Below are 144179 nucleotides of genomic sequence, written 5' to 3'. Positions count from 1 at the left end.
TTTGAAGATGAGATAAACCACGTTTTCATGATATTCTACATTTTCATTTTATTAATTTATTTTTTACAGGATACCAATACCAAATCGAGTTAAACACACCTGATTCTGGTATTGTCTCAATGAAATTCAATGGATCCAATGTTATATATCATATCAAATGCTTAAATAAGTATGGGCAATCTGGAAATTCCCTCATATTCAAATATAGTTGTGACGGTGCTCGAATATACTTACTAGAAACCACCAGCAAGTCGACAGATCAAGGAATATATGAAATTCTTTTGTATCCTAAATCATTTCAAGAATAGATTATTGTTCGCCGTAACAAAGATGGTGTTTTTAAAGACATTGCAAACAGCTTCATTCCAGGAGGACTTCTTGAACGTGTTGATTGTCCTAACTTTCATCCAATCTGGATGGCATGGGAAAATGTTTTTTTAGTCTTGGTAAGGGGCTTTCTTTTTATGAGGATGAAGTCTACAATTGGGCAGATTCGGAGCCCTTTGTAATAACGTCAACTGGGATTATGACTTCATATGGTGCTTCTGGGAACTGGATAATTTACATTGAAGGTAGATTTGCTAATTTTGCTAATTTTGCAAGATTAATATATGTATTTTTTAAAACATCTTGTTTGATTCAAATAAAATAAAATACCGAAAAAGATACCAAAACACTTGTTTCACGTTTTCTCGTTTTGAGATAATTGTTTCAATCCATTTGCCTCGTCAATTAAATATCAAATGATTCTAGCACTCCTTTAAATATTTAGACTTAATGAAACATCTTTTTTATAAACTTTCCTTTTCGCAAACAGGTTGGCAAATGGTGGACATACCTGTCTGTTGTTGGATACAACATGTAGTCGCTTAGATCACTTCAAGTTAACAAAATACATGCATTTTTTTCTTCTATCATGACTTCACACTTCATGAAGCAGTTTTTGGTATTGCTTTCGAAACCGAATTAAAAATTAACGAGTTCAAGGTTTTTTTATATAGTCTTCAAAAAAAAAAATCTACCTTGAAAATTTTTGACATTATTTCATAGAATATTAATCTAGAAATCCATCTTTTATTTCACCCTAATTTAAAATTTTGGGTCATTTCAAATGATTTTTTTAAATTTAAATCTGTTATCTATATCTAAATGAGATATTCAGATCATGAGGAACTGCTGTATCTCATTCCAAGATATAACTCTAACCTCACTTTGTATATCTTGGAATGTGCTTCAATTATCAAATATAAATTATTTAAAATTATTTACCTAACGAAGCTGAACGCATACCTTGTTTTGGGTTTTGCCGACATGTACTATATGTTTCTCTCTCAAGTAGTGGATACCTTATGCACATCAACATAGTAATTGGTATTTCTGACAATTTTGTGGGTTTTGTAGTATTGGATTGGTTATTTAAAGTCCGTAAAGTGTGAACATGCACAAGAGTAACGTATATATTAAGATTCGTTAACCCCATAAAATGATGCAAAGGATATGACACAACTAAGAAATAAAAAGTTGACAGTGGGGACACTAAAATCATCATGTGTGTCAAAGAGTCTAGCTTGGTGAAGTCCGTCTCAAGATAAAATAACAAGACACGAAGTAGACCTTCTAATGTCAGTGATATCTTTGATAGCAAGTTCACTGGGATATTTGAGATGCTAGTTATCATATGAACATAAATACTCCTCAAGTTATAGCAGAAAATATGAAACTACAACTATCATAAAGGTTTTTTCTTATTGTTTGTTGCGGTTTTTTCTTTGTTATTTTTTTGTTTTTGTAAATCGTTTTCGTGCCGGAAGAGTATTTGCAATCAATCTTAGGAAAATCAATCACTGGATATGTGCCTTCGATCTTTTGTAATGGCGAATCTGTCATATTCACAACTTACAATACAAAGGACAACGCAGGACTGCACATAATGAATAGTCCTTAGTCTACATGGTATAAAGTAGAAGATCGTGTGTTGAAATTATTTTTGTGTTGCAGGATAAATGTCCCATAGACTTATATATGGCGTTTCCTTTCATTCATTTTTAATTTGTAATTACAAATGTGTCAAATAAGTTTAAAATGAAGAGTTAAAAATTTACGTTTTTGTATGCAATATTCATCTTTGTTGTTTAACATATGTTAAACTTATTAACTTAATTTCAGCACCGTTTCCTGGCAAGTTTGGAACATGCGGTACGTTCGATACACGAGCAATGATGACTATTTTGGAAGAGTACACATTAATCAATGAACGACGTTGTGGACATATATGCTCGAATAGAGAAAATTGTATGGGGTTCAATTATAATATCGTCACCAAATCGTGTGCCCTTGTATCATCAGGAGAGGTAATACACACAGCTAGTGTACCTCATTGGGTTTTCTACACACGTGGCCTACCTGTACAAAGTGCTGACCTCTATTTGGCTTACTGCTAATGTATATTCTAGTTTTATTGTATTGGTGGGTTTCTGTAACTATTTTTCATATTCTTATCCCCAATGTTCCAGATATATAAAACACGTTTGTTTCTGGAAGTCTGATGACTACTGTTACATGACAGAAAGCTGATAACAACCTGAGCTAGAGTTAAGTAACTCAAGAAGTTCGAATGTTTAAAGACATGCATTTTCATTGAATAATATTTTATTTTTATTACATATTTCTTTATTTATATTGCATGAGTGTTCATTTGTATTCTATTAAATGTTTCCAATTTCCTTAAAATGACTTTTGGATTTAATTCAGTTTATTATTTCTGACTAAATGTGACTAAATGTGAAAAAGTGACATAATTTGGCAAACGAACAGAATGAAATCATTGAAATATTTACATCTCATTACATACAAAGAACAATTTCCATGAACAAAAACCTGCATTGTTAACAAGATATAACTTTAACCTCACTTTCTATATCTTGAAACGTGCTTCTATTATCAAATATCAATTATTAATTATCCACCTAACGAAGCTGAACGCATACCTTGTTTTGGGATTTTGCCTTCATGTACTATGTGTTTCTCTCTCAAGTAGCGGATACCTTATGCACATCAACATAGTAATTGGTATTTCTGACAAATTTGTGGGTTTTGTAGTAGTGAACATGCACAAGAGTAACGTATATATTAAGATTCGTTAACCCCATAAAATGATGCAAAGGATATGACACAACTAAGAAATAAAAAGTTGGCAGTGTCTCACTAAAATCATCATGTGTGTCAAAGAGTCTAGCTTGGTGAAGTCCGTTTCAAGAAAAATAACAAGACACGAAGTAGACCTTCTAATGTCAGTGATATCTTTGATAGCAAGTTCACTGGGATATTTGAGATGCTAGTTATCATATGAACATAAATACTCCTCAAGTTATAGCAGAAAATATGAAACTACAACTATCATAAAGGTTTTTTCGTATTGTTTGTTGCGGTTTTTTCTTTGTTATTTTTTTGTTTTTGTAAATCGTTTTCGTGCCGGAAGAGTATTTGCAATCAATCTTAGGAAAATCAATCACTGGATATGTGCCTTCCATCTTTTGTAATGGCGAATCTGTCATATTCACAACTTACAATACAAAAGACAACGCAGTACTGCACATAATGAATAGTCCTTAGTCTACATGTTATAAAGTAGAAGATCGTGTGTTGAAATTATTTTTGTGTTGCAGGATAAATGTCCCATAGACTTATATATGGCGTTTCCTTTCATTCATTTTTAATTTGTAATTACAAATGTGTCAAATAAGTTTAAAATGAAGATTTAAAATTTTTTTTTTTTTTTATGCAATATTCTTCTTTGTTGTTTAACATATGTTAAACTTATTAACTTAATTTCAGCACCGTTTCCTGGCAAGTTTGGAACATGCGGTACGTTCGATACACGAGCAATGATGACTATTTTGGAAGAGTACACATTAATCAATGAACGACGTTGTGGACATATATGCTCGAATAGAGAAAATTGTATGGGGTTCAATTATAATATCGTCACCAAATCGTGTGCCCTTGTATCATCAGGAGAGGTAATACACACAGCTAGTGTACCTCATTGGGTTTTCTACACACGTGGCCTACCTGTACAAAGTGCTGACCTCTATTTGGCTTGCTGCTAATGTATATTCTAGTTTTATTGTATTGGTGGGTTTCTGTAACTATTTTTCATATTCTTATCCCCAATGTTCCAGATATATAAAACACGTTTGTTTCTGGAAGTCTGATGACTACTGTTACATGACAGAAAGCTGATAACAACCTGAGCGAGAGTTAAGTAACTCAAGAAGTTCGAATGTTTAAAGACATGCATTTTCATTGAATAATATTTTATTTTTATTACATATTTCTTTATTTATATTGCATGAGTGTTCATTTGTATTCTATTAAATGTTTCCAATTTCCTTAAAATTACTTTTGGATTTATTTCAGTTTATTATTTCTGACTAAATGTGACTAAATGTGAAAAAGTGACATAATTTGGCAAACGAACAGAATGAAATCATTAAAATATTTACATCTCATTACATACAAAGAACAATTTCCATGAACAAAAACCTGCATTGCTAACACCCAATTCATTTGAACTTTGGTTGTCTCATTGGCAATCATACCACATCTTCCTATTTTTATATTTCATTTTGGAATTATACTACCAAAATTAGCAGGTTATAAAGATCCCTCGATATCAGTTAACAAAAATTCTTATTAGTAGTGCACTAAATATTACATAGTTTTCTATTGAGTTGAAATAGCTGTTTCAATAAGACCTATTTGATGTCTCCGACATACGAACCGTTGGAAAAACAACAAAGGACTTGATGATACACCAACACTATCACTTTAAGAAGGAACCAATCATTTCCAATTTGTTGGATTTCGCCTTTGGCATCTGATAGACTAAACACAGTAGTCGAATTCAGATGTTTGACTTTAATCCATTTAATGATAAAATTGGGAGTTTTATTTTGTACCAGTGTTCTTTATAAAGAAGATACAATATATCTGGATTGGTTTGTTTAAAGAATACAACGAGCTCATGGTCGATAATTTTAAATAACCACCTAATTATCTTGAAAAATGCACAGAAACAACAATCAATCTAAAAGTTTACATGCAGAGCGTTTAAATCATCAATACATAGAAAAACAGAATTGGATGTTATTTCAGTATACTGTACTGTAATTTTCATTATAATTACATAGAAAAACAAGACTGCATGCTATTTCAGTATACTCTACTGTAATTTTCATTTTTGATGATTGTGAATCTAGTCCATGGATAAATTAAACATGTGTAATAATTATATGAGCTACATCGGTTAGAAATCAAACTTATGCTCATGAATATCAATACATCTGTTAACTTATTTCGGGCTGAAAAATCTCAATGCAAAGTCTGTAACTGTTTGATAATTGAGTTCATATAAGAACCCTACAAAACAGACCAACATTCATATTTTACTTAAGGAATGACTGTAATATTTTTTCTGTCTATGAAGAAATAACATAAATAATTTGGTGCACACAGATTAACGCGCGTAGCGGGTTATTGAATATTACGCGCGACCATATACACAATATACGCGGACTTCATTATGTAAGAGCTGCGTCCGTAGGATTGAGTGGTAGACCGACTTAAGTCGATGACATACAAATATTAAAGACCCCCATACTTTAAGGAAGATCGATTCGAAATATGTGTTCTGTCCTATTAACAATAGACATATTTTAGCAGGCCCTTCATTGGAGCATTGGAGAGTGGTGTATCAGCACAACATAAGTACAAAATATAAACATCAAGTTAACAGTTACATAAAATAAACATAAATCATCTAACAAAATGACTTAAGACAGAAGGTACAGATGTAATAATACTTGCAGTTACTGAAAGCTAGTTCAAAGCTAATAACAACTTATAAAAAAGCAAGTATTTAAGTCTAGACTTTCAATCAGTACATAAACAATGCATTAAGTGAAAAACAAAACCTTGTGCGATTCCAAAATATAGGTATCGACAGAATATAGGACCGTAAATGTTCAAGGTGTTTTTTATGATTTTAGTTTGATAAAAAATGTGATATCACACAGAAAGTGTATGATAATACAATCTACTGTATGGCAAATCGTTTTTGGTAAAGTTGATGCGCTTGATAATTTATCAAACTGTTTCTGAAATAAGCTTACATGTGTGGGCTAGATTTTGAAAAATTCATTATGTGGGTCTCGTTAAAGAAGTCAAAGAGTGTCATCATGCCTTACCAAATTCCGATAACAAGATAAACCGCATTTTCACGATTTTCTACATGTTCTTTTTGTCATTTCTTTTTAGGATACCAATACCAAATTGAGTTACATACACCAGATTCTGGTTATATCTCAATGACAGAAGGTTTCGGTTATACAGATCGTATCAAATACTTGAATAAGTATGGGCACTCTGGAAATTCGCTCGTATTCAAATATAGTTGTGACTATACTCGAATATATTTACTAGAAACCACCAGGAAGTCGTCAGATCAAGGAATATATGAAATAGTCTTGTATCCTCAAACAGTTCCAGAAAAAATTATAGTGCGTCGTAGCAAAGATAGTGTTATCAATGACTTTTCAAGCACCTTCATTCCAGGACTACTTGAACGTGTTGATTGTCCTAACTTTCATCCAATCTGGATAGCATGGGAAAATGGTTTTTTTAGCCTTGGAAAGAAAGGGTCTTTCTCTGTATGAGGATGAAGTCTACAATTGGACAGATCCGGAGCCCTTTGTCATAACGTCAACTGGGATTATGACGTCATATGGTGCTTCTAGGAATTGGATAATTTACGTTGAAGGTAAATTGGCTAATTTTGCTAGATTTAGTGTATGTATTTTTTTAAACAGCTTGTTTTATTCGAATAAAATAAAATCCTGAAAAGGTTACTATAACACCTGTTTCACGTTTTCTCGTTTTGATTTTATTGTTCAAATTCAGAAGCCTCGTCAAGTGTTGTCTGTAATTGATTATCAAAGAATTCTATAAGCCCTTTAAATGTTTGGAGTTTATGAAACATCTTTTTTATAAATTTTTCTTTTTCGCAGAATTTTGGGTTTTAATTTTAGAGGTTTAAAAATGGTGAATGTACCAGTCGTTAGAGACAATATATAGTCGCTTAGATCTCTTCGTATTAACAAAAACAGGAATATTTTTCTTCTATTATGACTTAATACTTCATGGAGCAGTTGTTTGTATTGCTATCGGAACCGAATTAAGATTTTACGAATTTAAGTTTTTTTAATATATAAAGTCTTCAATTTTTACACAAATCTACCTCGAATTTTATGACATTATTTATAGAATATTAAACTAGAGTGGCTTGGGTTGTTTAAAGTCGTTAAAATGTGAACATTCATATGAGTAACACATATATTGAGATTTTTTAATGTCATAAAATGCTGCAAAGTATATGTAACAACTAAGAAATAAGACGTTGACAGTGGGGAAACTAAAATCATCATGTTTGTCAAAGAGTCTATCTTGGTGAAGTCTATTTCAAGAAAAATAGCAAGATACAAAGTAGACCTTCTAATGTCAGTGATATCTTTGAGAGCAAGTTCACTGGGATATTTGAGATGCTAGTTATCGTATGAAATATTCTACGTGCTATAGCAGTAAAAATGAAACTACAACTATCATAAAGTTTTATTCTTATTGTTTGTTGCGGTTTTTTCTTTGTTATTCTTTTGGTTTTGTTTTTCGTTTTTGTGCCTGTAGAGTATTTGCAATCCATCTTTTTAAAAATCATCTGTTGTAGCGGCAAATCTATCCTATTCACAAATTACAAGACAAAAAACAATGAAGGACTGTGAATAATGAATAGTCCTTAGTCTATACAGTCAAACCTGTATTAAGCAGTTACTCTTGGAAAGTATCAAAAGTGACTATTTTTCATATTCTTATCCCCAATGTTCCAGATATATAAAACACGTTTGTTTCTGGAAGTCTGATAACTACTGTTACATTACAGAAGGCTGATAACAACCTTAAGTAACTGAAAAGCTCTAATGTTTATAGACATGCATTTTCATTGAATTATATTTCATTCTTATTACATATTTCTTGATTTCAATTGCATGAATGTTCATTTGTATTCTATTAAATGATTCCAATTTCTTAAAAATTATTCATGGATTTATTTTAGTTTATTGTTTTTGACTTAATGTGAAAAAAAATTGACATAATTTGGCAAACGGACGGAAAGTAATCATTAAAATATTTACATTTCACTACATACAAAGAGCAATTTCCATGAACAAAAACCTGCATTGCTTACATTTAATTGATCTTACCTTTGGTGGATAGTTGTATCATTTGCAATAATAACACATCTCATTATTTTTATATCATATCATGGAAAGAATACCACAAAAATCAGCAGGTTAAGAAGATCCCTCTGAGTCAGTTGTCCTCACTAGTATTGCTTTAAATATTACGTTGTTTACTATTGAGTTGAAAGAGCTGTTTCAATATGACTTATTTGATGCCTCTGCCATACGAATCGTTCTAAAAACAACACAGAACTAAATGATGCAACAACACTTAAAAGGGGTACCAATCATTTCTCAAATGCAGGATTTTAAGATATGCATCCGATAGACTAAACACAGTCGTTGAATTCAGAGGTAGGACTTTAACCCATTTTATGATGAAATTGGAGGTTTTGTTTTGTACAAGAACAACACTGAAATCTATAGGACAAATTAGCAACTCAAGTGATATCCTATCAGTGTGAACTGTAGCGGGCGGGAACCATAGAAAAGTAACTTTTCTTATCATAAAGGTAACAAAATCATTAGTTTGTTTACTTTGATAACCATATTGATCGAAACCACAATTGTGCGTTTTGAAATAATACCTGCTAGACTATGTTGTATTTGAAATATACCTGTGAATACATTTTAATTTGCTTTCTTGCTAAATCTATACAATTTCATTACATGTTTGTGCATACAGCCTTAAAAAAAGAATGTTAATCTTAACTTTAAATTACGAATATCACGTATATACAAGAACTAATCCTCTTTCGATACACCAATCATCAGAATTTTCTCCACAGTCGTAAGAATGGTACAGTTTTCTAAAATCAATCTATTTTTCATTACAAAGTTCTGATCAGTTCACTTTTACTGGAACTTTCAATAAACCATATTGTCTTTCTGTGAAAATAAGAATATACAAGTTATGTTTGTTCAGTTTAAAACATTAATGGGAAAAATGTCAACAAAATTAGGTATACTTTGAAAGATTTGTAATATTTTAAAAACTTTTTAGGTTTTGCATCAGAATAAGGCGTGTTTCTGTGACGAATGAGTGTGCGTTTTTCTGTGACATATACAGCCAGTAGAGAAATTAAGTTTGTACGTGATGAATGTATCCCAATATCAGTATTTCAAACCAATTTTACTCATAACTCATGAAACTTGCTGTACTCATCGCTTTCTATATTAAGAGGGAAATAATAACATGATATGGTAATTCTGTTTGTATCTGTTTTCCCTTACAACTATTTACCAGATAGTTTTCCTGTGAACTGATTGTAAGAAGAGTCCAAGCGATGGACATGCGTGCAAAAAGTAAAATAACAAAATTACCAAACTCCGAGGAAAATTCAAAACGAAAAGTACCTTATGAAATGGCAAAATCAAAAGCTCAAACACATCAAACGGATGGATAACAACTGTCATATTCCTGACTTGGTATAGGCATTTTATTATGAAGAAAATGGTTGATTAAACCTGGTTTTATAGCTAGCTAAACCTCTCACTTGTATGACATTCTCATAAAAGGCCATTATATTGATAACGATGTGTGAACAAAACAAACAGACATATTAGGTAAAAAGGTCAAAAATACAAGTACAGCAGTCGACATTGTAATCTTAATCACTTTAAGACAAACAAATATGCAACAAAGAAACACCAAGAAATATATATCACATATGCAGGTGAAGTTGGTATATTGATACTACTGTGGTTTCTCGTTTGTCATAGATTCTGGTACTGAGATTACTGCGTATGTCAAATTCTAGGTATAAGTCTAAAAATGAGGCGAAGGAAGTCGTGTGTGTTTCTTTAAATTCTAGTTCTGGGGGATATATTAATGGAACCAAATCAGAAAAGATTAGATTGTTGATGGAAAGAACATCATCAATATATCTGAATGTGAAATAAAAATATCTGGATTCTTTGATCTTCTTGTTTTATGACAAGTTTCTGAAGGAACTCCGACTCATCTGAAAATAAGAAGAGGCGCACAGTTCATTCCCATAGGAATGCCGACAATTTGTTGAAAAATTCTACCTCCTAATTAAACAAATATGTTGTCGATAAGAAACTCAAGCATACTGATCACTTGTTCCTCTGTGTAACATGTTTTACCTTTTTCTTCACCATTACTAAAATATGCCGTAAGGTATCCCAAAGTAATAAAATGCATAGAGTATGCTACCATTTTTTAAGTTGAAAAGCATTGTGGATTATTTCTTTTTGACGATTTTTCAATTTCACACTTGGAATGGTGACAACACTCTGAAGAGTAAAATTTTCAGCCTTTCAAAGGGAGGTTAATTTTTGCCATTTTCATCTTCCACTAATTAAAGCATCATTGACTATATCCATATGGAACGCCGAACTTATATTTGCAGCCGTTTTGCATTATTTGTTATTTGAACTTACCAAGTCAGGAAAATGGCAGTTGTTTTCCATTTGTTTGATGTGTTTCAGCTTTGATTTTGCCATTTGATAAAGAACTATCGTTTAAATTTTCCTTGGTGTTCGGTATTTTTTTTTTTTTTTTTTACTTTTTACATACCTAGGAAATATACTCGTCCCTTTACACGTTATGGTGTATTGCCGAAAGCACGTGTTATTTTGATGCATCGGCAGTTGTCTAACATGTCTTTATTGGACGTCTTTAAAACATACGTCTGATGAATTTATTGCTTGTGAATTTGGTTCTACTTTAGGTCCTTTTTTATTTGATTCAACATTTATATTAGATTTTAGATATTCGAATATGTTTTGGCCTCTAGCATCCCTGAAGAGACATTATTTGTCGAAATGCACAACTGGTGCATCAAAATTGGTACCGTTTATGTTATTGTAACTGAACATATCACATTTACATTACACGGTATCAGGCTTACTACAGTCCAATGATTTTATAAGCTCGTTTTCATAAATGATATTTATCCATGAAAATCATTCCCAAACTTGTGTGCATGACGTTTTAACAAGAAAATGTTTGAAGGATCAGTCTTAATACTGCCTGGCAGTTCATTTTGATGAACTTTCTAATCAAGAAACATTCTTTATAAATAAGAAGATGTGGTATGAATGCCTATGAGACAACTCTCCATCCAAGTCACTTAGACTTTAAATGTTACCTGACGAAGAATACATATTTCAGCAATTGAGCATTTGGTTGAAGTTTTTATTTTGTTTGAGTCTTATCAATTTTATCGTTAATTATATCTTGTTTTGTTATGCTCTTTTTCAAGCAAAAATGTTTACTTGTCACCAAACTGACAAGACATACCTAAGGAGATATAAAGGCGTGATCGATACTATACCATGTCATGTTTGGGTCGTTTAATGAACCTCGCCAGGGACTCTCTAGCTTATATCTGAGTGTTATCTAACTATTAAAACAATTGAAGGGGTCAGGCAAATCTTTTAGGGTTTGTATTTTAAACTTTCCCATCGGAGTGATTATTAACTTGCCAAATACAAACACCTGTTTAATATTGAAGACTGCATATAGATCTCTGAATATCTATTTTGATTTGAACATGTTATTGATTCACTCTCACCATATGTCACATGTGGATAATAGCAACATTTTTAAATGAAAGAAAATGTACTTTTATCCAAATAAACTGATAGTGAATCGATATTATTATTTTCTATCATTTTTATAATCTTTAATGTATAAGTCAACTACTATTGTGTTGTTGTACGGCTGGTGACAATAAGTTTAGAAAGCAAAAACACACAAAGTTTAACTCCTAAAGGATCTCAATATAATAGCCAGTAATAGTATGTGTCCGTATTGCCTGAAGGAATAGGAACGTTTGTTTTCATTTTTTACAGCACTGGGACGATACCGCTGCTGTAGGACTATCTGTCAGTTCAATAGACAGCACTTCGGTACTGACCTGATTTATAGCCAAAAATAATTGAAATTATTTATAATAGTTCAGTGAAAATGACGTTATACTAAATTCCAAAGCATATAAATGAACTAAAATTAAAAAACATATAAGACTTACAATGACCTGAGGATTCTGACTTGGGACAGGCGCAAAAATGCGGCTATGAGTTTTAGTAAATATTCCCAAAGTTATAAACCTAGAGACGTTCTCGCTCGGATACACATTCCATTATAGTCTTTTTTCTGTAATTTAAAATAGTTTAAGGAATTTGATTGGAAGCAACAGCTAATACAATGTTATCCTATCGTTTATACTAATATACTAATAAAGATTGGGGAAAAAATCTGATTCAATCGGATTTACTCCAAAATAAACCGAGACCTGGTCCGTCGACAGCTGCTGGAGTATCTTTCACTTAACCCATTTCTTTTATTGTTATCAAATTAGCTTTGAACAAACCATCAAATTATCAAAAGAAAACAACTGTGTTGCTTTTGCAATATTTAAAGTAACAGAGTAATCAATTCAAAAAGCAATTGAAATAAAATACACATACTAAATTAATCAACTGATATGAAATATTTTCAATACACGAAAGTACTACATTCCTTTCTAATCGGTACATCTTAGTTATGATATCATTTGCATTACTTTTCTTTATTATACATTGGCATGACAGCCATAAAATTTTTTGACATTTTTAACCGCGTAACCAAGTATTTTTCTCTCCAGGGAAACACTAACTGAGTAAAAATGCATTTTGAAATATGGTGGAGTTGCCATACTCTGGAGAGAAAACATCAAGCATTTAATAAAGAGACTTGAGGAGGGCAATGAGAGAATCGTCTGTGTCAAAGTAAATGTGTCACCTAAACCGTACATCCTAATGTTTGTATACATTCCATGCAGAGGCTCCAAGTGTGTTAACTCCGAGTTCAATGATATACTTGACCAATTAAGAGAAATAATTAATAAGTACTCCCCAAAATATCAATTTGTCTTGTGTGGTGACTGGAACTGTGATTTATCTAGGAGATCCCAAAATATAAAATTGTCAGAAAGGCAAGCTGCCCTGAGGAAGTTTCTCCAAGAGACAAATCTTACCTTCAATGAGACTGATGTTACCTTTATACATCCGAATGGCCAAGAAGTCTCCGCAATTGACTATATCTTCAGGAGCAATGAAATAGATCCAGATCTAAATCTCACAAAACGCCAAGATATGTTGCCTTCAAATACCTCAGATCACCACCCCATTCATACTACTATACAATGCCATTTTGAATCAAAAATTAAGAAAGTAGAGAAGAACCAGAATCCATCAAAAGTAAATTGGTCTAAAATAGACCTGGAAAAGTATCAAACAGAAATTACAAATAAAATTATTGAGCTTGAAGCCAAAGAAAAAATTATTGACGTCAAAGATCTCATTAATGCCTTAACTGTAGTCCAAGAAAATTTTCAAAAAAGTCCAAACCTCATAAACAAAAAAATACTCATATCTGGAACGATGAGATAGCTCTTTCACTGTTAAACCAAAAAAAAGCCTTATTTGATTGGAAAGAGGATGGTAAACCAAAATCTGGTAAAAGTGCAACTCTTAGAAAAAACTCTAGATCTGAACTTCGTAGAGCAAGACGGCATGAGATAGCTAGACCGAGGGATGAGAAGTATGCCGAAATTATGAATACACGGTCCGGAGACACCAAATCATTTTATAAGTTAATAAATAATCAGCGCAAGCAAGGAAAGACCTCTATAGCTGAAATTATAGTACAAGGAAAAGTATATGACAATACAGCAGAAGAAATAATAAAGGGGTGGAATGAACATTTTGCTAACCTGGCTACTCCTGCTGCTACTCCTGAGGCTGACCATACCAACAGGGAGGCAGACATTGATGTCATCATGGAATCTTGTCTTGACGATTCAATCCCAATTTCCTTTTCAGTTTTGGAGGTCAAGAATGCTGTTAACAAATTAAATAAAAACAAATCTCCGGACATTTATGGAATAACTGCAGAACATTTCATCCATGGTGGGCCAGACCTGACTGGTGCATTGACAAAAATAATTAACAACATCTGTATATCATGCGTTATCCCAGATTACATTAAGATGGGAATTTTATCACCAATTTTGAAAAAGAAAGGTTTGCCGACTGATCCGAAAAACTACAGAGGAATTACAGTCCTTCCTGTTATTGGTAAAATTCTAGAAAGACTTCTTAAGGAACATCTGTGGCAAATAATCGCTGCCATCCAAAACCAATTTCAGAGAGGATTCACGTCTAAAATATCACAATTATTTTGCGTTCTTCTACTTAATGAAGTGATTATCGATGCAGTTTACAGAAAAACCCCTTTATATGTAGCACTGCTCGATGCAAAATCGGCCTTTGACGTCGTAAACCATTGAAGTTTATATAGGAAATTATATCTAGCAGGGATTTCTGGTTCATTATGGCTACTTTTGCATGATCTAAGTGTTGGTGCTCAGACATCAGTTCGATTGGGAAATATGGTCTCTGAACCCTTTGATATTAAGCAGGGAGTTAGGCAGGGAGAAATATTAAGCACAGAATTATATCAACTTAATATAAATGATGTTCTTAACCAAGTAGAGGACAGTGCACTGGGATCCTATATTGGCCACATCCACTGTCCTATACCAACCTGTGCAGATGATGTCACTCTGGTAGTAAATTACCCTACCAATATGCAAACCCTTTTGTCAACTGTGGAGAATTACAGTCAACAGAAGAAGTATTCATTACAGCCTACAAAATGTAAAATTATTAAAACTGGGAAACCAAAAATAGAGGATAATTTTAATTTCATATTAAATGACATACCCATTCAAAATGTTGAAACAGCTGTACATCTAGGAATTACCCATAGTAGTAACCCGCGGCAAACCATTCCAATCCATTCCAGGAAAACATCAACAAAGCAAGGAGAACGATGTACAGCTTGATGGGAACAGGCATGCATGGCAAGAATGGTCTTAATCCCGTAGCATGTCTGCGATTATTCCAAGTTTACGTGTTACCAGTACTCATTTATGGCCTAGAAATACTATTACCAAATTCTACTCAAATGGAACCAATTGAAGTCTTCTATCGGAAAAGTATCAAACAAATTTTATCTATCCCCAATAACACAACAGACATGGCTGTATATATACTGTCGGGTACCATTCCAGTAATCAGTAAAATGCATAAACTATCTTTAGGAACCTTTGCAAACATTTCAAGACAGGAGAACTCTATAGAAAAACAAGTTGCAGAAAGCCAAATTCTTATCTCAACGGGTGTTAAGGACAGTTGGTTCACAAAAATTAGATCTTTATTAATTAAATACAGCCTACCATCAATTTTCAACATTTTAGATGAACCACCCTCGAAATTAAAATGGAAGAACCTTATCAGGAAAGCAATTGACACCTACTGGGTTGATCATGTGGTGACCATGTCTGTTTATTATAAGAGTATTTCATATATTTCTACAGCTAATTATAGTGCGGTGACAGAAGTGTAAAAAGTCGTCTAGATCGCGAGTTTAATCTCCCCAAATAACACACGGCTAAAAATGGTCTTAACTTAAAGACAAATATGTCGTCTTTAGTTTTTGCCCTGTCGTCAGAATTTCGTACGGTCACTTTTTTCTAAGAAGTCGTTTTAATGGTAGTATATTGGAGAGTTTCAACCCCCCTTTTTCAAAATGAAAAAATGTGTATGTTTGCTTACATTTAATTGAAATATTTTTTCCTGAAGTTATTTTTATATGTCAAAATATTCCATTCAGTATTTTATTTTCTTCTAATCTATAAAATTTGCGAAGTTTAGACTATTTAAAATTGAGGTAATTTTAATTGCAAATTCAGACTCAAACTTTAGTTTTCTCTTCATAGTAGCAATAAAAATTATCCCATAATATTTTAAGCATATAATATTTAATTAAACAAATTAGTGATAAAAATTTCGGAGCCAAAATATGAAAAAAACCTTAAGAAATCAATGGAAAAAGAATGGAGTAAATATCTTCAATTTCAACACGGAACTCAATCACTTGCCTTCTATCACAGTTTGTGTATTAGTCAATAATTTGCTCTCAAATGATATATGAAATTACACCTTTTTCGCTGTTATAAACACATATTTTCAATTAAAGTGCACTGATATATGCCACATACTTTGTTTGTATATGTTTATATTCTATGTTTTTTCGTTAAAAAACATCAAACATACTTTTTCAGAAAAGTCTTATTGTAAAATCAAAATAATTGACGGATATTTTCAGTAAATATTCCGTGATATGTCAAGTCCTTAGCAACTTGCTCCATTAACTTCAAAGAAAAGACAAAAGTCGTTACATTTTATGCAGTGCATAATATGCCAAAAAAAAACCTCGATTGAAATTTTGAGTCAATTTATCAGTTTAGGGAAGTCAATTTTTGTATCTGCATTGCATAGAAGATTGCATGAGGTGAATATCAAGCTGTTTCATGCACTAGCTGTTAATTTGAAGAACTCCGTGCAGGCAGTTTATCATCGTTCATGCTACAAAACTTACACAAGTAAACATATTTCTTCCCTCTTTTAGAGCGAGGAAGCTTCTAGTCTTATATTTAATGACGACATACAATTACCTGACTGTTGTCCCTTAGTTTCGGGTATTTGTAAACGTTCTAGAATGCAGTCGTTAAACTGGAGCGCTTGTATATTTTGTTACAACAAAACATTTTAGAAAGATAAAAAAATTACTCAAGTTTAAATCCGATGAACGTATTAAAAATGTTTTATCCGTGTCAGATAAAGTTAAAGTTGAAATAGTTTCCCGTCCATCTTTTAAACTTCAATCACTCTGTTATTTTGGTTGCATTACAAATTATTTGCTAAAAACGTTAAAAAAAATTCTAACCCGTGGAAGCAGATATCTCAAAACACGATACTGCTTTTAGTAATTTTATTTTGGCTATTGACAATGATTTAATGGTCATTCCTCATGCACGGTTACTCGATAAATATAGATCATTTCTTCCGGCTGATTCTAATTTAAAATATTCTATATGTAAAATGCAGTCTTAACTAATTTATTTCTATAGAAATTCAGTTGTCAAACAACTTCAACAAGTTCAAGGCAAATATAACATAATATTTAGTAGCAAAATAAATATTTAAGATGCCATATAAGCTTCTAGTCAATTGAAAACTGACCTCAAAATCTCAATGTCAACTGTAATAGACACAAATAACGGACAGATATTTCATTCCGCTGCAAGTTTACTTAGAAAAGACATCGAAACTCTAAAGAAGACTACCCAACTTCGGATGAATTGTCTCTTCCTTCTTAATTCAGCCAATGCCTTCGTATTTATGGCAATTCATTCTATATTTACTCAATGAAAATGCATACAGCCAAGACTATTCTCAGGAAATGGCATCAGAGAAATTGTGGAAATGCTAAGCAATTGTTGAGACAATCGTTTTTGTTTTACTCCTTTTCGTTTAGGATTGGCTTTACAAATGTACCATGAGTTTGGTTCAAAACACCTTGTTGAAACATTGAATGCCAATGGATTTTATGCTACTTAAAGTAAAGTGCGACGCTATCTAATGTGTTGCCAACCATGAAATTGAGCGAATTCAAGATAGTGTGTACGTCTCTTATAATGTTTCCCCAGCATCTTTGCAGACAAGCATATGGATGTCATCACACCTTCCTAAACCCCCTTTTATATCTCTTTTAAAATCTTGGATGAATTGATAGGGATGGTATGAAGCAGTGGTATTTTTTTAGGAACAAATGTCTTCGGACTTCCTACAATACCTTGTCTGTACTTGTAAAGAAAAACTCAAAATATCGTGTTTGCTTTGAGCAGAACCTTTCATGTGCAGACCTGTGGCCATGAGTGAAATGTGTAGAAATATTAAAACATGTCTTGTGACGGTTGATGAAAATGAAGATGATGGAGATAACGGTTGATTTGGTATAAAGTTTGCTGCACTGGTACACACGGTTCCAGTCCCGAGGTTAGGGGAGTGTTGGCGTGCCCTTAAAAAAGTTAAACCCCGCCAATATCTGTATTTGTCTGTTTCAAGTCACGAGACGGTAATGCAGTGTTTGTCGTTTGTTTCTATATACTATATTTGTTTCTTTCTTATTTATTTTGTACATTAATCAGGTCGTTAGATTTTTTGTTTGTTTTACATTATTCATTTCGGGAATTGAAGACTATGCAGTATGAATTTTACTCATTGTTGAAGCCCGTACGGGACCTATAATTGTTTATGTCTCATTTGGTCTCATTTGGGGAGTTGTCTCATTTGCAATCATATCACATCTTCTTCTTTTTTTATATGGAATACTTTTGAAGTTTGGGGTACGTTGCAAGGGATAAAAGGGGGGATAAAGTTACAAAACCTATAATGTAATAGATATTAACCAGAGTTAAATACACAACAAAAGATAATACTATGGTAGCAGTAATAATTGTGAAAAAAACCCAAAAGCAACGAGTAGTCTATAAAAAAAACCTGAAGTATCCGCAAATTCAATTTGAGGTCATACTTGACTGTAGTGTTCTATGGCTTTGGTTTGATGACTCACCCACTATGATAGTTTAAAAAATAATTTTAAAGTATTGTCCTACATGACACTTGATTTTTACCTGAAATTGATATCTTTCATAAGGTTAAGGTGCTCTAAACATTTTATAGGTTGAAAACTTGATTTTTGAAGTTTTGTTTTTAAACGTCGTTTTAGGATTTTTTTTGATAAAAAAAATCTCAACGATTAAGGTTTATGTATAAAAACAAACATTACTGAAACCAAAACAGTATCATTTGTATATAGGTAGAGTTTAGAAATAGAAAAAAATGTAAAAATTGAAACCATCCCAAACTTTCACAGATTTTTACATATGACCTTTGACCTCAATTTAAAAAAAATGTGACCATATCAAGTCCTGACGACAGGCATATTATTATAGTACACGATTTCCTCTTTCCAATGATATATTATGTAGGTGTGTGTTCGGTGGGGAGATTAAATTCCAAAAAATCTGCCTTCAGTCACCGCACTATTATAGTACTGGTCATCTTCACAATGCTCTGGCAAGTATCCAGACTTCTGCAAAAGACATCCAACGTCTCCCCATCAAACTACGACTCCTTACTGGTACATATATTCTCCAATGTAACAGGGCAGCTTTTAACCAGATTGACATCAACCCAACATGTCTTTTGTGTGAGGAGGACTCTGAAACAATATATCATTTCATTCATTCATGTCCTGCTTTAGCTTCTGCTAGAAATCATCACATGCTTGAACTTTCACATATTCTCAATAATAGCGAGCTCTGCGTCAAGTGTAGATCATTAGAAAAGCTAGAGATTAGTACACAACTAATATTGGATGCTAGTGCCTTGCTCTGTAATTGTCAATGTAAATGTGGATGTACTGACTTTCTTCATCTTGTAGAGTACATTAGTAGAAAACTTTGCTTTGCGTTGCATATTAGACGTAATACACTTTTATTAACATTACCGACGAATAAAAAGAAAGGGTCACTTGCAACCACTCGGTCAAAGGCGTGAATATTTAAAATCTAAATTGTTCTGTTTTAGATTTTTAAAAAGTGTGAGAAACATTTGTGGGTGTTATATACACCATTATTCATTCTACTCTGAAACCAGAGGTGTGCCTTTCAAAGGCAGGATATTCGTACAAGACAAGACAAGACAAGACAATGGCAGAATAGGAATTTATAAACGGTATTTTTTTGTTTTTCCATGTGATGCATAATAAAACTGAAATGTTAAATTGAGTATGTTATAAAATTTCACTAAGGAATAAAGATGATTAATTATTTATGTGTCATATTATGTATACCTTTTATAGTAATCCATTTGAAAATCAGGAAAATCCTCTTTCTGTTGTGTTATATGTCTTCATGCGTTTTGCGTACAAAATTATAAGCATTATAAAATCTGAAACCATACCTTATTTGGATATGTTTAAGGTTTCCCGCTTCTGACCTTCAAATGGCCAAGGAACCCAAATGATTATTCGTCCCAATCTATACTATCACATTAATTGCATTATGTTTTAATTCCGGAATGTGTTTATATTTGCAGTTAGAGTCAATGATATTATCAGATCTTACCTCAATGTCCAATAGTATTTAATTTGGTCCAAGGACCTGTTATTGTATACATGCTAGAAAAGTACATATAATTAAAGACTATTTCGGGATTTTAAGCTATCAAGAATCTTTGTTGTTTAACATATGTTAAACTTATTAACTTAATTTCAGCACCGTTTCCTGGCAAGTTTGGAACATGCGGTACGTTCGATACACGAGCAATGATGACTATTTTGGATGAGTACAAATTAATCAATGAACGACGTTGTGGACATATATGCTCGAATAGAGAAAACTGTATGGGGTTCAATTATAATATCGTCAGCAAATCGTGTGCCCTTGTATCATCAGGAGAGGTAATACACACAGCTATTGTACCTCATTCGGTTTTCTACACACGTGACCTACCTGTACAAAGTGCTGACCTCTATCTGGCTTGCTGCTAATGTATATTCTAGTTTTATTGTATTGGTGGGTTTCTGTAACTATTTCATATTCTTATTCCCAATGTTCCAGATATATAAAACACGTTTGTTTCTGGAAGTCTGATGACTACTGTTACATGACAGAAAGCTGATAACAACCTGAGCGAGAGTTAAGTTACTGAAGAAATTCGAATGTTTAAAGACATGCATTTTCATTGAATAATATTTTATTTTTATTACATATTTCTTTATTTATATTGCATAAGTGTTCATTTGTATTCTATTAAATGTTTCCAATTTCCTTAAAATGACTTTTGGATTTATTTCAGTTTATTATTTCTGACTAAATGTGACTAAATGTGAAAAAGTGACATAATTTGGCAAACAAACAGAATGAAATCATTAACATATTTACATCTCACTACATACAAAGAACAATTTCCAGGAACAAAAACCTGCATTGCTTACACCCTATTCATTTGAACTTTGGTTGTGTCATTGGCAATCATACCACATCTTCTTATTTTTATAATTCATTTTGGAATTAAGACAACCAAAATTAGCAGGTTAAAAAAATCCCTCGATATTTGTTGTCAACAAAAGTTCTGATTAGTAGTGCACTAAATATTACATAGTTTTCTATTGAGTTGAAATAGCTGTTTCAATAAGACCTATTTGATGTCTCCGATAAACGAACCGTGGGAAAAACAACAAAGGACTTGATGATACACCAACACTTTCACTTTAATAAGGTACCAATCATTTCTAATTTGTTGGATTTCCCCTTTGGCATCTGATAGACTAAACACAGTAGTCGAATTCAGATTTTTTACTTTAACACATTTAATGATAAAATTGGAAGTTTTATTTTGTACCAGTACAACACTGAAACTGAGTTGTGTTCTTTATAAAGGAGATACAATATATCTGCGTTGGTTTGTTAAAAGAATACAACGAGCTCATGGTCGATAATTTCAAATAACCATCTAATTATCTTGAAAGATGCACAAGAAACAACAATCAATCTAAAAGTTTACATGCAGAGCGTTTAAATCATAAATACATAGAAAAACAGAATTGCATGCTATTTCACTATACTGTACTGTAATTTCCATTATAGATACATAGAAAAACAAGACTGCATGCTATTTCAGTATACTCTACTGTCATTTCCATTTGATGATTGTGAATCATGAATGGATGAATTAAACTTGTGTAATAGTTATATGAGCTACATCGGTTAGAAATCAAACTTATGCTAATAAATATCAATACATCTGTTAATTTATTTCGGGCGTAAACCATCTCTATGTTAAGTCTGTAACTGTTTGATAATTGAGTTGATATAAGAACCCTACAAAACAGACCACAATTTATCTTTTACTTTATATTTGAAGGTTCCAAAAATCAATCAAAGTATTATACATATACACGTAAACGTGCAATTGCATAAGATCGATTTATATCCGACGCAGCTAATAATACGGTAACAAATAAGATCAAGTTAAACATTTAATGGACTGAAATACCTCACGGCTAATTTTGGTCTTATTTTGAAGATAAATATCATACCCTATGATTGAGGCATGTCGTAGAGTGCCAACGTGGTGTAGATTATTGAAAACTGTGGCCAAGGGTCAAAAGGGGGATTTGCAATATTTGGGCATTTTAGACAATTTCTCGGTTGTCCATCATGATAAATGAGACTTTTTTCTTTGGAACCCTACTCTAGGAGTACTCTACGAATTCTGCTTGTCATGTTAATGTCTGATTTCCAGAGATTAGTGATGTATACCCTCGCTTCCAACATGTAAGAAAAAAAATCTTTATCTATGGAAGTTATCAAGAAAAAAAAAATAGGCATACTTAATATTTAGCTATGCAATAATATATGAGTACATATAAAGATATTTTTGAAAAAAGTTTTGTTAAAATGCCCTAAAGAACTGAGGCGAAATAAGTACTGTTAAGTTAACACCCAGTCTATGATTTAATGATAACATTATGTAATTCATTACTGATTATTTAAACCCAAACAAATGTTGGAACTATAAAACAATTGTCTTCGTGCATAAATGTCAGTATGAACATTTTATAGTATATGAAGTTTTTGTTATGTTAATTTGTCAATCAGTACAAGAGCAATAGCATTTTGAGAACTTTTGTCCCCCTTTTTTTTTATAAAACAAGACAAACAATGGCATATATAGCAGACTTTACTAAAACCGATTTGAAAGCCCGATATATACATGATCTGATATAAGTGAACTACAAACAAGCACGATTCACAGGGATATAACGCTACAAAAGAAGCTGTCTAGGTATATAAAAAAAAAGTAAAATCACAAAAATACTGAACTCCGAGGAAAACTCAATCAGAAAGTCACATGGCAAAATAATACTCTTACACTAGACATCGATAAGAACGTTCATTTGAAAAGGTAACGGAATACTAAGTAAAACATATGGGTGGATGCATGGCATGTCATACTTCCGATACAAATATATGAATATTCGATACAATATCTCCAGTTGATTTGAAAGCGCACCAACCGCTTCCAGGTCCGAGACCACTGGCAGGTTTGTTTGTTTTGTTTTGGTTTATTTGGTGTTGTTGTTTATTTTGTTTTTTGGAGAGAGCGAGACCTGACCATATCAAATCGGAGGCCACTAACAGCAGAAAACTTGAAATATTTGGCATTGAGATTAATAGTTCAATCATTTTCTTTATCGTAGCAATCTTCTAAACCAATCTAATGAGTTGGCTTGTTTCTACAATAACCACTGCCCTGACAACAACAAATGTTTGTGCACGACAAATTCTGTATGTAGCATACGGCAGATTTGCTACAAACAGTTTCGCCTTCACATATCAAACAAGGTCCTGTGAAAAGTCAAAGGAAATTGGGTTCAACATACTAGCATTCTGAAAAATTTTGGAGCTTTTCTCACTATCCATATTTCAAAGAAGATCTAGGTGGTGGTTTGGCGATCTAAGCATTCATCCGGAGGTACACTCGAATAATGTACTGTCTGAATGATGTTTCTGAAGGAGGTAGTCTCATAAAGTAAGCACCCTAAGAAAACGCCGACTTTAATTATGAGTTAATGTACTGATTGAGCATTGCTTCTGAGATCATATTGATCCTGGATGAATTGACTTTTCACTGCAACAGATATTTCAATAATAAAACCAGTTAGATTGACACATTTTGATACATGCTTGGGTTTTGTTTCGGTGCCTTGTAATTGTCTTTTTTGCCATTTCCTATTAACGAAGACGTGTCGCATCCTGTAAGAGCGTGCGTAGCTGGTGATGTGCAACACACCAGTGTTCTAATAACTAAAAAAAAGTTGCATATGTCGTTTACAGGTATAACCGTCTTGAGTCTTTGGTTGAAGAAACGCTTCCAGTCTGAAACCATAATTCATCATGTTTGACATCTGACGAAAAGACCTAATAAGAAATAAAACAAAAGTATCTTCATTTTAATATAATGCAACCCATGGAATCACTTTTTATCATCTGTGCATTATCAAACAGAGGCGGCAGAATTATTCTCTTATCTGCCTCTTCAGTCACTTACAGATCCTGCACAAAACTGCTTTACAGTCTATAGATTTTGAAAAGATCCCGCTAAGAATATTTCGTCACGTTCTTGCAAATCAAAATAGTCATCTACAAATCTTATCAACCTCTGTTTATTTTCAGGTGCACAAAGAAATTTCTTAAAATCTCCTATTGATCTGTATTCAACTTGGACGCATTCACGGTTTCCTTTCTCAATTTTACTCCTTATTCTTTTTGCTGATTTTGTAGAACGTTCCACATCATATCGATCAAACACGGCTATAACACACCCGAAGTTTTCAAAACAAGTTATTATGGTTTAAAAGGCGTCCTCGACCAAATCTCAATATGTTGTACCTTTATACATAAAGACTTTGTACAATATCAATACCATCTCTAACCAGGAATGAATTGGGTTTTATTACACGGATATCACACACTCTGCTAAAGGTAACCATTTCCGTACAATATCACATAAGAGTGCATTCTTATCATTATCCATATGAAAATAATTGTCATCTTCTAACTAAGCAAAACATTATCAAAGAGGTAGGAATAAATTGTAAAGCAGTGAACTTCTATATTTCGACGGAAATTGATACGGAAATAGATAGAAATAATTTGAAATTTCGAACGTTCGTAAACTGCTTTTCACAATTTTGTCCGCATCATGGAAGAATCTGGAAAACAGAAACAAAATGTAACTAGCAACTATACGACAAAAATGATGCTTTTTTAACAAACAGATCATCATTTAGACTTTGTTTTAGTTTTGGAAAGCACCATTATGTTCCGACTGATTTGAAGCATCAGAAGAAAGTTATTATTTTTATTTATTTCACCCAGTAGTTAACAATGCATGCTGAATGATGCAGTGCCTTGTCCTTTAAGGTATTTATGGAGATTAAAATCACTACTGAATAGCTTACCATGTAATTTGCTTCATTTAAAACATAATCGGCACGCTCAAATGACTCGACATGCCTTAATTTCTCAGCTCGTTGTATGACTTTTGTCTACAGAATAAACATTTGGACCAGTATAATGGTAATGTCATGCAGCGTGTTTTAATGAAAGTTGATTCATCTTCACACGAATTGTTTTTTTCCTAATTCAAATGTATCGAAATATATTCTTCTTGTACTTGTAAAGGCTTTATATTAGAGAATTTTAGGTTTTTTGACGAACTTAAACGTAAAATACCTTAACATTTAAAAAAAAAAATGCATGTATTTTATTTCGTTTGAAATAGGGTTTTTCCCGTTTGCTATTTGTAGTTAATATTTACAGATGGGAACTAGTATAACTAGTTTGGATACTGGTTTTGTAACAGTATGTACTATTTATAAGTTTGATGTTAGGTGCAGGAGGCACGAGGAAAGTTTTGGCGGTTTTTATGGGTGGGGTTTAAAGGTACTATATAAAGTTTGGGATTTAAATGTATTAATATCGAAGGTGCTCGCAGTTACGTCGGATTGAAGTTGGTCACATAGGTATATGTGCAGTTGCTGCTATGTTTATTGTACGTACAGGCGTTGGAGGCATTAGCCGGGGGAAAAGAAACGATGCGAAAGAGGAACAATGTTATATGTCATGTGTTTATATAATGTTTCGATTGAAGAAATATGTACAATTCAGTAAAATAAAATATTGTATCGCAAGAGAAAATAAGATGTTACTGCGAGCAACTAATCCTATATCTGTGTTTGTCTTGTTTATAGCCTATTGAATTAGAAATTAAATGCTTTAAATTCGGACGAGCAGGGCGAGGGAGAATTTAATTATTGTTATCTCCCGTTGATCATTAAACTTGGAAATTAAAAAAACAATCGTATATTTTGACGTACGAAATACACTTAAACTTGGTAATTGTAAAATTGTGTTTGTCTCCCTTTCTCCATTTAGTTCAAATCTATTTAAAATAGCGTATTCCACGACCGAGAGTTTACACTTATATCTGAACAGACGAAAAGGCAAACTTTGTTCGCAGGGGACACAGGTATATTTTGAATGATATACAGTTAACAATGTTTCCTATTTTCGTAGAAAAAGAGTTTCTTTTCAACTAATTTGTCAATATGGCGTGCCGCGTTCAGGGAGTATAAATGAGGTTTTGAACATATTTATTCTAAAAAGGATAAAGTTGAATAAACATTGGAACCAGTATAATGGTAATGTCATGCAGCGTGTTTTAATGAAAGTTGATTCATCTTCACACGAATTGTTTTTTTCCTAATTCAAATGTATCGAAATGTATTCTTCTTGTACATGTAAAGGCTTTATATACTACGACCTAAGCTACTTAACTTGTTCTTATTTAATGGAATTAGCACTGCCCATAATTTTCAGGATTTATTCGAATTGTTCTAATGTTGTATAAAATTAGTCTATTCTAAAAGCTCAACAAGAATAAAAACACCTCAAAAGTTATTAAACCTTAACATCAGTACTTATTCAAACACCTAGACACAAACATTGGTATAAATCTATATTCTTATTACAAAATATAAGAAAATACACATTTAATTCATTGTGAAAAACACAGCAATTCATAATTCAAGGGAAAATAGGAAAAGGGAGCGTTTCATGACTCATTGAGGTGAATATTGAATAGTGCAACTGCTATATGATGAGTATTATAAAAAGGCTTGTAAAAGTTGATTTGTATGTTCTATCAAACTTTGATTTATTACGACTTTTTAAGTATTGGTTGTTCCACTATTTTTTGTCAAACTCGACTACGGTTGTTGTATGCAAGAAATTTAATATACTTTGAAAGACAGTAAAATGTCGCATACAATTCAATAAGCGTTCCCGTCTTTGATAATAAAAAAGAAAAAAATGGAAAATCACGCATTACTGCGATTTTACAAAAACACTGCACCGTGGGTAAACTCTACGACAGGGCTAACATGATATATGTATTCTCTATCATCTTGTAGATTTTCAGCCGTGAGGTATTCTAATAAACTCTTAAAATAAGCGACTTTTTCTAAATTTGTCAATCACTATATTATATTGTTCATGTTGTTGTCATCAAAGATTTCATCAAAGCAATTCGAATAAAAAGAGAAAAAAACTTGCATTAAAGATTAATGAAAACTTACAGGTTGTATGACACATTCATTTTACAATCAACTATCTATTTAAAATCTAGTCCTATCAAACTTATTTAAAACAATGAATAATGCAATTTCTCAATCAATGAATTATGCAATTTCTCAATCCATCAATCATTTGAAACTTTAATTTTAAGCGTTTCACTGCAGGTTGTAGCGTTACACTGAAAACATGACACAACTATTTAACGTCAGATTAGGGTGTTTGATACTTTTTGGTATATTTTGGGCTATTTACATTGCAAAGGGTATGTATTCACTAAATAATAACCTTCATTTCTTATCTAACTAATACATTTTTAAGTATGATAAATTAAACTTTTTGATTTCATATTAAAATAATATAAATAAGTTTGAAAGTGATTCTGCATTTCTTTTTTTTTTTGTATTTGAGATATTTTATTTGACAATGGTCATGTTGTTATTTTCCGTAACTGTGTTGTGTATCTGTTGTCGAGAAATCATAGTTTTTTTAATTTCAAACTTAAATATCTTTATTCTGTCATGTATAAGGGTAGGAAAATTTTTGGTGAAGTGATGGTTTAGAAATAAGTAATAGCTTTTCTAAAAAGCTTGCCGTTTTATAGCTTATTATGTTGTTCTGTAGTTTCATCCATTCAAAATATTGCTCTGCATATAAATTTGAATTGGGGAAAAAGTGGAATAGAGTGAGGGCCACTATAGTATTTTAAGGGTTACACTTATTATTTTGACAATGTAAGTAGTGATTTTTAATCCTTGGACAGAGCTTATTTTTTACATTACTTGCGTTTTTGCCTGTTCATATTTCGGTTGACTATTTTATGAATCAAATTCTCAGTAGACAGGTCACTTTTACTTTTTGTTTTTTTTTTGGTTGTGTTTGAGAAAAGTGTGATCAATATCTTTCATAAATTGTTCCGATAAACCACTCACAAATGTTTTAGATCCAAATAAATCTTTATTTAACAGGAACGTATTGTCCATATATCATACTTATGCAGGTTCCAGTAGTGTATAAGGGTACATAGTTCCTGCGGGAAAATTTATAAGGCGTAACTCGGTTTAAAGTCGGTTCTGAACAAAGTTGACAAATTGACATGTTAGGAAGTAAAGTAAATACATGTGTGACTCACTAACTGTTACTTTCTGTGTTTATATTGGTCTTCTTGTTAATTTTGTTTTAGCTTTATATCAATTCGATGAGATAACCCCTTTTCAACTGGTTTTTACAGTTAGTATTTACATAATAGAAAAGAAAGGCTATGGGGTTATCCATCCAGGACACAAAATCAGTACATGCACAGCAAAAACAAAAAAAGCGAAGGAACAGCGCTTTTATTGATGTATGTTGCGCTTAAATACCACTGTCCCAGGCAAGGAGTAGGTTGGGCGTTCATAATATAGGATAACACTGCAAAGTTTGCTGTATGCCTGTATCAAAATCATGATCCTAAATTCCATTGTGTCCGTTTTTGCTGTGTATTATACATAAATCAACGACAAGTCGTTGGTTTTATCGTTGTATTGTTTTTACTTTTGTCATGTAGGATCCTATTGGAGGTTGCAATGCGGTGTCAGTTTGTTCATTGATAAATACCGTAGAGTGACGTATATATGCTAACATGTATGCAATTTTGTCATTGATGGATAATTCACTCACGTAATCATACGGCATCTTCTTATTTCTATGTTATAAATATCTGACTGGATAATTTTCTGACCGTTGCAAAACATATTTACTAAAATTATGCTTTTAATCATTTGCCAGCACCAATCGATCAAGGTTCATCTATATACCATTTGTTATCAGAACATTACAATACACCAATCGATCAAGGTTCATCTATATACCATTTGTTATCAGAACATTACAATACAAACATGTGCATGAAGCTGTAATTGTTGTTATCTCAGTTCGTTCTTGTTTTATTAACTTGAGTTCTCCTCATTTGTGTGTTTAATTTTGCTAGTTAAGGGTATTTCGATTTTATTGCAAAAAAAATTAAATTATCGAAATTATCTATTTTTCCTGAAAATTTAGGGCTTAAAATATTGTAAAGACATGTATCCTTTGAAGAACCTTGAGTGCTAGCATTGTTAAGCTTTGACGTTTATTTGGTTTTTGTCTTATTTATGATACCGTTCAACTACTTTTATTTACACAAATGAGTCTGGCAACGCTTTCAATATTTTTACATACATGTATTCCTGTTTTCAAAACACCTTATGGGACTAAATAAAAACAAGCCACTGGACCTTTGAAAAAGTTTCCTGTATAAGCTAAACTTAGAAGTAAACCGTTTTGTAATTGGAACTTCACTGTTCCGTGATGGATGTTGGCGTGATATGAAATAAGACTCATGTTTACATCAACCCTTCCCTCTTCTATACTATTCTATAGATCCGGGATAAATAAACCGAAAATAAGTCATTTGAAAATACATGTTTTCATATTTTTTTTATAACTTTGAATTATGTCAATAAGTAGATACTTATATTCAATTTCTGTCAACTGCAGACAGAACCATACGCTATCCTTCCTTTAAATATTGTTATCAACGTAACATGTGTAAATGGCTCTGCAAAATTGCGACAGTGTGACACGACGGGTGCCACATGTGAAGCCAAATTTTCTTACCGTTCCCGAGCACCTGAGATCACCTCCAGTTTTTGGTGGGGTTCGTGTTACTTAGTCTTTAGTTTTCTATGCTGTGTGTTGTGTACAATTATTTGTCTGTTTGTCTCTTTCTTTTTTAGCCATGGCGTTGTCAGTTTATTTTCTATCTACGAGTTTGACTGTCCCTCTGGTATCTTTCGCCCCTCGTTGGTATAGCGTAACTTAGTTAAATCACTACGTGTACATTTTAAAAATAAATTCGCTGATGTTTCGGCTACTTATAGATAAGTGTGTAATATTATTATCCTGTATAACGATACGCATGAGCTAACTGTAACTTTAGTGATGCTTTGTAACACAGGAACTGATCTAAAATACACTAAAAAGTTAATTTTGAATACGAAAGTTTAAATAATTTTCTGATACTAATAAATAATAAAGAAAGAACAAAACTCAATTAATTTGAATAACTTTTGCGTGTGACCTTGCCATGCTTGCGTCATTAATGTATCGATTATACACTTTACTATCGACTTGATTGTACACTTTACTATCATTTCATGACATTTTATCATAATTTTTTTCTGGCTTTCCTTACGTTTAGCTCACATATGATAGATGCACCTCAATATTACCCAATCAGACGTTAAGAAGGCCTTAACTTCATACGGTTTAAGCTAATATATACCAATTAGAATCCTTTGATAGATTAACCCCATTGTGACGTGCTGCGTCTGAATATTGAGACAGGGTTTTATGTGACCCGGTAATTATATAACAACAGGGAAATTTAACTTTACGGTTTGGTGAATGAATTATCAAAAACATTTAAGGAATGACTGTAATATTTTTTTCTGTCTATGACGAAATAACATAAAAAATTTGGTGCACACTGAATAACGCGCGTAGCGGGTTATTTAACAGTGCGCACCACATTTTTTATGTTATTTCGAATAGACAGAAAAAATATTACAGTCATTTCTTATAATTTAATGCTAAATTCCAATTTAAACCGTAGAAAACCACGAAAAAACGTTGATGACGTCACGGTCATCTGACTAAATTATGTCTATGGGCTTATAACAAAATAACGTCAGCCAATCAGAAGACGCGTTACATCCAAAATTAAATTATTATTTTTTATCAGCATGGTTGCAGACAGATATCACTATTATAGTAGAGTTAAAAGTCCTGGGGGCATCTTATTTTAAAGGGCCAAACGTTGACCAATAGTTGCGTACATTTTGTCAATAGTCATCATTAACATCTTGATGCAATCAATCTCAGCCAACAAAATTTACAAGTAGTTATGATTGAGTTTTCGGAAGTGATGCACAGAAAAACTAACATGTTTACTGTTTTTAACTTTTCACTAAGAAATAAAGATGACCGAATATTTAGTTGGCATACTCTGGTTATTGTTTAATAGTTTATAACAATTTAACAACTTATTAAACCGTTTTGATCACTTACTTTGTTGTGTTATATGTTTTCGTTCTGGTTGTCTGTCGTCATCTTTTCTCAGACTCTATATTATACTCGAAAGATGTTTCATAATCATTTCGCAATTGTTTTTGCTTCTAAATGTTTTTTAGAAAAAATTTCAAGATCTTTTTCTTCCAAAATATTGAGCAAATTCGTTTTCCAATTAATTATCTATTTAGGAGCTTGTCAATTTCATGATTACAATGTATTGGTGAATATTCTTGATGCATTAATAAGTTGAATTCTTAAATTCAAGAATTCGATTGAAGATAAATGTGATATATGAATTGAAGACATGACAAAACTTTAAAATCAGATAAGAGTATTAAAAGATTTTGGTATAGTTGGGTTATATACATTGCAGATGGTATGTATACACTAAAGATGTATTTTCTGTGTTTTATATACCTATATGGATTTATGTCCTTTCAGAACGATGGGTCATTCTTTTGAAGAATCAACCGGGATGTTACCAAGTTTCAATAAATTGAACTTCAAGGCATAAAATAATGACCTGTATCAGGTCATTTAGTTTTCTGATTAAAACTGCAGATTGTCTAAACTTTTAATTTATTTGATAGTTATTGTGTTTTGTTTCAAATTGCGGTCTTAATATACAATTTTCCATCTTCAATAGTCATTACAGGTTTTAGGAATAAACGATCCTTTCCTCTGTTTAGTAGACGGAAAAACCAACAAAAAGACGCCGTTAACGTTAAAATCCTTGCAGCAACCCTGAGGGGTTCAGTGTGGTTGACCTATTCGTGCGATGCAAAATCTCTGTCTATCTAATATATCCTCATGGCGTTCAAAATTTCACCGAGCTTCATCCTGTACGGCATCCACTACAGGTCCTACCTATTGTAATTATTGTTAATTTGTTCGTTCTGATGCATGAAATTTTTAAATTTAATACTACAAATGGAAAAAAACAATTTTACCGAATAATCCATATTCAGCTGTTAAAAAAATATCTGCTTTTCGGTAATAAAAATGTTAGGAAACAAAAGAAAAAATATAACATCTTATTAAGGTATGACATAATAAGTTACTTACCAAGTGGCTTGTATTTATCATAAACCGTAACAATTCATTTATTTCTAACTTCTTGCATTTACAGTAACATTTTTAATATGACTGGACAGTGATTACTTACGCTTATATCTAGAGTAATGAGTAGTATTTAACCTTATAATTGAGCCCGTAGACGCAGTTATACCTACTCGTAATAGAAAGAATATCCCATTATGATTTGACAGGTAAAATGAGATACATATCTTCCAATTTATTTGTAAAAAACATATTTTTTGACGGTATATAAGTCATACTTTACGCATATTTTACGGGTGTTCTTTTCGTATAACACACCTCGGGGTGTGTTATACGACAAGAAAGCCCTTAAAATATGCATTATCTATAACATAGATCTTCCATGTTTTAAGGCGCTTACATAACTCAACTGAACCTTACGTGCGACCATATACACAAATATACGCGGACTTCATTACTGAAGAAAAGCGTCAGTAGGATTAAGTGGTCATTTGTGGTACACCGAATACAGTAAATGATATACAAATATTTGAGACCCCATACTTTTAGGAAAATCGATTCGAAATATCTGTTATGTCCTATTAAGGTCAAGTAACAGTAAATGAACGCCGTCTAGCGGATTCCGCGAAATATTGCGACGTTTTGTACGAATTACGTCCCTTTGACCAGATTTTGCAATGTTAAAATTGCACCCGGCGACTTTTCGTTGGGACAATGTCAACGGTAAATTCGACGGAAAGTATGTTACTTCTAGGAGAATGAACTTGTTTTTCTAATATTAAAAATTGAAAATGAATATGAAAACAGTCCTGAAGACGATCTTCAAAATGAAAATCTGTACGTAGGGTGGTAGAGTTTGTATATCTGCCGACCAGTTAAAACAAGTGTGAAAACTGTTGCTTACTATTGTGATGAGAAAAAACAGTGTGGTCTCGGAAGTATTCTATATGTAGTATGTCAAAACTGTCCTTTCAAAAACCCTATATTCACTGGGAAAAGACATTGTCTAGCAGAAAATAAGCAGAAGCTAGGGGTGCAAGTTTAGGAGATTAATACTAAAGTTAAAACTTAGTATTGTACGGTAAGATTCTCCCATATTTTGAAAATTATTACACCAGTCGGAACAAGTAAAAATATTTTCAAATTAGAGAGAAGGAAATGAACCACATAAACTAATACTGGTCATAAATTCGCCGCTGCTGTCAGTCAGTCATAGATGGCACTAAACTATAATACACTTAAATTAATTAACCTTGTTCACGGTTGAAACAATAGTTTAATATTCATACACAGTTTCTAGACTATAACAAATTAAAAATAAGCAAAAATGATGTTTCACGATCATTAATCCATCGCTACATTTTGTAATCTAACGTTGTTTTTTGTTTTTGTAATGGTGCTTTCTTTCACGTCCGCAATTTCGATGTTAAAAATATAACACAAATCTTTAAATAGATACATGTATAAATAGTATATGGTTTGAAGATTTATACAGGGTTTAGTATCCTAATAGTATTGATTCGTATGGTTGTCTCCTCAAAGGAAATTGTTATATATATAAAAATTAACCGAATAAAAAAAATGTACCCTAGCTGAAAGTAGCATCTCAAATATACAATAGAACTGTTCTCAATTCTATTTCACTCATAAAACTTGAATGTTGAGAACGAGATTATATCGATCACCTCTATATCAAAGTACTACTATATATACCGACTGAAAAATATGCACAGTGTCACAGACTTTCAGTACCTAAAGTTAAATGTAAATCCCGTAAGTAGTCAGTACTTTAATAAGATAGCAACCAGACAACAACACAGGGCCAAAAGAAAATTAAAAAGGAAAAGGCATCTTATGATATGCATTTGACGGGGTGGGGTTGGGGGCTGCAGGGGTCCTGATCCCGAAATCCCGGACTTAAAAACATGAAATCCCGAGGTCCCGAATTTATAGAAATTTCAATCCCGCCATTCCGAAATTCGAAAAAAGAATAGCCGGATCCATAAAGGATCAATCCTGAAATCCCGTGTTGAAAAACACCCGATCCTGGAGTCTCGTTTAAGGTCCCCCCTCATTTGTATAGATGGACTAAATAACAAAACACAAAATTACCAGTCATGTCTCAGCCTGTGTGCAATTGTTTTTTCTTGTTTTTTTTTCGGTTTGGGGGGGGGGGGGAGTTGTAGACGTATCAAACATAAATATGTACATCTGTTTTTATGTCATATGTCTCAACCTCCTGGCGAATGTCAAAATTGAATAAAAAAGTTTGCAAAATTATAAAGAATAACAACGGAAAATAAAATAATTATTTAATATAATAGTGTAGACCATGTACAGAATTTTACAAAATCGTTAATTGAAGATTTTACAGAATAAGCGTTATATCTAAAGATAAAGAGCATTTAGGTCCACACTTCATATGGACCCTTAAAAATCGTTGGATTATCTCGGTGTTGCTGGTCAGTAATGAATAAAAAATCACTGGTCAATTAAAGGTTGTTGTAAGTGATGCAATATATTCTTATTTTCCTGTTCCCCTTATGTAGCTTCCAGTTTTATTAAAGTTTACATTCATCAAAGCCTTAGTTTCCTGTCATTACTACCCCCCTTCATTTGTCGCATGTTGTGTATCATGTACTGATTCTATATATACTTCGAGCATACATACATGTATGTACACTTATGAAACAATAACCATTTAGTAAACTTTTTAAAACGTTTATGTAGACTTGTATACAATTAATTTTATACAGAACAAATAAGATATTAACAAAGATATTAGTTTGTCTGCGTGTTTTACTTGTTAACTTGAAGATGTATAAAAAACCACACGACACTCTTTCAAGAATTTGTAGAATCACTGATATAATGTTTGTTTATATATGCAATGTTAAGCAGCAGTATATGGACAGAACACGTTCTGTCGTGATAAAGTACCAAAACACAAGCTTTTACATGTTCCGCTGCTAAAAGTGGCCAAATCATATATCGGAATGGAGTTAAAGTGTAAACAGAAGACTTACAAGATAGTCTAAGAGATTTATGAATTGGTTACCCAAAATGACAAAGTTCAACTATCTCTCGTTAGAGCAAATATTAATAAAGATCAAAACCCTGACTACATGCAGACAGCAAAGTACGTTCTAGGATTCAAACTAGATGTTTTTCGGAAAAACTATCAACTATAAAGGGGGACGGACGGAAGGACGGGCGGTCAGACGGAATGACGGACGGACAGATGTACAGGGGTAGTTGAGGGGGCGTAAAAAATATAGCTTCAATTACATCTTTTATTGCGTCAACTTGTATACAGTAACCCTGATGATTTCTATTTTTAAGATTTTACCATTTTTGCGTTCATGTACTTACAACGTATTTTTGTCGGAATTAGTAATTGTTTTAGATATGTATATTGATAATGAACATACTTGTATCACATTTTTACAACGTATAATTTCTTTTTAAAATGTTCCATAAAAGAGGGTCTGATTGGGGTTTACGGAATACAGAATAATGGGCAAGAATTGCAAAATAAAATGCAAAAAAGAAAAAAAGGAAAAAGTGTATAATGAGGTGCTAAAATATAAAGAATAAAGAATATTGGTAATACTAAATAAAAATTTATGATAATTATCCAGACTCTTATGATAAAAAGAATCTATGTATACGAAACACATAATCATCGTGGATAATCAACACGAAGAACGTTGGAAATTATTAGCATAATAACTTGACGTTATATAATAAAAATTACGACGTCACGAATTTTTATGTTTTTTTTTTGTCAAAATGTTGGGTTTGAGTCGCTTCTACAGGGAAAACGAAGTCGGTGACCATATTTTTTTTAATATCATCTAATTCGTAAGACAAAGAGGAAAATAATATTAATTTTAAAAAATTTTCCATGGAGCGGTTCTCGTGATTTATACTAGAAACCGAAAATTGTAGAAGAAAAATATAGATTCACCCTATATATTCAATGTAATTTAGTATCCTCTCGGACCATTTTAAAAATGGATTTTTCATGAAAACGAAGTCGGTGACATATACTTTTTTTTACATTTTCTGATGTATATTTTCAATATCTAATTGAGTTCTAAGTTTTAAAAAAATCTATGGACTAGTTTATTTACTGATCCTTGACCTTAATAATAGACATATTTTCGCAGGTCTTAATCTTAATAGCACCTTAATTCATTGTCCAATTTATTTCTGGAGTGTGTGTTGCATCAGTTGCAGTTTTTGATGGAGCTCTTTCTAAAATGACTCGAAACTACAAATGTAAAACAATTATGGTACACAGCAACACACCACGACAACCACTGAATTGCAGGCTCCTGACTTTATATAGCCGTATACAGAATGTAGAAAGGTGTCTGCAGGGTGCCCAACACATACTCTACATTGAAGAGTGGTGTAACAGCACAACATAAGTACAAAATATAAACATCAGTTGAAAAAAACTCGCTTCATCAAGTCGACACAAAACAAACATAAATCATCTAACAAAAGGACTTAAGACACAAAGTACAGATCTAATAGTACTTGCAGTTACTGACAGCTAGTTCAAAGCCGCTAACAACTAATAAAAAAGCAAGTATTTCAGACTAGAATGTCAATCAGTACATACCCAATGCATTTTGTGCAAGGACCCCATAAACAGTCCGAGAAAAAACATGACCTTGTGCAAGGCAAAAATATAGTTATCGACAGAATGTAGGACCGTAAATGTCCATAGCGTCTTTTGATGATTTTTGTTTAATCAAAATGTGATATCCCACAGAAAGAGTATGATGATAGAATCTATTGTATGGCAAAACGTTTTTAACTAAGTTGATACGCGCTTGATAATTTATCAAAATGTTTCTAATTCAGCTTACATGTTTATGATGTTTGGACTAGAACTTTGAAAAATCAATTCTATGGGGTCTCGTAAAAGAGTCCAAGTCAAAGAGTGTCATCATGCCGCTACCAAATTCCGATAACATGTTATGATAGCCTTTGTAAAGATGAGATAAACCACATTTTCACCATTTTCTTTTTATTATTTTGTTTTTACAGGATACCAATACCAAATCGAGTTAAACACATCAGATTCTGGTCAAGCCTCAATGAAACCTGGATCCAATTATATAGATCATATCAAGTTCTTGAATAAGTATGGGCACTCTGGAAATTCCCTCATATTCAAATATAGTTGTGACGGTGCTCGAATATACTTACTAGAAACCACCAGCAAGTCTACAGATCAAGGAATATATGAAATTGTCTTGTATCCTAGGCCTAGATCACTTCAAGAAAAAATTGTTGTGCGCCGTAACAAAGATGGCGTTATTGAAGACCTTGAAGACAGCTTCTTTTTAGGAGGACTACTTGAACGTGTAAAATGTCCTAACTTTCATCCAATCTGGATGGCATGGGAAAATGGTTTTTTTAGGCTTGGAAAGGGTCTTTCTCTGTATGTGAATGAAGTCTACAATTGGACAGATCCGGAGCCCTTTGTCATAATGTCAACCGGGATAATGACGTCATTTGGTGCTTCTGGGAACTGGATAATTTACATTGAAGGTAAATTTGCTAATTTTGCTCGATTTAGTATATGTATTTTTTTTAAAAAGCTTGTTTCATTCAAAAAAATAAATCCCTGGAAAGGATACTATAACACTTGTTTGACGTTTTCTCGTTTTGAGATAATTGTTTCAATCCAGAAGCTTCGTTAATTAAATATCAAGGAATTCTAGCAGTCCTTTGAATGTTTTGAGTTTTTATATTAATTTTCCTTTTTCGCAGAACATTCGGGTTTTTTTACGGGTAGAAAAATGGTGAATGTATCTGTCTGTTGTTGGAGACACCATGTAGTCGCTTAGATATCTTCGTATTTATAAAAAAAAAACAGAGATAAAATTCTTCTATTATGACTTCACACTTCGTGAAGCAGTTTTTGATATTGTTTTCGGAACCGAATTTAAAATTTACGAATTCAATTTTTTTTTATATAAAGTCTTATCTTGAACAGTGTTGACATTATTTCATAGAATATTAATCTAGAAATCCGTCTTTTATTCCCCCTGATTTAAAGTTTTTGTTCATTTCAAATAATTTTTTTTTCTTTTAAATCTGTTATCTAAATCTAAATTAGATATTCAGATCATTATAATTAGGAACCGTCAGTTTCTCATTCTAAGATAGAATTGTAACCTCGTTTTGTATATTCTGGAATGTGCTTCAATTATCAATTATCAATTATGAATTTTCAACCTAGCGAACATAACGCAATCCTTGTTTTGGGATGTTGCCTGTATGTACCAAATGTTTCTCTCTCAAGCAACGGTTACCTTATGCATATCTACATATTATTTTTTATTTCTGATAATTTTGTTTGTTTTGTAGTAGTGGCTTGGGTTGTTTAAAGTCCGTAAAGTGCAAACATGCACAAGAGTAACATATATATTGCGATTTGTTAATGCCATAAAATGTTGCAAAGTATATGTAACAACTAAGAAATAAGAAGTTACCAGTGGTGAATCTAAAGTCATCATGTTTGTCAAAGAGTCTAGCTTGGTGAAATCCATCTATGCTAATTTCAATAAAAAGATCAAGATACGAAGCAGACCTTCTAAACTTAGTGATATGTTTAAGAACAAGCTCACCGGGGTATTTGAGATGCTAGTTATCATATGAATATAAATACTTCTCGTGTAATCGCAGTAAAAATGGAACTACAACTATCATAAAGGTTTTTTCTTATTGTTTGTTGTGGTTTTTTCTTTGTTATCTTTTTGTTTCTTTTTTTCGTTTTCGTGCCGGTAGAGTATTTGCAATCAATCTTTGGAAACATCAATCACTGGATGTGTACCTTCGATCTTTTGTAATGGCGAATATGTCATATTCACAAATTACAAGACAAAAGACAATAAAGGACTGGGAATAATGAATAGTCCTTAGTCTATAGTTGAAGATCGTATGTTGAAATTATTTTTGTGTTGGAGGATAAATGTCGCATCAACTTATATATGGTGTTTCATTTTATTCATATTTGTAATTACAAAGTGGTCAAATAAGTTAGAAACGAAGAGTTAAAAATGTGTGTATTTGTATTTGTATGTAATTTTCATATTTGTTGTTTAACATAAGTTAAACCTACTACCATAATTTCAGCACCGTTTCCTGGAAAGTTTGGAACATGCGGTATGGTTGATAAACAAGCAATGATGACTATTTTGGAAGAGTACACATTGATCAATGAACAACGTTGTGGATTTATATGCTCGAATAGAGAAAACTGTATGGGGTTCAATTATAATATCGCCAGCAAATCTTGTGCCCTTGTTTCATCAGGAGAGGTAATGCACACAGGTACTATTCCTCTTATGGTTTTCTACACACGTGGTCTACCTGTACAAAGTGCAGACCTATATTTGGGTTGCTACTAATGTATATTCTAGTTTTATTGTATTGGTGGATTTCAGTAACCTTTTTTTCATATTCTTATTCCCAATGTTCCAGATATATAAAACACGTTTGTTTCCGGAAGTCTGATGACTACCGTTACATGACAGAATGCTGATTACAACCCTAGCGAGAGTTAAGTAACTGAAGAAGTTCGAATGTTTATATAGACATGCATATTTATTGAATAATATTTTATTTTTATTACATATTTCTTTATTCATATTGCATGAGTGTTCATTTGTTTTCTATTAAATGTTTCCAATTTCCTCAAAATGATTTTTTTGGATTTATTTCAGTTTATTATGTCTGATTAAAAATGACATAATTTGGCAAACGGACAGAATGAAATCATTAAAACATTTACATTTCACTACATACAAAGAACAATTTCCATGAACAAAAACCTGCATTGCTTACACCCAATTCATTTGAATTTTAATTGTGTCATTGGCAATCATAGCACATCTTCTTATTTTTATATTTCATTGCTAACCGTTGTAAAAATAACAAGGACGTAATGATGCAACAACAGTTTAAAAAGGTACCAATCATTTCTCAATTGATGGATCTCTCCTTTGTCATCCGATAGACTAAACACAGTAGTCGAGTTCAGAGGTTGGACTTTAACCCATGTAATGATAAAATTGGAGGTTTTATTTTGTACCAGAACAACACTGAAATTGAGCTGTGTTCTTTATAAAGGAGATACAATATATATGCGTTGGTTCGTTAAAAAAATACAATTCTTGACAGATAATTTCAAATAACCACCTAATTGTCTTGAAAGATGCACAGAAACAACAATCAATCAAAAAAGTATACATGCAGTGGGTTTAAATCATAATTACATAGAAACACAGAATTGCATGCTATTTCACTATACTGTACTGTAATTTCCATTCTAGATACATAAAAAAAACAAAACTGCATGCTATTTCAGTATACTCTACTGTCATTTCCATTTTTGATGATTGTGAATCTAGACCATGGATAAATTAAACTTGTGTAATAATTATATGAGCTACATCGGTTAGAAATCAAACTTATGCTCATAAATATCAATACATCTGTTAACTTATTTCGGGCGTAAACAATCTCTATGCAAAGTCTGTAACTGTTTGATAATTGATTTGATATAAGAACCCTACAATAGTTATCAAAAGTACCAGGATTATAATTTAGTACGCCAGACGCGCGTTTCGTCTACACAAGACTCATCAGTGACGCTCAAATCGAAATATTGATAAAGCCAAACATGTACAAAGTTGAAGAGCATTGAGGATCCAATATTCCAAAAAGTTGTGCCAAATACGGCTAAGGTAATCTATGCCTGGAATAAGAAAATCCTTAGTTTTTCGAAAAATTCAAAGTTTTGTAAACAGGAAATTTATAAAAATGACCACATTATTGATATTCATGTCAACACCGAAATGTTGACTACTTGGCTGGTGATACCCTCGGGGACGAAACGTCCACCAGCAGTGGCATCGACCCAGTGGTTTAAATAGTTATCAAAAGTACCAGGATTATAATTTAGTACGCCAGACGCGCGTTTCGTCTACACAAGACTCATCAGTGACGCTCAAATCGAAATATTGATAAAGCCAAACATGTACAAAGTTGAAGAGCATTGAGGATCCAATATTCCAAAACGTTGTGCCAAATACGGCTAAGGTAATCTATGCCTGGAATAAGAAAATCCTTAGTTTTTCGAAAAATTCAAAGTTTTGTAAACAGGAAATTTATAAAAATGACCACATTATTGATATTCATGTCAACACCGAAATGTTGACTACTTGGCTGGTGATACCCTCGGGGACGAAACGTCCACCAGCAGTGGCATCGACCCAGTGGTTTAAATAGTTATCAAAAGTACCAGGATTATAATTTAGTACGCCAGACGCGCGTTTCGTCTACACAAGACTCATCAGTGACGCTCAAATCGAAATATTGATAAAGCCAAACATGTACAAAGTTGAAGAGCATTGAGGATCCAATATTCCAAAAAGTTGTGCCAAATACGGCTAAGGTAATCTATGCCTGGAATAAGAAAATCCTTAGTTTTTCGAAAAATTCAAAGTTTTGTAAACAGGAAATTTATAAAAATGACAACAGACCAAAATTTATCTTTTACTTTGTATTTGAATGTTCCAAAAATCAATCAAAGTATTATACATATACACGTAAACGTGCAATTGCATAAGATCGATTTATATCCGACGCATCTAATAATACGGTAACAAATAAGACCAAGTAAAACATTTAATGAACAGAAATACCTCACGGCTAATTTGGTCTTATTTCGAAGATAAATATAACACCCTATGATTGAGGCATGTCGCAGAGTGCCAACGTGGTGTAGATTATTGAAAACTGTGGCCAAGGGTCAAAAGGGGGGCTTTGCAATATTTGGGCATTTTAGACAATTTCTCGGTTGTCCATCATGATAAATGAGACTTTTTTGTTTGGAACCCTGCTCTAGGAATACTCTACGAATTCTGCTTGTCATGTTAATGTCTGATTTCCAGAGATTAGTGATGTATACGCTCGTTTCCAACATGTAAGAAAAAAATTCTTTATCTATGGAAGTTATCAAGAAAGAAAAATAGGCATACTTAATATTTAGCTATGCAATAATATATGAATACGTTTTGTTAAAATGCCCTAAAGAACTGAGGAGAAATAAGTACTGTTAAGTTAACACCCGGTCCATGATTTAATGATAACATTATGTAATTCATTACTGATAATTGAAACCCAAACAAATGTTGGAACTATAAAAAAATGGTCTTCGTGCATAAATGTCAGTATGAACATTTTATAGTATATGAAGTTTTTGTTATGTTAATTTGTCAATCAGTACAAGAGCAATAGCATTTTGAGAACTTTTGTCCCCCTTTTTTCACAAAACAAGACAAACAATGGCATATATAGCAGACTTAACTAAAACCGATTTGAAAGCCCGATATATACATAATCTGGATTTTGTTACAGGGATATCACATACTCACCTAAAGGTAAACATTTCCGTACAGTATCACATAAGAGTGCATTCTTGTCATTTTCCATATGAAAATAATTGTCATCTTCTAACTAAGCAAAACATTATCAAAGAGGTAGGAATAAATTGTAAAGCAGTGAACTACTGTATTTCGACGGAAATTGATACGGAAATAGATAGAAATAATTTGAAATTTCGAACGATCGTAAACTGCTTTTCACAAATAATTCAAATGTATCGAAATGTATTCTTCTTGTATATGTAAAGGCTTTATATTACGACATCAGCTACTTAACTTGTTCTTATTTAATGGAATCAGCACTGGCCATAATTTTCAGGATTTATTCGAATTGGTCCAATGTGGTATAAAATTAGTCTATTCGAAAAACTCAACAAGAATAAAAACACCTCAAAAGTTATTAAACCTTAACATCTGTACTTATTCAAACACCTAGACACAAACATTGATACAAATCTATATTCTTATATACAAAAATTAAGAAAATGCACATTTAATTCATTGTGAAAAACACAGCAATTCATAATTCGGGGGGAAATAGGAAAAGGGAGCGTGTCATGACTTACTGAGTATATTGAATAGTACAACTGCTATATGATGAGTATTATAAAAAGGCTTGTAAAAGTTGATTTGTATGTTCTATCAAACTTTGATATATTAAGACTTTTAAAGTATTTGTTATTCCACTATTTTTTGTCAAAACTGACTACGGTTGATGTATGTTAGAAATTTAATATACTTTGACAGACGGTAAAATTGAAAGAAAATGTCGCATACAATTGAAATTCTTCAAATTCACTCCATGTGTATTTGCAAATAATATTCATTTGTAATATTAAATGAAATCTGATACATTATTCTATCATTTCATAGCAAATATTTCCTGATATCTTCATTCAGGAATTAATTATAAGCGTTGGCGTGTTTGATAATGAAAAAGAACAAAATCGGAAAATTACGCATTACTGCGATTTTACAAAAAAACTGCACCGTGTGAAAACTCTACGACAGTGCTGACATGATAGTAACAATGGTTTTGCTGTCAAATTTTTTTTAGAAAAATTTCAAGATCTGTTTCATCCATAATATATGTGAAGTTAACAATTGTACAAATAGTTTTTTTAGAACAGATATCAATATCGCAATGATTTGCGAAAGAAATACGTCAATCATTTTTGTCGTCTTTAACTTTAAGTCAGGCTAAGATGCATTTCTTGAGATTTAATTGGATGAACAATGATTTATTACAAACGCCCTTATAACGAAGTCATTATACAAATATATGTGTGTCTTCTACACACACCAATGTCAACTGATTATGAATTAATACAATGTGTGAAAGCTGAAATGTCGCTTAAGACATATATATTTCGACCAAGTAAAGAAACATACACATTGTTATACGGAGAAAAAAACCATGTTATTTTAGTGCTTAATATTGAAAAGTAGTTCACTTAAGGATTCGGAAAGGTATTCCAAACTATTATGAAATATACTATGATCACAAATGTTTCTTATGTTATGAGGGAATTTCTGAATGTGGGTGCCTTGTCCGATCTTCACGGCTAAAATGTTGATGTTCCAGCAGCTAAAGCATAAAAAACATTGTTCTGATATGCAGAATTGTTAACCAAAGATATTGGAATTTACAGAGAGTCTGATAATATCACTGTAACACAATCATCTTTTACGATAGGAGAGACTTTATAAAATAACGATTACAGTCTCTTTAATTTAACATAGAAATTTTTTTTTTGAAAAGCTCCCATCTTAATATTAGATACAAATACTGCACAAAAATCCGTATAAACAACGAATTATATAGAAAGCTCGTATAGATGTCATATTAAACTTTCTAAAATCCTGACTATAAACAACAAAATCACATATTCAAAGTTTGTTTTGTAAACAAAGCATTGATGAGTTAAAGTTGTCGGGAATATATTGTGCATGTTGTTATTGATTCACCAAAGAATTCATGAAAGATTTTATAATGAAAGATAGATAACTGTCTCAAAGATTAATGAAAAACTCTTGATCGTATAAAAATTCGTTTTCCAGTTAATTATCTCGTTAGGAGCTTGTCAATTTCTTAATTACAATGTATTGGTGAATATTCTTGATGTATTAATCAGTTAGATTCTTAAATTCAAGAATTCGACTGAAAATAAATGTGATACATAAATTGAAGACCTGACAAAATTTTAAATCAGATGATGGTGTTAAATACTTTTTGGTACAGTTGGGTTATATACAATGCAGACGGTATGTATACACTAATGAATGTAATTTCTGTGTTACAGATCCTTCATTTTTCAAGAAACTTACATACATTAACTGAATATTACGCGCGACCATATACACAATATACGCGGACCTCATTACGCAAGAACTGAGTCAGTAGGATTGAGTGGTAGACCGACTAAAGTCGATGATTAAAAATATTAAAGATCCCCATACTTTTAGGAAGATCGATTCGAAATATGTGCTCTGTCCTATCAACAATATACATATTTTAGCAGGCCTTACATTGGAGAGTGGTGTATCAGCACAACATAAGTACAAAATATAAACATCAATATAACACAAAACAAACATCTAACAAAATGACTTAAGACAGAAGGTACAGCTGTAATAGAACTTGCAGTTACTGAAAGCTAGTTCAAAGCCAATTAAAACTATTAGCAAATATCTAAGGCTAGAATTTCAATCAGTACATACACAATGCATTAAGTGTAAAGACATGACCTTGTACAAAGCCAAAATAAAGGTTTCGACAGAATGTAGGACCGTAAATGTTCATAGTTTTTTTGATGATTTTAGTTTAATCAAAAATGTGATATCACACAGAAAGAGTACGATGAGACAATCTACTGTATGGCAAAACGTTTTTGGTGAAGTTTATGCGATTGATAATTTATCAAACTGTTTCTGAAATAAGCTTACATGTGTGGGCTAGAATTTGGAAAAATCCATTCTGTAGGTCTCGATAAAGAAGTCAAGAGTGTCATCATGCCTTAACAAATTCCGATAACAAGATAAACCGCATTTTCACGATTTTCTACATTTTCCTTTGGTCATTTAGGATACCAATACCAAATCGGTATAAACATACATCAGATTCTGGTTATATCTCAATGACAGAAGGTTTCGGTTATACAGAGCGTATAAAATACTTGAATCAGTGGGGTTCATTGCATCCTCGCAATTTACAACCGAAATATGTATGAGTTAAGTTAACACCCGGTCCATGATTTAATGATAACATTATGTAATTCATTACTGATAATTGAAACCCAAACAAATGTTGGAACTATAAAAAAATGGTCTTCGTGCATAAATGTCAGTATGAACATTTTATAGTATATGAAGTTTTTGTTATGTTAATTTGTCAATCAGTACAAGAGCAATAGCATTTTGAGAACTTTTGTCCCCCTTTTTTCACAAAACAAGACAAACAATGGCATATATAGCAGACTTAACTAAAACCGATTTGAAAGCCCGATATATACATAATCTGGATTTTGTTACAGGGATATCACATACTCACCTAAAGGTAAACATTTCCGTACAGTATCACATAAGAGTGCATTCTTGTCATTTTCCATATGAAAATAATTGTCATCTTCTAACTAAGCAAAACATTATCAAAGAGGTAGGATAAATTGTAAAGCAGTGAACTACTATATTTCGACGGAAATTGATACGGAAATAGATAGAAATAATTTGAAATTTCGAACGATCGTAAACTGCTTTTCACAAATAATTCAAATGTATCGAAATGTATTCTTCTTGTATATGTAAAGGCTTTATATTACGACATCAGCTACTTAACTTGTTCTTATTTAATGGAATCAGCACTGGCCATAATTTTCAGGATTTATTCGAATTGGTCCAATGTGGTATAAAATTAGTCTATTCGAAAAACTCAACAAGAATAAAAACACCTCAAAAGTTATTAAACCTTAACATCTGTACTTATTCAAAAAATTTTGGAATTTCTATATACGTATACACCAATTTTCCTTGAAATAAATAATTCACTAAGAAACCCAATAAAACATGAGCACTCGCTAGATAATTGAACCAAAAGCAATATTTATCTATAAACTAGTCATGAAATATACAAGTTTTATTGCTTTAACTGTTAGAAAATGCAAAAATTAAAATTTCAGGTAAAATCTTAACTGTGTGCATGCTGAATGTCCAAAAAAGGGTAAACTGCCTTAGTGTAACAATTTGAAGGCTGTAATTTGACACGAGCATATTTGTTACATAAAATAAATAATATAACATGATTTCTGACATCCCTCATTATCCCTCTCTCTCTCTCTCTCTCTCTCTCTCTCTCTCTCTCTCTCTCTCTCTCTCTCTCTCTCTATTTAGCTCACTCGCTCGCTCTAATTCACTCACTCACTCTAGCCCACTCATTCACTGTATCTCTCACTCTCTCACTCGCTCACTCACTCTTTCTGTCACTCACTCTGTCGCTTGCTCACTTTCTCTCTCGCTTAATCACGCTCTCTCTCGCTTACTCACTCTCTCTCTCGCTCATTTACTCTCTCTCTCGCTCATTCTCTCTCTCTCGCTCATTCTCTCTCTCTCTCTCTCGCTTATTCTCTCTCTCTCTCTCTCTCTCTCTCTCTCTCTCTCTCTCTCTCTCTCTCTCTCTCTCTCTCTCTCTCTCTCTCTCTCTCTCTCTCTCTCTCTCTCTCTCTCAAACACACACAGGACAAACATCACTAGACAATCTTTCTCTCTCTCTCTCTCTCTCTCTCTCTCTCTCTCTCTCTCTCTCTCTCTCTCTCTCTCTCTCTCTCTCTCTCTCTCTCTCTCTATCTCTCTCTCACACGCACACACACACACACACACACCTACTGGACAAACATCACAAGACAATAAATATTTTCCGACCTTGCATATGAGGAATCTATGTGATTTCAAACGGGATTTAATGGTAGTTATGATTTTATTTTCCTACGTGATGCATAATAAAACTAGAAGGTTTAATGAAGCATATTTTACTATTCGGTAAGAAATAAAGATAATCAAATATTTAGTTGGAAATTATGATACCTTTAAAAGAAAGCCATTTGAAAATTAATTAAACCGTTTTATTACTAACTGAGTTGTGTTCTATATAAAGGAGATACAATATATCTGCGTTTGTTCGTTAACAACATACAACGGTCGGTGCTTTCAAATAACCACTTAATTATCTTGAAAGATGCACAAGTAACAACCATCAATATAAAAGTATACATATAGTGGATTTAAATCATAAATACACATAGATAAACAAAGTGCACGCTATTACCAGTATACTGTACTGAAATTTGAGATTATTGTGAATCTGAAAACTATCCGTAATTTACCAAATAAGGTATATTCGAACTAAATGTTAAGTATAAAAAGATGTATTTTAGTGATTCTCAAAGAAATGAATATCAAAACAGATGAAATCGCACCGTAATAAAAAAAAATCAAATTAATGTAATCAATTTCTTTTGAAATATATAAAAAGTAGTTATTTGGTAAATTACGAATACATTTCAGGATCACAATCATTCAATAGAAATATCAGTACAGTATACTGAAATAGCGTGCAATTTTGTTTTTTTATGAATATGTTTATAAGGGCGGCTTTTAAGGAGATAAAGCATTTAGAACGCTGAGATTTTAAAAGCTGTCATGTCATGATTTCTGAAGCGCATTCCTAAAGTAAAAGTACAATGAGCACACTTGAGAATGTGGGCGCTTTGTGAATGTTCACGACAAAAACGTTGCTGTTCTAGCAGATAAATCCTACACAATATTGTTTTTATATGCAGAAATAATTATTTGGATTGTTTAGCGCAAGATCTTGAAATTTACAACATATCTGAAAATGCGTCTAATATGAAAAAGAGATTAAAAAAAATCACGAATCCGTACTCCTCTCCTTTGGTGTTAATATTGAATAGGATGATGAAACGCACCCGCCTTAAAATTGACTACCAAAAGCCTTTTCAACGATCCTTATAAAGAATGATATATATTGAAAAGTCGTCTAGATGTGTTTTTTTTTATTTTGGTTAACAAACCATGGATGAATTAAACCTGTGTAATGTATATTATTCATGTAGTCATCAAAGAAATCATCAAAGCAATTCGAATAAAAAGAAAAAACACTTGCATTAAAGATTAATGAAAACTTAAAGGTCGTATGACACATTCATTTTACAATCAACTATCTATTTGAAATCTAGTCCTATCCGAATTATTGATTACAATGTATTCATGCAAACTCTTAATCCATCAATCAGTAGGAACTTTAATTTCAAGCGTTTCACTGCAGGTTGTAGCGTTACACTGAAGACATGACACAACTAATTAACGTCAGATTAGGGTGTTTGATACTTTTTGGTATAGTTTGGGTTTTTTACATTGCAAATGGCATGTATTCACTAAATAATAACCTTCATTTATTTTTTTTTTTATAAATTTTAAAGTATGATAAATTAAACTTTTTGATTTCATATCGAAATAATATAAATTTGATTGAAAATGATTCCACATTTCCCATTTTTGTATTTGAGCTATTTTATTTGACAATGGTCCTGTTGTTATTTTCCGTAACTGTGTTGTGTATCTGTTGTCATAGTGTTTTAATTTTATAATTATATATATTAATTATGTCATGTATTATTATTGTTTTTTGGACTGATGGTTTAGAAACAAGTAATAGCTTTTCTAAAAAGCTTGCCGTTATAAAGCTGATCATGTTGAATTGTTTTTCGGCCTTTTGTTATTTTTTATAGTTTCATGCATTCAAAATATTGATCTGCATATACATTTTAATTGGGGGGAAAAGTGGAATAGAGGGAAGGCAACCATAGTATTTTCAGGGTTACAATATTAATTTTAACAATGTGACTGGTGATTTTTAACCCCTGAACAGAGCTAGCTTATTTTTATATCACTTGCGTTTTTGCTGTACTTATTTCGGTAGACTTTTTTATAAATCAAATTTTCAGTAGATAGGTCACTATTACTATTTTCCTTTTTCTTTTCGTTTGTGTTTGAAAAGTGTGATCAATATCTTTCTTAAATTGTTCCGATAAACCAAATCACAAACGTTTTAGATCCCAATGAATCTTCATTATACTTAAGCAGGTTCCAGAAGTGTAAAAGGGTATACAGTTCCTGCGGGAAAACTCTTAAGGAGTAAATCGGTTTATAGTCAGTTCTGAAACAAGTTGATAAAATGGCATGTTATGAAGTAAACTAAATATATGACTGTGTGATTCTCTGACTGTTACTTTCTGTCTTTATAATGTTCTTCTTGTTTTTATTATTCTAGCTTTGTATCAATCCGATGAAACAACCCCTTTTCTTGTGTTTTTTACAGTTAGTTCTTACATTATAGAAAAAAAAGGATATGTGGTTATCCATTAAGGACACAAAACCAGTATATGCACAGCAAAAACAAAAAAAGCAAAGGAACAGCGCTTTTATTGCTGTTGCATTTAAATACCACTGTCCCATATATGGGTGGGTTGGGCGCTTGCAATATAGTTAACACCGCCAATTTTGTTTTATGCCTGTATCAAAATTATGATCCCGAATTTCATTGTAGCCGTTTGTTGTTGTGTATTATAAATAAATCAATTATCTGCTGTTGGTTCTGTCGTTTGATTTTTTTACTTTTGTCATTGTCATCCATTATGGATAATTCACTCATTAGTAATCATACCACATCTTCTTATTTTTATGTTATGAATATCTGACTGGCTAGTTTTCTGACCGCTGCAAAACATATTTGCTAAAATTATGGTTTTAAGCATTTGCCAGCACTATTCAAATGCATCGATAAAGGTTCAACTATATGCCATTTGTTATCAGAACATTAAAATACAAACATGTACATGAAGCTGTAATTGTTGTCTTCTCATTTCGTTTTTATTCATTAACTTGAGTTCTCCTCATTTGTGTGTTTGATTTTGCTATTTAAGGTATTTTGAGTTTATTGCAATTTTTTATTAAATTATCCACAATTATCTATTTTTTTGGAAAACTTAGGGCTTGCAATCGTGTAAAGACATGTATCCATTGAAGAAACCTGTGTGCTGGCCTTGTTAAGCTTTGGCGTTTATTTGGTTGTTGTCTTATTTATGATACCTTTCAACTCCTTTTATTTACACAAATAAATCTGGCAACGCTTTAAATATTTTTACATACGTGTATACCTGCTTCAAAAAACCTTACGGGACTGAATAAAAACATGCCACTGGACCGTTACCAACGCCTATATGTTACCCCTTCTCGAAACATTTTCCTGAATAAATCGTATTAAGTTTTATTATTTCCCTTTTGAAAGCTAAACTCAGGAGTAAACCGTTTTGTAATCAAAACTTCACTGTTCCGTGATGGATGTTGGCGTGATAAGAAATTAGACACATGTTTACATCAACCAACCCTTTTCTATACTATTCTATAAGCCCAGGATAAATGAACAGAAAATAAGTCATTTGAAAATACATGTTTCATTTTTTTTTTATAATTTTGAATTATGTCAATAAGTAGGTACCTATATTTAATTTGTGTCTTCTAAAGACAGAATCATACGCCATCCTTCCTATACATATATTTTTATCAACGTAACATGTGTAAATGGCTCTGCAAAATCGCAACAGTGTGATTCTTGATATTGCGTAACTTAGTTAAATCAATACGTGTGCATTTTATACTAAACAAAATCGCTCATGTTTCGGCTATCTATAGATAAGTGTTTAATATTATTATCCTGTATAACGATTCGCATTAGCTTAGTGTAACTTTATTGATGCTTTGTTACTCCAGAACTGATCTTAAATACACTAAAAAGTTAATTATAAATACGAAAGTTTAAATATTTATCTGATGCATACACTCTTGAATAATAAAGAAAGAACAAAATTCAATTAATTTGAATAACTTTTGCGTTTGACCTTGCCATGCTCGTGTCATTGAAATGTTGATTCAACACTTCACTATCGACTTGATTGAACACTTGACTTTTATTTTATGACCTACTATCATAATGTTTTTCTGGATTTTCTCACGAATAGGCTAACAATATCAGCCAACAAAATTTACTAGTCCTTATGATTTAGTTTTCGGCGGTGATGTACAATAAAACTAACCTGTTTATTGTTTTTAACATTTCACTAAGAAATAAAGATGGACGAATATTTAGTTGGCATATAATGGTTATTGTTTAATAGTTTATAACAATTTTAAAACTAATAAACCCGTTTCAATAACTATCTTTGTTGTGTTATAATTATGTTTTCGTTCTGGCGGTCTGTCGTGATCTTTTCTAAGACTCTATATTATGCCGACTTTTAAGGGAAAATAGCGTTTAGAACGCCGATTTAACAGCTGTCATGCCATGCTTTCCTGTGCATTCTGTAAGTAAAACGTACAATGAGCACATCCGAGAATGAGGGCGCTTTGTGAATGTTCACGACAAAAAAGCTGCTGTTCTAGCAGATAAATCCTACACAATATTGCTTTTATATGCAGAAAAGCTGCTGTTCTAGCAGATAAATCCTACACAATATTGCTTTTATATGCAGAAATAATTATTTGGATTGTCTAGCACAAGACCTAGAAATTTACACATATCTACATATCTGAGAAGGCGTCTAATACGAAAAAGAGATTTAAAAAAATCACGAATCCGTTATATTAAATAGGATGATGAAACCAACCGCCTTAATACTGACTATCAAATTCCTCCTCAATACTTTGTAGAACGATTTGTATCAAAAGCTCATCTAGATATGATTTTTTTTGGTTAACAAACCATGGATAAATTAAACCTGTGTAATATATATTATTCATGTACTCATCAAAGAAATCATCAAAGCAATTCGAATAAAAAGAAAGAAACATGCATTAAAGTTTAAGGAAAACTGCAGCGTGGGAAAAAACTCTACGACAGGGCTTTCATGATAGTATAATGTATTCTCTATCATCCTTTGGATTTTCAGCCGTAAGGTATTCGATTAAACTCTTAAAATAAGTGACTTTATCTTGATTTGTCATTCACTATGCTATTGTTCATGTTGATGTCATCAAAGATTTCATCAATTTGAAAGCAATTCGAATAAAAAGAACAAAAACTAGCATTAAGAATAAATGAAAACTTTAAGGTCGTATAACACATTATTTTTACAATCAACTATCTACTTAAATCTAGTCCTATCCAATTTATTGAAAACAATGTAACTAAACAAACTCTCAATCCATCAATCAGTTGGAACTGTAATGTCAAGCGTTTCACTGCAGATTGTAACCTTACACCGAGGCCATGACAAAACTATTTAACGTCAGATTTGGGTGTTTGATACTTTTTAGTATTGTATGGGTTTTTTACATTGCAAATTGTGTATGTATTCACTAAAAAATAATCTTCATTTATTTTTTTTATAAATTTGAAAGTATGATAAATTACACTTTTCGATTTCATATCAAAATAATATAGATTTGATTGAAAATGATTCCGCATTTCTTATTTTTGTATTTGAGCTGTTTTATTCAAAAACAATGGTCATGTTGTTATTTTCCGTAACTGTATTCCGTTTCCATTGTCTAGAAATCATAGTGTTTCAATTTCGAACTTACATATCTTTATTCTGTCATTTATTAGGGTAGGAGAATTTTCGCGGACTGATGTTTTAGAAACAAGTGATAGATTTATTTCTAAAAAGCTTGCCATTTGAAAGCTCATGTTGTTTTTTTTTTGTTTTTTTTTTTGTTGTTTTTTTTTTTTTTTTGCTTTGTAGTTACATCCAATAGAGTAATGCCCTACATCTAAATTGTAATGGGGTAAAATAAATGGAATAGAGCAAAGACCAATAACTTATTTAAGGCCTACAATTTTCTTTATGTGTGTGGTATTTTTTTAACCCTACAAAAGGTCGTACGCTGACCAACAGTTGCGTACATCCACAGCATTTGGTTAATGGGAAAATTGTTTAATTTGAAATCAAACCATAGTTTTAACATATATATGTCAATAGTCATTCTTAACATCTTCATGCAATCAATCTTAGCCAAAAACATTTACTAGTTTTGATGATTTAGTTGTCAAAGGTGATGCACAATAAAAACAAATATGTTTATTGTTTTTAAAGGAGGGGCGAAAGACACCAAAGGGACAGTCAAACTCATAGATCGAAATAAACTGACAACGCCATGGCTAAAAATGAAAAAAAACAAACAGACAAATAATAGTACACATGACACAACATAGAAAACTAAAGTCTAAGCAACACGAATCCCACCAAAAACTGAGGGTAATATCAGGTGCCCCGTAAGGGTAAGCAGATCCTACTCCACATGAGATAATATAATAACTATAATAAAAGATAGATACCTGTCTTATAGAATAATGAACACTTCTTGATCGTATGACAAATTCGTTTTCCAATTAATTGTCTATCTAGAATTTTGTCAATTTCTTGATTACAATATAATGATGAATATTCTTGATGTATTAATCAGTTGGATTCTTAAATGCGAGAATTCGACTGAAGGTAAATGTGATACATAATTTGAAGACATGACAAAACTTTAAAATCAGATAAGGGTGTTAAATGTTTTTGGTATAGTTGGGTTATATACATTGCAGATGGTATGTATACACTAATGATGTATTTTCTGTGTTATAGATCCACCATGTTTCAGGGCGCTTACATAGCTCAACTGAACCTTACGCGCGACCATATACACAATATACGCGGACTTCATTAAGCAAGAACTGCGTCAGTAGGATTGAGTGGTACACCGAATAAAGTAAATGATATACAAATATTTGAGACCCCCATACTTTTAGGAAGATCGATTCGAAATATGTGTTATGTCCTATTAACAATAGACATATTTTCGCAGGTCTTAAACTTAATAGCACATTAATTCATCGTTCGATTTATGTCTGTAGTTTGTGTTGCATAAGTTGCAGTTTTCAGTGGAGTTTTTTCTAAAAATGACTCGAAACTACAAATGTAAAACAATTAAAACAAAATGAGAAAATATATATGCTACACAGCAACACACCACGACATCCACTGAATTGCAGGCTCCTGACTTTAGACAGCCGAATACAGAATGTAGAGGGGTTAAACGTGTTTGAAGGGTGCCCAACACATACTCTACATTGGAGAATTGTATAACAGCACAAGATAGGTACAAAATATATACATCAGTTGAAAAATGCTCAACTCATCAAGTCGACACAAAACAAACATAAATCATCTAACAAAAGGACTTAAGACACAAAGTACAGATCTAATAGAACTTTCAGTTACTGAAAGCTAGTTCAAAGCCAATAACAACTAATAAAAAAGCAAGTATTCTAGACTAGAATGTCAATCAGTACATACCCAATGCATTTCGTGTAAAGACCTCATAAACAGTCCGAGAAAAAAACATGACCTTGTGCAATGCCAAAATTTAGGTATCGACAGAAAGTAGGACCGTAAATGTTCATAGCGTCTTTTAATGATTTTTGTTTAATCAAAATGTGGAATCCCACAGAAAGAGTATGATAGTATCTACTGTATGGCAAAACGTTTTTAATTAAGTTTATACACGCTTGATAATTTATCAAAATGTTTCTGAATTAAGCTTACATGTTTGGGCTAGAACTTTGAAAAATCAATTATATGGGGTCTCGTTAAAGAGTCAAAGTCAAAGAGTGTCATCATGCCGCTACCAAATTCCGATAACATGTTATGATAGCCTTTTTAAAGATGAGATAAACCACATTTTCACCATTTTTACCATTTTCATTTTATTAATTTATTTTTTTTACAGGATACCAATACCAAATCGAGTTAAACACACAAGATTCTGGTCTGGTCTCAATGAAACCCGGCAATTATATAGATCATATCAAATTCTTGAATAAGTATGGGCACTCTGGAAATTCCCTCATATTCAAATATAGTTGTGACGGTGCTCGAATATACTTACTAGAAACCACCAGCAAGTCGACAGATCAAGGAATATATGAAATTGTCTTGTATCCTAAATCACTTCAAGAAAAAATTGTTGTGCGCCGTAACAAAGATGGCGTTATTGAAGACCTTGAAAACAGCTTCATTCCAGGACCACTTGAACATGTAAAATGTCCTCTCATTCAATCTGGATGGCATGGGAAAATGTTTTTTTAGTCTTGGAAAGGGACTTTCTCTATATGTGGATGAAGTCTACAATTGGACAGATCCGGAGCCCTTTGTCAAAACGTCAACGGGGATTATGACGTCATATGGTGCTTCTGGGAACTGGATAATTTACATTGAAGGTAAATTTGCTAATTTTGCTAGATTTAGTATATGTATTTTTTTAAACAGCTTGAATAATTCGAATAAAATATAATCTTGAAAGGGATACTATAACACCTGTTTTATGTTTTCTCGTTTTGATATCATTATTTAAATTCAGAAGCCTCGTCAAGTGTTGTCTTAAATTGAATATCAAAGAATTTTATCAGCCCTTTAAAAATTTGGAGTTTATGCAACATCTTTTTTATTAACTTTCCTTTTTCGCAGAATTTTGTTTTATTAGAGGTTTAAAAATGGTGTATGTACCTGTCGTTGGAGACAATATATAGTCGCTTAGATCTCTTCGTTTTAACAAACACAGGAATATGTTTCTTCTATTATGACTTCACACTTCATGAACCAGTTTTTTGTATTCCTATCGTACATGTCGAAACCGAATTCAAAATTTACGAATTCAAGTTTTTGTATATAAAGTCTTCAAGCTTTAAACAAATCTACCTCGAAATTTTATGACATTATTTATAGAATATTAATCTAGAGTGGCTTGGGTTGTTTAAAGTCGTTAAAATGTGAACATGCACAAGAGTAACACATATATTGAGATTTGTTAATGCCATAAAATGTTGCAAAGTATATGTAACAACGAAGAAATAAGAAGTTGACAGTGGGGAAAGTAAAATCATCATGTTTATCAAAGAGTCTAGCTTGGTGAAGTCCATTTGAAGAATAATCACAAGACACGAAGCAGACCTTCTAATGTCAGTGAAATCTTTGATAGCAAGGACACCGGGATATTTGAAATGCTAGTTATCATATGAACATAAATATTCCTCGTGTTATAGCAGTAAAAATGAAACTACTACTACGATAAAGTTTTTTTCCTATTGTTTGTTGCGGTTTTTTCTTTGTTGTTCTTTTGTTTTTGTTATTCGTTTTCGTGCCGGTAGAGTATTTGCAATCAATCTTTTTAAAAATCAATCACTGGATCTGATCTTTCGATCTTTTGTAGCGGCGAATCTGTCATATTCACAAATTACAAAACAAAAGACAATGAAGGACTGGGAATAATGAATAGTCCTGAGTCTGTACAGTCAAACCTGTATTGAGCAGTTACTCTTGGGAAGTTTCAAAAGTGACCGCTCAAGAGAGGTGACCTTTGAAATGAGGTTCCAAAAATTTTGAATCCGAGATCGACTATGGTCGAGATCGGGGCAAATTATTTTAGTCTTTTCAATCGGTAGAGTTATGGTTTTTGTGCCAATCAAAAACAAATGGCGGATTCCAGATTTTTTAATATTCGTGGAGAAATACGTCGGTGATACGGTTTTCAATGGAAACGGCAAGGAGTGGAACACGAGGAATTCACCTCCTATTGCAGAATCTCCGTTGAAGATGTGATCCGATTTTCATTTTAACTTCGATACTGAACACAAATATTTTTCGGCATGATTATGCCGTTAGTTTAAAACATTAAAATGACCGTTGTCAACAGTCGAAATGAAGACACAAATAGGTGACCACTGACCGCGTTAGACAGGTTACCTCTGGTTTGAGTTAAATTATATAGAGAAAACGTTTTGGGGGGTCAAATAAGTTAAAAATGTATGTATTTGTATGTAATATTCATATTTATTGTCTAATATATGTTAAACTTACTTACTTAATTTCAGCACCGTTTCCTGGAAAGTTTGGAACATGCGGTATGGTTGATAAACAAGCAATGATGAAAATTTTGGAAGAGTACACATTGATCAATGAACAACGTTGTGGATTTATATGCTCGAATAGAGAAAACTGTATGGGGTTCAATTATAATATCGCCAGCAAATCTTGTGCCCTTGTTTCATCAGGCGAGACACTACACACAGCTAGTGTTCCTCATTGGGTTTTCTACACACGTGGCCTACCTGTACAAAGTGATGACCTATATTTGACTTGTTACTAATGGATATTCTAGTTTTATTGTATTGGTGTGTTTCTGTAACCTATTTTACATATTCTTATCCCCAAGGTTCGAGATATATAAAACACGTTTGTTTCTGGAAGTCTGATAAATAGAGATTAATACATGGCCTTTTCCATATCAGCCTGGGTATCATCCCGAGACCCCCATATCAGCCCGAGACGGAGTCGAGGTGCTGATATGCGTCGAGGGATGATACCCAGGCTGATATGGAAAAGGCCATGTATTAATCGCTTTATCATATACTTCCGACAATAGTTTTATGTAAGGCAAATGAATAAATGCAATAACTAAAACAGTCAAAAACTTTATAAAGAAGTTAAATTATGAATGAAATATACTATAATTGTTCAACAACAGCAGCACTACCTCCTTATATAATAATAGTAACATTTCCTATAGAAGCATTTTGAAACATTGAAATTTTGGAAGAGTTTTATGATCATTACTACTCGGAGTCTCCATGTTTGTTGTACTATAAAATGATTCATAATTGTCATTGGCATTTTTTAGCAAGTACTAAACTACCCAAAAAAAATATCTGACGTCACAATGGAAAAGTAAACAACCGATACCGGAAACACCGGAAGTAACTTGCACGAGAGGCACTGATATGGGTTTTGTGCACGAGATGCACCTGATATGGGTTATCAGCCCGGGTGGGAAGATATGGCTTGTGCACTTCCGCTCATTACACATATGCAAAAGCTATCATATCAATGCTAAGTATATGATAACTACTGATACATGACAGAAGGCTGATAACAACCTGAGCGAGAGTTAAGTAACTGAAAAGCTCTAATGTTTATAGACATGCATTTTCCTTGAATAATATTTCATTCTTATTACATATTTCTTTATTTCAATTGCATGAGTGTTCATTTGTATTCTATTAAATGATTCCAATTTCCTAAAAATTATTCATGGATTTATTTTAGTTTATTATTTTTGACTTAATGTAAAAAAAAATTGACATAATTTGGCAAACGAACGGAAAGTAATCATTAAAATATTTACATTTCACTACATACAAAGAACAATTTCCATGAACAAAATCCTGCATTGCTTACATTCAATTGATCTTAACTTTGGTGGATAGTTGTATCATTTGCAATAATAACACATCTCATTATTTTTATATCATATCATGGAAAGAAGATCACAAAAATCAGCAGGTTAAGAAGATCCCTCTGAGTCAGTTGTCTTGACTAGTATTGCTTTAAATATTACGTTGTTTACTGTTGAGTTGAAATAGCTGTTTCAATATGACTTATTTGATGCCTCTGCCATACGAATCGTTCTAAAAACAACACAGGACTTAATGATGCAACAACACTTAAAAGGGGTACCAATCATTTCTCAAATGCAGGATTTTAAGATATGCATCCGATAGACTAAACACAGTCGTTGAATTCAGAGGTAGGACTTTAACCCATTTTATGATGAAATTGGAGGTTTTATTTTGTACAAGAACAACACTGAAATCTATAGGACAAATTAGCAGCTCAAGTGATATTCTGTCAGTGTGAACTGTAACGGGCGGGAACTATAGAAAAGTAACTTTTCTTATCATAAAGGTAACAAAATCATTAGTTTGTTTACTTTGATAACCATATTGATCGAAACCACAATTGTGCGTTTTGAAATAATACCTGCTAGACTATGTTGTATTTGAAATATACCTGTGAATACATTTTATTTTGCTTTCTTGCTAAATCTATATAATTTCATTACATGTTTGTGCATACAGCCTTAAAAAAGAATGTTAATCTTAACTTTAAATTACTAATATCACGTATATACAAGAACTAATCCTCTTTCCATACACCAATCATCAGAATTTTCTCCACAGTCGTTAAAATGGTACAGTTTTCTAAAATCAATCTATTTTTCATTACAAAGTTCTGATCAGTCCACTTTCACTGGAACATTCAATAAACCATATTGACTTTCTGTGAATATAAGGATATACAAGTTATGTTTGTTCAGTTTAAAACATTAATGGGAAAAATGTCAACAAAATTAGATATACTTTGAAAGATTTTGTAATATTTTAAAAACTTTTTAGGTTTTTGCATCAGAATAAGGCGTGTTTCTGTGACGAATGAGTGTGCGTTTTTCTGTGACATATACAGCCAGTAGAGAAATTAAGTTTGTACTTGATGAATGTATCCCAATATCAGTATTTCAAACCAATTTTACACATAACTCATGAAACTTGCTGTACTCATCGCTTTCTATATTAAGAGGGAAATAATAACATGATATGGTAATTCTGTTTGTATATGTTTTCTCTTACAACTATTTACCAGATAGTTTTCCTGTGAACTGATTGTAAGAAGAGTCCAAGCGATGAACATGCGTGCAAAAAGTAAAATAAAAAAATTACCAAACTCCGAGGAAAATTCAAAACGGAAAGTACCTTATGAAATGGCAAAATCAAAAGCTCAGACACATCAAACGGATGGATAACAACTGTCATATTCCTGACTTGGTATAGGCATTTTATTATGAAGAAAATGGTTGATTAAACCTGGTTTTATAGCTAGCGAAACCTCTCACTTGTATGACATTCTCATAAAAGGCCATTATATTGATAACGATGTGTGAACAAAACAAACAGACATATTAGTTAAAAATGTCAAAAATACAAGTACAGCAGTCGACATTGTGTTATAATCTTAATCACTTTAAGACAAACAAATATGCAACAAAGAAACATCAAAAGGTTTGTAGACAAAGCACATTATATAGTAAAAAAAAAAGACACGAATACAAAAATTTACCATAGCCCAATAACACAATGACGGGATGTACAGAGCAACGTCAAATGGATTTCACCAAAAATAGACTAAATAGTAAAAGTTATATTCACAAAGACAAATAAAAGAAAACTAAAACACATTATTAAGATGATAAACAACGATTTCAAAAGTCTGAGTAGCAGCTGCAAACTCTAGAATACCGAATAAGTTAAGAAATATATATCACATATGCAGGTGAAGTTGGTTTATTGATACTAAGGTGGGGGGAATTATAATTTCAAAATTAAAATCATCTCGTTTGTCATAGATTCTGGTACTGAGATTACTGCGTATGTCAAATTCTAGGTATAAGTCTAAAAATGAGGCGAAGGAAGTCGTGTCTGTTGTTTTTTTTAAATTCTAGTTCTGAGGGATATATTAATGGAACCAAATCAGAAAAATTTAGATTGTTAATGGAAAGAACATCATCAATATATCTGAATGTTAAATAAATATTATCTGGATTCTTTTATCTTCTTGTTTTATGACAAGTTTCTGATGGAACTCCGACTCATCTGAAAATAAGAAGAGGTCGTCAAGGAGAGGCGCACAGTTCATTCACATAGGTATGCCGACAATTTGTTGAAAAATTCTACCTCCAAATTCAACAAATATGTTGTCGATAAGAAACTCCAGCATACTGATCACGTGTTCCGCTGTGTAGAATGTTTTACCTTTTTGTTCACCATTAACAAAATATGCCGTATGGTATCCCAGAGTAATAAAATGTATAGCGTATGGTACCATTTTTTAAGTTGAAAAGCATTGTGAATTATTTCTTTTAGACGTTTTGTTCAATTTCTCATTGTAAATGGTGACAACACACTGAAGAGTAAAATTTTCAGTCTTGCAAGGGAGGTTAATTTTTGCCATTTTCATTTTCCACTGATTAAACATCATTGACTGTACCCATATGGAACTCCACATTTGTATTTGCAGTCGTTTTGCATTATTTGTTATTTTGAACTTACAAACTCAGGAAAATAGCAGTTGTTTTCCATTTGATGTGTTTGAGCTTCGATTTTGCCATTTGATAAAGAACTTTTCGTTTAAATTTTCCTTGGAGTTCGGTATTTTTGTTATTTTACTTTTTACATACCTAGGAAATGAATGCATCCCTTTACACGTTATGGTGTATTGCCGAAAGCACGTGCTATTTTCATAAATTTCAGTTTATGCTGCATCGGCAGTTGTCTAGCATGTCTTTATTGGACGTCTTTAAGACATGCGTCTGATGATTTTATTGCTTGTGAATTTGGCTTGATGTCTTTCTTGATTTGATTCAACATTTATATTAGATTTTAGATATTCGAATATATTTTGGCCTTGAGCATCACGGAAGAGACATTATTTGTCGAAATACGCAACTGGTGCATCAAAATTGGTACCGTTTACGTTATTGTAACTGAATATATCACATTTACATCACGCGGTATCAGACTTGCTACAGTCCAATGAGTTTTATAAACTCATTTTCATAAATGATATCTATCATTGAAAATCATTCCCCAACTTGTGTGCATGACATTTTAAGAAAAAGTGTTCGAAGGATCAGTCTAAATACTTCCTGGCAGTTCATTTTGATGAACTTTCTAATCAAGAAACATTCTTTATAAATAAGAAGATGTGGTATGGATGCCTATGAGACAACTCTCCATCCAAGTCACTTAGCCTTTAAATGCTACCTGACGAAGAATACAGATATCAGCAATTGAGCATTTGGTTGAAGTTTGTTTTGTTTGAATCTAATCAATTTTATTTTTAAAAATGCCTTGTTTTGTTATGCTCTTTTTCAAGCAAAAATGTTTACTTGTCACCAAACTGACAAGACATACCTAAGGAGATATAAAGGCGTGAACGATACTATACCATGTCATATTTGTGTCGTTTACTGAACCTCGACAGGGACTCTCTAGCTTATATCTGAGTGTTATCTAATTATTAAAACAATTGAAGGGGTCGGGCAAATCTTTTAGGGTTTGTATTTTAAACTTTCCCAGCATCGAAGTGATTATTACCTTGCTAAATACAAACACCTAATATGGAGACTGCATATAGATCTCTGAATTTCTATCATTTTTGTAATCTTTAATGTATAAATAAACTACTATTGTGTTGCTGCACGGCTGGTGACAATAAGTTTGGAAAGCAAAAACACAAAAGGTTTAACTCCTAAAGGGTCTCAATATAATAGCCAGTAATAGTCTGTGTCCGTATTGCCTGAAGGAATATGAACGTTTGTTTTCATTTTTTACAGCACTGGGACGATACCGATGCTGTAGGACTATCTTTCAGTTCAATAGTCAGTACTTCGGTACTGACCTGATTTATAACCAAAAAAAATTGAAATTATTTATTATAGTTCAGTGAAAATGACGTTATACTAAATTCCAAAGCATATAAATGAACTAAAATTAAAAACCATACAAGACTTACAATGGCCAGAGGATTCGGACTTGGGACAGGCGCAAAAATGCGGCTATGAGTTTCAGTAAATATTCCCAAAGTAATAAACCTAGAGACTTTATCGCTCGAACACACATTCCATTATAGTCTTTTTTCTGTAATTTAAAATAGTTTAAGGAATTTGATTGGAAGCAACAGCTAATACAATGTTATCATATCGTTTATACTAATGTACTAATAAAGATTGGGGGGAAATCTGATTCAATCGGATTAACTCCAAAGTAAACCGAGACCTGGTCCGTCGACAGCTGCTGGAGTATCTTTCACTTAACCCATTTCTTTTATTGTTATCAAATTAGCTTTGAACAAACCATCAAATTATCACAAAAGAAAACAACTGTGTTGCTTTTGCAATATTTAAAGTAACAGAGTAATCAATTCAAAAAGCAATTGAAATAAAATACACATACTAAATTAATCAACTGATATGAAATATTTTCAATATACGAAAGTACTACATTCCTTTCCGATCGGTACATCTTACTTATGATATCATTTGCATTACTTTTTTTTTATTATACATTGGCATGACAGCCATGAAATTTTTTGACATTTTAAACCGCGTAATCAAATATTTTTCTCTCCAGGGAAACACTAACTGAGTAAAAATGCATTTTGAAATTTTGAAATGGCAGATGAGGAATTTATAAACGGGATTTTTTTGTTTTTCTATGTGATGCATAATAAAACTGAAATGTTAAATTGAGTATGTTATAAAGATTCACTAAGGAATAAAGATGATTAATTATTTAGTTGTCATATTATGTTTACCTTTTATAGTAATCCATTTGAAAATCTGGAAAATCCTCTTTCTGTTGTGTTATATGTCTTCATGCGTTTTGCGTACAAAATTATAAGCATTATATAATCTGAAACCATACCTTATTTTGATATGTTTAAGGATTCCCGCTTCTGACCTTCAAATGGCCAAGGAACCCAAAATGATTATTCGTCCCAATCTATACTATCACATTAATTGTATTATGTTTTAATTCCGGAATGTGTTTATATTTGCAGTTAGAGTCAATGATATTATCAGATCTTACCTCAATGTCCAATAATATTTAATTTGGCCCAAGGACCTGTCATTGTATGCATGCAAGAAAAGAACCTATAATTAAAGACTATTTCGGGATTTTTAGCTATCAAGAATCGGGGAAAATCCAAAGGTAAAACGGCTAAAAGTTAATAACAGACCATAAAACTCGACACAGAAACGAATCGTTGGGAAATTACAGCACAACTTATACCTGGATTGAACTCCACTGCACCAGCTGCAGTAAGGGGAGCAATTCCGGTTCCCTGAGATAGGCAAGTTGATATTAGGTGATATTTCAAAAGTTAAAAAAAATTAACCGAAAGACTTCTTAAGATAGGAGGCATCAGTGGTTAATTGATTTTAAATATTAATTGGAAATTTTATTTCGTATACTAAAGATTATAACACAATGTTGACTGCTGTACCCCTATTTTTGACATTTTTACCTAGTGTGTCTGTTTGTTTTGTTCACACATCGTTGTCAATATATAATGGAATTTTATGCAACTATCATGCAAGTGAGAGGTTTAGCTAGCTATACAACCAGGTTTAATCCACCATTTTCTACATAAGAAAATGTCTGTATCAAGTCAGGAATATGACAGTTGTTATCCATTCGTTTCATGTGTTTGAGCTTTTGATTTCGCCATTTGATTAGGAACTTTCCGTTTCGAATTTTCCTCGGAGTTCGGTATAATCTTATAATCTTAATCACTACAAAAACAAGCAAATATGTCAACAAAGACCAAGAAGAAGACATATAAACAAAAAGGCACCAAATTGTATCGGGGAATTCGGACACTTTACTTACATTCCGCAAAAAAATATTGCTTAGGAATAAAGATACTTATTGATATATACATGACTTCTTTAATTGTTAAGTTCTTAACGTTCATGGACAAATATAACAAGCCCTTAACGTTCAGTTGCAAATACTAAAGGTGATTTACCTTCTGTGGCAAATAAAGTTTGCATACTCAAAACTATAACAACACGTCTAAGGGATTGAATAATGATAACAGTGATAAAATTAAATCTTATTTGTACTACTTCGCACGCTTCGGAATTTAGACGTACTTACTCACAAGTACACAGATAAACAATGCGTACTACCTAAATACATCAATCCGTCTACGGGTCTATTAGTCTTTTCTTCAATACTAAATGCTGGAAGATCGATACGGGATTTCTATGTTGAAGTTTGTTATTTGATCCAACGATGTGTTTTCTGTTTTATTGTATTGCACAGTTACGCTACTTTATTGTCTCAAATAAAATGGAACGCTTCCCTTTCTGTAAAATATAACTACAGCAACTACTGTTATATAGCAAAGAGCCACCGGCTTATCGGACACTGTCTATACATTAATAAAGAGGCTCTATAATTATATCAATAAGAAAATAATATAATGACATCCAAGCAGGATATTTAGCCCAGACAAACATGATAATTTGTATTGGATGTGCATCAACTCCATGACGCATTGCTAGTATAAGCATCTCCTTCTTTGCACGAATCACACGTCATGCAACTCCAGTTTCAAAGTAAAAAAGAATAGAACAGAGTTTCCGAGACAATTGAATATTTTATTAGATTGTCAAGTGTCATACATCTAAACATACGGATTAATAATTTAGTCTTAGATGCTTGATTTTTTTATTAGTTGTTAGTGGCTTTTAAACTAGCTGTCAGTTAACTGCGAGTACTCGCAGATCTGTACCTAGTGTCCATCTGATGAGTTAAGCCTTTTTCAACTGATTTGTAAAGTTCGTTCTTATGTTGTACTGTTATAACACTATCCCAGGTTAGTGGAGGGTTGGGATCCCGCTAACATGTTTAACCTCGCCACATTCTGTATGTATGTGCCTGTCCCAAGTCAGGAGCCTGTAATTCAGTAGTTGTCGTTTGTTTATGTGTTACATACTTGTTTTTCGTTCATTTTTTGTAAACAAATAAGGCCGTTAGTTTTCTCGTTTTAATTGTTTTACATTGTCATTTCGGGGCATTTTATAGCTCATTGTTGAAGGCCGTACTGTATCCTATAGTTGTTAATTTCTGTGTCATTTAGGTCTCTTGTGGAGAGTTGTCTCATTGGCTATCAAACCACATCTTCTTTTTTTATAATAACTATTGAATTTCAAATAAAACATCTATTTTTTCAAGTAAATGTTTTTTTCTGACTTTCAAATGTTCAGATTTGAGCGTTCCTGGTGAAGATAACCCAGAATAGGGCTTCAGACACACCAAATTGATAACCTGTTATTTTCATTTTCCTTATATCTAACAGACTTTATTTTGTTTTGATGTGATCGATTATCCATTGATTCGTGGATGGTGAGTCGATCAACTTTAGTGATACCAAGATACCAAAGCATCTTTCAAACTAAGCAATATAAAATGAACATAACTAAGAAACTAGGAATCCTGCTCCCTCGGGCAAAGCTGACCTGAGATGAATTATTCTAAACCAAATGTATGTCCCTTTTGTTCATATCCCCCTAAAGTTTACCTGTATTTATATATTCCTGTGATCAGTTTCACAAGAACAAATTAAGACTAAAATTGATCATAAGTCATGAACAATTCAGTATAATTACGATCAACTTTAGTCGTAAGATTATTTGGTGAAACTGATCACTGGATTGTAAATGTTTGAGCTTGATCGTTTCTGGTGAGGGTAAATTCAGAAAAGCGCTTCATACGCATGAAAAAGTGTAAAATTCAAATACTAATCAACACTATGGATTTTTTTTTTTACAATTCATTCCAAGAATAATCAAGTAAATGCTGTTCAATCATTATTCGTTGGATACTTATATTCGTGAGTTTTGTGGGTATAGGTTAAATTAAACATATTCTTTAAAACTACTTTAGATGTTCATCTTTTTAAACCGCGTAATCAAATATCAACGAAAATATGGCTGTTCCTTATTCTAAGAAAATTGTAACCGAAGAACGTAGACGAATCCATCATATGTTAATAGACTATTTTACATGAAAACAAACATTTTTTTAAAAGACCAGGAAAATCTTACACAGTATATTTTTTTCATAAAATGTTTTTTATACTATGTTCTTAAATTCCCTTTCACGGTTAAACTCATGGATATAGATTACGAACAAGAAGAAAGGGTCAACAAACAAGATAATGATCAACCAACGTTAACCTAACTAAAAACTGGATGTTAACTGATCTGCCCTTCAGAGAAAACCTTTTGGTATTGCTCCACTTATAGCATCTGCCTAACATTGCAAAATAAATTCTCATGAAAATGCAAAGACTTTCAGCATAATAGAATTTTGATTTTTAACGAGTAAATTTAACCTATAGCTAGTAGCGTTTGATCTCTTCAATATCGTGTTTTCACTAATATCAAATAACATTAAAAAATTAATGTTTGATATTCATATGAATGTTCGATCTCATTCATAACAGATTTGACATTGACATTTTCAGTTTTAACATTTAACATCCTATTTTTATGAGATTTACAATAACCTTCTGATTATCTTTTTAATAGTTTTTAGTCAACATTTGTATTCATCTTCATTTGTATGTTCATTTTAATTTTTAATATTCTACATTGTTTGTATTTGTGCATATTCATACACCTTCAAAAGAAATACAATCTGTTCACCTGTATTGCATGTCAAAAGTTTTAATTTTTAATATTTTGATTTTTAAGTAATGAATTTTAAATTATATCGGAATGAATTTTTCCCCTTTATCCAATATATGATATCCTTTTCTTTTTTTTTAAAGTAATTATAAATTAATTTCAATGTCATACTTGTCCCTTCGTTTATTTTATATGTCCATTTTATTATATTATTATACCCACGCAATTTATTACGTCAGGTATAATTGTTTTGACCCATCCGTCTGTCTGTCTGTCTGTCAGTTCTGTTCTAATCATCGCAACTCATCTGAAACCACACAACATAATTTCATGAAACTTTTTAGATAATAAGGACATACTATTTAGATTTGCATATCAACAGGAAATTATGATTCTATTTTTTTTTTGGAAGTTTTGCTCCTTTGAACTAATTGGCAACAATACACTACTGCAACAGTTTGTCATTGCAACTCCCCTGAAACCACACAACATAATTTTATGAAACGTTTTAGATAATAAGCACAAAGTATGTAGATTTGCATATCAACAGGAAATTATGATTCTATTGTTTTCTAGGAGTTTTGCCCCTTTGAACTTATTGGCTTCAATATACCACTGCAACAATTTGGCATCGCAACTCCTCTGAAACAACACAACAGAATTTCATGAAACTTTGTAGATAACATGATCATACTATGTAGATCTGCATATTGACCGGGATCATGACTAATGTATTTCTATGAGTTATGCCCCTTTGAACTTAATGGCCTTAATATACTACTGCAACAGTTTGTCATCGCAACTCCTCTGAAACCACAAAACAAAATTTCATGAAACTTAGTAGATAATAAGGACATACTACGTAGATGTGCATGTCAAATGGAAATTATGATTTAAATATTTTTCTATGAGTTATGCCCTTTGAACTTATTGGCCTCAATATACTACTGCAACAGTTAATTCATTGCAACTCCTCTGAATCCACACAACACAATTTCACGAAACTTGTAGTAATAAGGACATTCTATGTAGATTCGCATATCGACAGGAATATTATATCAAGTTTATCACTAACAATAATTTAAAAAAAGATCAGTATTTATAAAAAAAAAATTAGATTTAAATTAAAGAAAATAAATAATTTTATATTATAATTGTACATTTAAACAAAGAATAAGACAAAAATATCATTACGTTTTATATTAGAATTGAACAAACTATTTGTAAATAGTTTAGATTAAATATATAATCGGTAAAATCATTATATGTTTTCATTGAACTGAATCGAAGTGTCACGGTTTCATACTTACAAGTTCAAAGGCAAATCTCGTGAATCTTTCATATAAATATTGGGTAATTCAACTTTTTTATTACTGCAAACAACATACGTGTGAATATAATCAAGAGACGAAATTCGATTTTTTTTCTTTTTTGCTTTTTGGAATATTGTTTAATTGTCGAAACCAATGTTGCTGAAAAGAGGGAAAGGGATTAATATGCACTAAGGGATCTACCATTTAATTGTTATAGCGGGCCAGGATAATTTTGAAAAAATGAAGTACAGGAGTCTTGAGTAACAATAAGGCTGGATGAGCAACTTTGGTTACAAAAAAAAGGCAGGATGACAATTCATGTAAAAAACATGTCAGGAAAAACTAACACAAAAAAAGCAGATCAAAATGTTCATCCTAGCCCCTACCCCCACCCTCCCCCTTCTCAAGAACAAATGGCAGCTCCCTAAGGTAAATGTTACCAATATATGCCATATTTGTTTATAAAATAACCATCCTAAATATATCCTTTAGTGACCATCCTAATACCATCTTAAGACACCTAAATTGGTTTCCTAAAGTTAGGACAATTCCTAGGATTTTCCTAAGTTACGACATGTTTGATAAACCTACATAGAACTAAGATATTGTCTGGGTTGGTCTCAGGACACGTCCTAATTCTAAGACTGCTTTGATAAATAGGCTCCTGTTCATTAATCGATATTATTTACATAATTTTAAAAGGTTTGTTTACGTTTTAATTTTTGCTATTTCAGGGGACAAATTTATGGCACTTTCATACCTTCTCTTTTTATGAGTGTCCTGGCTTTGCATCAACTGTTGATTATATTTTGAATTCGGATGAATATGGGTACACACAAATGATTAAGTGGGATTATATCAATAGCTATAGGAATGTTTCTCTAAATACTTTGTTTGCTCCTCTTTTTTAACATGTCTCCATATTGAATATATAAATATAGTATTTTTGAAGCACTTCTAAAAATGTTTCATAGACCAAACATTGGCTGACAATCAACTTCGTTTTATTAGTATTTCAATATTATTGACTATATAGTTATTTGATCCGATAGAATTCGTTTCTCGTTTGCCTATAATACATATTTTTTTTGGAACAGCCTCATATGAATTTGACTTTGAATAATTGATATAGCTCTGATAATTCGAATGAGTGTTCAGTTGCTTTGAATGCATAATGTAGTTAATTTAAGAGCATTTAAAAAGCACATTTCGACAATATTTAAATTGTTTGAGTCAATATCTTGATAGTTCAAATTATTTGATTTAAACGTCAAAATTAAAAATCCAATTTTCAATATTAAAATGACCATAGTTTCTAGAGGGGCAAAAAATACCAGAGGAATATTCAAACTCATAAATAAAAAATAAACTGACAACGTCATAGCTAAAAAAGAAAGTCAAACAGACAAACAATAGTACCAAAACACAACATAGAGAACTAAAGGCTAAGCAACACGAACCCCGTCAAAAACTGGGGTAATCTCAGGTGCTCCAAAAAAAGGTTAGCAGATCCTGCTACACATGTGGCACCTGTCGTGCTGATCATGTAAGTACAAACCCGGTACCAAGTCTAATTCGGAAGGTCACATTCGTGATAAATATCCTATGATCATGAAAATTGGAAAACGATATGAAAATAATTATATATATTATGTTGTTTTAAATGTATACGTTCATATATTATGTTATAGGTCAAGACGCGGCTCTGTCCTTATACTCCCCGTCATTGTTGTTGTGCCATGGTAAAATGTTTGTTTACATATTTTTTTGGTTTTTATAGTGATTAAGATAATAACACAATGTTGACTGCTTTGCCCCCGTTTTTGATATTTTTACCTACATGTATTATGTCCGTTTGTTTTGATCACACATCGTTGCCATTATAATGGAATTGTATGCGACTGTCACACAAGTGAGAGGTTCAGCTAGCTATAAAACCAGCCTTTTTCTAATGTGCACCAAATCAGGAATATTACAGTTGACCAATAGTTTGAAGTGTTTGAGCATTTTATTTTGCCATTTGATTAGGGACTTTCCTTTTTGAATTTTCCTCGGAGTTAAGTATTTTTGTGATTTTACTTTTTGATCTTCACAGAGAGTTAATTTACAAACATATTGAGCAATCGAACCTTTCATTATCATGATGAGATGTAGTTTGTCTAAAGACTGTTCTCCGTTTTTTAATATTTCAATGTATTCCAATGTTCAGTATAGATCATTCTGCATTGATTGAAAAACAATTTATGCACCCAGTCATTTGAGTGTTTGGTCCATTATCACTGTGTATCTTTCGGCAGCCTGTTATCCATTTGCTGTCGTCGGTTGCTGACGGTCTTAATTATTTTTCGTTTATTGATTTAATATAAATCATGCATTTTGGTTTCTCTTTTGAATTGATTCACATTTTGTTCCGGTAAGCCTTTTTGTAGCTTACTATACATTGTAGTATACTATATGTGTTTGTCCATTGTTGACGGTCGTACCGTGACCCAAAGTTGTTGGCATCCTCATTTTGTGGATAGGTGATAGTTGTCTTACTGGAAATTATAAGACGTCTTTTTATATTCATAACTAATTCGGTATTAATGTTTTTTTCTTCCGATAATCTGACGATTTTAAACGCTACTTGGCCATTCACAATTATTGCGGATATATTTGAATGTTTACATTAAATGTACGTTCATTAGAATGTAGTTGCACATAGTTCGATCTTCATTATGTACTTCGTGAGTGGAAAACAAAAGGAAAGAGTAAAATAGTTAAACTTTCCACTGAAACATGACCGTGGTGTCACGCGGTTTTGTCAAATATCAAATATGATACTTTATTCATGAGAAAGAAGGGGACGACGAGAAACAAAACCGCGTTACAGATCTCACTGAATGCAGAAAGATGATACCACTTCAATCACAAAGCTTGTGTTAAACCGTATCATAGTATTCCGTTAGAAGGATATGCAAACTTTTCAATTTAGAGTTGTTTCCCTGATTGTTACCTGGACAGATGCTTTAAAAGATATTATATTGTCAACACAAAATCTAGGAAAATTGGTATCCGGCAATTATTTATAAATCCCAAGTATACAATATAACGTGTCAATGCCAGGTTCATGACAAATATTATATAAACTAATTTTTCAATAGAAAAACGAAAATCAGCATACTTGCCATATTCCCTCATTTTCAAGAAAAGATGTCAGCAGTATCCTTTAACTTTACTATCCGCTACATAGATGAAGTTCTATAACAAATTATTAAAAATTGTGAACTCATCTATCCCATCGATCCCGTGATAAAGGATACTACAGATACAGTTGTCTGCCTCATATCTTGACTTACATCTAACAAGAATGTGTCCAAAGTACACGGATGCCCCACTCGCATTATCCTTTTGCGTGTTCCATGGACCGTGAAATTGGGTAATAATCTAATTTGGCATTAAAATTAGAAAGATTATACTATAGGGAACATATGTACTAAGTTTCAAGTTGATTGGACTTAATTTCATCAAAAACTACCTTGACCAAAAACTTTAACCTGAAACTTCCACTTTCATTTTCTATGTTCAGTGGACCGTGAAATTGAAGTCAAAAGTCTAATTTGGCTTTAAAATTAGAAAGATCATATCATAAGCAACAAGTGTACTAAGTTTCAAGTTGATTGGACTTCAGCTTCATCAAAAACTACCTTGACCAAAAACTTTAACCTGAACGAACGGACGCACAGACGGACGAACGGAACCACAGACGGACGAACGGAACCACAGACGAACGAACGGAGCCACAGACCAGAAAACATAATGCCCCTCTACTATCGTAGGTGGGGCATAAAAATTGACATGAAGGTCGGTTGAAAACAAACCTTTATGCGAAAGAGATGATTTCAGCTACCCAATTGTGAACCTTCCATTTCTATGTAGCAACATTCCAGCAGGGCCTGCTTACGGAGTATATTTTGCTCAATTGATACGATATTCCCGGGCTTACATTTCCTATCATGATTTCCTTGATAGATGGTTGCTGATCACAAGGAAGCTTTTATACCAAAGAGTCCAAATGGTGAAGTTGAAATCATCCCTTCGTAAATTTTACGGTCGCCATCACGAGTTGGTTTACCATTATGGAATATCCGTTTAACAGATGATAGCAGATATGTTCATAATGTCGTTACTACAATCCAGTCCATTTTTCACGAATGTGACCTACCGATTTAGACTTGTTACCGGGTTTGTATACTTACATGAGCAACACAACGGGTGTCACATGATGAGTTGGATCTGCCCACCCTTCTGGAGAACCTGTGATCACCCCCAGTTTTAGGTGGGTTTCGTGTTGCGAAGTCCTTGGTTTTCTATGTTGTGATTTGTGTACTTTTGTTTATCTGTTTCTTTTCATCATTTGAGCAATGGCGTTGTAAATTTATTTTTGATGTATGACCCCTCTTTTAGAAAAAAAAGTTTCGAAGACCATCTTCTCCCTATAGTTTCCTCTATTTCGAGGTAGTTCGTATATATCTTGTCATTACTCATTGATCAGAAGGGTTATTCACGCCAGCTCCAATATAACTGAAAGTGATATTAAAAGTTTTTAGATTCAATATTTTTACTGGTCTTATAAGAGGTTTGTGTACAAGTTCTGCTTTATCAATTTGAATGAAATAGATCCTGTGTCAAGGTTTTGCTTAAGAGGATCTGATCTGGTAATTTTTACATCAGTCAAGAGAATTCCTGCAGACAGTTTTTAGAGGTAACATTATGACAAAACCAGAGGATATTGAAATTCCAATAACACAGAAGATCGATCAGAGCATTGTCAGATATGAGGATAACATTAGGACAAAACCAAAGGATATTGAAAGATCAATAACACAGAAAGTCGAGTAGAGCATTGTCAGATCTGAGGATACATTAGGACAAAATCCAAAGAATACTGAATGAGCAATGATGCAGAAAGTCAATTAAAACATTGCCATATCCATGTATTTAAAGCAAATCATGGACACATGATTTGTATTCTTATAAAATTTCTGCTTCATATAAGTACAAATCATATCAGCTGACAGGGGCACACAATCAATATAGAATTTCTATTAGAATATAAAGCTGTGGTATGATTACCAATAAACGACTTTGGAGTTTCACATTTGTGTATTTTTTCAGACATTTAATGTCACAATGCCTATGCTACTACGTGTCCATAAGAGTCGATTGTTCAATAATGTTATTCATATCTGGTGAACATGTAACTCATTCAAAAAGAACTTGAAATTGGTCTATGATAAACCAAACACCAAAGAACTAGGATATAAACAACTACCAGTTACCATGCACACAGTAGATTTGATTGCAAGTTTAATAGCTTTATTCATGATTACTCTACTTATTCAAAGGAGTTGGTCCAGTAAGACCCCTTTTTGGCCCAAAAATATAGCAGTTTTAGAAAATTGTTAAAATGTAAACTTTTAGTTCTTTATTGGAAAGAAGAATGCTTCTGCTACAGAAATATGGACTGTTTGTTATAGACAATGCACATATATTGGGGACTAGTATCATTAAGTTATGATTTATTACTGAAATCTTCACAATTCTAGTATTTTAGTTAAATTGTATACAGTTTCCATTTTAAATGAAAGTGGCCGCATATGTGTTCATTCTTAATATTGAAATGTAAGTTGTATTTGATGATTATACATAACATATATAAACATGATAAAGGTTGAGGATGAACACGGATGGGTCCACTTTCATTTTTGACAAAAATCATCTGAAAAGTGAAATTTTTGGGCATATTTGATAGATTTTTCATATTTTAGCTTGAATTGGAGCGTTTTTAATGAGTTAATCAGTTAAAATCTTTCAAATATGCTAATAGAATCAACTGAAATAGACACTAATGTGTTTAAAAAGTGTCCAAAATCTTTCGTCCGATGAACCTAAGTTTGAGGCCAAAATTGGTCCTTACCGGACCTACTCCTTTACAAAGATGTGGTATGAGTGCCAATAAGACAACTATCCATCCTAGTATATGTATATTTTTAGGCAGGAGTCTATTGTTGGAGTCAATAAGTTGACCTTTTTTGTCATTTGGTGTTTTGTTTCCATTAGGTTCTGTTTCATTGATTTGTATTTCACATCTCAATTTCTTCAATTAACAAGAATGTGTCCATAGCAGACAGATGCCCCACTTGTACTATTATTTTCAATGATCAGTGGACTGTAAAATTAGGGTAAAAACTTTAATTCAGCATTAAAATTAGAAAGATCATATCAAAAGGAAAAAGTGTACGAAGTTTCAAATTGATTGGACTTCAACTTCATCAAAAACTACCTTGCCCAAAAACTTTAACCTGAAGTAGGTCAGATGGACTAACTGACTGACATAAGGACAGTCTAACAAATAGACAGAAAAAATGTAATGCCCCTATGTTCATGATGTTGGGAATTAGAATCATAGTTCCAGTATAAACATATATATATGAAGAAAACAGCTAGAATTGCATAAAATAAAAAACATGGGGAGACACAATGCATTAACTTATTCTTTATTATACCGTATGTATGTTTTGAGCACAAGCAACACATAATTTCATGCAAAACTTTTCAATGAAAAGTCATTTTTCTAGATGAATCTTACTAATTATCAGGTGCAGGATTTTTCTTGCTGTATTGAAGATCAATTGGTGGACTTTGACACATTCCCCATTTCAATACTCAATTGTATCCCGTTTAATTCATAATATATATTAAATATAATTTCAAAAACAAAAACACAATTTATTAATATTAATCAAACTTGGTAAACATAGTATACTGGAAATAATAGGAATATCACCTCTTAGAAATAACATGATTATTAAAAATAGCAAACTATGACATAACTGTACTGATTTAAAATATATGTTTTATATGGCATCGGTTTGCTGACTGCAAACCTAACATAACAGATTTATGCACTGTAAAATAACAAAAAATGTTTTGTTTTTTTGGTCCTGTAAATATCAAGTAAAACATCACAAACATTTTTACATTACAAGCTAACATACCCTCTGGAAGAACAAGAGTTTTTTTTAAATCTATGTTTATAAAAGTACTTTATGTAGAATGAAGATTTTGAGAAATAGGATAATTTTCCTATATATAGTTATAAGTTTTCAAAAACATAATGTTTAAAATTTTAAAATACCAATGCATGCCCATAGAATTCAGGACCATATATCACATCAGTTACTTGTTGATTATGATGGGAGTTTTTTACAACTTTGACTGGCTATACAGTCCTCATAAGGTCTGTTTCTTGTTTCTGTATGTGTTTATGCATTTATAGTAGTGTCATATACATTCCAACTTTGCACAAAGGAGCAAACATGTAAAACAAGAATGTGTCCTCAGTACACGAATGCCCCACTCGCACTTTCATTTTCCATGTTCAGTGGACAGTGAAATTGGGGTAAAAACTCTAATTTGGCATTAAAATTAGAAAGATCATATCATAGGGAACATGTGTACTAAGTTTGAAGTCGATTGGACTTCAACTTCATCAAAAACTACCTTGACCAAAAACTTTAACCTGGAGCGGGACAGACGGACGAACGAACAGACGGACAGACGAACGGACGGACGAACGGACGCACAGACCAGAAAACATAATGCCCCTCTACTATCGTAGGTGGGGCATAAAAATGTTAATTATTTAAAACATTAACCTAATGAACTAATAAACCATGTGTTAGGTAACATACAGGTTATGTATGTACTGTGTTGAAAATACAAATTTACTTTTATTTAAAATGTTACCAATAACAAAATCATTAGCTTTTTATGTGAATATATACCAATACATACAAAATTCTCATAAAAGAGCAAAATATTTGCCTCACTTTCATTTTTTTGACACTATATTAATTATAATATAATAATTATAATAACAATAATATGCAATACATTATTTTACCTCAGAAAACAATTAAAAACAAATGTGTCCACTACCCCTAATAACAATAAAGTCATACTGTGGATTACTTATTATGGGGGTCTCATTGGGGGGTTCTGATCCTGGATCACACTTACTGTTTTGTCAGATTCCCGTATCCCGCTTACATTATATACGTAAGCAATTCTCATTTTTTTGTAATTTCCCGTGTCCCCCTAGACTTCATTTCCCGTTTTCACAGCACAATAATTTGACTTTCACATGTCACGCTTACAAAAAATCAGCAATCCCGCATCACGCTTAGACCCCAATGAGACCCACTATTATTCGTTTGATAATAATTTTTGTGGATTTTGATGGTACAGATATAAACCATCAAATTTAGTGTTCAACGAATTACAAAAGGTTATAGACTTTAGCAATACCAAGAAATGAAATAACCACGAAAAAGTAAGTTTTCTTCAATCCAAGAAAATTGGTTCCGATGAAAATAAATAAATCCATAGTAAATATTCCCCATCAATCAATGCCAAAAAACTTTTTCTGATACTGTGGATTCATTTATTTTCGTTTGAAACCAATTTTCGTTGATTTTGCGGGTGCAGATTTTGGCAATACATGAAATTAAATATCCACGAAAGTGCAAGTTTTCCTCAAAATTGGTACTAATGAAAATATATGAATCCACAGTAAATAATCCCCATCCATCAATGCCAAAAAACTTTTACTGATATAATCAGCTATCTCTTTTGTCTTTAATCTACGACTTTGTTGATTTCTAATGTTATTATTCGGACCTTTCAATACCACTGAATGTGGACACTTGTTGATCCATCTTTCCACTCTGGATTCTCCGCATGGATCTGAGTCCTACACATCGGGCATGTCTTTTCTCGATCAAACCAGACTGTAACACAACTCTCACAAAAAATATGCTGCAAAAAGAAAATAAGAAAATAAACAAACATGAACTCATATATGTGAATAACTATTTTTTATGTTATAAGTCTGTCACTATGTACTAAAGTTTTAATAAACAATTAATACATCAAAGTTGGTATCATATTCCAAAAATAAAGTTTTGATTTGATCAGATTTATCCTTTCCCAAACAAATGTTTATAATCAACATTTGGTTCTCTTGATCTTAGATTTTTGTTGGTCAAAAATCAATTATGGCATTGAAATACAATTATGATATCAACATATAAAAATTTGACATCAACTTGTGGAATCTGTTACTCTAATGATTTTTGTCCTTCCTTTCCAAAGATTTGCAGAAAGTTGTGTTCTCTATGTGTGATGTCATCAGGCTTTGTCGCCTTTTTCAGGAAGTCACAATAGGAAATTCAGAAGAAATCAAGAAAATTTAACGTCATAACCAAATGTTGACCAATCATTAGCTGTGAACAGATACTTCACTAGTGATGAGAAATATTTTTCTCACACCGCTCAAGAAATGTGAAAATAGCACAAGAAATGTGAAAATAGCACAAGAAATGTGAAAATAGCACAAAAAATTAGAAAAATATTGTATCTCAATTGTAGAATTATTCATTTATGTTTAACCAGGTCTGCCAGTAAATCAGGCAAATGCTGATCAACTTCTTGTATCACTATACAGTCAAATACTAATCAATGATCTGAACCAATCTGCCAGCAATCAAGGTGTAATGTGATCTACCTCATGTGCCACTCTGCCAGCAATCAAGGTATCATGTGATCTACCCCATGTGCCACTCTGCCAGCAATCAAGGTATAATGTGATCCACCCCATGAACCAATCTGCCAGCAATCAAGGTGTAATGTGATCTACCTCATGTGCCACTCTGCCAGCAATCAAGGTATAATGTGATCTACCCCATGTGCCACTCTGCCAGCAATCAAGGTATAATGTGATCCACCCCATGAACCAATCTGCCAGCAATCAAGGTATCATGTGATCTACCCCATGTGCCACTCTGCCACCCAAACCACAAATTTAACTGATTATAAAGGGGAAATACCTACTTTACAAGCCAACATCACTGGATCTTTATAATCATCTTGGCAAATGGGACAACTTTCTTCCCTGGATGTTATATCACTTTGGCTAGGTCGGGTTCCATAGGACTAAAATACAAACATTTTGTGTTCAATTCATATTCTTAAAAATTACAAGAATATAATCAAAGCACAAACAATCATTGTCAGTCAAAATATCCTTTTAGAGAAAAAAATGCTAAGTATAAATTCACATTCTAAATCTATATCATTTTAGAAAGAAATGCTTACTATAAATTCACATTTAACATTTAAGAAATCATTAGGGCTGTTCCAGAAAATAGTATGCGCCCCCCCCCCCCCCCCCAAGAGATGGCACTTTTTATTAATAACCCCAAACACCCCCAGAAATAAAACAAAAATTAGAACAAAACTCCCTTCATCCCTTGGGATTTTCATTTTGGTATTTCAATAGAATCACTCTAATAAAGTTTTAACAAGAATGTGACCACAGTACACGGATGCCCCACTCACACTATCATTTTCTATGTTCAGTGGACCGTGAAATTGGAATAAATTCTCTAATTTGGCATTAAAATTAGAATGATCTTATCAAAGGGAACATGTATACTAAGTTTCAAGTTGATTGGACTTCAACTTCATCAAAAACTACCTTGACCAAAAACTTTAACCTGAAGCGGGACAGACGGACGAACGAACGAACAGATGGATGAACGGACGCACAGACCAGAAAACATAATGCCCCTCTACTATCGTAGGTGGGGCATAAAAAGTTTGCTTACCTTTGAGGGAGGGGGTGCATAGTATTTTCTGGAAAAGTCCTTTCTTGTATATTGTAAAAAAATAAACTACTTACAATATCTGTTCTGAGTCTACCAACAGCATTGTACACATCTTGGATTTTTACCATTGTATTATTCAGCTAAAATGAAATAAAACTTCTTCAGTATTCATTTTTCTCATATACTATTCTATTTCCTAAGGAATTCTTTTTGTCAAATTGCGTGTGTATTTGAATGTAAATCCAAATGTTAAATTTCAAACATTTACTGCAGTTGCATGATAATATTTATGTAAAGACAATGTATTCAGTTTCAGTTGTTAAGTGAACAAGAGTGCACACACTAAATTGTCTCGCCTTCTTTACTAATCATTGATATTATGTTAATAGTCCTAAATATAAAGCTTTATTACAACTGTCACTTAAACTTAACATAAACCAAAAAAACAAAACATTGACCTTTGAACCATGAAAATGAGGTCAAGGTCAGAGGAACCATGGCAGACAGGCATGTACAACTAACAATTCTTCCATACAACAAATATAGTTGACCTATTGCTTATAGTTAAGAAAAACAGACCAAAACACAACCAGGTGCTCCGCAGGGCGCAGCTTTATATGACCGCAGAGGTCGAACCCTGAACAGTTGGGGCAAGTATGGACAAAACATTCAAGCATGATACAGCTCTGAATTTGGATTGTGATCAAATTTTTGACATTACATGGGTTTTTTTTTACACAAAACAAATGCCAAGATTTTACAAATCAATTAAAGATTTCTTCTTCAAACTTTTTAAATCTAAAATTAAATAGTTGACACAGCATAGGTTTCTGACACAGAATGAATGTGGTCTAATGAACTTAAAAGGTTTTTTTTGCCTTTGAGCAATTCACTATGCTGTTGAATATTAATCCTCTCAAAAAAATGTTTGAAGAAATTTTCTTTTTATTTATGAAATCTGAAATGAGAAAAATTTAACCCCCCCCCTTTTTTTTCACATCCCGTTTCCCTTTTTCAAAACTGATATCAATTCAAATTTCTAATGGAGTTTGCAACAATAACTACTCATTTAAATACATCATAAAATATTAAGATGTAAAAAAACTGCTTGTTATCACTGAATGGTAAAGATTATTTAAATTTATCAGTTGGTAGTAAAAAGTGTATATACATTGTATATTGTATATAACAAAGATTTAAGTTGATTCTGGACAAAGAAAGATAACTCCAATTAAAAAAAATTCTTGCTATTGCACAATACTGTGCAATAGGATATTTCTTGCTTACTATTCTGGACAAAGAAAGATAACTATAATTAAAAAAAAATTTGCTATTTCACAATATTGTGCAATTAGATATTTCTTGCCATTGCACAATACTGTGCAATTGAAAAGACTTGCTATTGCACAATACTTAATATAATAATTTTAGATCCTGATTTGGACCAACTTGAAAACTGGGCCCATAATCAAAAATCTAAGTACATGTTTAGATTCAGCATATCAAAGAGGCCCAAGAATTCAATTTTTGTTAAAATCAAACTTAGTTTAATTTTGGACCCTTTGGACTTTAATGTAGAAAATGAAGAATCTACATACACAGTTAGATTTGGCATATCAAAGAACCCCAAGGATTCAATTTTTGATGAAATCAAACAAAGTTTAATTTTGGACCCTTTGGACCTTAATGTAGACCAATTTGAAAACTGGACCAAAAAACTTCAATAATCAAGAATCTAAGTACATTTTTAGATTCAACATATCAAAGAACCCAACCGATTGGCAAATTTCCAACATATATTATCAACTACTATTCTATACAAAGAAAGATAACTCCAATTGAAAATTAATTGCTATTGTGCTATTGCACAATATTGTGCAATTAGATATTTCTTGCTATTGTGCAATACTGTGCAATTGAAAATTTCTTGCTATTGCACAATACTTGCTATGGAATCCTGATTTGGACCAACTTGAAAACTGGGCCCATAATCAAAAATCAAAGTACATATTTAGATAAAGCATATCAAATAAGCCCAATAATTCAATTTTTGTTAAAATCAAACTTAGTTTAATTTTGGACCCTTTGGACCTTAATGTAGACCAATTTGAAAACGGGACCAAAAATTAAGAATCTACATACATAGTTAGATTCGGCATATCAAAGAACCCCAATTATTCAATTTTTGATGAAATCACATAAAGTTCAATTTTGGACCCTTTGGGCCCTTTATTCCTAAATTTTAGGACCAAAACTCCCAAAATCAAACCCAACCTTTCTTTTATGGTCATAAACCTTGTGCTTAAATTTCATAGATTTCTATTAACTTATATCAAAGTTATGGTGCAAAAACCAAAAATAATGCTTATTTGGGCCCCTTTTTGGCCCCTAATTCATAAACTGTTGTGACCTCAACTCCAAAAATCAATCTGACTTGTTGCTGTTGATATCTTATCCTACACTTACCCAAAATTTGTTTATGCCATACCCTTTCTATTCTTCATTAAGGCTTAAAAAAAAAAATGTTGTGTTTCCGGTCACCCGACCGACCGTCCTTCAGACCCCCGACTCAAAAGTTTTTAAAGCTGATGTGGGAAAAAAAATAATTTGTATACCTACCAACCGTTTTTTTCTGAAAGAAAATAAAAAATTCTAAGTCCCTCGATCTCCCAACCTTCCTTTTGTGGTCATAAACCTTGTGTTAAAATTTCATTGATTTCTATTTACTTATACTAAAGTTATTGTGCGAAAACCAAGAATAATGCTCATTTGGGCCCTTTTTTGGCCCTTAAGGATGTTCGCTACTCTGTTAAAAAATAACAAGCTGTTTAAAAGACTATTATAGATTGATAGTATATAAATAAAGAAAGTAAAAAAGTAGAAAAAAATGGAGGGTCCGTGTGCTCGTTTTCGAGATATAAGCCATTGAAAATTTGGCGGGAAATTATTCTCTCTAGATTTTTCATATATTTAACATTGGCACCTTATTTGTTTCAAACACTATGAAAAAATAACAAGAATTTTGTAAAATTTTGAAATATGGCTTTTTTAACTTTATGTAATACAATATAAAAAGAAAAGTAGGGGTTAGTGGGCAAAATTTTTTAATGACAATACATGGATAAAACCAGAGGATTCTGAAAATCTGGCACAAAGTCAAAAAGTGGAGGAGCAAACATCCTTAATTCCTAAACTGTTGGAACCAAAACTCCCAAAATCAATCCCAACCTTCCTTTTGTGGTCATAAACCTTGTGTCAAAATTTCATAGATTTCTATTCACTTAAACTAAAGTTATAGTGTGAAAACCAAGAAAATGCTTATTTGGGCCCTTTTTGGCCCCTAATTCCTAAAATGTTGGGACCAAAACTCCCAAAATCAATCCCAACCTTCCTTTTGTGGTCATAAACCTTGTGTTAAAATTTCATTGATTTCTATTCACTTTTACTAAAGTTAGAGTGCGAAAACTAAAAGTATTCGGACGATGACGACGACGACGAGGACGACAACGCAGACGACGACGCCAACGTGATAGCAAAATACGACCAAAAAATTAAAATTTTTGCAGTCGTATAAAAAGAATTAATATAGTTCATACATGCATGTATGTATGTCCTTAGACAGGAATCTGATGTTCAGTGTTTGTCATTTAATTTGTTGATGTGGTTCATAAGTGTTTCTTGTGTCTCATTTTTTATATATATTACACTGTTGGTTTTCTCGTTTGAATGGTTATACACTAGTCATTTTTGGGGCTCTTTATAGCTGGCTGTTCCGTGTAAGCCAAGGCTCCTTGCTGAAGATCGTAGTTTGACCTATCATGGTTTGCTTTTACAAAATGTGACTTGGATGAAGAGTTGTCTCATTTGCACTCATCCCAAATCTTCTCATATGTATGTGTGCTAATTCTTACCTTAAATATAAAATAAACTAATAATAAAACAGCAGAAAATATAAAAGACACATCATCTGACAGGAAGTGAAACCATGGCAACACTGTAACAACTAATCTGTATAACTGCATCACATGTTCTATGAACATATAATACTTTCCCTGGAAATAAAAAAAAATAATAATTAAAATTAACAGTAAAATTTAAGGGAGGATAGCAATATAAAATGTTTTACTGTGCATATTACTGTGTGTTTCTTTATTCTACATTGGCCAGAGGTAGAGGAGGAGGGTTTAGATCTCACAAAACATCTTTAACCTCGCTGCATGTTTGCATCTGTCTAAGTCAGGAGCCTTTGTTAGTCTTGTATGTTTTTTTATTTTAGTTTATTTATATGTTTTGGAGATTAACATGACATCCTTTTTCACATTTTTATTTATGGGCCAGCTGAGGCCCACCTCAATGTGCAGGATTTTCTCTCTGTATTGAAGACATATTGGTGGCCTTTGGCTGTAATCAGCTCTTTGTCTCTTTTGCATATTACTCATTTCCATTCTTAATTTATCTATCCTTACAACTTGACTGTTTCACAAATATAATATTGACACTGAGGTTTTTGTACCTCTACTGACTACTGGGGTCATTATAAATTATTCTGTTTTACAGTACAAGACAGCCAACGTGCATACCCTTTTTTTACTACTGAATGGAACAACAGATATCAGACATTTTAATATGATGGTGGCATATTTTAAAATGTAATCTGTGACAACCATCATCCACAAAAATAACCAGAAATCAGCTGTCCATCCATTAGGCATCTGGAACAACAATCTGAAAAAGAAATAAAATTTTATTATATTATTATAATTTCAAGAATCTTCTATTAAGGTGGTACCCAACACTTTAACTAAAATTAATTTGGCTCGTTTATTTTTTTTTAAATTTTTACAAAGTATTTACTTTGACCCTTTGACAAAAATATAAAAAATTAAAAAATTTGAACCAACTGTTTAATCAGAAAAAATACACTGGTTAAATAGCAGTTTGACAAACACTTATTTTGATCATTGAGAAGCTTAATATTCCCTTATGAACACAACGTCATTAAAACGTTCTGCTGATTTTACAGAGTTATCTCCCTGTAGTGTTAGGTACCACCTTAAGGCAAATGCATATTATCAAAATGTAAGTCACAACTGTTCCACAACATCTAGTTGCAAAATTTCTTGTATTCTCAGTTACTGAACTATAAATAAGATTCTAATTATTTATTATCTTAAAATTCACAAAACACATGGTGCTTTAAAATAAATGTTTGTATTTGTATATCAGGGCTATTCCAGTAAAAATTATCCAGGGGGGGTGGAACGCCACTTATTTTTTGACCCCCCACCTATGGAAAAGATTAAAAAAATACACCCCCACCTAGAACATGTATTTTCTTCCAAGACCCCCTACCTAGAGAAAAAAAATAAAAGTTAGCTAGTTTTTTAAAGTATACAAAAATGTTGCATCCTGTCAAATAAATGTAAAATTTGTTGGTTTATCTATTTCAGTGCATCCAAAAAGGGGGGGGCCCTCTGGCCCCCCTAAATCCGCCTCTGGTCTCAATGGCAATCATACCACATCTTCTTTTTTATACTAGCTATGTTGCTATTAAAATATAAAATGAAACATGTAATAATGTTATGGAGCAGCAGACGACAGATGCAACATGACGGCAATAGCTCACAGTGACCGAAAAAGGGGGGTGCGATTTTAATTATGGCCCATTTTATTTTTAAAACTGTCAATAACATTTTCAGGTACGACATATTCTTCAGGTGTGGAAACTGGTTGGCACCAACCATTTGATGTTTCAGAGTTTAGTTTGAGCCATAAAATATTTTTGGTAGGCACAATGTAATTCTTTTTTTTTTTTTGTATTTCTTATATACATTTTTTTTTCAATAGGCAAATGTTGAGGAAGATGATATACTCTCCTGTGTAACAAGGCCATATTTTTCCGCAAAAATTAGGCCATTTTTTTCCTTCAATACCACCCACGCAACATTACGCAATAAAAATCTAATTGTCTGTGCCAAATATAAATATTTTTTTATGGACCGCATAGTTTGGATGTCACCCACACATATTTTTTTGTGGGGAGACGGTATACAAGGGAGAGGGTACTTGAAGTTGTTATAAACTGTATGCAATAAAATATTATTTGGGACAAAAATTGCAAAGAATTGGCCAGTCCACCTTATTAAGGACATATTCTTTGCAAGGAAAGAGATTTAAGTACAGCAAATTCTGCCATTTCAATTTCAATGAATATACAATAACTTCTTCCAACCGCAACAATATTTAAGTTAACCTTTATTTACAATGTTTAAACTGGTACTGTTGCCTTGTTCATGTTCATGTTGGTTTTTTTTACATTAAATTTGGGTCTTCGTCGATACCATACTTATTCCAGACGTTCCGTATCAGAGGACATTTCAGGCAATTCCTCTGCACTTCTTGTATCATTATATCTTCATCACGGTGGCAAGAATAACAGTATAGAGTACCATTAATTCATAGAACAAAACAACAAATCGCTGAAGAAGTCATGTTTACAAAATGTCAAAATGAGCCAAAGACCAAAAAATGACGAGGACAGTTAAGCGTCTTTTATGGAGACAAACACTATATTCCTAAAAAGTCTTTGGGGTTCTACAATCGAAATAATAGCAAGCTAAACTAAATGAGATTATTATAAGGGCTAAATCTCGTCTGTACTAGCCAAATTTAACAAATTTAAAGTTGTTTATAAAAAAAATATATATCATGAATGATGGTTAATTACGTTTTTCGGGTTATCAGTTAGACCGCATGGTTTTATTATTACAATAGGAAAACACCCGAGACGTGAAATCGCATGGTTCTATTATCATAGGTAAACATCAGAGACGTCCCAAAAATATATAGGTGCTCCTATTATTGGAGGAACATTACACAGTTGTGTACACACACATGGCGGCATGGAACACGATCGGAAATTCATTTGACGATATCTAAACGTTTCGAAACGAAGTGAAAAGTATCGTGCGCCACGTGGGCGCTTACATTTGTCACTGTATGCGCCATTTCTTGTCAATATGCGCTATAGGCGCAGGGGGCACGTCCTTCCCGATCACTGGTTTGACAAGAACACAAACGGACGCTTAAAATTAGTGGTCTGCCAACTTGATTTGCAGTCGGATGACCTTTTCAGGAGAATCTTCCTTCATAACAGGGGGAACAATATGTTTAACCTATCATTCAGAAACCCCCCACCAACAGAAATGAATTTAAATCGGGACCACCACCCTCCAGAATACAATTATGTTGATAACCCCCCACCTATGGAAAAAAATATCGTCGGCGTTCCGCCCCTCCTAGGTAAATTTTACTGGAATAGCCCTCAGGTATATTGTTGAGGACAGTATTTTGACCTCTAAATGTTCTTTTTGTTTTTGTTATTGGGTTGCTGTCTGATTGAAGTGTACACTTCATCTCCTTTATTTTTTTCTTTAAGGAATGACAAGTTATTTGACAGTGTGCACCACATTTTTTATGTTATTTCGAATAGACAGAAAAAATATTACAGTCATTTCTTATAATTTAATTCTAAATTCCATTTTAAACCGTAGAAAACCTTGAAAAAACGTTGATGACGTCACGGTCACATGACTAAATTATGTCTATGGTCTGATAACAAAATAACGTCAGCCAATCAGAAGACGTGTTACATCCAAAATTAAATTATTATAGCATATCATGAATCAAATTCAAATTATATGGAGAAGAATATCATACACCTCCATATACCATAAACAACACTTGAAACCTCTTTTTCTTTCTAACATAAAAAGTATGCTATATATATTTTACGCTTACAATTTCCATAACTCTTGGTCTCTGAAGACGTAATACACAGTAGCCATATTGGCTGCCATCAATCCAGCTAATTGTAGGAAAGAGAATATATACCGAAAGTGATTCACATCCTGAAAAAGAAAGTTCATCAATTAAAGAGCATGTTTCAACAGCAAATATCAGAGGAGATTTTGCTCATCTCAAATACATTGTACAAACAGATATGGCTGTATCTTCAGACATTTGCTATGTCTAAAAAAAGAAATTTTTAGAATGGAATATCTCTAAAATATTAAATGCCTTTTTTGCCTCCGTACTGTCAAATTTACTTTAAACATATATTTATTTAAAGTGGATTGGGAAACAAGTTTTGCAACTAATAATAATTCCTTTCCACATTTTTCTTTGAATAACATAAATTATTTTCACTGGAATGACACAGAATTATTAGTCTTCAATTAGATGTTTTACTTACCCTAAGTGAAGTTTGATGAACTAAGCCTTGAAGTTTGTTATTTGCATAAATAAATGTTACACCCATACATAGAAACACAACTACACCTGGAAAATATTTAAAGTGTAATCAAATAACTTATTATTATAAATTGAGTTGAAAACAAGAATGTGTCTCAAGTACATGGATGCCCCACTCGCAATATCATTTTCTATGTTCATTGGACCGTGAAAATGGGTTAAAAACTCTAATTTGGCATTAAAATAAGAAAGATCATATCATACATTGTCATAAGGAACATGTGTACTACCTTGCAAGTTGATTGGACTTCAACTTCATCAAATTCATAGAAAATATTTTTTTTTATAAAAATTCAAAACAAAAAAATTGTTTGTCATGTTACATGTGTTAGTTACTAATTATATAAATATAACTAATTCGTTGGATCCTAAACTTTACATTTTGTTTGTAAACTATTAAAATATTATTCCTTATTGACTTGTTGATGTTGATATTTTATCCTACACTTACCCTTTCTATTCTTCATTAAGAATGATCATGATAATTGATCACTTACCCAAAATATGATCAGAAAGTAACTTAAACAATACTATAACAATAAAGATTATAGAGTTAGACAACAGATGAGTCAGCGGAGGAGTCCGTCTCTCATGGGAATGTTCATGATTCTCATTCATATTTTCATCCGATCCAAAATCCTGGAGGCTCTCAGGATCAATCTGTAGTCCTTGGTGTAAAAAGTCATGTGAATGTGCATGATCTGGATTATGCTGAAGTCTGTTTAAATCCAGTACAAAGTCATTATTAACATTGTCAGTACTAGTTTGTGTAACAGGGGTCTGTTGCGGCTGATTGGCATCAACCGAAGATGATCTAGATACAACTATTCTATGTGGATTATGTCCCATTATTGTTGGCATAATGCCAGAAACAGCATTTCCGACCTGATTTGATATTGCTCCAGTGTTATTGATGGGCAGATTTAACCTCATCCAATTCTGATTACTATTGGAGCCCATTGTAGCTTGATTGGAATTATTTTCAGTCATATTCCTTCTGTGAGACATGAAGTTACATATTAATTTTAAACCTGAAAAAAAAGAAATTTTAACTGATATGAAAATGTTCAAAACTTTATCAACTTACACTCATAATCACTTTACATGCTATATTGTATTTTTAAAAGCATTAAATTTCATTCTTGGAATCATCTTATTTTATGTCTTAAATGTCATTTAAAATAATTTTATTTTTCAACTTAGAAACTACAAATTAAGTTTCTAGCAGTGTCATGACTATCTAAGAATTATTTTGTTTAATAAACATGATAAATGATAACTTTTAGAAATGATCTTTTGACATTAAACATTCATTTAGTATGTCAGTCAGGGGTACTACTTGTACAAGTGTATTTTATTTACCTAAAGAAGTAAAAATAAATATACACATATAAGTAAATTTGTAGGATACTTATACAAGTGAATTTTATTTACTTGTATAGGTAAAAAAAAAATTGCCTTAGTTATGTCCCTTTGGCATTCAGATTTTTTTACTTGTATAAGTAAAAAAATCATCCTTTCTTCTTTTCTTAAATTCTTAAGATTTCTTTGCTCTAATAGAATTTTAAATTGTGTACCCTTTACAGATATCTTTACTAATCATTTAAGTGTAATTTCATGGACAATGAAAATCCCATTTGTCTGTTATCTTCATAACACTGCTCATTTACAAGCCCCAAAGGAGCAATTTTTGATTGCCTTGCGCAAATATACAAGATCTTTGCTCAATCAGTTTCTTTGATGAATTAATGAGATGAAACATTGAACTTTAATGAAAAAATTTGAGCAAACCTGGGAAAAATCATTAAAGGCATGATTTTACATCTCAAAACTTGAGGATGTTTGTTGGATTGTAAGAAAAACTTACTTATACAAGTAAATTTTTTAGAAAATTAAGGGGAGATTATTCAAACATTATTTATTTACTTATATGTGTATGGTTTTTTTTACTTTTTCAAGTAAATAAAATACACTTGTACAAGTAGTACCCCTGACTGTATGTTGGGGAAAACTATTTTGTTGATGAAATTTGTTTATTCTCATTAAAAATATATATAAATTCAGCAAATTTAAGCAACTTAAAGTGAAGTTGAAATCATCCTTTCGTAAATTTTACAGACGCCATCAGAAGTTGGTTGACCGTTATGACACTACCCTTTTCACCACAAATGTGAGACTATATACTGGGTTTGAAATAACATGAGCAACATGACGGGTGTCACATGTGGAGCAGGATCTGCTTACCTTTCCCAGCTTTTGGTGGGGTTTGTGTTGCTTAATCTTTAGTTTTCTATGTTGTGTCTTGTGTACTAATATTTGTCTGTTTGTTTTTTTATTTTTTAGCCATGGCGTTGTCAGTTCATTTTCAATCTTTGAGTTTGACTGTCCCTCTGGTATCTTTTTCCCCTCTTTTAAATCAATAAATTGAAACAATGCATATGGTAAGATATACATTTATTTAAGGGGATCAATCTAAACAACTGTCTGTTAATGAGTGTGGAATGGGTATTTTCACTTTACGATCACTATTCTCTGTCAGCTATAGTTATTATTGTGAAAAACAGATTTCAGATTTCTTGATTGATGATACATGTAATGATATGTAATTCCTTTAAATGTTTGACTAGCCATCAGGAAAGGAACATAGAGTTTTTCAATCAAAAGATGTATAAAAAAAATATAGGCATGTACAATCTATCTTTCGTTAATCATGTTAATACATTCTTAATTATGGGTAGACATGATGAAGTCAGCAATAAATTGATGCATTTGTGTGATGTTTGACCTTTGAAATTTTTGTAGTTAATTTAAATATTGAGAACTTGTCTATGCATGGTCTGCAAAGTTGTAACCAGTTCATAAACGTAGTCCCCAATAACAGTAGACAAATAAAAAAAAAAAATCAGGAAAATTTTCCCGATATTTTCATTGTACTAATGAACTCAAAATCGTTCAAACTTTTTTATGTCATGTTTTGAATTCCCGCATCTGCGCAGAAATCTACAATGTACTTCCTTTTTCCGGTCTCGTTTGCATGAAACTTTGAGTAAAATATGCATTAATCAGTCTAGTATAAGATAGGAAGGAATACAATACCAATTTCATTTTTAATAATTCCTTGATATGAAAAAACGTTAGGTACCTGATAACAGCGTTTCTTTGTTTACATTGAATATGACGTCATAACTTAAATAATGTCACAACTAAATCCCTAACAACAGAACCAATATCGGAAACGTTACGATATTTCCGTTTCTTTTATCAACATGATTGAATTAAAAAAAAATAATACAGACATCGTCCCCATTTACAGTTAATGCCTGCCTCAAAAATGATGCAATTTTTTATGGTGATCTAATAATCAAGGGGCTAAAGAAACATCATCAAGTGTATTCCCCATTTCCATTCTCAATTTTATTGTGTGGAAAAACTTACCGAATACTGTGTAAAGGCACTTTTCAATTATTTAAGGTATGTCATTATCTAAACCTGAAGAAACAAGTTATTGATTGTGTGTGTGGTTTTTTTTTGTGTTGTTGGTTTGCTGTCTCATAAACATTTATCCAATAATTCGCATAGATCTCGGAAGTTTGGCATTATAATTTTAACAATTGGTAGTATTGTACATCGGAATCTGACATTAACATACAAAAAGTATATAAATTGCAGCATAATTACAGTGACGTCTACTTTCATTTCCTCGCACCTGTCAAAATTCAGAATATATTTTTGTATCCTTTTGAAAGAAGGAATTTGATTGGACAAAAATCTAAATTGGTCCAATCCAAAAGAATTTAACAAAAGTATGTAAAGCTATGTTATTATTTCATCCCATATATTTTAATTTCGATTGTTATATTTTAGTTGTTAATTAAAAGAAGCAACTTAATATTGAAAAACATATATTTCAGTTTGTTTTACAATGTCATTGTCGAAAATTTTTAAAATTCGAAAACATGAAGTCATCATTGTTTATCTTGTAGCCACAGTTTTTGCATGCCAATGCTGAACTACAAAAGTTTTAGAAGACGTTGGATTCTTTTATTTATTTTGGTTGTAGGGTGTATTGTTTTACTCTCAAACAATTTATCAAAGGTATAAAATAGTGTTGTTTCTACTATTGTTTAGCCTTTCAGAGTTTTTGACCCAGTTCATGCAGTCTGAGTTGGTCCAAACTGAGACTACTATCTGGTATCGGGACCGTTCGCCCTAATAACATGTTCGCCCTAGGTCCGTTCGCTCTGAGTTCGTTCGCCCATAGAGTCCGTTCGCCCATAGAGTCCGTTCGCCCTACTATAAAAATATTGATAGTCAAGGCATTGAAGTTGAATAAACTCATTCAGATATTTCTATGGTATATATATCTGTTCCAGACCATATGAGTATTTGGACCGTACGCGTACGGTCCGGACCGTATACGTATACTCGTACGGTCGGACCATACGCGTACGGTCGGACCATATGAGTATACGCGTACGGTCCAGCTGAGCAGACATGTTTTGGGATCATATGGGTTAAATTTAAACAAACATTTATCATGTTTATCAAAATCTTTATTTTTAGTTATACAAATTGTTATTATTACAAATAGATGAATAAAGTGAATAAGCGAACAATTGACATGAAATATTTGTTTAATTGTATATCTGAATCCTATTTTGTTACTCTGGACCAAGGTGACACTTGCTACAAATATACCACAAAGAACGTCATATTTTCTTTTACATTAACATGATTTGTTCATGCATGTTCCTTTGTCTTTTTTTGTAAAGTTCCTAAATATTCTATATCAATTGTCTCCCCACATTATGTTTACTTCCGATAACTTCAATTTCAATGAGCATAAGTTAACGAATTACTGACATGCTAAATACAGGAGATTAACAGATTAAATAAGCGTGTTTATTTTAAATAGTTAAAATAATAAGTTTTTATTTCCATTACTATTGAACTTTTTATATTAATTTGAGACATAAGTTGTGTTGATCTGTTATATACATTTGTATCTAGTAAACTTGACTAACTTCTTAATATTAATCAGACCGTACGCGTACGGTCCGACCGTATGCGTATTTTGAAAAAGTACGCATACGGTCCAGACCGTACGCGTACGGTCCAAATACTCATACGGTCTGGAACATATCCACAGGAATCGGAAGTTCTATCAATAAATTCTGTAAATAATAAGGTCGACTATCAATAGAGCTTCTCCTCACAGGAATCGGAAGTTCTATCAATAAATTCTGTAAATAATAAGGTCGACTATCAATAGAGCTTCTCGTAGTTCTATCAATAAATTCTGTAAATAATAAGGTCGACTATCAATAGAGCTTCTCCTCTACGAGAAGCTCTATTGATAGTCGACCTTATTATTTACAGAATTTATTGATAGAACTTCCGATTCCTGTGGATTAATAATAAAAACAAACGTTTTGTTTTGATAAAATATTTCATTTATTTATACTCTAAGACTAGTCATACTGCTTGCATTCGTGATTGACTGAATACATTATTTTGTTAACAAATATCAATAACTTTTAGATAAATACTATTAGTTACATAGTGTGTTAGTGACCTAATATATCATATTAGGTCACTAGCACACTATGTAACGAATTTATCTTACCGACTATTTTTATTTGTTGAATTTAGACTAAAGTTGTCTTATTTGCTATCATAACACATCTTCTTATTTCTGTATTAAAGTGTTCAAGTGTTCAATTTTAAGAACCTTCTTCAATTGGTCTGCACTAAAAAAACTAATGTAAACGATATATATCTATTATATAACAATATTAAACGGAACTTTCAATACTTTTAAATAATCAAACAGTGCCTACGTCGTAAATCTACTACTAACCGTGTATTGAAATAAGCCCCGCCTCCCTACTAACCTAATATGGAATATACACGGTCTCCACGAGGTTGCTTTTAACCAATCATATTACTAGAAATGTATAGGAGGTAAGATAAATTGTATTCCAGTATTCTACTCTGTAAATCAAAGGGAAAATGATAAACTGATTGCGGCAATATAAATATTCTTTCAATTTTTCAACAAACTTTAACATATTTTGTTCAAATACAGTACCATTCAAGAGGACCAACTCTCCCACACCCTACACCGAGGAAAATGTCGGAGTCACTCCGAAAAACTCCGATAATCCTCCCAAAATGTTGGGAGGAATTTGGGTGTAATCTCTCCCAAAATCAGGTAAATGTTTATTGTGATAGCGAGCTCACTCTCTACACCGAGGAATTAATTGCCCTTATCCTTCTTTCATCTCTACCGGCACACGACTGATAGGGTAATTGGATTACCTGACAGGTAAAGGTTGAAGTAATAAAGAATTATATTTCCGGTATACTGTATCATTTTAAGTGTCAAACAGGTGTATAATTTTAAATGTCTTTTATACTAATTAAATTTAATTTGTGGTAATAATAAGTCAAAATATTTTCGTATTTTTTGTTAGCCAATCTAAAAATATCTTTACCTTTTTGTACTTGCTTATAAAAAAAAAGGATTATAAAATATAGTGGAATATGTTAAAAACCAAATATTCTACTTCAAAGTTAAAGTCTTTATTTAAAAATTGTGTCTAAAAGTTTTCTATATATGCAAGTAAAAAGGTAAATTCATTCACTATTCATTAGGCATAATAATAGCCCCGTAATAATTGTGTAAGTCTACGGCATTTTCTTTTTACGATTATCTAATTGCTGGAATGAATAAATGATTTAACAGCAAAAGGTTGTTGTCAATTCTTTCAATTGCATTTAAGTTTTATAAAAAAATGAAAACTACTTAATTTTGACCTTGATGTCTTCACAAGTAAATTGATATTTTATTTACGAAATGAAGATACTTAAATTGTGTAAAAATAACCGGAAACTTTCGCTAAATTAATGAGAGCAGTTTAAAGAAAATCATAAAAATAACGTGTCTGAAAGTTTTGTATGTTCAACTAAAAAGGGAAATAGAATTTACCATTTGTTATGCTTAATAATTACGGCATTTTCGTTTTACGATTTGTTGGCAGTTCTGTATACGATAATAAGTCATTTCGGTTACATCAGGAATACTTCTACAGCTGCAATAATTCGTTGTTGTAAAATATTTATTTTCTCACAATGAATGTAAATTTGTGTAGTTTAAACAGTGATCATATAAAAGATTTTAAAAACAATTATTTGCCGTGCGAAGACAATTCCACGATACACATCTCAGTTGTCAACAGTTTGGGTTGAACTTGAACTTGACTTACTTAACAATGTTAAATGCTATAAATAGTTAACATCAATTTTATCCTCGGCACGAGTTTTTAAAGGGCGGGAAATAATATCGCGTTCCAGTAAACTCAGGTGACCTTTCTAGACGACCGTGGGAAAATTCCATTCAAGGTTTCGAAAGTTGCAGAACGACATTTTTGTGCAATCGTATTGAGGCTCCAGAAGGTTCTTTTACAATTGATTAATAGGAATCTATAATATAATTCTTATCCGAATAAACGAGAACAAATCTTTAACTATATGAATCTTAATGTTGATCTTTCAAAAAAGAAAGTAGACATGAACATTAGTTATACGTCCATGGTTAATAATATAAATTCACGGTTGATGATGTATTAATTGAAATTATGATGGAAATTGTCCGGGGTGATTTTAAATTGTTTTCAAATGACAATAATACGATAAAGAACTGCCAATTGTAGGCGGGGGTTTGAAAAATAAAATGATGACTACTTTAACTGGAATAATAATTATGATGGGCAATTAAGGTTTAATAAATTTTATTAATAATTAAAGGATTAGTGACCTATCGGATAGCATACGCGGATTACTTATCATCACAACTTTTAACATCTTTTGTAAACGTAAAATGATTGAGCGTCATAAACTTGTCAAACATATGGATGTTTGCACCTGTCCTAAGTCAGGAATCTGATGTACAGTAGTTGTCGTTTGTTTATGTAATATATACGTGTTTCTCGTTTCTCGTTTTGTTTATATAGATTAGACCGTTGGTTTTCCCGTTTGAATGGTTTTACACTAGTAATTTTGGGGCCCTTTATAGCTTGTTGTTCGGTGTGAGCTAAGGCTCCGTGTTGAAGGCCGTACTTTAACCTATAATGGTTTACTTTTTAAATTGTTATTTGTATGGAGAGTTGTCTCATTGGCACTCACACCACATCTTCCTATATCTATATATGGAGACCGGTAGAATTATAGTACTTTAATGTGAAAATATTTTTACACTTTCCAAATTAAAATGACGAAATTGATTTAAATACTTTCGTAAATTTGAAAACCGTTCCGTAAAATACGAAATTGACGAGCGCTATCAATATCACTGGAAATTATTTCCTTTGTTTAACAGAGTTGTCATTTTACAGTTTCTGTTCGTAATTTAAATTATTCAAGTCTGTATAAATGTACCGAGGTGGTGAAACATAATATTTCACATTGCTCAGTAAACTAAGTTTACTTGATGATCCGAGCGTAAAAACAACATGATTTTATTAGCCAGTTGATTTTTAAATAATGAACAGTTAATGCGCCGATATTGCAAAATCGTCCTTGTTGAAAGAACACAATGTATGACCTGACTGGACTGTAATAGAAACACAAAATAACAAGTATTTTCTTCATAATTTTTCGTATGAACGTTTTATTTTAAAGATAATGGCACAAGACAAAAACATATAAGATAATAATTATCTTATTCTAAATGATATTGTCACATCTTTATCTGTCAAAGAAAGGAAAACATTTGCTCAATTTATAATACCGTGATTTTAAAGCACACCTGTGCAACCAAGATCGATTAAATGTTCAAAGGTAAATTATCTGGGTAATCCAATTATGTTGTCACGCGTCGTTAATTTTAAGTACATCCGATGGGCAATAAACCAATTAACAGCCACACGGTGTTGGGAGAGAATCTTTGGAGGATTTTAGGAGTGAAATCCGCGGTACGCGGTGTGATTCCGAGAAACACGGAAATCGGACAAAAAAGATATCGAATCGATATTTTTGGATGGTACTGTACTTAAAATAATGCGACTAGACAACAACTAGAAAAAAATAAAAATCAGGGCGAATGGACCCTGGGCGAACAGGTATCAGGTCGAACAGGTACTCGGGCAAACATGAATCAGGGCGAACGGACCCGGATTCCTACTATCTGTTTATGTTCAGGTCTTTATGTTTTTGAAGTATACTGATATTTCTATATGATGATAACTTCAAATGCAAAATATTCTTAGCTTTAAAACGTGTTTGTTTTGAGAAAAATCATTTGAAATGTTGGATTAAAGGGTGTTTGAAATTTCCTGATGTTTTGTCAACAGGGTACACATATTCGCCGTTGTAACACAGCTATTTAAAACCAAATAACTGCAGCTTTAAACACTATTTATCAAATAAATTTCATTATAGATGAATAGCAGACATTTAAAAGGTGTACAAAACTGAAATTTAGGGCAATCAGTCAAAGAATTACTAAAGAAATACTTCTTTGAAATCGTTTTTTCGTTCAGAAATTGGCAGAAAATCGTTGTCCGTTTTGCGGTAAGTGCCGAAATTTGGTCTCATTTTCAAAAATAATCATATTTGTTATAAAAATATAATTTTCCGGCATGTTTCTTCAATTTCAACCATCCTTTGAAGTTTTTACACCTCAAAATCAAAACGGCAAAATTGTGTCCACGGCGAATATAAGCGCCCCACTCTATAATTTTTTCTTTGACGCCTTCCTTTGACGTAATAAACAGTCAGAGATTTAACTATAGGGTTATTGCAGAAAATAACTTGCGCGTGTTATTACAGATACTTTCATGAGTTGTCTACTCTTTATTTCTTAAATTTTCTAAATCTGTAATAACATATGTTTGTTATTTGTAAAATATTTTAATTTATAATGGGTTCTAGGGAACTCTGTAGACTTTGTGCAGAAACTAAATGCATAGCCTTGATAACTAATTTATTAATTAAATTAATACATTTTTGATTAACCATGATAAATCAATGAGACGAGGCTTTTAAGGGATAAACTTAATTAGCTGTAATAACAAGGCTCAGTTATTAAATGAATGTAACTTATTATATGAGACACTTGGGAATTACTGGGAAGCTTGCGCAGAACCTCATTACATGCTATGGTCATTATTTTTACAATAAATTAAAATACATTGTAATTAAGCATGATGTATGTTTGAGCAAATGCTTTGGAGTGATATAGAGAAACTGTGATAACAACCTTTAGTTATTACAGGCATATTTTTTCTGTAATAACATAGGCAAGGATCCGGAAATTTTTTCACCTAATTTCGGTCATTTTGGGATAACTTAAAAGTTGGTGCCCTTTTTAAACAAAGATTGTGTGTATGCTCATACAGTCATACTCGTAGCATCAACGAACTTGTTTAACTGTTGCATCGCATTTACTTCAGAAATTTCCCTACCATGTTCCTTAAAATCGATCTTGAGCAATAAAAGGAAGGCACCAGTTTAAAAATGAAATGATTTTAATGACTCAAAACGATAAATTTCTCAAACTTCGCTTACGTTTGTTTCGATTTTGAAGACAAAATTATAACCGGATGTTTTACGACAATAGTAAAACGACCAATTCCGGACTCATTTCCGGGATTAGTTTTGTTTATCAAATTCACAGGAAATCGTCGGCTTTTTAACTGTTTTACCTTTAATAGTGTTTGAATATTAATTTAATATAATAGTTGGACTTGTTTAATTTAGCATGAAATCATTTTTAATTTACGATTTAGTGTCTAATTTGCGGAAGAGAATTTCAAGCATGCGTATCAGTAAACAAAGCACGTGTGTTTGTAGTGAAACAATATTTTGTTTTACGTAAATTGATTTAATTTTAATTTAATTTTAAATCAGAATTGACAATTGTCTAAGCTGAGAAAAGTAATTAAATAATGCAGACAGTTGTTATGAACTTTTAATTTCTTTAAAAAATATTAGTTCTGAGCTCGTGATCAATAAAAAATTTAATTAAAAACACAGGTAAAGAGATTAGCGATCATTAGCCAATATTTCCCGGAGGCATTACTATAGTTATTAGGAGGGCCCTCAGGATTATAACACTTTACTGGAGTGGCAGTTTTATTACAGGAAAAGGATAATAACAAAAAATTAGTTCAAAATGGCGATTTAGACAATGTTAGAAACTCGAGCTCAACGAAATGACATTGAATGACCGAAATTATTTCTGTAAAAAAATAAAATTTGTCCTAAATCCCAATTACTCATTTAGGACAAACTACTTTCAGTTTAGGTCAAGACTGGCATATATGACCGTTTCCGGACCCTTGAACATAGGTGTACTATGCAAAATTGGCAAACTATGAACTGTTACATTGTATAGATATATCTTTCTATAGTTAAGTATACATAAGGACAATAGTAATACCAATAGAACTTGTATGCATTTTAACTAAACTAATGATGTATATTGTCCCTTTGAAACATGTAAAATACATATGTTATCACAGTTCTTTGATTTTTTAGTCCACAATAACAAATGTATGTTATTTTTCTGTAATAATCCTATAGAGTTATATTCCTGACTGATAAATATTCAAAAAAATATGCAAAAGAAAACAAATTTAGCGATAAGAAAGTTAATAGCCTATCAATAGATATATAAATGTATAAACATGATAGATGTAATTGCTACATTTATTTGTGATATTTTATTATTCATTATATATTACACAGACGTATATACATAACCTGTTGTATTATGATAATAATTTTACTTGTGTTTTAGAACAATAATATACATGATATACATGATATACATTTGTTGTATTTATCTTATAACATGTATAATATACATTTAACTTTCTTTGTACGATATAATAACTTGCAAAATGCCATGGACACATTCCTTGTTTATTTTTTTATCCAGGTCCAGTGTAAAATATCTATCATCTATCATAAGATTCTTAACCCTTTCACCGATTGCTGCCCAGACTGAAGCTACTCAGAGACGATGGCTTCCCTGGCTACTATATTGCTTAAGTGGGAGATCTTCATAATAAATGTCAATAAAACCTTGTTTGTAGTTATTTGTGTATTTATTTCATTCACTAACACTATGTTCACAGTTTTGATAATTTTTTCTTCATCATGTTCATAAAATATTCAAATTTTCAAATTTTCGGCATTATCTAGGTGAAATTCTCAAAATTCTGCTCTTTGACCCCAAAACGGCAAAATTTTGAAAAATTTTACGAGGACAAATTCCTCACACTGAACGATGTCCATTCCAAGTGTTTTGTTCATAAAACATCATTTTATGTTAAAAAAATATACTAGTTTGGCTTCAATTCTTCGATATTCTTTCAAAAAAATGTTCCCTCATTTCAAATTCGCGTAAATTCCGTAAATTTCCTCTGATTTTGACACGGTTTTCAAGAAACGGAAGCGCCATGTTTACACTTTCATCTGGGTATCCATCAAAAAAAGATAACTCATGTTTGCACTGTTTTGAGCGGGAAATATAAAAGAGGTATTCTGATCCCAGTAAAACGGGACTCATCATCAGCTGTCTGAAGCGTATATCCCGGTAAACCGGGACTCATCGCAAAAGGGTTAAGGTATTTTTATACGACCGCAAAAATTCAAAATTTTTTGGTCGTATATTAATATCACGTTGGCGTCATCTGCGTCGTCGTCGTCCGAAGACAATTGGTTTTCGCACTATAACTTAAGTATAAGTAAATAGAAATCTATGGAATTTAAACACAAGGTTTATGACCATAAAAGGAAGGTTGGGATTGACATGGGTAGTTTGGTCCCAACAGTTTAGGAATTAGGGGCCAAAAAGGGCCCAAACAAGCAATATACTCAGTTTTCGCACAATAACTTTAGTATAAGTAGATAGAAATCTTTGAAATTTAAACACAAGGTTTATGAACACAAAAGGAAGGTTGGGATTAATTTTGGGAGTTTGGGTCCCAACAGTTTAGGAATTAGGGGCCAAAAAAGGGCCCCAATAAGTATTATTCTTGGTTTTCGCACAATAACTTTAGTATTATAAGTTAATAGAAATCTATGAAATTTAAACACAAGGTTTATGAACACAAAAGGAAGGTTTGGATTTATTTTGGGAGTTTCGGTCCCAACAGTTTAGGAATTAGGGGCCAAAAAAGGCCCCAAATAAGCATTACACTTAATTTTTCGCACCATAACTTTAGTATAAGTAAATAGAAATCTATGAAATTTAAACACAAGGTTTATGACCATAAAAGGAAGGTTGGGATTGATTTTGGGAGTTTTGGTCCCAACAGTTTAGGAATAAGGGGCCCAAAGGGTCCAAAATTAAACTTTGTTTGGTTTCATCAAAATTTGAATAATTGGGTTCTTTGATATGCCGAAGCTAACAGTGTATGTAGATTCTTAATTTTTGGTCCTGTTTTCAAATTGGTCCATATTAAGGTCCAAAGGGTCCAAAATTAAACTAAGTTTGATTTTAACAAAAATTGAATTCTTGGGGTTCTTTGATATGCTGAACCTAAAAATGTACTTAGATTTTTGATTATTGGCCCAGTTTTAAAGTTGGTCCAAATCGGGATCCTAAATATAACTTTGTTTGATTTCAACAAAAATTGAATTCTTGGGGTTCTTTGATATGCTGAATCTAAACATGTACTTAGATTTTTTTATTATGGGCCCAGTTTTCAAGTTGGTCCAAATTGGGGTCCTAAATTAAACTTTGTTTGATTTCAACAAAAAATGAATCCTTGGGGTTCTTTGATATGCTGAATCTAAACATGTATTACGATTTTTGCTTATGGGCCAGTATTCAAGTTGGTCCAAATCGTGGTCCAAAATTACACTTTGTTTGATATCAACAAAAAATGAATCCTCGAGGTTCTTTGATATGCTGAATCTAAACATGTATTTAGATTTTTGATTATAGGCCCAGTTTTCAAGTTGGTCCAAATCGTGGTCCAAAATTAAACTTTGTTTGATATCAACAAAAATTGAATCCTTGGGGTTCTTTGATATGACTAATCTAAACATGTATTTGATTATAGGCCCAGTTTTCAAGTTGGTCCAATTTGGGGTCCAAAATTAAACTTTGCTTGATTTCAACAAAAATTGAATATATGGGGTTCTTTGATATACATGATATATGCTGAATCTAACCATGTATTTAGAGTTTTAATATTTGGGCCAGGTTATCAAATTGGTCCACATTGAGGTCTAAAGGGTCCAAAATTGAACTTTATTTGATTTCATCAAAAATTGAATTCTTGGGGTTCTTTGATCTGCTGAATCTAACCATGTATTTAGATTTTGGATATTGGACCATCATAGGTAATGTCCAATTAAAATTTAAAGTTTTTAAGTTTAAGTTCTTAGACCACATTCATTCTTTGTCAGAAACCTGTGTTGTGTCAACTATTTAATCACAATCCAAATTCAGAGCTGTATCAAGATGAATGTTGTGTCCATACTTGCCCCAATGTTCAGGGTTCGACCTCTGTGGTCGTATAAAGCTGCGCCCTGCGGAGCATCTGGTTATTTATTATGAAAGATATTGCTTGGTATATTTTTTGGGGCTAAATGAATTAACTCGAGCTATAGCTACTATACAAACATGACAAATCCTTGATTAACTCAACTGTTTTATTTTACTATCAAAACCTTGATGCTGAATTTCCTACAAAAAGTTTTATTTCATTTGAAGAAAAGTATTGTTGTACACACTATTTACATGTAAGACCTCATTGTGAATTTCAGATGAAAATACTGAAAAACAGCAATAAACATAATAAAAGAGCTATTCCTATGTTTTGAGGAAAATGAGTACAGGGAAAATATGATTTGAAATAACATCTTATGTTCCTTCTATTCCTCAACATTTGAAAGCTTTCTCTTTTTTTTGCACTCCTAGAATTATATTGTACATTTTTGTACATGCAACCAGAACTTTTGAGTCTTTTAAATTATGTATATTTTCTGATTTTTTCATTTATTTCAGAATTCAAGTCTCATTGAGGATGATTATGAAACTAAACACGCCATAAGAAGACAACCCTTTCAATGGAAACCAAATCTGCCTGATGTAGTCTCAAACAACAGCACTAAAATTGTACCCTGTAGGAATTCCGTCCAAGGAAAGTTGATAATTGTTGATGAAAGAGGTATACCTTAGTTCTGATATACTCTGATTTCATTCTACACACAAGAGTTACTTGATAGCATTAAACATCTATCATATGCAATATAAGGATCAATCAAACATTGTCTGCATGCTACATGTAACATGAGCTAATAAAAGTGTCACCTTCAAAACCTTATAGTTTAATCCGAGTGAAAAGAGTTTTAGACATGTTAGAAGTAGGAATTAAATTTGCCAATAGTGACATCTTTCATTGCTTAAAATTCAATTTGAAAAAACTGGTAAAATGAAACAGTTTCTTTTCCAGATCTGTCATCAGTCAGGGGACTTACTTAAACAAGTGATTTTCTAAATCACTGATTCAAGTAACATTATTTCCATAAAGGTTGGAAGTTAGAGTTGTCTTTCTTTCAAAATCACCTATTTAAGTAGTACAAATTTATCACCAGAAGAAGTGATTTAATTTTATTGTACCTTTAATATAGAATACTAATGATCCAGGGACTAATTATGTTTCTAAACTTATCAGAACCAACATCTGTGTTGTCTAGGATGACCAGGTCATTTCAGGTGATGACCTTGTACTGAATCTAGGATAATGACATAAAAATCACTTGTTTAAGTATCAGACCTCAATTTCCTTCCCAAAAATCACTTCTTTAAGTATCATTATTTTAATAACCCCCACTAATTTCAACACCCCTGAACAGTGAAATTTTTATCGCGAACAGTAGAATTTTATTACATAATCTGAAAAATGAAACCTTGAACTTCACCGGAAAAATACTCCCACTGCTGTGAAAAATCTTTTAAGAAAGTATCAGTTCATTATGTAAAGCCATTATTATAGCATTTTTTCAACTAAAATAGAATTTTCAGCTAAATGATAGCATCAAAGGTATAAACCTTGCTACTTAAAAGAAGCAAAAAGTTCATATTTTTTAATTTTACTAATTAAAAGATATTGTTTAAACCTATGTGTTTAAAATTTTGAAAAAATACAAAATCCCAATTTGTGACAAAACCTTGAACATGTTGAATTTGCTACTCAAATAAGTGATTTAAAAATCACTTATTTCAGTAAGTCCCCTGACTGGTCATATATATCATGTTAATAGCACAATTTTATCTTTGAGTCCTCTCACTGTAGCTTTAAAAATTCTTTTATTCTGATTTTACAGGGTATATCTGCAACAGAACCGAATTGGACAATAGAGGATGTTGTGATGTAACTCTTCAGCATATATCAAAGCATCGCTGTGATAAGTGTAGTAGTAATGGCTGCTGTGAACAGTTTGAATTCTGTGTTTCTTGTTGTTTAAATCCAGAAAAGGTTATGAATATAGATTTTATGATAAATTTTGAATATAATGCTGTTGAATTATGTACTTGTCTATGTACATATAGCCATTTAAATTAGCCTTTGTCAGTCCCAATCGAACACAGAAAACATTCATGAGATATCTTCATTACCCTAAAATTAGGGAACACTCAAATAATTGCTTACAATTACAAAATCCTTTTGTATAATTATTGCAGCAAAATCAAAAATGATCATAACAACTTCAACATCAATGTCAAGAAGCAGAGTGGTCTGAGCAGTTCATCAACTGTACCACTTGCTAGAGCTCTGTCAAAACTGAGATTGTAAGCTTTATCCCTGCATGTGGCAGTAGAGTTGGACTTTAATCTTAATTGGCTGTTTTCCTGCTGAAGTTTTGTTGGGCTGTCCAGCTTCCTCTACTAAAAAAAATTGGCCATTATAAAATAGTAAATAATGCTGTAAGTGGAGTTAAACTAAAAAAAAGTCAATCAATAAGTTAATTGTCAGTGAATGCTTTATGTTCCAAATCTTATGAAAATAATGAAATAAGCGTATTCTATTTACAATACGAAATATCTAGTATAATGATAGACAGTAATTTAAGTTGTCATTTGAATGTGTGTCCTCTAACTGCTTTACTGAATTTTATTTATATTGTATTTTTCAGAAAACTCTGTTAACCAGGGTGTTAGAAGAAGCTAGACAGTTAGGAGATAGATCTTTAGCATCTGTTGGGGATCAATTTGAGTTGTGTTTAGCTAAATGTAGAACATCGTCTCAGGTAATTTTGCTATTCAGTGATTGATATGAACATAACTAGATGAGGTTTGATTGCCAATGAGACATGTAGATAAAATAGATTGAAGCAATTAAAGGCAGAAACTGTACAGCTTTCAACAATGAGAAAAACCTGCAAATTAATATGTCTTCTGCTATAAAGTTTTTCATTTTAAACTACAGATACAAAGTCTGAATGAAATCTCTTCTTGTTGATTCATTTGAGGTATCAAATAAATATCAATTAGCATACACCTATTTTAATGTATAGCAGACAGTTTTCAGGCCTTCTTATTTATGATAAGTATTAAATGTTCATGCAGTTTACCTTCCATTTTTATGGTATTATGGTATACTGTTTGTCAATCCATTGGAATACCTGTTAAGACAACTAATTATTCTTTTTATCAATTTTGGTGGATCTGTGAAGACAAATTTCTATTTGATTATGATGCTTTTTAATAGATATTCCTGAGTTATGGGACTTTAATTCATAAAACTGTGAGAAATTGGCACACATATCATTGAAGCTCAAGCTTTCTTTATTAGACATTTCAAATATTTTATCACAATGTAATACAATATACCTGTTTATTTTGAAAATCTTTAGATTATTTTTTTTAACTTTTGTACCTGAATTGTTAAAAGTCTGTTTAAAAGGAACATGCTATTTATTATGTAAACCTATGAATACAATATGTTACAGTTATGTAATTTTCTAATTTCAGAGTGTTCAGCATGAGAATTCTTACAGAAATCCTAAAGCCAAATATTGTTATGGAGGAAATCCACCGGAACTATTGTCTCTAACTTCATAATAATATATGTAATTAACATTCCAATGTATTTTTATTTGTATATATTGAACATAGTATAATTTATTGTGTAAATAGTATTTATATTTTTGTAAATTTTTTGTTGTACCTTATATGATGGCCACAGCTACCAAGAAACCTAAGGTGAAGAAGCCCGAGGAGAATCCATTTAAAGTTCTATGGATGAACTCCTGTTACCAACAAACTTTATTACCAGATGCTCCATGGCATAAGGTAGGTGGGATTTATCTGTAAGCCACAATATTTTAAGGAGACAACATGCAATGTACAAAATAAGATAAAGATATTTGATATGATTGCCAATAAGAAAATTATCCTCCAGTGACCTAATGTGGTAGATGTTAGCAATTATAGGTCATGGTACTACAATGAGCAAAACTAATACTGCAAAGCAAGTGATTATAGGCACCGGCACGACAATTGTAAAGCAATTCAATAAAAAAACAACACCAAAGAACATACATTTATGTATAACTATTATTTTTTCATGGTTAGATAATTATGCTATTAATCCCATTCACATAATAAACATTTTCGGTTCAGTGTTTGCACAGAGATATGATAAGTAACTCTCACCTGTACTGAATGCAAAGTTAGGGGTTTTATTATGATGCAATTGTAAGTTCAGTGTAACATTTTCTTTATTGTCCACATGGAAAAACTAATAATGATTTCCCCCATGTTGAGTGAAAAATTATTTGATACTCTCCTTGTTAATAAACCAATATTTTTACCTATAGTACAACAATGAATATTCTTATCCTTAATTGAAAAAAACCTGAAAGATTAATATTTTTCAGATTGAAGATAAGATAGCAGAAAGTCTGACATTGAAAGTGGAGAGACAGTTTGGTAAACCTGAGAGGAAAGAGGCCCTCCTACAGAATCTCGGTATTCCATTCGTCAGCAAGTATTTACCTGATGCTGACTGGAACCCACAACTTCTGGTTAGGACAATTCTAGAAAAATCTTTGTACAAGTTTTTTAGGGCTTAAACCTACAAATTCTGGACTCAGTTGTTCATCTCTTGGTTAAATTTTAAGCAAGGGTTGAATATCATAGCTCTTAATTATTTTCTGTTTTCCATCCTGTGTTTAAATTTAATGCACTGTTGAATCCTTGGTTAAAGCAGAAACATATTTTCCATAATTCCTTTTAAGGGTTGCTTCCCAAATCAATGTTGCAGACTGGAATCTAATTCTGATAAGCATTACTATAAGGAGAACTGACTTCTCTTTTTGAAACTAATGGGTAGAATTGTTGAGACTTAGGAATAGAGAAGTGCTTGTTTTTACTTTACTGCTATTTATTATCAAAAAGTTAATGGTGACATTTCTTTCACGAGAAACAAATTGTACTTGGGATTCATTATTTGAAATTAGTGGGATATAAATTTTCGTTGATTTTGTGGGTATAGGTGAATCACAAATTTCAATGTTAGACCAAGTTCACATTGTCTGTATGCTTGTATGCATGCAAACTTTGGCAAAACAAAAAAATCAAATATCAATGAAAACACATTTTTTCTCAATCCACAAAAAATTGATACCCACGAAAATAATTGAATCCATATTATTATTAAACCATAGGCAGATCCAGGGGGGCCCTGGGGGCCCGGCCCCCCTTATGTAGGAAAAATTTGGTTGATTATATAGGGAATCATTGAAGCATGACTGGAGCGGGCCCCCCCTTAGGAAAAGTTCTGGATCCACCACTGTAAACCAAATCTAGGAAATGAACTTTTTGAATCCAGGGTGACTAGAAATCACTTTTGGCTCTCAGGTAAAAGCAAAGTGTTTTACTTAAAATCTTTTATTAGTTTTTGTTAAATAAAATATAAATGAGTTGTTCTTCTTTCAGGAACCACCAAACATGGCACATCATGAGAAACAGAAAATATTAAAAGAAGCCCAGGCCTACTTAAACAGCCAGATGTATAAATGTGTTAAAGATATAGGTTACCAAAAAATGTTGGGGGCAGGAAACAATGGGTGAGTTGTCCTAGATTTTAGATCAAATTTTAGTAAAATGCACAGAGCTCATTGTGTCTTTGTTTTCAGTTTTTTAATTGATTCTTTAACTATTAATATAGATTGTAACATTTGATGCATACAAGAAAAGTTTTGTTCCTCGTTTTCTCTTTTTCAGGTATTTTTTTTGTTTGAAGGAAAATTCTCTTCTTTACAGCAAGATTTTTTATTTTTTTCTATAATTATTATATTTGAGGTAGTGAGACCATTTCAATGAAAAGATCATGTTTATCACTCAATATTGACATATATATATGTGTACCATGTTTATGCTCTTTCTTGTAATTTGTCTACTATAATTTTAGGCATTATTTTGTGATTTGGCTGAACTATTCTTACCAAAAAAAAACACAAAAGAATCAATGTAAAGAAGTTTTGATTTATATTAGGACTATTTTTGAAAATTAAATGTTTGTATTTGCAGAGATGTACCACAGGATTATTCTGAGTTTATGCAGCATTCTTATAACATATTTAACAGAGGACTTGATAGAGAGTTATACAGACAGGAACAAGAATTATCGGTAAGTTTTAAACATCAAGATTAAGTTGATAGTTTGAAGATCTTAATTTTCATGGTTTGACCTCAAAGTGTCACTGTAAGTGTGTAGCATCTCCTAAGAATATAGATACCCCTGAAACAGTACTATTGAAGAAAAAAACAAATGGGTAGTCTTATTTTCATGAAGACAAGAAAAGTTAAGTGATACTAATTCTTAATTGATTGATTGTTGGTTGCTTATGTCCAGTGGCAAATATTTCATGCATATTCAGGACGACTAATTCTTAATAATGAAGCTACTATTAAGGGCTGATTATGAAACTTTATTGACTTTCTGTCTGTTCAAATCATCAGAATCAGAAAGTGTGGTACTTGGTCAATGAAGCAGGTGAAAAGTTCAAACTTGTTTAAATATATTGCCATTGAGACAACTCTTCACTAGAGACCAAACGACATAGAAAATAACAATTATATAGAAACACAATAATCCTTCAACTATTCATTTGATGTTTTGCCATTTTATAGAATGTAAATAGAAAAATTTATATTTAATTTATTTGTAGAAAAAGAAGTTAAGTGAAATTATGATGGAGAGGAAACTTGATTTGAAGATTCCGGCCCCTAGTAGACATAAAGTTAATTCATTATCGTCATCTATATCAACACCTGCCTCAGAAAAGAAGCCATCATCAGCTGCTATCAAAGGTATGAAGAAATTTCAATGATTTTTATGGCCTGCTGTAGCTGAAAAGGCAATAAATTTAACCCTTGTCCATACGTTCATAGGTTTGTCCATATGCCCGTAGGTTGCACTCTATGTCTGTACATCCCAAAATTGGTTTCCATTCTTCGTATTTAGTTCGCCTTTACCAAATGCTATGAAACTTATACACGAGGCTTATAACAAAAAACACAGATCAAGTTTGAATTTTGGTGGCGTCACTTTAACCATTCTTATGCCCCTTTCCAAATGGAAAATTGCTGAATTGTTCGTTTCCGTTCTCTAATTTTATTTGAATGTATCATTTCAATAGATAAATGGAAAATATAAGGTCAAGTAAATGACCATGTCACAGATTTTGCTAAAATTTTGCATACTACTTTATAAGTAATATCAGTAATATATGAATAATAAAAGAGATATATGCCTTATTTCCTTGATTTTCAGTTTTAAAAGTTTAACAAATCAAATTTGTATGCAAAATCTTAGAAAAATACACATGATACAAGTCATAGCCTATTTACTGTAACCTACATGAACTCTAAAGAAATAGCACTATTATCAACAAATATCTGTTTCAAATATATTGCTTATTTTTTATTTGCAGAAATGGTACAGAGAGTTGATGGGGACCCTCCACCATTGTGGGGCCCACAGAGTGATGCTATAGGCAGGTCCATTCTAGCGGTACTGGAACGAGATCCAAGAAAGTTTGATCATGTGGCCAGAAGTCTGCATGGGAGACAACTCCCTGGGGCACTCAGAAGCTTCATGTGGTCTGATGTTCTCTTCAAAGAAGAAAGGAAAAGATTGCACGAAGGGTAAATACTCGATTGTGATTTGTAAATTTGATTTACTATGAAATCATTGTTATTCGTTGGAAACCAATTTTTGTGGATTTCTTGCGTACAGGGAAACCATGAATTTAAGTGTTCAACCAATTTTGAATGTTCTGTATATAAATATATGCTGACTTAAGGAAACCACAAAATCTAATATCCAGGAAAATGGAACTTTTCCTCAATCAACGAAAAATTGATACTCATGAAAATAAATGAATCCATTGTATAATTTTCAGGAAAAGGAAAATGTTTTTGTAAAGTATAACGCAAACATAAATTAATGCCTGTTATTTTAGTGTTGACCTAAATTTGAACTATAAAGAGATAATAAAGCTTTTTTAACAGAATTTTTCTTTTGGGCTTAATATAATTCAGAAAGTTTTCCTCAAATGTTAGTGAAATTATTGAATCTGTGAAAAATTATCTGAAAATGGATAAAAATTCATTCATAGGGTACATAGAAATTAAATCCAGAGTTTTAGGACATGTTTAAACTAATCTCTTCAAGCACACAATTATATAGATAATTTTTGAATAATACTTAAATAGTGTATAAATTGTAAAATTTCTTTATGATTTTCAAGAGAGCCGAGTGACTGGTAAGTCTGTGTGACTAGATATTGTGCTAAAAAAAAGGTGACATTGTGATAAAATTATGGAAACTGCATGCAAAGAGCTAGTATAGTAATCAAATACATTGCAGAATCAGCAGAAACACAGAACTCTTACATGTACTTAAGAATGTGTTTTTTTTTACAGAAAATTTATACATGAGTTTAGCAAATTTTCTTGTAAGTGGTCAATTTTAATTTTAATTATCAAGAGCCATTGCAAATAAAAATTAGAAGTGAAAACTCAAAACTATTGGAAATCTAGTTGATATTAGAATCAAGCTGTTCATTTGAGAATTATTATTTCCTAACATTACAATATGAATAGCTCTTGATAATATAAATAGAATTCTCATCAAGGATTTTAGAAGGCAAGTCCTGGGAATCGTCATCTTTGGTCAGTGTGAAATTTTATGGTTATATAATTTTTATGTCCCATTTATGGGCATTATGTTTTCTGGTTGTTCCTCCGTCTGTACTTCAGGTTAGTTTTTGGTCAGGTAGTTTTTGATGAAGTTGAAGTTCTATCAACTTGAAACTTAGGACACATGTTCCTTATTATAAGATCTTTCTAATTTTAATGCCAAATTAGAGTTTTGACCCCATTTTCATGCATCATGGTCCACTAAAACATGGAAATAGATACTGTGATTGGGGCATCCTTGTACTATGGACATAGTCTTGTTGTATTTGTCTCAATGAAAACAGTGAATAGACATCAAGTTAAGATTTTTTTTTTAATTTTGTTGTAAAATGATAAAAATTACTTAGAAATTTTTATGAATCCAGGACTCACGGACATGTCTTAGGGAGAACTCTACTAAATTTGTGAATTTCAAGACAATTTTTTTAATTATTTGGTCTAATTATCATTAATTTTATAACAATCATGAATATTCCTATACATACATTTTACTTATACTTGGAATAAGTGTGTTTTATATTAATGAATAATATGTATATTAATGATCTCTTACCAATTGATTAAAATCATCATCTTCTAATGACACATTAATGTATGAATAAAATTATGATTCCCAGCCATGTTAATGAGTTATGAATTAGATTGATCAAAAACTAGTTCAGTTTAAATCAGAGACTATTAAGCTTGGTTTTACCATTTTTATATGACAAATAATGACATTGATAGAAATCAGTAATGACAGTTCCTTAAAAAACTTTTTTATATGTTTAGTATATACTAGAATATGTCTGTAAAAATAGTGGTACAATTAGGCAAGTGTTAAAAAAGTAATTTTGCAGTCAGTTTGTCGAATAACCATGTGCAAAAGCATAAAAGACATGGATTAATTACTCTCTCCTAATTTGGATATTTTCTCAAAAATTGGTGTTTTCAGTTAAAAAAAGATTGTTTCAAAGACAAATTTAGGAAGTTCAAAACACTACATTTATATGTTATTATACAAATATTTCTCACTTTGTATTGTTTCACAGGAGTTGGGGCTCAATGAAATTGTTCTCTTCCTTTAGTAGTTCATGTACAGTATAGATTGAAATGACATGAAACGTAGTGAAAAACATGACGGTTCGAGTTTGAGTTGTCTGCAACAAAACACATTGTATTAGGAATATTAAAAAATAAAAAACAATAAGACACATGCAGTACATCAGAAATAATGGCTAAAAGCAGAAAAAAAACATCATGGAAACTTGTACTTGACCAATAGTTTACTTTTGTACTTTTGCTAGGAAAAATAGTGCTTTCTTCATTTGCAATGTGTGGGTGGGAGTTCTGAAAAAGAGCATCTTATATACTGTTTTATTATGATATTGCTATTAAGAGAAATGGGTTTTAAAGCAATTTGCATATTTTATATTAACTAAAGAGTTTCTGAGGTAATCAGCCTAAATCAGGTGATCTCCATATCGAATTCTTCAACAGATGATTTCAGATATGGCAAGTAGAAACACATTCTAGTTTAGCTTATGTCATCTGAAAAAAGGATAACTTCCTAATGATTTTTCAGTATGTGAAAGTGATTATCAATTAGATTTTTAAGATCATTGGTTTTGTGTGTAAACTCTAGTTCCTCTCATAGCCAACGTTGTCAACTTAACAATTCTCTTTTGTATGCACTGGTTGACATCACAAATACTGATAATTCAGGATTTTTGCAATATTTTTATTATTGATAAATTTGGAGATATGTGTCCAATGATTTAAAAAAAAACTCCTATTTAAAAAAAAATGACACTTTTTTTTTGTTCAATATTTTCTGTAACTGTTATTATCTCCCATTATCATACATTGTACAATAATTGCAATGATGAATGCATGCACATAATTCTGAGTTTATAGTGCAATATTGAAATTATTTGTTTTAAAATGAAAATGTTTTGCATTTTTAGTAATGTTGAGAAAGTTGTTAGAGAAAGGTTTGCTAAAGCTGTCTCAAGAGGAATAGAAGATTTGAAGATAAGCAGGGCCACATTTTCACCAATTCATGGTCTCATACAGACTGCTGTTATTGAGGTAAAATCAAGAATCCGGAAATTTTTTCACCTAATTTCGGTCATTTTCATATAACTTAAAAGTTGATGCCCCTTTTCAAAAAAAGATTGTCAAAATCTCGTTACTGTAAAATACCTATTAAAAAAGAAAATAGATTTTTTTACATGTTTTTGAAGCACTGTGTATGTATTTAAAGACCAAAATAATGTTAAAATTAAAAGTTTAGCCAAAAAATAACCCTTTACTATAAACCCCTTCCAAATGCACTTGAGAATTAATATAGAATGTAATCTAAACTTGAAATAAAAATTGGCTTGAGGATTTTTTTTGTTTTTTAGTGTCATTTTAACATTTATATTTATATTTCTTATTTCTGACACCCTTTAACTCACATTTATTTTATATATATTTGCAGACATACAATAAAACAACCAGTATGGTTGCTTACAAATCTGATTCTCACATTAAAGAATCTTGTCGTGCACTGAACGTGCTGTATGTCTATGACAGAAGTTATGAACCTTATCTTATACATTGGCTGTTCCCATTACAACTGGCCTTCCAAAGGAGTTCTAATACTACAACAGAAATAGGTAAAATACTACTATTTTGTCAGTATACACTTTGACACCAATACCAAATAAGAAATTAAATGAGTAAAATTGGAATGTAGAGCTTGACATATTATAAAGACACTTACTTGTTGGACTATATTGATATTTAGATGTCATTTTGGGAAATTTGTGTCATTGAGCTGCTTTCTTATTGACATATACTCAGATATCTTTTAATTTTCATCATACAAGTATAAAGGAGTAGGTCCGGTAAGGGCTGATTTTGGCCTCAAATTTCAAGGTCATCTAGTACTGAAAGATTTTAGACACTTTTTAAACACTTAAGTGTCTATTTTAATTGATTCGATTAGTTTATGTGAAAGATTTCAACTGATTTAGTCATTAAAAACACTCCGATTCAAGCTTAAATATGAAAAATCTATCAAATATGGACCATAATTTGGTATTCGGCCTTTGGTTTCTTTTTGTATCCTTTTTTATAAGTTCTAAAATTTTAACTTTTATTTTGTGGGTTGTGTTGGTGTTAGAATAGTATGAATGGAACAATTGAGTTTTTCGAGAAAAAATTAATACATTTTGATTCACCGTTTACGTGACAGGAAACCAAACAGGAAACCAATCTTTATTTTCTTTATTTTGCACAATATAATTCAAAAGGCATAAATAAACACCATTACTAGTGTTACTTGCTTCATGTTAATATTTAAAATCTATTTTCAATGTTATATTTAAGTTTTTTTTAAACGTGACAGGAAACCATAAGAAACCGAAAGCATTTTTTTAGTTTTATTTTATTTCAAAATCTGCTTAAAATAATCTGAACAGTATACTTTTTCTTAAAATCCATCTTAAATTTAACAGTATTATAAAACTCCTAAATATGTGCTTGTTTTGAAAACAATTAGTACAATTTATTCAGAATTTTCCATATTTTCTTCATTGATACAGGATACCATAATCGTTGTATCTTGATGTTTTGGCCAAAAAAATATATTTATATTTGGTTTTGAAATTCGAGTTATATAAAATTTATTCCAAATCATTGGCAATGTAAACTTCTTTAAATCCAGTAAAGAAAAAAACTTTTAACTTTGAATTAAAATCTTTAAAATAGGCACCATGTGATATTTGTGACCTGTACACCATCTACATGGTTTCCACATTTTAACCTACTTTAGTGGGCTAAAATCAATAAAGTACTTCCTTTCAAGTCATGCCTGGTAAAAGTTTACTTTTCCTTTGACAAGTTTATTGAGTTTCTGAAAAGTGTTTGCAGAACATGAATAAAAAAAAAATAATTAAAAATTGTGACAAAGTTACCAACTTTGTACATTCCTAGTGTAACGGTATATTAACATGCATTTTTCATTTAATTATCTTTATTCACCTAAAATATCCAGTAATATTTACTGATGAAGCAAAATCAATCCAACGAACATCGGCAACATGATAAGAGACGTAATTTCGATTGAATTTTCCAAGGACTCTTTACATCGTTATTGGGAAACGTAGTGTGTTTAAACGTCGGTCAAATTTGAAATCAATTTTGTCAAGTCATTGGGCATTTATTTTCACACAAGATCGTATGTAACATTATGCACATAGGAATAATAATAGACCCCCGGCGCAATATCTTTGAAAATTGTATTTTCCTTTTTTAAACAAGTCGAAACAAGTCTACAGATTATGTTTGCTAACATCCCGTTGGAAACAAAAACAATGTTTAAAACTAGTATATCGTATGTCCGGCTGTAAGGGCGTGATCACATGTTAGTCACATGTTTCACGTATGACCGGAAATGATTAGAACTTAAGGACAAAAACAATTTTAATAAATAACTGGACTTCTGTTTCGTGTGAAATGTAACGCATAACGATAACGTCATTTTCTTACATAATTATTACGAAGATCAAAACAAGAATGTAAATCATCTCTGATTTACCTGTTTGAACATCTCGCGAGAGTTCATATTTGCATATTGTTTTTAAGAATTCTATTACAACAAAGCAGATTACATCATCTAAAATTTGCGTTACGAAATCGGACACAAAAATCACGCCACTGTTCTTACATCTGCTACATAAATACTTATAGTTCTCGGCATTTTCTTCTCACTATTCTTATTGGTCGATGTTCTTTGTTATTTGAAAGCAAAAGTTACGAATTTGCCGGTGACGATTATCTATAAATCAGTCAGCGTTATGCTCTTCGGAAGCAAAAAGTAACGCGAGAAACGACACAAAAATACGGTTGTAGAATCTTTGAAATTCGTATATTTCAATTTTTTTTCTAGGGAAGAGTAGCATACACTTGTATGTTAATAAAAATAATGGCATCTTTAGATGTAGTTACAACTTTTCTTACAGTAATTCAAATTTTATCACTTTTCTATAGTTATAGGAAACGGAGCCCAATAGCAAATTATGGTCCATATGCCAAAAAACATCACTTTTTAGATGGTTTTTGTCAAAAATGAAAGTGGCGGCCACTTTCATTTTTGACAAAAACCATTTTCATCCTCAACCTTTATATAAATGATGTATCATCATCCAATACAACTTACATTTCAATATTATGAATGAACACGAATGCAGCCACTTTCATTTAAGACGGAAACCGTCTTAAATTTAACTAAAATGCTAAAATTGGGAAGATTGCAATAATTTAGCATGACTTTATGATGCTAGTACCTGATGTATGTGCATTATATTGTCAAAAACAGCCCACATTTATGTAGCAGAAGCATTCTTCTTTCCAATAGATAGCTTAAAGATTACATTTTCACAATTTTGTAAAACTGTTATGTTTTGGGGCCAAAAAGGGGTCTTACTGAACCTACTCCTTTATTATGGTTAACATGTGATAAATACATGGCCAATATCACCTCAGACACATATGTACATGTATTTAGCTAATTTAAAAAAAGATTGCACCCACACATAAATTAAAGTTTTATTTCCAAATTATGTAAACATTGTCTTCTCTAACAGTGTCTTGTTCCCTGCTATCAATTCAAGCAGGAAAATTCAAAATACATGTATGTACTTTAACAGGTGAACACATATATGAAGTTGCCATGTACTTAGATCCAGTTCATGTATAATATATGTGTATATTTTCAGGTGAACATGTATATGAAGTTGCCATGTACTTAGATCTGTTAAACTCCAGCTGTTTTCCCACTTGGCCTCAGGTGTTTGCTATAGCAGAACAAGTCATGAATACAATGATGTTGACTGACCCTGACCTTTATACTCATCTGAAATCCATAGCAACAACAAATGTCAAGGTCAACAAAAAGGTACATATTTTGTTCTTTCTTTATACATGTGCTTACCTAAAAACCATAGTAACACAAATGTCAAGGTTAGCAAAAAGATATATCACCTTTTCTCTGATCTTTATATGTGTGCTTATCTAAAAACCATAGTAACACAAAATGTTAAGGTCAGCAAAAAGGTACTTCAACTTTTCTCAGATCTTTATACATGTGCTTTCCTAAAAACCATAGTAACACAAACTGTTAAGGTCAATAAATCGAACTTGATCTTTTTTTACCTGATCATTAATTCTGTAAATTCATTTGACATATCTTGAACAATGCATATATTATTTGCCACTGGATGTTTCAGCATTCATTTATCAATCTATCAACAAAAAATCAAGATATCTTTACACATTGTAATTTCTTAATTTAACTTCACCATTTAAGTAGACAGATAATATGAATAAATTTACTTAAACTTATATTATTCGCTGTATTTTCTTTTCTTTCCAGACAAACATCTGTTGTAATATAAAGCTTCCAAGTAACACACTTTGACATTAGATTTGAAATTGGATACCATTGTATTAAACATTGACAGATAGCTTTAGGTTATCATGGTTATCATATAATGGGGAAATGTAACAATAAAGAATTTATCAAAGCTCTTTCATTTACCATTTTAAACTCTCGTGTACATTTTGGAGTACTTGTTCTTTTTCAAATGGAATGTCTGGTATAAAAATAGAATGATCTCAAATTAAATTGAAATAATACTTGTATAACTACAGGAATTTCTGCATCAGTTGATTAGTATAGAGAAAGCTAAGGCTGAGGAACTTCTGAAGGCTACTCCAGGAAGTAAAAGAGAAGAAAATATTACCACTGAATTACTGGCTGACCCTCTGGTTTTCTTCAGACGGTGGATAGGGGAGGTAATTACAAATTGTTATAAAAATAATAACTCCAATTATTGGCTTATTCTCTAATAATTTGCATAAGTTGGATTTGATTGGTCAATATAAAACATGTAAAAGTTTATATGTGTTAACAAAAAGATACTGTTAAATTATTAAGACATATCCATTTGATAAGTGCTGACATTTTTTCTGGTTAGAATTATAAATGATAATATAAACTTTAATTTAGGAATGTATTATTGAGTTTAAACTATCATAATTCAATGAATTAAAGCTAAAAAAAAATATTTTAAGCAAGGAATCACATTATGGATTCAAAAAGGATATATTACATTTACTTTCTAAACAAAAGATAGGCTTTTTGATCATTGAAGCACCTGTAATTTTATATTCTTCAGGGTACGTTTAAATTAACTGAAAACAACATGAAAAGTTTAACAAGATATGAACTATGCTCCTTACAATTTATCTGAATTTATGCCTGAATGTTCTAATTTGGTTTAAAAAATATTCATCACTAGGATTTGTGAATTTTTAATTTTTCCGTATCAGTGTTTGGGAGATAAATTTTCTCATTGATAATGCTACTCTTAATAATCTTCCATCTCAGTTATGTATTCCATGAATTATTTCTTACATGTGTATATGCTTTAGGGGTTCTTGAGTATCTTAGATTCCATTAATTATTTCTTACATTTGTAAATAGAGTTATGCTTTCCATGAGTTATTCCTTACATTTGTATTTAAAATTTTGAAGCCTTTAGGGGTTTTTAGTATGTTAGGTTCCATGAATAATTCCTATCATGTGTATATAGAGTTATGTATTCTATGAGTTATTTCTTACATGTGTATATGTTTTAGGGGTTTGTGAGTGTGTTAGATACACCTGGAGTGATGTATGTATGGGACCAGCTTTTTATGCAGAATTGGAGCGACAGTGTCCTGAAGAACTTCAGTCTGGCCTTGGTAGAACTTCTAAGATACAAATTCATGGAGGCTAGAGATTACAAAACTATGAAAGAGGTGCTTAAAAATATTATTAAACTGAAAGTTCTCTCAAGACAAGCATGAAACTGATTTCATAATTTAGCTCATTTTAATTGAATTTTTAAAGAAGGAATTAGTAGACGGAATATCTGTGCTTGATGAATTTAGTCTAAATAAGAAAGTAGATTAAATATATAACTATAAATGTTTAAACTTTGTATTTGTTTCTGATATTCATATTTATGAACAACATAAACCCTATAAAAAACATGTTGGTATCAGGTGATCTGGAATGGTAAGCAGATCCTGCTTCACTAATGGCCAACCTTCATTCTGGATCTTCCACTGTTTTTAATAGATATTTTATGAGATATTCTGATTTTTATGCCCCACCTATGATAGTAGAGGGGCATTATGTTTTCTGGTCTGTGCCTCTGTTCGTCCGTTTGTTCGTCCGTGCGTCCGTTCGCTTTTGGTCAAGGTAGTTTTTGATGATGTTAAAGTTACATCAACTTGAAACTTAGTACACATGTTTCCTATGATATGAACTTTCTAATTTTAATTCCAAATTAAAGTTTTGACTCCAATTTCACTGTCCACTAAACAGAGAAAATGATAGTGCGAGTGGGCATCTGTGTACTATGGACACATTCTTGTTTTTTCCAATTGCATGTAGACTACTCACTTGTCATATAGCATGCTTTTTTTACAGTGAAAAATCACATAATTATTACCATTTGTTGAATAAAAAAATTGCTCAATATTTGGATTTAAAGATTTAAAAATTTAAAGTTGTTATATTTACATTGCAGGTATTTCTTTTTGAGCCAAGCAAGTTATACACAGTAGATATTCAAATGGCATGGATTCATTTAGAGAGTGGCAAAGATCTAATGGAAGTCCCTTATCTTAATAGAAGAAGAATACAGTAAGTTACAAAAATGTTACACCAAATATTTACACAAGCTCTAAATTGATCTTGAGAGTGTCCAGTTCAATTTTAACTTGATCAATTGATATTTTTAAGGGGCATTAGCTAAGATTTAAAAAAAACAAAAAATATTAAAACTTTACTTATGATTCTTGCTTTAGTCATTTTTTGCTTTGAACAGGAATAGTAATACATACTCTAACTTAACCAAATAATAAAGCTGCATGTTAAAATAGGACTTTTCTGTTTATGCAAATAATTTGATCAAAAATCTTACAAGAAAATATGATCTGAAGTCATAAAATTTTCAGTAAAACTTACAATCAATTTTGGTGTAAGAATTTTGGTGTGAAAAGAGCTTGTCTTTTAAATTTATATATCGTTCATGTCTCCTATTTTGTATGTATTTTCAGACCGGGTGTATCCAGAATGAGTCAGTTACCATCAGCACCAATGACACCTTCTTTACCTGGGTTGCTGCCATCTGTTGGTCTGAAGTGTTTAGTATTGAAGTTAGTGATACCATCCGAGATCATTGAAAGGGTAAATATTCTTAAATTTTGACAATTTTCCCGTTTTGATTGTGCCAAACCTATGATAGTACAGGGTCATTATGTTTTTGGTTGTTCGGTCGTTTGTTCATCTTTCTGTTTGTCCATCTGTCCCACTTCAGGTTAAAGTGTTTTGGTCAGGTAGTTTTTGATGAAGTTGAAGTCAACTTGAAACTTAGTACTCATGTTCCCTGTGATATGATCTTTCTAATTTTAATGTCAAATTAGAGTTTTGGCCCCAATTTCACGGTCTACTAAAAATAGAAAATGACAGTGCAAGTGTAACATGTACTATGGACACATTATTGGTATGCCACAATTTCCTAAATGCAGGAGTTTTGAATTTCTTCCTGCATGGTATTAGTTTTAAACATATTTATTTATAGTGGATTGGGAAACAAGTTTTGCAACTTATATTAATCCCTTTCCACTTTGCGGGTGCGAGTGCTGCCTTGTAGCGACATTAGCCTGCTCTTTTTCGAAATCTACAAGGGTGTCTCTAACGTGCAAGAGATATGGCTCTCTCTTAACACGGGTCAGCCATTTATCGTCCCCTTCTGACGGACTATCATTGTTTCCTCAAGACCATACTCGCAAATGGTGTCAAGGGAGAGCCGAAAATTCAGTCCCTGAAATTTTCATCTCATGGTATTGTCAATTCACTTGAAAGATTTTATTTGTATAAATCAATTAGTCATATTCAAACAAAGAGATTGGATAAATTTGTTGATAGTGGTTTATATGAAATATATTGGAGATGAATTTTTATTCTAATCTAAATGATGAGTTTCTTGTAAGAAAACATAAGTTCAGTAGTAAAGCATTGAAGAGCAGTCTCAGTGTCTAGTGTTATAGTATCATCGCCTTAAGAGCAAGGTCCAGCCTTTGGATCTTTGCCTGGTCAAAATAAAGATTTAAAACTTGGTATTTGCTGCATTTAAGAGTAAGAGCAAAAATGAATCTTATTTATATCTGATTACTTTGCATTTTTTGCCAGCAACAGCTAACTAAAGAATATTTTATTCAGAATTTACTATTTATATCTAACTTTTTCTCGAACTATTTGTGATTTTCTGCAGGAGCCATGGGTTGCTAATATTGATCCCAAATATTTGAAATTAAATGTAACTGCTTACTTTGGAAGTGTTCGTCTACGTACTAGAATGTCACTCAAAGATGCCGTTGCACTGGACATAGAAAAAGATAACTATGGAAACACTGTTTATGAGATTTACTATCTAGAGGAAAAATTTCTGTTTGAGAATTTAGACATTGCAGAATATGATGTTGAAAAGGAGCTTGGTGCTAATCCATATTGTATGTTAAAAGTGGAATATACAAAACCTGGTACATTTGCACAAAGTAAGTTGTTTATATTTATTGACATTTGGTTTGTGGTTGTTAGTTGTCTCATTGTGTCTCATTGACAATCTAACTACATCTTATTATTATGATGACTTTGTAGCTACAGAAACCATTAAAATACATTCTTTTTTACTTCAGTGTTACACTTAAAGCTAAAAATGTGTTATGAATAAACCAGGTGAATTGGTGTTTTCACATGTGGAAAGCATTGTTTTATTTTTGTGTTAAGATTGATGCAATCAAAACCCTATGAAACTGACTCGAATCTAAGGTTTATAACTACTTTTGAGATACAAAAAAATATAGTGCATTTTTTATAACATTCTAAAATATCCTGTCAATGAACATATCAAATTTATCAATCAAATATATGCTCAGATATTCAAGTTTCAAAATAATGTTCTACTTGTCAAGAAAATTACATAACTTGTGCAAGGTGCAGGAATCTAATTTTTGTTGAGCCTGCAACTTTTGTTGCAGAAAGCTTGACATAGGGATAGTGTTCAGGCGGCGGCATCATTAGCTAACTTCTTAAAAGCTTCATATTATAGAAGGTGGAAGACCTGGATGCTTCATACTTTGTATATAGATGCCTCATGTTACCAAGTTTCCTTCACTCACATGTCCAATGTCCTTGACCTCATTTTCATGGTTCAGTGACTACTTGAAAAAAAAGTTATTTTTTTTGTAATGTGAAATTCTCTCTTATTATAAGTAATAGGATAACTTTATTTGGTATGTGCATACCTTGCAATGTCCTCATGCCCGTCATACAGTTTTCACTTGACCTCAACCTCATTTCATGGATCAATGAACAAGGTTCAGTTTTGGTGGTCAAGTCCATATCTCAGATACTATAAGCAATAGGTCTACATATTTGGTGTATGGAATGATTGTAAGGTGTACATGTCTAGCTGGTATGTGGCATCTGACCTTGACCTCATTTTCATGGTTCAGTGGTCAAAGTTAAGTTTTTGAGTTTTGGTCTTTTGATCTTATACTATATGCAATAAGTCAACTATATTTGGTGTATGGTGTATGTCAGTCCCTCAGATTGAATTTGATCTTGACCTCATTTTCATGGTTCATTGCTCAGTGCAGTTTTAAGTTTTTGTGTTTTGGTCTGGTTTTTTAAAAACTTAAAGCAATAGGTCAACTCTATTTGTTGTATGGAAGAATTGTTAGCTGTACATGTCTGCCTGGCATTGTTCATCTCACCTTGATCTCATTTTCATGGTTCAGTGGTCAATTTTTAGTTTTCTGGGTTAGTGTTAAGTTTATGTTTAAATTGTAATAAAGCTTTATATTTAGGACTATCAACATAATATCAATGATTAGTAAAGAAGGCGAGACATGTCAGTGTGTGCACTCTTGTTGTTCTGTAAAAAGTGAGGTTATTGTTAAATACAAATAGAGTTACCTGCTTGATACAATCCAATGTTTTAATTTCTTATCACTGATAAATTAGAGCAATCTTTACCAAGTACTTAGATTTAATGTAAATGATGCATGAGAGTTCTCAATAACATGACATCTATAGATTAACTTTGCTTATTAATTTCCAACTATGCCTTATTTCCTGAAGAACCCAGGTTATCTCCACCTTATGCAGATAATGGTAAACAAAGAGGTATAACATATCACATGACATAACTATATTTAGCTTGGGGAAAACCATATATCCATGGTCAGACTATATTTAGCTTTACATTTGTGCTTATATGCATGTTTAATGTATTAATGTGTTTTTAATTAATTTTCATTTTTAACTTGTTTTAATTTGATAATTTTGAATTTATTTGATATACATGTAATGTTTTCTAATTATTAATTACGTGTTACTAAATGATAAAAAAAAATGGTGATTGGACTAAAAAGATCATAGATGAAAGAGAGTAAAAATAATTTGAGGTCCAGTTAGGATATAAAATATGTTTCTTTAAACAGATGAAACAGGAAATGAAATTAAGAAATGAAAATGTATACAATGTGAAGTTTAACTGTTTTCTAATATTTCTAATTGAGTATGTCAAGGTTTTGAACAGTCTTGATCCAGTTTATATCTCACCCTGGATTCACCAGTTAAATACAAGAAATGCATGAAGATATTTTGTATTTTTTTTTATACTTTTGTTTATTCATCAAATGCACTGTATATTTTATCAATGTATTTTATTATTGTATAGCTATTATTATTATTGCAAATATAACCTGTTAACATATATTGTCCTAGCTTTGTTATTGTCTTTGTAAACTGTATTTTGCAAAGTTCAGTCGTCAATGTATATATATCAACCATGAATCCTTCTTGTTTTCATGCTAAAATAAGAATTAATATATCAAAATATGCAATAAACTTCAGGGTACTACTGTATATGAGAAAGTATGAATGTTCATGGGGTACCAATTTTCATGGATTTGTAGGTCCCTCCAGTCCAAATGTTTAAAATATTACTTGACAAAATGCTTATTTTCTATTGAATACAAAAGTGTTATCTTGAAATGATATATTAAAAACATTTCAAACCAACAATTTTTTTCACAAACTACAAAAATTGATACCCTTGAAGAGAGGTAATTCCCAAGTATTAAAAAAAAAACTATCAATGTCCATGAATACTAGTTAGTTTAAAAAATAGGGGGACCATTTATGGACAAAATAATGAATGAAAAAAATTATGAATTACAGGCTCTAGCCTATGGACAGACACATAAAGTTCCCATGATTCAACATTGTTTCTGAATTGGTCCAATCGGCTCATTATAGGTGCTGTGGGGTTCACATTTTGCAATCTTAGCGTCCTGGATAAAGGACACATGACAGTGACATGGACCTATTCAAATGGTCCAGCTAGTCTGGTTCCCATGCTATAACATTATTTCTGAATTGGTCTGTTTAGATCATTGAAGTGCTGTGATGGTCCGTTGAAAATGTAACGGATAAATTAAATCAAAGTGAGAATAAGTAGTTAATAATAGTTTAGTTTATATGTACTGATAACTTATTTACTTTAATGTAGGATCAGCCCTCCCAGTTGGTTGGGCTAGAGTGCCTTTGTTCCAGCGTGATGCCCTGTACTGATAACTTATTTACTTTAATATAGGATCAGCCCTCCCAGTTGGTTGGGCGAGAGTGCCGTTGTTCCAGCGTGATGCTCACAATCCAAGAGGAGGCAGAGATTCTATAGATTCTATAGATATTCATTGGTTACTACAGAATGGTGACTTTAAGTTAACATTACATCCAGGAGATATCCCAGAAGTCTCAACACATCCATCTTCTCCAACAGTACCTATTAATACTGAAGGTAGGAGAAAATATAGTCAAGTTGTTGTTTATTATTGTTTTAAGACAAACCCATAGATTTCATCAACAATGTCTGTTAATACTGAAGGTAGGAGAAATATTGTCAATTTTTTTTTTTTTTATTGTTTTAATACACACCCATCTTCCCCAACACTACCTGTTAATACTGAAGGTAGATGAAATATTGTCAATTTTTTTTTTTTATTGTTTTAATACACACCCATCTTCCCCAACACTACCTGTTAATACTGAAGGTAGATGAAATATTGTCAAGTTTTTTTTTTTTTTTATTGTTTCTAAACATATCCATCTCTGCAAAGAGTATTTGTCAATTAAGAAGATATAAGAGAAATGTACTAGATGGTAAATTCAGAAAATTTTGCCATTGTTTTGTTATGCATTTACTCCCTCGTTAGGTCTCTCAAAAATTATAAGTTTGTCTTAAATTTTGATGGTATCATTTCTATGCAACATTTCTGAAAGTCCATTGATTGATTTCACGTTTTTTTACAATCACAATAAATTATTTTCCAAAAGTTCTTTATTTACAGTGTTTGGTTCATTACTGTACTCATCCAAGATGCTTTCCAATTTCACAATACCAATGGTACAAAATACATTTTAAGTTGCAGTTTTAAATTGTAAAGTGGTTTATCTGTAAGATTACACTGAACTTATAAAATTAGCCTTGTAAATAATTAATTTACATTACAGATGCCATCCTTGGATATCACTCTGAGTTGTTGGTTATGGTATATGATCCACGAGAGGAACCACCTGACAGAGCACGCCCACCAGGCCTTCCTGCTATGCCTTTACAGGTCCCACCTGCTGATACAAGACATAGCCCAACCTACAGTCCCAAACCTAGTCCAAGACCTCTACCCAAAAAGGGAAGTCCACACCCACAACCTAGACCCAAAGAAAGTCCTAAACCTAAGCCAAGGTTTGTATGTCAATGTCACGGAACAATGTTTTTCGATCTTTCATATGTTAAACATCACAACAATGGGAAAAATGCAGAATGTATCATGCTTATGAAAAAAGTTCAAAATTTCAATAAGAACCTCAGTGTTAATATAATTATAAATATTTGAAAATTGATAATAAGCATTCACTTAGCTCCAAGGTAAATAGTTTGTTGTTTAAAAAGAAATCACTACTAATTCATAGTATGGTATGCATATAAATCTTTTACTTTGAATGAAATGAAACTATTTTTATTATAAATTCAGCAGTTAATATTATGTTTTTATTATTGAGAAAATTGTGACTGGATAGACATAAAAAAAAACTTGATTTTTTAATTTTGGTAGCTTATTTGTTTGCAGCATAAACTGATCTTACATCTGTGTCCATATTTCAACATTAAGAATAATAAAATGTACATACAAAGGAGTAGGGGCATTAAGGTCTGGTTTTGGCCCAAGAAAATAAATTGTTTGATAACTTTTTCAAATTGGCACATAATGTTGAGAAATGCATATGGTCAAGAAGTATAAATGAAAAACATTAAGAAGTTTGTGTGGTGACGTCACAATTACGTCATAATATATACTGTTTTCACAAAAACGATGAAAAATACAGAATTTATGCAATTTTCTATCTTTATTTCCGTTGTGGAAACATTGTGCGCAGCCAAGAAACAACACAATAATTTAACAGAAGCTTTATTATATCTATTGACAAAATATCACCAAATATAAAGTTGTTTCTTGGGTGCGCACATACTTTTTCAATCTAAAACATACTTCAAATTTGATGAAAAACAAGGAAAATCATGAAATTTTACAAAATATGCAAATTAAGTCATGATTTGTTGCCATGGTAACTTGTTTAATGTCCAAAATTGTTTTGTTTTTCTGTATACTTTGTACCTTAGTAAAGTTTTCAGTAGTTTAAAATTCTGTATGATAACTTTTAAATTTGCAGTAATTTTTGGGCCAAATAAGGGCCTTATTGCCCCTACTCCTTTCTGATTATCATTATACGGTATAAGAAAAATACATTGGCTATAAAAGTTGTTGATTTGATCTGCTTTGGCCATAATCTTCATAGTTACAGATATCATGAAAAAATTGAGAATGGAAATGAGGAATGTGTCAATGATTCAACAACCAGACCAAAGAGCAGAAAACAGCCTTGGAAAGGATTTCAAAAATTATATGTACATGTCTTTTATTGTAGGGAGAAACCAAGGATAAGGTTCCAGGATGATGACAGTCCATGGGTGGAATACAAACCTGATGTAGCTAACGAGAGGAATGAGACTCCCACACCTAAAAACCAGGCATTTGATCTTTATATTGATGGTGTTAGATTTATCACTGATAATTCATCCATTGTGAAGGTAAAATACAAGTCTTTCTATTTCTACCCCTCAATCAGTAACTTTATGTGTGTACATGTAGTTGGGTGCATTTTGCCATAGACCTTGTGTTATTTTGGAATCTGTGACACTTGACACGAGAATTTGCGACACTTGAACTATTGAAGACATATATAATAATCACTTTTCCTTTGTGGCGTCAGACATTTTCTCTTGTGACATCAACATATAATGAAACTACTGCAGGGTTTAAGCTAGGATTTTGAAGTTTTTAGTCACTTTTGCGCGCTATGAAAATCAACCTTTTTTAGCTCACCTGGCCTAAAAGGCCAAGTGAGCTTTTCTCATCACTTGGCGTCCGTCGTCTGTCGTCGTTATTGCCCTTAATGGTCAGTTTTTAACAATTTTCATTAATTTGGTAAATTTTTGTTACAAAATATTTTCCTCTGTAACTCAAGGGCCATGTTTGTTATAGATAGAGAAAATGGTAAGTAGCAAGAATGTTCAGTAAAATAAGATCTACAAACACATCACCATCACCAAAACACAATTTTGTCATGAATCTATCTGTGTTCTTTGTTTGATATGCACATAGACCAAGGTGAGCGACACAGGCTCTTAAAAGCCTCTAGTTTGTGTTACAGCAAGGGACCAAGGATTTATATTACTAGCTTGTCTTTATCTTTGACTTTGTCAGATTTTAAAGGACTTACATAGGCATGATTGGCAGTCAGTATTGTATGATTTGACTGTATTGGCCCTTATTATGAAGTTTCTGACATGGGATGTGGGAACTTAGTTCACAATTTCTCTTCAGTTTGTTCCAGAAGATATTCCTGATCAACAAAAGTTGGATACATTTTTTTAAACAAGGTCAAACAAGGAATCACAGCAGAAATTAACTTGCAATAATTATATCACTGCATATAAATCATTATCCTTATAAAACGTCTAAATCGAAATTTGGAAATCATTTCTATTAAGTCTAAGTTGGAACTGTATAAAATCCTTTTTGGAACAAGTATAACAACTGAAAGGAGGTTGTAAATAAATCAAAAATAGATCACATTTACTACTTTCGGTTTTGAAATGAAACGAAAACAGGAAGTGACAAGGGGATGATAAATTCAAAACGAGTCCGGATTCATCAGGAAATTATCATTTTTCGGTTTAATTTCTTTTATTAAGAGATATATATTTGGCTCTCTCGTTTAATTGATTCTAAAAGATATCGTATTTTACGTTTTTAATCAGTGAAGTGTTTCAGTTAATCCAGTGCAAAACTGTTCCAAGATGTTTGCATTATTCTATCTTGAGGAATTGCAAATTTTCATATATCTTTTAATAATGGAACTTAAATTTAAAAAGGAATCAATGTTTTGTATACATTCCCTGGTCATGCTGGTACACCATTCACAATTTATTAAGAAGTTGAACCATTTCAAGGGCTATTGTGAATACATTTAATTTTGTGGATACCAATTTTAGTGGATTGTTTAAAAAAATGCATTTTCATGGATATTTGATTCTGTGGTTATGCCAAATTTTGCATAAATTTCTATAATACTTTTGTTATTTGTTAAACATTTAAATTCATGGTATCTGCTGAAGATAATTGGTATCTAAAGAATATTGATGAATTTACAGTATATTGGTATTGAGTATTTTAAAGGGTTTTTGTTTTTGTATTTTTCAGGTAACAGGAATAATTGGAGCACCTGATGACACCAAGATGTTATTGACCATACCAGATCTGGACAAGTCAGCTAGATGTCCTGTATTCCAGTTCAAACTCACCTTTAATGAGCAAGGGAAAGAATTAGATGATGATGTAGTGGCTTTCCTAAGAGTTTATACCTGGGATGTCATCAAAGAGGAGATAACTGTCATTGGGAGCTGTTTTGTACCAATATTTGACAAAGACAATGTAAGGGTAACCATTATAGTATGATATCTTGCCAGGAATGACATAAAAGCATTTTGAAAGAGACAGCTGTCTTGCTTTGGTTTCTGCATCTTAACATGAGAACCTTTCACAATTTTATCTTTATAAAAAACTTTTGAGAAACAAACCTCTGCTGAAAATTGACTACATGACTAAAAAACTTTTTTTAGTCCAGCAGTATGGTAAACTGACAAAATGTATATGGAGTAGTTATCTTTGTCTACCCATTATTTGAAGTAAAGATTATGTTTGCACCTATTTTATGCCATATACTCTTGCCATTTAGCCTTTTTGTACTGATGCGGTGTAAAACAATCAGCAATCATACTTTAATTGAATAATAAGGAAAAGTTTTGGTAAGAATTTGTAAAACTGATAAAATTTGTATGGAGCTGTTAGTAACTTTGACTATCCATTAGGGTCTGGCATGGTTAGAATAGGAGTAAAAAAGTAAAAAGAATTGTGCTGATATATTTGCAGGGTTATCAGTTAAATGTAGGTGGTCATCAGTTACGACTACATAATGGTGTTCCTCCACAGAAACCTAAATACCATGCTACAGACTTAGATAATATACCAGTTGTACCAGGGGCTTCCATTCTTGTACGAGTTCTACCAACAAAAGCAGTAAGTTTATCGGTTTCATTGCAGTTATTTAACATTGTCTATTTATACCATTCTGTAAATGCCTTATAAATTAAAAGAAGAAGGTGCGGTATGATTTCCAATGAGACAAATCTCCACCAGAGACCAAATGACATTGCAGTTCAAACTGAAGGGTACTGTACGGCCTTCAGCAATAAAAGGCCTCAAAATGACAAATTTTAAACAATTCAAACAAGAAAACAAATGGGCTGAATTATGTACAAAACAGATATGATATACAGCAACAAATGACAACCACTGAATTACAGATTCCTGACTTGGGACAGGCACATACAGAATGTGGCAGGGTTAAACCTGTCTGTATGTAAAAATGAATGAAACTATTATTTAACGGAATAATAATTTTAGATGAAACACATAATAAATTTACAACATAGAGTTGAAATGGAATTTCAAGCCCTGAGTTTTTCCCTACCTGCATATAATAAATAACTCTTGCAATGAATAATTGAATGGTGCATTGGTGGCCATATATCACACTGGAAAAATTCTGCTACTATCCACCATACCATTTTGTTCAATGTCAGTGCGAATTGTTATGGATGGTGAATAACTTGTGTTTATTTGGATATTGGATTTCATGGTTGCATAATAGTTTTATACAAAAAGTGGTTAACCTATACGCTGAAATCCACAAAAATGTATGAATAATGTCCTGTGGAATCATTTATATGCGTTGGGTACCAATTTTGTGGATTTCGTTGGTACAGGTAAACCATAAATTTAAATGTTCAACGAACTACATATCTTCTTCAAGGTTGTATGTAGACTTTGGCAACTCCACGAAATCAAATACCCAGGATAATGCAAGTTTTTCTCAACCCATAAAAAATTGTAACCAGGAGAATAAATGAATCCATAGTATTGACATATATGCATGAACTATTTTATTTGAATTTGTTAGGCTGATCAACCAGCTCCTAGCTATGGTATAGGATATTATAAGTCTGAGCAGTGTAGGCCTACAGCATCAGAGAAAAGAATATTTAGTAGCTATAAGGAACATATGATGTATCCTAAGACTGTCAGAGATATGATACAGAGGCTGCAGCAGGCTGAAGGACAAACAATAGGTAAGATGTTTGCTGTATGTTGCCTTTTCACAAAAGGCAATATCTTGCCTACCATGCTTGCTTTTGATGCTTACAACAGTTAAATTGCTCCCAGCAAAGTTAAACAAAAAACTTTAAAAAAAAATTAGTATAAACTTGTTTTGATGTTTAATTTGGTAAAGGTATATTCCTATGGACAGAAATTCATAAACAGGTGAAAAATTTTTATCACTAAGGATTTGTTGACAAACCTATGTATGGGTTTTAATCTGTATGTGTATATGGATTCAAATTCCAAATTTATCATTTTGGTAAATAGAACATACATCATAAACATTTTTTATCAAAGGTTCCAGACTTATAATTTAGTTTGCAGCTCACACGTTTAGTCCACATAAGACTCATCAGTGATGCTAAATTCAAAACGATTGGAAAGCCAAATCATATCAACCATAAAATATTTTCTTCTTAAGATACATGGCCCTGAAACTTGTTGAATATCCCAAGTTTAAATTATCTTATAGGGGTTGTAAACATTTTATTTCAGGCCAGAATGATGAAGAACTATTAGGTTGGCTCCAGGATAAACTAGATGTAAAGAAATATGGTTCTAATGTCGCTGCTGGTAACCTTCCACTGGACAGAGCAATACGATACAGGGTCAAGATGGGCATTAATGTTAAAATACAACAGGCTCATAACCTACCAGGTAAGCAATACGATACAGGGTCAAGATGGGCATAAATGTTAAAATACAACAGGCTCATAACCTACCAGGTAAGCAATACGATACAGGGTCAAGATGGGCATAAATGTTAAAATCCAACAGGCTCATAACCTACCAGGTATAGAGACAACGTAATATAAGAACATGTCAGGGTGAAAATTGAATTGATCTATAGCTATAGCTAGTAAGCTAAAGTTAAAGATTGTAAAGACTTATAATCCCCTAGAAATATAAATCAAGGGGGGAGGGCTATATCTTTTTCCTTGCTATTTCAATTTGTTTGAATCAATTTCATTGACGTCAGTATTTCTTTTACTTGGAAATCAAAATATTTATTTTATGTTTAGACTTTTTTAGACCACTTCCCGGCTTTGCAATTTTTTTTAATTTACTTGATGTAATTGAATAAGATAAGATCAAAGTTTTACGATTATTGACAATTTATATTCACTTTAATTGTTATCCACAAATGTCCTGGAAATTAAATGCTCCCAGATTTTGTAAGTTTACAGAATTGTTTTTTTGAATTATTTTTTCAGAGGGAATTTACCTACAGTGTTTTGCCAGAGTACAGCCTGGTGAGAAAGTTGTATCCATGCCTCCTACAGAGGATGGCCATGGAGAGGAAGAGAAATTCATTACACTTAAACTAGACTTTGAAAGTTTTCAGAAATCTCCTGTCTGGACAGACGATTTCACAGTAAGTTTTGAAGTTTTAGATATGAATATTAAGTTATTACAATAATAATAACCACTGACAAGCTTCATGTCATAGGATTTGGACATGAAAATGTCAGAGATAAGCTACCCATTTAAAAATTTAAAAGCTGATATAAGCTGTGTAGGACAGGGATACACAATATAAATTAAATCATAAAAAAACACTGTTTTCAGTGTTTATAAGACTTGCATTATAAAATTAAAACTCTGTTTGTAAAATTATTTCTGAGATGTCAATGATCTTAACTCAATCATTGGGATAATGATGTTGGATGGCTGCATATCGTCAAGCGGCAAATTAATATGCATATTCAGGACAAGAACATGTTAATGACATATGAATATTAACCCTGCTTTGTACTCGATTGTCACACTGAGCCAGATTTTTTAACATGCTAGTTCACAAGGTCACAGTCCACAGGAAGACAAGTCCCCTTACTCTCATCTGGCACTTTTTATGCCCCATTTATGGGCATTATGTTTTCTGGTCTGTGTGTCCGTCCGTCTGTTCGTTCGTTCGTCCGTTCGTCCGTCTGTCCCATGTCAGGTTAAAGTTTTTGGTTGAGGTAGTTTTTGATGAAGTTGAAGTCCAATCAACTGGAAACTTAGTATATATGTTCTGTATGATATGATCTTTCTAATTTTAATTCCAAATTAGAGATTTAACCCCATTTTCACGGTCCACTGAACATAGAAAATGATAGTGCGGATGGGGCATCCGTGTACTGGGGACACATTCTTGTTTTGACTCCAAGCCAACCAGTCTTTGCTCTTACTCTTGATTTGTCTAGTGGAGATGCAGCAAATACCGATTGTAATGAGGCCCCTCATGGGGGGGTCCTAGTAATCACATAATCACCATTTTTTTGCCAATATAATCACATAATCATTAAATATTTGCTTATCTTTAGTAATCAAATTATCATATAAAACTAAAAATGCAGTCCTAGGTAATCAAATAATCATGAAATATTTGGCTTAATAATCAAATAATCATTAAAAAAACGGCCAAGTAATCACATAATCAAAAACCCCATGAGGGCCCTCTGTAATGTCTTTGGTTTGACCCATTAGACGATTGATCATTTTCATATGTCATTGTTTATTTTCCAGAATCTTCATCCATTTTATGATGAGAATTCTGTACTATTGATACAACTGTATGGATTAGATGTAAAATACACCAGCAGAATAGAACATGATGGTCCTGGTAAATTAAGGACCAGTAAAGATCAGGAATTATCATTAGGCAATGAACAGATAATTGGATGGACTGTTGTACCGCTGTTTGAAGGGTAAAATCTGTTTATGTGTTATTTGTATCCTGGGAATTCATTATTCATTGGAAGTCAATTTTTTTCTTGAAATTCAGAGTAAAAATTGAGCAAGCTATTTAAATGCCCAACTAATTATAGATTTACAGTAGGCTTAATTGCAAACTTTAGCAAAACCACTCAATCCAGTATATAAAAAAAAATACATTTGTCTTGTGTGTAGAAAAAAACATGAAAAATCAAATGAAAATGAATTAACAATAGTTGCTCAGATATTTATGTCATGAAAATGTTCATTATAATGGATTTTTCTTTAAACAAATTCCTAACACACATTTGGAAAAAAAAAGCAAAGTCAAATGAATAACACTTTTATTGCTGTTCTTCATCTTAAATCTACAGTCTGCTTTTCTCTGTATTAAGAAACATAGAATAAATGTAATATAAAAAAATGCAGACTAGTATCTTAAAAATACTGCTTTCATTTGCCCCGAAATTTCAAATAGAAACTATACTAACATGTAGACAAATACCAGAGAAAGACAAAGACCAACAGATTTTGATACTACCAACTGCTGTTATAATGGTACATCATGATTTGCTGATGTTTATATATTTTCTTTGTATGCATGTTAAACAAATTATCAGAACCCTTAAAAACAATGAAGACCTTGTAATAGTCTGGGATCAATAGTATTATGGTTTACTTTATATTTTCAGAAACTCAGTTATGTCTGGAACCCATGAGTTACCTATCTTTAAAGGCCAGTACCCTGAAGGGATGTTAGAAGATCTGACTAACTTTCCTGTAGATGAAGTTTTCAGACGATGGAAGTGGGATAAAGGGGCCAGACTGGTATGTTAAATATATTATTTGATTGGCAGTTATTTGAAGTTTGTCAGTCTTTAGTTTTTGAATTTGGAATTGTGTGATGTGTTTCTGAATATGTTAACTAGTTATTTCTTTAATAAACTGTTAAAACATCAGAATGGAGGTTTGGTATGCTTGAGAGGGGCCACATCAATACTCAATTGATAGGGGGTATCACTGGGGTTTTGTTACCTCCATCCCTTTTCATATAATTTAGATCGTAAAAAAGATACTGTGGATTCATTTATTTTCGTGGGTATCAATTTTCGTGGATAGAGAAAAAAAGACGTTTCGTGGTATACGTAAATTCGTGGATCGCTGATTACAACAAAACAAAAATTAGATACGTAATTCGTGGATTTCTTTTTGATTTAGGAGATCATATAACCTCCTTGGTTTGATCAATAATAAAACAAAACAAAATAGAAGGAATTCATTGAAAATATTTTGAATTGTCAAAATCCTCGCTTGGTCATTCTAGGTTAAAGTGTTCATTGATAACTTCGATTACAATAATGGACAGAGACAACTAATTATTTGTTTGTTTTACAATTTATAAATTCTCGTCTGAATTCTATAAGGCATTCAAAACTTTATGATTGAAAGCTCATTTCCCTAATCACGACATAATAAACAGTGATATAAGTATAAGGTGTGAAAATAGATGTTCCTGTCATAAACAATATTACCTACGGGCAATATCCCTGTACTTAATCCTATTGATTTTTAATCACTGGTATACCAAACTATGACACGGTAATTAACAATTTGCAGTTATTTCCCATGAACAGTTTTAATCAATTTTAAAAAGTAAATTATCATATATTTATTATGGATTTAATCAAAATACTTGTATCTTCTTTCAATAAAAAACACGTGTTATGTTACATTGTTTATCGCTAGTCAACACTATACTAGAACTGCATAACGTAACCGGAAAAAAACATCCGACTCCATACACATTTCTCGGGATTATTCTTCGTTGAATGCTTGAATTTGTGGTTCGCTGTGACCCACGAAACTTACGAAAATTGGTATACCACGAATAAAAATGAATCCACAGTATACCTTTTCATACATTGCATAATTATGTAAAAAAGTTACTTTTTTCCCATATTGGTTGAGTTATGTGTGGTGTGTTGGGAAGGTGGAATATTTAAGCCTTAGATTCTGTAAGTAATGTTTACTTACAGCGAGACTTTCAGCTTTGAAAAAATGACTGGGCTTTTCATAACCAAGTAATTGGAACTGTATTGACCTTATCATGTAGTTCTGATAGTTTTCTCCACCTACTCACATATTTTCAAACTGGCAAATGTGACCTATTCCAGCTACACGTCCTATCACCTTGTATGAAGGAAGTGCCCCTTCCATTGAAAAAATAGAACCAAACTGGCTGCTAATAACAAATTAATGTTTAATATTTGTTTAAGTAGTATTCTATGCCATAATTGATTCTTGATGGTAAATTGGAAATAAAATCTTTGTAATGACATAATTTTTATTCCAATACTTTTATTGTCAAGCCTGTAACTTTTGTTGCAGAAAGCTCCACATAGGGATAGTGATCCAGTGGCGTTGGGGGCTACGGCAGCGGCGGCGGCATTAGCTAACTTCTGAAAAGCATTATATTTTTGAAGGTAGAAGACCTAAATACTTCATACTTTGTATATAGATGCCTTATGTTAAGAAGTTTCCGTCAGCCACTTGTCCAATGTCCTTAACCTAATTTTCATGGTTCAGTGACCACTTAAAAAAGAAGTTCAGATTTTTATGGCCCCACAACGAAGTTGTCGGTGCCATAAAGTTTTACCTTTGTCCGTAATTCCGTCTTTCCGTCTTTCCGTAATTCTGTCATTCCGCAACAAACCATTATACAGAGTTTTTTTCTAAACGCCTTCAGATATTGGGCTGATTTTTAGTATGTGAGCTAACCATGATGAGTTACAGGTCAAGTTTAAATTTCTTTCCGCTCCACTAATTTTTGCCGAAATTACGGGCTTTGGACTTTGAGAAATTGTTGAAAATCACAGTTATACAGACTTTATTTCTTAACGCCTTCAGATATGGGGCTGATTTTTGGTATGTGAGTGAACTATGATGAGTTACAGATCAAGTTTAAGTTTCGTTCTGCTCCACTAATTTTTGCCGAAATTACGGGCTTTGGACTTTGAGAAATTGTTGAAAATCACAGTTATACAGACTTTTTTTTCTGAACGCTTTCAGATATTGGGCTGATTTTTGGTATGTGAGTTAACCATGTTGAGTTCCAGATCAAGTTGAAGTTTCGTTCGCTCCACTAATTTTTGCCGAAATTACAGGCTTTGGACTTTGAGAAATTGTTGAAAATCACAGTTTATACAGACTTTTTTTCTAAACCCCTTCAGATATTGGGCTGATTTTTGGTATGTGAGTTAACCATGATGAGTTATAGGTCAAGCTTAAGTTTCGTTCCGCTCCGCTAATTTTTGCTGAAATTAAGGGCTTTGGACTTTGATAAATTATTGAAAATCATAGTTATACGGATTTTTTCTCTATTCCCCTCCAGATTTTGAGCTGATTTTTTATATGTGAGGCTACCATCATGTTTGTGTCCACATGTGTTTATATTGAAATTGCAGATTTTTCAACTTTTTGGGACAGTGCGATTCATGTCGCTTTGACACATCTAGTTTGTAATGTTGAATTTTCTCTTATTATAAGTAATAGGATAATTTTATTTGGTATGTGCGTACCTTGCAAGGTCCTCATGCCCGTCAGACAGTTTTCACTTGACCTCGACCTCATTTCATGGATCAGTGAACAAGGTTAAGTTTTGGTGGTCAAGTCCATATCTCAGATACTATAAGCAATAGATCTAGTATATTTGGTGTATGGAAGGACTGTAAGGTGTACATGTCCAACTGGCAGGTGTCATCTCATCTGACCTTGACCTCATTTTCATGGTTCAGTGGTTATAGCTTAGTTTTTGTGCTTTGGTCTGTTTTTCTCATACTTTATGCAATTGGTCTACTATATTTGTTGTATGGAATGATTGTAAGGTGTACATGTCTAGCAGGCAGATGTCATCTGACCTTGACCTCATTTTCATGATTCAGTGGTCAAAGTTAAGTTTTTAAGTTTTGGTCTTTTTATCTAATACTATATGCCATAGGTCAACTATATTTGGTGTATGGAAATATTTAATGATCTATATGTCAGTTGTGCAGGTTTTATTTGACCTTGACCTCATTTTCACGGTTCATTGCTCAGTGTTAAGTTTTTGTGTTTTGATCTATTTTTTCTTAAACTATAAGCAATAGGTCAACTATATTTGTTGTATGGAAACATTGTTAGCTGTACATGTCTGCCTGGCATGGTTCATCTGACCTTGACCTCATTTTCATGGTTCATTGGTCAATGTTTAGTTATCTTGGTTAATGTTAAGTGTATGTCACAGTTGTAATAAAGCTTCATATTTAGGACTATCAACATAATATCAATGATTAGTAAAGAAGGCTAGACATTTCAGCGTGTGCACTCTTGTATATTTGTAGGCTGATTCCAGTATTGTAGTAGATGTTTGGGATGGACACTTTGAGTGGGATGAAGTTCCTGTACCACATGTAAGTACACAAATATTCATCATAAAACCATTAAAAAAAGGTTGGCTTAAACCTTGCATAATTGATTAAGGATTAGGGGACAGACAGCTTGTCAAAATGTGTGGTGCCTATAAACATAAGGGCAAAAGATGTTGACTGAAACATAATTGACTGTAAGAAAATCTTCTTGGTTCACCAAGTCCTGTTGAAGATGATCTATTATGAATGAGTCTTGTTTTCTGTATTATTATGTAAAGATGTATCAAGTAAAAGCTGAATACTTTTCAATTTAAAATTCATGAATAATACAAATAAGACTAATAAAAATAAAAAGTTATAATTTATGAATAAGATGTGAAGAATGCATTCTAATTTATTAAAAATTTCCTCATTGAAAATATAAGCAATGCAAATTTTGTATTATTAGAAAAATAAATAAAGATGGCAATAATTCATATACACTTTGTCTTTAACTATACAGACTTACAAACAGCTGATGTTGATGTTTGGAAAAGAAGAATCTTTCGTCAATGCCAGAAAACCCAAGAAATCCTGGAAGAAAATAAGTGCATTTGTGGTAGAAGGGTTAGAAAAGAAACAACAGAAGAATGGTACAGACAGTGAATTCTATCAAACAGAAAAAGATTTCTTCAACACAGAAATTACGAAGAAGTTTTATGATTTAATGGTAAGTCTGGCATCAAATAAACATGATCTGCTAAAGTTTTTCTAAAAAGTATTTTTTAAACTTACACACTTAATTTTTTTTTATGATTTTATGATTCCCCCTTTACAATTTTTTATAAAGACTCATTTTCATCTTCAACTTCGTAATTTATTTGGCCTTTTTAACTTTTTTTGATTCGAGCGTCACTGATAAGTCTTTTGTAGACGAAACGCGCGTCTGGCGTATGTACTAAATTTATTCCTGGTATCTATGATGAGTTTATTTTCATGTTCAATAAAAAAAAAAAAAAAAAAAAAAACATGTGTACAGCTGAATAAAAATATAGGTAGGGATATTGACATACAACTAACTCTTAAGGACTGTTCCATTAAAATGTATGTGGGAGGGTATGAAGGGAAGTTTAATTATGAATGTGGATCATGGACCTTTCTTTAGTATGCGTCTATTACCATTATGCCAAATCTTCTAAAAAATGGTTCTTGGTTGTAGGGATATTTCGAAAGTCTCTTTCTACCCTCCCACATACATTTTAATGGAAAAGCCCTATCAAAAAAGATGCTACAAGTAAAACAAACATAAACAACAACAACATGCAACACATGGTCCTGATAGCTTGACTTGGTATGGACACAAAATTTTGGTGGGATTAAACTAGATTAACATGGCACCTTGCATCTACCAACATGGATGACCACTTACTTGAACGGAAATTAAAAATAAAAACAACACATAATTTGAAAAGCTGGTTCAAAATGTGCTTGCTACTACAGAGAGATAGCTAGGGTAACAAAAGCTGTTTTGGCTGCATACTGCCAAATAAGAAAAATAAATATCATAAATAAGTCAATGATAATACTTAAAAAAATAAAAATAATTTGCCACTACATAAATGAAACAAATGAATAGCCTATTGGTTTGAATCAAATAATTAAATCCATGAGTGATACATTGCATTTCAGAAATGATCCAATACAAGTTTATTAAGTTAGGTCAAGAGGTAAAGTTAGATATTGTAACTACTTGTCTCTATATTCATCTGTATTTATCCTTGAATCTGTTTAGAAACATCCCTCATCTTTCCACTGCTATGTTCTCCCTATGCATTGTCATGAATCTTTCAGTCAGTTAGCTTTGTCAGTTTAAAGACCCATTGGTGGCATTAGGCTATTTTATGCTCAGTTAGCTTTGTCAGTTTAAAGACCCATTGGTGGCATTAGGCTATTTTATGCTCAGTTAGCTTTGTCAGTTTAAAGACCCATTGGTGGCATTAGGCTATTTTATGCTCAGTTAGCTTTGTCAGTTTAAAGACCCATTGGTGGCATTAGGCTATTTTATGCTCAGTTAGCTTTGTCAGTTTAAAGACCCATTGGTGGCATTAGGCTATTTTATGCTCAGTTAGCTTTGTCAGTTTAAAGACCCATTGGTGGCATTAGGCTATTTTATGCTCAGCTAGCTTTGTCAGTTTAAAGACCCATTGGTGGCATTAGGCTATTTTATGCTCTTTAGTTGGGTTGTTGTCTCTTTGACACATTCACTATTTCCATTCTCATTTTTTTTCAGTTAAAGAACCATTCCAAAGAAAATTTGTTTTTTGAAATACTATTATACAAAAATTTAAGGAATTTTTTACAAGGCTTTAAACTTTACTCACAAAAGACCAAAATAACATAGAAAATTCTTTAAGGTGGTACCTAACACTTTAACTAAAATTAATTTGGCTCGTTTAATTTTCTTAAAATTTTGACAAAGTATTTACTTTGACCCTTTGACAAAAATATAAAAATTTCAAAATATTTGAACCAACCGTTTAATCAGAAAAATTACACTGGTTATATAGCAGTTTGACAAACACTTATTTTGATCATTGAGAAGCTTAATATTCCCAAATGAACACAACGTCATTAAAAAGTTCTGCTGATTTTCCAAAGTTATCTCCCTGTAGTGTTAGGTACCACCTTAATGTTTAAAAAAAAACCCTCTATGGCTCCTCTATTTTCACTGCCAAAAAAAATGCATTTGCATTGTTATCTTGATTTAATTTAAATTAGTCTTTGTTGCTTAAAAAAGATAATTCAATTTTTTATTTGTTTTGCATATTTTTGTTGCCTATGTAGTACATATTGTGATATTGATTTGTTGCCTTTTTTGTACATAAAATTTATACTTTTGTTATTGCAGAGATGTTCAAAAGATCCTTTTGTTTTGTTTGGCTATTTATCTGCTAGGAATAAATGATTTACTTCTACAGACTATTTTATTACAAGTGCGCTTGTTCTCTTGTCTACTAGGTTTTTTGTCAATCAGTTTAATTAAAATCAGGCATTTATGTGGTTGTATAGAACTATGATAAAGATAGAGTCAAATTACTGTAACTTGACTATAAATGTTGTTTTTTACAGCAGTTCATTACAATTTCTGACCAGTTGAACAGTTTGGTTTCGATATAACAGATTGCAATTTGCTCAGAATTTTGAATAAACTGGAATAGGTGGAGAGTCAAGTCACAGTAATAAAGTCTGAAGTTCCATTAGAGCTATTTTCCTAATGCATGTAGTTTCAAGGTTTGGTTGGCTTGCTTGTTTTGTTTGTATAAATGTTTGCCCAAGCAATGTTAGTTAGTTTGACATTATACTCTGCATCTTACCTTACATCCAATAACATTATACAAGCTGAATCTATTGATTGCAGATGTCAATCTTAATTTACAATGCTTAAGCAAACATTAGTACAAACAATACAAGCAGGCCAACTAAACCTTCAAACTACATGCATTAGGAAATTGCTCTAAATTGTTGGTTGAGGTTCTTCTTTTACTCTGCTTGTACTCTTAGATTTAGATTAATTAAAACATAAATGGAAGGGTGTTGATATGTGAAACTTTTAATTTTACATATATTGTATCTAATTTTCTTGTTAAGTTTTTTAAACAAAAAGAAGATGATTGATACAGAATTTCGCAATGGATGCCATCAGTACATTCTTAAAAACTTTAAAAGATTGAAAAAAACCAAGTAGTTTTAAAAATCAGTCTTAGATTTAAGATACAATTAATAAAAAATCTATCTCTAATAGATATATTTTGGGCACTTGCAAATACTGCTGCAAGCTATATATTATATGGCTGATGAGTAAACAGCAGATCTCAATTCTGTAACTCATAAACAAATTAGGGCTGTTCCATTTAAATGTATGTGGGAAGGTAGGAAGGAAAGTTTAATTATTGAATGTGGGTCATGAGTCTTTTTTCAAGATGTGCCTATTACCATTATGGAAAATTATCTAAAATATGGTTCTTGGTTGTAGGGATATTTTGAAAGTCCCTTCCTACCCTCCCACATACATTTTAACGGAATAGCCCTTAAATGTATGGGTGTCTTTCAAGCATACGACAAGGAGTGAGTTTTTATTAATCTTGACTACCCATAAGGGTCTTTTTTGCACGGTCTTTATCACGCATACTGTAATTCTGATCGAGACTGAATTAATTTCTTATTTTACAGGAGGATGCCTTGATGACTGCAGGATTTGGTCCTCTGAAACAGACAATATAATTTACAGATTATCAGAGACACTAGGAATAATTCACATATATTGTAGTCTTAAGATTACATTTATACTTATCTCGAGGTGTCATTTTGAAAATGTAATATTGTCTGTACAAAGATATTGTTAAAAAGATATCATACATTCCAAATAACTTTTAGATTTGATAAAATTGATCTTGTACACATGTATGAATGGAATTGGAAAAAAATCTCATAATCATATATACACATGTAAAATTGACAGTTTGTAAATCTAAACAATATATCATAATCATTATATTAATGGCATATTAAGATTTCTGAACTGAGAATATCATGTGCTGTGAAACCATCTATGATTAAATAGCAACATCATTTTGGTGTCATCTTAATGTTAAATGTATAAATGAGGGTGACACAATAATCAAAAATATGATTTGTTTTATTTAAGAAATGATGTAGATCATATAAGGAAACAGTTTTATAATTGTGTTTTTAAGGTGGTACATAACACTACAGGGAGATAACTCAAAAGATAAATTCAAAGTTGATATTTTGTCAAAATTTATGAAAATTAAACGAGCCATATTAGTTTAAGAAAAGGTGTTTGGTACCACCTTAATTTTCTTAAAATTGTTTGGTTAGGTACTGAGTTGAAGACTTGTGTGAATTATGTTTACATTTTCTAGAACATTCCATCAGGTATTAACAATTGATTGTACTTTGTTGTTTTCTACAAAGGCAAAATCAATGAAAGTGTATATGATTTTCAACATTCTTTAATCACTAAATAAAATCAAAAAATTGAAAAAATCATTTGTAGGTATTCCACCAATGAATCACATTTTCTAAGATTTTTTCATGAACTGGTGAATGAATATGTTACAAATGAGCTGTTCCGGATAGAAATCAGCCTTATGCAATAAAATACCAATATATCTATTAATCATTTCAAATTGATGTTTTGTAAAAAAAATGTCTATGCAAAGTCTGTAACTGTTTGAAAATTTAGTTCATA

The 144179-nt window shown here is 32.0% G+C and overlaps 4 protein-coding genes across 8 annotated transcripts; 3 read left to right on the top strand and 1 right to left on the bottom strand.

The window, feature by feature from the left end:
* Nucleotides 1-14698: 14698 nt before the first annotated feature.
* LOC139526514 (uncharacterized) lies at nucleotides 14699-15154 on the top strand. The gene has a single exon (XM_071321668.1). The coding sequence runs from the start codon at nucleotides 14699-14701 to the stop codon at nucleotides 15152-15154; it is 456 nt and encodes a 151-aa protein (XP_071177769.1).
* A 62791-nt stretch (nucleotides 15155-77945) lies between these two features.
* Nucleotides 77946-92383, bottom strand: LOC139527985 (RING finger and transmembrane domain-containing protein 2-like). 3 transcript variants are annotated; one of them, XM_071323734.1, is made up of 9 exons: nucleotides 92273-92383; nucleotides 89092-89625; nucleotides 88536-88621; nucleotides 88082-88191; nucleotides 84862-85006; nucleotides 84193-84333; nucleotides 80356-80421; nucleotides 79506-79607; nucleotides 77946-78431 (listed from the first exon to the last, which is right to left on the bottom strand). In XM_071323734.1, the coding sequence occupies exons 2-9, from the start codon at nucleotides 89600-89602 to the stop codon at nucleotides 78297-78299; spliced, it is 1296 nt and encodes a 431-aa protein (XP_071179835.1). In that variant the 5' UTR covers nucleotides 89603-89625; nucleotides 92273-92383; the 3' UTR covers nucleotides 77946-78296. The 3 variants fall into 3 exon arrangements, with proteins under 3 accessions (XP_071179835.1, XP_071179836.1, XP_071179837.1); XM_071323735.1 differs by having other exon boundaries at nucleotides 92244-92324; XM_071323736.1 differs by lacking the exon at nucleotides 92273-92383 and adding an exon at nucleotides 92030-92103.
* Nucleotides 92384-92541: 158 nt separating this feature from the next.
* On the top strand, nucleotides 92542-106730 carry LOC139527986 (SREBP regulating gene protein-like). The gene is made up of 5 exons (XM_071323737.1): nucleotides 92542-92689; nucleotides 103623-103785; nucleotides 104945-105096; nucleotides 105755-105868; nucleotides 106593-106730. Exons 1-5 carry the CDS (start codon nucleotides 92591-92593, stop codon nucleotides 106680-106682), a joined length of 618 nt encoding a protein of 205 aa, XP_071179838.1. The 5' UTR covers nucleotides 92542-92590; the 3' UTR covers nucleotides 106683-106730.
* A 48-nt stretch (nucleotides 106731-106778) lies between these two features.
* Nucleotides 106779-143974, top strand: LOC139527982 (uncharacterized). 3 transcript variants are annotated; one of them, XM_071323730.1, is made up of 29 exons: nucleotides 106779-106913; nucleotides 107501-107647; nucleotides 108561-108691; nucleotides 109155-109254; nucleotides 109796-109937; nucleotides 110561-110774; nucleotides 113777-113900; nucleotides 114295-114472; nucleotides 117578-117756; nucleotides 118512-118655; nucleotides 119502-119663; nucleotides 120440-120555; nucleotides 120972-121101; nucleotides 122189-122471; nucleotides 124060-124104; nucleotides 125579-125782; nucleotides 126496-126727; nucleotides 127969-128131; nucleotides 129807-130037; nucleotides 130536-130682; nucleotides 131626-131794; nucleotides 132321-132482; nucleotides 133040-133200; nucleotides 134334-134515; nucleotides 135215-135350; nucleotides 138902-138970; nucleotides 139431-139637; nucleotides 140597-140634; nucleotides 143138-143352. In XM_071323730.1, the coding sequence occupies exons 1-28, from the start codon at nucleotides 106794-106796 to the stop codon at nucleotides 140600-140602; spliced, it is 4284 nt and encodes a 1427-aa protein (XP_071179831.1). In that variant the 5' UTR covers nucleotides 106779-106793; the 3' UTR covers nucleotides 140603-140634; nucleotides 143138-143352. The 3 variants fall into 3 exon arrangements, with proteins under 3 accessions (XP_071179831.1, XP_071179829.1, XP_071179830.1); XM_071323728.1 differs by lacking the exon at nucleotides 140597-140634 and having other exon boundaries at nucleotides 143138-143974; XM_071323729.1 differs by lacking the exons at nucleotides 124060-124104; nucleotides 140597-140634 and having other exon boundaries at nucleotides 143138-143974.
* Nucleotides 143975-144179: the final 205 nt, after the last annotated feature.

This window comes from Mytilus edulis, chromosome 6 (genome assembly GCF_963676685.1).
Source record: "Mytilus edulis chromosome 6, xbMytEdul2.2, whole genome shotgun sequence".
Lineage (NCBI taxonomy): Eukaryota > Metazoa > Mollusca > Bivalvia > Mytilida > Mytilidae > Mytilus > Mytilus edulis.
Note: the sequence above shows the minus strand (reverse complement) of the source record. Positions and strands in the feature narration are given on the sequence as shown.

Excerpts from the sequence above, each read along its gene's own strand:
- LOC139526514 (XM_071321668.1), top strand. The coding sequence starts at position 14,699 with ATGGTCTCTGAACCCTTTGATATTAAGCAGGGAGTTAGGCAGGGAGAA.
- LOC139527985 (XM_071323734.1), bottom strand. The coding sequence starts at position 89,602 with ATGTCTCACAGAAGGAATATGACTGAAAATAATTCCAATCAAGCTACA. Across the intron at positions 88,192-88,535 it reads TTCATCAAACTTCACTTAGG|GATGTGAATCACTTTCGGTA; the intron begins GTAAGTAAAACA and ends TTTCTTTTTCAG. Across the intron at positions 78,432-79,505 it reads CAGTGATGTTGGCTTGTAAA|CATATTTTTTGTGAGAGTTG; the intron begins GTAGGTATTTCC and ends TTCTTTTTGCAG.
- LOC139527986 (XM_071323737.1), top strand. The coding sequence starts at position 92,591 with ATGCCAATGCTGAACTACAAAAGTTTTAGAAGACGTTGGATTCTTTTA. Across the intron at positions 92,690-103,622 it reads TCTCAAACAATTTATCAAAG|AATTCAAGTCTCATTGAGGA; the intron begins GTATAAAATAGT and ends CATTTATTTCAG. Across the intron at positions 105,869-106,592 it reads AATGTAGAACATCGTCTCAG|AGTGTTCAGCATGAGAATTC; the intron begins GTAATTTTGCTA and ends TTCTAATTTCAG.
- LOC139527982 (XM_071323728.1), top strand. The coding sequence starts at position 106,794 with ATGATGGCCACAGCTACCAAGAAACCTAAGGTGAAGAAGCCCGAGGAG. Across the intron at positions 118,656-119,501 it reads TCAGACGGTGGATAGGGGAG|GGGTTTGTGAGTGTGTTAGA; the intron begins GTAATTACAAAT and ends TATATGTTTTAG. Across the intron at positions 135,351-138,901 it reads GGGATAAAGGGGCCAGACTG|GCTGATTCCAGTATTGTAGT; the intron begins GTATGTTAAATA and ends GTATATTTGTAG.